The sequence below is a fragment of the Cygnus atratus genome, chromosome 2, assembly GCF_013377495.2.
Source record: "Cygnus atratus isolate AKBS03 ecotype Queensland, Australia chromosome 2, CAtr_DNAZoo_HiC_assembly, whole genome shotgun sequence".
Lineage (NCBI taxonomy): Eukaryota > Metazoa > Chordata > Aves > Anseriformes > Anatidae > Cygnus > Cygnus atratus.
Genome location: NC_066363.1, coordinates 44,628,422 through 44,746,046, shown reverse-complemented (window position 1 = coordinate 44,746,046; position 117,625 = coordinate 44,628,422). Strand labels below are relative to the sequence as shown.

Below are 117,625 nucleotides of genomic sequence, written 5' to 3'. Positions count from 1 at the left end.
CGTCGCCGACCAGAAAGTCCCACCATTGGGCCATGCTGCAGTGGGGTCTCCTCCTCTGCCCCAGCGGACCGGTGGCTTGTTAGGAGGAAAGCTCTTCAAGTCACCCGTGCCAGGATTCACATCTGCTAAATTCAGGATTAAAGAGGCTGGCAGGTAGCAGGGGCATGAACACTTGACGGCTTCATTTGCGCCAGTCCACGAGCTCCAAGTCTGCGGCTCATGAGGCTTTCGCAGCTGATTAAGTTGCTGCCTCCTGTGTGCAGGCTGAAGCCCAGGACACAAGCGGCGGGGTGTAATTTAGTTGTTTGCAAAGGGTTTGCTAGGGCTTGAGCTCTGGTGCTCTTCTCCACAAGAGCCAGCCCGCAGAGAGGGACAGGATCTGTGCAAGGGCTGGTTTGGTCCTGTCTGCGGTCACTCCTCTGCGCTGATGGAAGTGGCCATGTTGTGGGCACCGTTCTTCATGAAGATGCCTGACTCCAGGCTCATCTGCACTGCACACAGTTGGCCGGTGGTGCTCAGCTTGCGCAAAAACCATCCCTCTGTTATCCTTCGGGCCCCTAGGGGCTGGCAGGAAGGGCTGTGCGTGGGGGCCCTGCTGCATGGCACATCTGAGTCCTGGAGTGCAGAAGGCAGCTCCCAGCCTGGCCTCCGTTTTCTTCCAGCTCAGTCCTGGTATTCTGTTTCTACCTTCTGAAGCAAGATTCAACTCTTTCATGTGCAGCTGCCGCTTTTTGCTTCTAAGAACTGTTTTATCAGTTGAGAAGTCCGTGGCTCCACGCATGGCCGAGCAAGCGAGCAGCTCTGCTGGGCTGCCGGGGCCCCCCCTGCACACTCTGCAGCCCCATGCTGCCAGCACACTGCAAACCCTTGCATGTGCTCAGGGACCTGCCAGCACAACACCTGGTGTGTAAGCACCGTGCCAGGGCGATGGGAGCCATCTCAGCATGGCTTCTGATGGCTGGAGACACAGTTCTAGCACCCAGCTAGCACACGAAACTCTCAGCGACTCATCCTTTCCCAAAGCACTGGTGGTGTGTGACCAGAGTGTGAAACCACGGCGTTGCAACAGACCTCTCAAGGGCTGCTGTATTATCCCATCACTGCCAGTGCTTGCATACCGCTCACACCAGCCAAATGCGCGTGGTGCACGCTCCCACCAGCAGGAGTTCACCCCAGCAGTGCGTGGAAACACAGCGAGCTCCTGCAGCAGGCCTGGCAGCAGAGTTGCTGTACGTACCCCTGAGTCACTCGAGGTTTCCTTCAGTGCTGTGACCAGGCTGCACTCGCTGCCTCAGCGGTCCCTTGTGAGCACCTTTCTCCAGCTGTGACAGCTCTTTGCTGGCTTCGGCAGCCAGAATTAGGCTGTCACGTTTCTGTCTTGAGCTAGCCAAGTGTCTGCTTGATGCTGCTTCAGCAAAGCCAAAGAACTTGCAGGCAGCCTGTTGGAGTTCTTTAAAAAGCCGTTTATTATCACAGCAGACAAGCAGAAAAAAACATAATGCTGCATACAGAGAACGTCTTCACAAATTACAAGCAAGTCTTAAAAAGTTACAGTTGTGTCTGTGTTCCAGTAAACATGGCTCTCGCTGCAAACCGCAAAAGTGTTGATCAGGAGCTCCCTGCAAGTAGTCTGGTAAGACTACAAAGAAAGAAATGCAGCCCCAAGTGCTGTGCCAACAAAGTAGGACACTCAAGCAGCCCCCGAGCAGTTTCGCCAGCCCCAGCATCCCAGAGCTGTGACGCGACTTGGGAGCAGGGTGCTGGGAAACCTCTCGGTTGTCAGAGCCAGACTCAGCTGGACCCAGACCTTTGGGCCAGCCCAGAAGAGCTCTTGCAACCTGAAATCTTCCCTGAAACCAAGGGGGTGTGACTGGCACAGAAAACAAGCAAATAATTCAATGATTAGAGCAAACTGGGAGCACTCTGCCAACACAGGCAAGTGACAGCTCTGGGGAAGGCCCTTCTCGCCCTGGTGTCTCCTCCCTTCGTAAGATAAACCAGGAACAAGATTTTGACGAGGTGCACGGGTGTCTGATTTGTTGAAGTGACTGAGAAAGCTTTAAAGGCCTGGTTTTGGCAGATGTTTTTGCAACTGAAATCCAGCTCATATGTAACTGTGCCCTTTTGCTTCAGTAAACAAATGGCTCAGGTGCAGAAATCATTCACTGACTTTCCTCTGGCACAGTCTGAAAGCTTCATCTGCCTGCCTCCATCTAAAAAATCAGTGCTGATAGCATGGGCAGGGACGAAAAGTCACTGAAAAATAATTACTAGGTTGTTTTTAATCTTTTTTTTTTCTTTAAACTGCTTATTTTGTGAAAAGCTTTATGAGTATTGTAAAATATGTTAAGGAGCTGGAAAGAGCAGACATAACTGAGAACTGGTAAAGGTCTGCTACCAAGCAGGAAAAGGAGAAAACCTATAGAGAAAGCCTTTTTTTGGTTAGTCAAGAAATTTTGTGGGTTAGTCAGCAACTGCAGAATCATTTCTCAAAGTTTTAGGGGGACAACAGCATGGCAGAAGGAAGGAAGCTGGATCGTGCTTTTCCATTTTCGGCTCTTTGTAAGCAGTATAAGGTAGAATTTGAGATTCCCCTTATGAAGAATGCCTAATATGCACCAAGAAATAAATATCAAGCACCCTGCTTCTCTGTAAACTGGTTTCTTTTAAGGCTTTCTCAAGTAACATTCTCTAAACGCTAATTACTTTGGAAGGGGATAGTGTTGTCTTGCTGGTCCTTATCATTGCTACGTGCACCTTGCCTTGTGCTTAGCACTAGTTGACGCATAGGATAAAAAGTTTCCAAGCAAATCTCAGTGCTTTTTTGTGCTTACATGTTGCTGGGAGAAGGGATTTCCACTTGACGCAATTGATTTTCAATTGTCCTTTCTCCCCCTCTGAAGCTAGGCAACTTCATATTGGTGTATTGCCACCAGCACAGTGTCTAGGCCAAGAGCCAAGGCAATGAACAGCCTGCTAATTAATTTTTCACATTTATCTCCAGACCCTCTCCCCAGAACAAATACTGTGAAAGCAGGAGGTGGCAGTTTCTATGCAGCCCTCAGGAAATTTTAAGCAAAAGTGTTTTACTGCCAGTATTATGATTCTGCAGCGATGGTAGTAAGGTTTTCTGCTTGTGTAAAAGAACATCTATTGGTTTCAATAGGGAAAAAAAAAAGATTATTAAAGGTAACCTGAATCTCACGTATCCATTTATCAAAAAAAAAAAGAAAATATGGTGCCTACAACTACTGTTTTCCAGTGGGAACATGAAGGCCTCATTTCTAGGCAGTAGAAGAGGATTCATGCTGATAGCATCGGTTCCATGCAACTATTACAGCCAGTTTATGTTTGCAGTAAGACCATCGTTTTCAGTTATGAAGCAGATAATACTGTGAGCTTGTGGAGTCTGGGCATCTTGCACCCCTTCTCGTGTACGCGTGTGTATAAATAAATTAGAGATTATTTACATCAGTGTACAGAATAAATCTAAACTCAGTTACCCAAATCCATATACCTGCTCCTCGATTTGGTCTGTTAGCACTTTGCGTTTCATCTTCAAAGCAGGATACAGACATGAATTATTTACCAAGGCAACTTCCCACTCACCGAAAGGATTAAGAATAGCGAGCAGGGTAAGGGATGGAGCCGAGGGAGGGCAGCTTGCTCATAAAAACGCAGCTAATCACGTCTCTCTCTCCTGCCACGAGTACTGCTGGTTTATGCCTTTATAAACTCTGTAGTCCAAGTGTAGGAGCAGTCTTTGTAACACGAAGCTTGTCAAAATGGCAAAGTCCTCACTCAGAAGCAAATGATCCGCTCTTCATTTTCAAAAGCTTTGGCTTCTTCTTGGCTTATCAGGTTCCCGTTCAAACTGTTGGAGAGGGATAATAAAAGGGATGTGAAAGAGAGGCAGTGATTGTGCCCATCTTCTGTTTTTCCAAGGTTTTGGAGCAGAAATCAAAACTCGGCGATGCTGTGGGAGCTGTGAGCTTCCCAAGGGTGTGTGCTTGGGAACAGCCTAAAACGGGCAGGCTGCAGCACTGCTGCTCCCACTGCACACACAAGGAGCAAGGCTACTTCTTCAGAAAGAAAAACAGAACACCTAAATTTCATTAAATTGATTGTTCCCGCATGCTGGCTACCCATCTGCTTGCATTTCTGCATTGCTTCTGAAGGCTGACAGAACTGGGGGTCGATTTCTGTGTGTTCATTTTGAGAAGTCTTGGCCATAAGCATCAGGGTACAAGAACCCTACGCTGCTAGGAGCAGAATGTCAGGTTGACAGGACTGTTATGAAAAGCAGCACAGAGCTGACAAAGGTTCTTACCATGCAGTGGGCTAAAGAAATTTGTATTGTCTTCACAGCCTTTTGTGTCTTCCATGACAGCAAAGGAAGAAAACCCATAAGTACTCAGACATTATTAATCTGAAATGACTTAGGGCAAAATTTTCAAATCTGGCTACGCTGATGTTTATGCCCCTGAAAATAAGCAGCCTGCTAAGTGCAGTTTTCATAAATGATGAATACCATTAAACCACCAAGATTTATGAAAATATTAGAGTTAACAAACACCTCTCAAAATCCAGGCAAGAATCAAAAGACAGACTTCGGTTTGAAAATTCAGAATGACTCAAGTGGGAATTGAGGCCTCCTTTGTAGATGACAGCTGATGCTGGCCTTTGAAAAAAAGCATCTTTTCCACATCTCCAGGGAAGCCACTAGTCAGATAGTGAGTCATTGTCTTTCCAATCAAGAATCCAGTGTCCTTTCACTAAAACAAATATGTATTTTTAAAAATAAATTTCAGGTTCAATAATATAGGAGCAGCAGTGCTAAAACCAGCACCACTCTATTGACTCCCGAGCTCCCTGAGGTGAGGGAAGGAATGTGGTATTTGGCTTTATGCCTTATAACGCACACGCGTGACTGGGTGATGCCTACCTAATCTAAAACAAGCAAATCTTACAAAAAAGTTAATCTCCTTGTAGTTTAGCACTTTTCAGGTGTCTGGAGCACTGCCTGAAGAAAAATTCTAGCACAAATTATATGAACCAAATTAGTAATGCTAATTAAATGTAACCATCTCCTGCTTCTTGGGATTTAACTCCTAAGAAGCATGAACACATTAAGAAGTTTGAAAAAAAAATCATGAAAAGCAAACTTGTCTAGAAATTTAGCCCCTAATTCTGCAAACACATGCATTCAGTGAGTCGGTGATACAGACAGATAGGAACTCACAAAACTTTTTGACATTCATAACATGCAGGGAAGTGTTTCAATGACAGAGGCTTTTTACCTCTTTGAAACCTGCAGCTGGATCTACAGCCCCTGCCTCACATAAACTTGCTTGATTTTTTAATTTTTTTAAGGCTGGAAAGTTAATGCCAGATGTGTTTTTGAAGGGAAAGAAAGTTTACAAAGTGAGCCTTTGAGGAGAGGATCTTTACCAGACTTCTTTAATAGCCGTGTTCTCCTTGAGAGCTTCGCTGAGGTACTTCACCCCTTTGGCTGTAATTTGATTCTGGATAAGCCTAAAAAGAAAGCACTTCATATCAAACTTGCATGCAAACTATTTCACACCACATGCACAACCTAAGCTCAGCTTGACATCACGGAGCAAAGCTGTCAGTTTTGCCACAGAAAGGCAGTTGTGATTTCCATCCAGGAGGATGGTACCCAGCATTGGTCAAATGCCCCACAGATGCACTTTCAGAACCAGAGCCCGGAGCATCAATCACTTCCTTTTAAGCCTGCATGTGGCTGCACTCTGTAGGTACTGAGCTGACATAGCTGACAGACTGCTGCTGAGAATTCTGGTACTGGTAAAGGATTGTGAGATTTGGACTCTAACTTCTTACTTAGCCCTGTGTTCTTATTAAGAACACTGTGAGCAGCATTTTTAAGTTATGTACAGAAAATTCTGAGTACAGAATCTGTGTAGGCCCAGTGTTTTAGCAGCTATGATCCAGAGCTTGCCAAATCTTCCTGTCTTGTTTATCAGACCAGCAAGATCCTTACGCATTGCATTTTGCTCTGGTATGAACAGGTGAAGTCATCTTAGCAGATATAAAGTATGCTAAATCTGAAATTAAGGGAAAAAGTAGAAAAGATCTTCGAGCAGCACAGATGAAGAAGCAGTAGGTAATCCTTACTAACTACTGTTGGTCATAACCCTAACTAAAAATGAACAAAGCCCCCTCACCTACACCAGTATAAAACTACTCATCATCCTGTCCTAATTCACTACTCACCTTTCAGTCTATCGTGGTGTGCCCCATAGCTGTACTACTTCATGTGGCTACCTGAATGAATCCCCCAGATTCATGAGGCTGAAAATCAGAAGGAACTGAATGATCTCTTAGGGATGGAGGGAAGGACGGAAGCAGGGAGATGTTCCCGTTAAAGGGCTTCCTGCACTTTGTAAATGAATCAAAATGCAAAGGGATCCACTAGATTCTTTCAGCTGCTGGAAAAACACCTAATCCTGCCTCAAGTACAACCATCTATATAGGTCACCACCTTTTGGAGGTATTCATTGATATAACCAATAAGGTAGGAGGTAAATTTGCCTACAAGCAGAAACCCTTTGACAACACTGAGCCACTGTACTACAGTACTATGTCTGCTTTGGAAAGTTTTATCATGACTCAAACCGAACCGTCCAGTGAAGCGTATCTGCAGCTGTGCGCAAAGAAATCCAGCCCTTCCCGCCCCCCCTTTTATTTTCAGGGTGATGGGCAGCAGGACTTCTACTGCTTTCCCAACAGACCTCAAGCACTCAGCCCCTCTGACAATCAGCACGCTTCCTAAGGGGCATGAACTATGATTAATATAAGGAATGCTAAAGGGTGGTTAGCAAAGATTTTATATAACCTGTAAAGGGACTCTATTACATTTTCTTGGCCACTTGGGATGAATAGATGGCTGTTTGTTTCACAGCCCACATCTGCCCAACCCCATTCATGGACAAATTCCTGTGAACCTCTGGATTAGGACAGCCAATGCTGTGTTTTCTTAGAAGTTTAACAAGTCTCTTTGCGATTGCTAGAAACCATAACCTCTGCTTTCCTGGAAGTTTGTGTCTCGTGGTTGAGTGTCTTCCCTCAGTGAAAGCGCCTACAAGAAAACATCAGGCAAATGGGAGATGTGTCTGTCACGTAGCTTCTTGGTGGAGGAGTAAGAGTTGAGCTGGCTACTTTGACAGTGATGACAAAATAGCAAGAGTTATAATAATGTTATTTTATTCTAGTTATCTGCTTGTAGATTTCTGAAACTTATGTTGGAGGCCAGTAATGTTCTGCTAAAGATAAATGAAATCAGCTGGTAGTTCGAAAGTTATCAGGACACACAAATACCTTAAACTTTTCCCTGTAGGAAAGCAGTTTCTAGATGCTAGACACAGCTTTATTAACTTTCTATTAAAACTGTCTACAACCAGTCAGCTGCATCCAGACCATGCACAGAAAGCCTACTGTGACCTACATAGACTTGGAAGGTGAAGCTTTAATGCAGTGACTGCCAAAGAGCCTGTGCCTCTGTGGAATGTAACTCACCATAAGTGCACCAGTTTCTTGTTGACCTTCAGCATCTCTGCAAAACTCATTGCTGCCTCATCATCCAGCTCATTTTTTGTCAACCTAAGTAGGAGAGAAAACGTTCACTTAAGATGTTATCGTTATTTTTCATCCCCCTGCTTTTCCAGCTCGTCTGAGACTTAGCTTTAGACAGCCAAAGGGGTGTGTGCTGTTCCTGCCCTGAGCAATTTCTGAAGTCTGGACACACAGACATGCTAAAGAGAAGCCCTGGGGTAAAAGGGACAAGAATATCACATCACTTCTTGGAGCAACGATCTATCTAATGATATTTTCTCATGATGTTAAGGTGAATAAAAAGTACGTGAGCTGTGGTGGAAAAAGGTGGAGAGGCAGCGACAGCACTGAAGAGGTACAAAACCTGTGAGGATGAAGAATTGAGAGAAGATGGGGAAAGGAAGGTGGAGAGAGTAGAAATAAGCACAGACCAGAACTGCAGGTAGCCACAAGGGGAACTGAGAAGCCCGAACTCAATACTGGACATGACAAAACCAGAGGCAGACGGGTTAAATCACTGCTTTCAGGCAGCAGTCTGCAGAGACACTAACAAGAGGCTTCTGCTCCCATAACTCAAAACCCAACCAATCTTTCTACAGTTACCCGGTGACATACAGAACCCAGCATGCACAGTTTCAGTTGCCAGAGGAAGTTGGCTGGACAAGACTCTGTCAAAGGGTCTGTGAACGGCACTGAGTAATTCAGGCGATTATCAGGAAACTCAAACTTCCCCATAGGCCTCTGCACTCTCACTGGACATGGGCTTGAGGTCTGCAGCTGTAAAAAGTTCCTAAGCCACGGTGTGAAACGTATGGTCTGCTCCCCTGTCAACACAGGACTGCAGTGAAGCTACGACTGGCTTCACCTGAGCACATTTGGTGCAAATAGTGGGGTATCCTAAACCACTACACCAAGACCTACGGGAACGTAAGGAGTCCACATCACACACCGAGCTTCCCACAGAAACACTCTAAGTGTAGCAATGCTCCTCCAAGCAGGAAAGCTGATCTGCTACTCATATCCACGTTCTTCCAAAGGGTAGTGAGATACAGGGGATGGGAGAAGGGAGAGGAGGAGGAGCAGATGGGATCAGAGGAAGTAAAATTAGGCTGCAGCTTTCTCTGGAGAAGGAAGAGGAGAAGCAGAGCACACTACTGATTACCAGAATATTTTCACGGAGTTGTTGTGCTGCATGGCTTCAGCAATACTTTTGCCTCCCTCTGACGTGATGCCATTGAATGCGAGACTGTGAAGTAAACAGACACAAAGGCTTAAGAGACAGCCAGCATTACTTGACCCTGCCACTGCCAAACACTAATGAGTATCCTGGACGATCTGTGTCTCAGTGGTCCAGTTCAGTATTTGGCTGCTCCAAAGCTCACCCACTTTGCAAACCAGCAGGTCTTGTCAATTTTACACGTGAGAACAGAACACAGGCTGCTGCCTGATCGCAGGTCTGTCATACAGGCCACAAGGTTTGCTGTCGGTGACTGCAAACTCACTCTAGGGACTGACAGCAGAGATGCAGCCGATGATTTTGAGAGCTGTGGCTTTTAGCAAGGAGAGAGTTGTGCTTAGCAGCACACAGGTTTGTACATGCATTTGTCGTGTACAAACTGGGCACTTTTTCCTTTAAGTGGTGTGTTTTGACTCTTAAACACAATACCTTCTGTTGTGCAGGGAGAGATGAGCTTGTAAATGCATGCTTTCCATTACAAACCACAAACATTTCTTAGTCTGCCCTTCGTTCTTTGAATAGACATTGGCAAAATCATCCAGTTAAAACTTATGCTTCAGGCTTTGAGAGTTCAAAAAGCATTTCCATCCTCAGAAGCTAGGCCAGAGCTTGAAAACAGTGCAAGGCCTTGAAAAAAAAAAGGCAGAAAGGGGATGAAGTGGGGCAATGGCACAAATATGTGCTAGCATGAGCCCCTGCTAACTTCCGCTGAGACTGTATACTCTCAGTCCCTCATGACTGAGCCTAAAAATGGCAAATATGCTGAAGTAAGCTGATGTAGCAGGAACTATCTTCTCTTAACCTTTGCATAAAGCTACCATATTGAGCTGGTGCTAGCTGTGCATTTAAATCATGAACCAAGATTAACCGGTGGAATATAAGAAGTGAGCCCCAGTGCAAGTACACTGCAGAGCTGAAGATTCACCCTGCGCAGGTGCCAGCAAAACGTGGCTGTAGCTTGCAGTTACCCCTCCTTATTTTTGCAAGCACGTTCATCAGCATATTAGTTCCCGTCTGAGAATCCCAGGTGTAACCCAGCTCTGATTCAGGTTCAAACTGTTTGCTTTCAAGTCTGATGCATCTGGATGGATTCTGCAATTAGGGGGAGATGGCAATTTCAGATAGCTTTTAAGTTTAAATATATCTAGGTCACTGCACCTGCTCAGCTTTTAATTTTTTAAGCCCAGCTATAAGCTGACAGAAAGGAGGACAAGCCACCAGCTCTGAAATCCCTGGATCTGAAGTGGCAGAAATAAGCTCTCAAGAGATCCCCAAACTCCCCGAGCGCTGTATTTGCGAAGAAACTGGTGCCATGTGCCACCTTGTGGGGAAACCAAGAAACCTCATCTGTTCCATCACCAGAGAGGCCAGTGGAACTGGGAGACAAATTGAAGGGATCACCACGATCCCAGTGCTCCAGCTGTGTGGAGGGACTCCAAAACAGCAGCAGCAGCAGCCACAATATGCACCTCGAAATCCCCAGCTGGGATCTGAAAGTCGGGCAGGGGAGGGGCTGTCTGTACACTGCTGGCTTCTCCCTGCTGTGCTGCCAACTTCACCCATGCTAGGGCTTCCAGAAGGCTAGTTTGAGATTAATTACTGAACTCCAGTGAGATCCACATCTCATTGCCACTGACTTTGTGGTGTTGCAGCTCCACTGGATTACAGGCTGAACCTGAATTAAAAACACCACAGTCTCTACCCAAACAGTGGATTGTCTAAGACTTACTTTGGTAAGAACTGCTGTATCTTCACCACAGCAACTGTTAACACCGAGCTCCCTTGGAGCCTGGTTCTGCAACAGCTTGTGCATCCTTCTGCTAACGCTTTCAGATCAAAATGGCACCCACTGACCATGTGCCTTCACAAATGCCAGTAACTCTGCGGCATGAGGAGAGGAGGTGCAGAGAGAGGAAAGGATGCCAGCCCTGCAACATTTTTAACTTGCTTTATGGCTGCACAGGGCTTTTTGATTCAAACAACCTGGCCTCTTGCTTGCACCCTGCACCTGTTAGTTACGAAGTGAAGACCACGATACCAGATGGCGTCCCAAGCTAACATGTGGTGGAAAGAGTCACTGCTTCGAAGCGCGGTGGGAAAGTCAGCGCTATGTCGAGCTGCCAGGCTCGGCTGGGGTTTTACCTCACGTTCGTTAACGTGGGGTGGTTCCTCAGGGCCTCTGCGAACGCCTTTGCACCTTCGTCTCCAACTTGATTACCCCACATCCTAGTGAAGACAGGAAAGCAGGAGATATCAGGTGTGTTGCCCTGCTGCCCCTCAGCATCGCATTCTCTCTTTTTCTCTCCCTTTCCCTCCCCCCACCAATACTTCCCAGGCTTTGAGGTTTGCAAGAAACCTGGCACGAACCATCCCCACCGAGCCAGGCATGTTCCACTCCCTGCACACCACGCCATCAGCCTCTCTGACTCACCACTACCCTAAGGCCACAGCACAGAAGCAGCTCTAGGAGACAGCCTGCTGCAGTGCGAATGCTTTTGGGATCATCTTGCTGTGCTGGGCAAACCCTCTGCAGCCCTGTACCCTTGTGGGGTGAAGGAGTCTTGTGATCTGTACAGTGAGCTGCTGTGACAAATACACGAAGTCCTAAATCCTTTCATGTTCCTGCTCAGCATTTGCTGTAGGTGCCCCTGCTGCAGTTTTCCTGTTACCTGTTGGGCACAGACTGGTTGTTACACAGCTCAAAGTACAGGCCTTGGGAAGGATTCCCTGCACGCACAGCTGCACAGTGACCTGTACCCAAAGGGGTGACTTTCTGAAGTGAACTGCTCGATAAGCTCCCCCCTTCCTTCAGAACAATATGGTAAAATGGTTACAGTTCCTTCAGTGTTATACCCAAGTGGTATCTCCTCTCTCATCAGCTGCCAAGAGAGGGATCAAAATCTCACAGGCACTGTATGACCCTGGGACTCTCCCACATACTTCTGAGGAACGGTATTTCTGATGGAAAAGCAACCCTTGATGACATGGAAGTGCTAAGAGAAGGTAATATGGTAAAAGCTGCACAGATCTGATCGACATTAAGCAGCAATACCTGGTCAAATCCTTTCCACGCAGACCAAGGGCTTTGACAATTCACCATGTATTCTAAGGCTTGAAAGAGTCTCTGCTGAGTTACAATTTTTTTTACAGAGCTCATGTCTTGATGACTCAGAGCTACACTCAGCTTGATGGGTAATTAGTTGGCAGCTCTTAAAATCAATTGAGTTTTGTGGTATCTAAACACAGCCACTTCCAGAAAGTTCCCTAGAATTTCCTTGTCCTTCAGACCCAATGCAGTTTGTCATATAAATGCTGAATACACCTGCTTAAACATGGCTATCCAAGCCATCATAAATCCTTGTGGAGTGACTATTTCCTCCAAAGGAGAAAACAGAAGTCTTTCATTGAAATTACAGCAAGCACAAAGGCACAGCAGACCCATCTGCATGACAACAGCAGTGTGCTTGCTGTTAACTATACTTGTGAAATGTTGTAGAACAACAAAAATAAAGGCCAAAATCTTATTGTTCAAACCTGATTTTCATTTTTGTTACTGTGGTATTCTTGATGGCCAAACAAAAGTTTTAATCCCATGTATTTGAGTATTAGACTCTAAGAAGAACATTTTCCTGCAGAGTGAAAAGAAAAACCGGGATTTGCCAGAGGGAAAAAATCAACCCCTCAAGTCTAGCATCTCTCCTAAGAGGACAAGGATCAAAGGTTTAGAGTACATTAAGATTTCTCTCCACTAACAGGAGGCTTTCAAGTCCAGGACAGAAGGATGATGAGGAGTTTCTTTTTATTCTCAGAGCTCACAAATTTATCAGGACTTGACACAGAATGTTTGACAATCTTAACCTTGACACTCAATAACTAGGTACATCACCAATCGTCATAAAACCATTCTTTCTTTTTTTTTTTTTTTTTAATGACTAAATATTTCTACAACAGCTACAGTGCTGTAAAGGAAATAGCTATCATTACATTCTGTCTTCTTCTTAGTTTGTCTCTCCTTTAAGGTTTCAACAGAACAGGAAGAAAATCATTGTGTGAACTGGAGAACAATAAAGCAGCCCCTGTTTGCCCTGAGTAGAAAACGTGGCTGTGCTTCTTCACCAGTTTGGTCTACAGCTGGAGGGGGAGAGGAAATGGGAGAAGGAGGGAAGGTAAGAATGAAAGAAGAAATCCTAAGGGATTTACAAATTCCTTGCCAAGACCAAGCCCTGAGCATTCCTCCTAAGCACTGAACTTACCCAATTTCAAACATTGTCTTGCTCTTCTGGATGGCCTGGGCGAGGCACTTCCCTCCTTCGCTAGTTATTTTGTTTGCTCCTATTCTGCACAAAACACATGAACTGATGAGGTACATCGCTTACAACAGTACAGCTATTAGAACACCAGCTCATGAAGCAATACAAGCATTTAAGGCTAATTAACTCTCGAAGCTAGTTACAGTTATCAAAGATTAACCTGGAGTAAAAAATACTGCAGGCATTTGACCTTCGATTAAACGAAGACATATTTTGTGTGTTGGCCCTCCTAGTAAGATATATTACTGGGTAGAGTCTTGATTTTGGTGCTCCGTGTGTCAGAAATGAGGCTTAGGAACTGATCCCCAAGACAAGGCTCCCTGCTGGTTTTTAATCTAACTCATAATATCAGTTGTTGCTGCAGAGTACATGAATTACATGCAGCATGATGCCACAGGGAGCAGAGCATTTCTTGGTAGTGTAGCTCGAGAGGAGACTGTAGCAGATAAGCACAGACTAATAACTTCAGGTCTTTCTGTTCTGAGCACAGGCTACAGGTGGTGGCAGAGCTCAAGGCAGCACTGGTCAGTGGCTGGTGCTATTGGAACACCTTTCCTTTTTTTGGCCTGTGTGGGAGTATCACATGGCTGCAGTTCAAGAAAGAGACAAGTCTCGATTGCATATACATTACTGTAAAGAACAAACCAACCCTCCAAACCCCTCAAGCCACTGAATTTACATAAATTAAAACTGGTTTGTTTGACTGACTTCAGGCACACGAATATGCATTCTATCCCAAAACAATCTCTGGGCTTACTAGGTAGCCTGACAGAAACTGTCTTCCCATAGGCTTTTTTGGTGGAAGTTAGAAGATTAAGTAAACAAATCATTCTGTTAAAGCAGTGAGAGAACTGGAGAGTTCTTGGGCTTCAGAATTCTGCAAATATTTCAAGTGGGAAGTATGTGGCCTGTGTGGGGTTTCATAGCAAGTTAGTGGCAGAACAATGCCAAGAACCCAACAATCCCTGGCTGTGGGTCGCTACCTTCATACCAGCAGCTGGCATTGCTGTAGTTACCTTCATTTTCTGCTGTGGTCATAATTAAACCATCGGTTAATGATTTACCTTTATGTCAAATCAGTGTTGTGCATGGCCAGACAGTTATGTGGAGAAGTTCCCGGAATTAAAGGAAACAACTTACCAAGTGAATTTGGGTAATTCCAGTGTCGAGGTATGACACTAGCACAGCATGACCCCAATGGCCCATAAAAGGCTGGGTATAAAGAAGCCTGGTGCTAAATGCAAGTGAATTCACCCATTGCAAGGGCCAGCAAGGTTTGTGCACCACTTAAGCCTCACTCAAGTGTTCAAACTGGATTTAAGTAAAGAGTAGGTCTCGTGCTCTCCCCTTTTGCCTACTACTATATTCCACTGATAATGCAATGCAATCTTTACTAAAGACTGTGGATTCAAGAGTTTCACCTGCTGCCACTCACTGCTAGACTACTGTAAAAAAAATACATAAATGCAATCAAAGTTATACTGTATAAGTATAAAGGAAAAAAAAAGCCCAACTTACTTAACATATTCAAGGCTTGAGCATTCTTCAATGAGTTTCGCAACATATTTGGCTCCAACATCAGTGATTTGATTGTTGTATAAGCTTAAAGAAAAATCACATTGGCAAAAATAGGTTATTCCTGCTGTTACTTTAATATTTACAACCTGGATGTTTTATAAAGCACACAGAGCATCTATCTTTTTTGTACGGCTCTGTACACATGCACAATTGCTTGTATTTCTATTTTGATATGCAGTTAATATTGTGAAGGGCTAGATATAAAATACAAGAGACCAGGCTGTAAATCATGGGAAAAAAATTATACAATTTTTTTAATGCATGATCTCCTCAAGCAAACAAATCTTCCCTTTATTCCTGTGTCAGTACAGAAATAACACCACATAAGTCTGAAGAAAAAGAAAACACCAGAAGAATGTATTTTCATTTTTTAAAATGTCATAAAATCCCCTTGCAAATATTAGTGAAGATCAGATACCTGAGCAGATGTACTTACAGTAAGGCACTGGAAGAAGGAGGTAATTCTTGGTATTCACGCTCACTTCTCTAAAAGTCATTTTTATGTAGCCTCTTAACCAAGAGTGGGAAGCCAGAGCTAACATGCCTACCAGCTTTAACTTGATTAAGAATTAAAGTTTTTAAAAAAATGTTACTTTATATGTTAAAAAAGGAGGTGTCTTTGGTTCCCACCCCACCTATGCTGTGTCAGCACTATCAGCACTGCAGTTTTATTTTCTAGTATCAATACCTAGTGCTTTGCTCCCAGTTGGTACGTACCCCAAGAAAGTCACAATTTTGTACTTGGAGAGTTCTTCATATAATATCCTTACTCCATGATCTGTGATTTGATTTACACTGAGCCTGGGATGAGAGGAAAGAAAAGAGATTACAAGTGTTCATCCCCCATGAGTTAAGGAATGACTGGAGGTCTGTGCAGTTCCCTCTGCCATTTCAATAGGTTCTTATACCACGTATTAAAAGCAATTAAGGGAAATGTCAGCTCATTTTTATATGGTTCACTTCAAAAACAAAAGAAAACAAAAAGCCCCCAAACACCAAGGCGGTGTCTGGAAGCTGTCCACAGGCCTGAAAACCATAAAATGCAGTAAGTCAGAAACCAGAGACAAACACCTCATCTTCTTCCCGTGCTTAGTGATTGCAGAAATTCCACTTGATGCCAGCAAAAACAAGCTTTCCAGAGCACTCTTGCAACCTTCTCTCTGGGTACCTAGTTAAAGCCAGACATCTTGAAAGGCACAACACTTCTAGGCTCCACTGAATAAAGGTTGTGAAAAGCTCTGGCCAGGAAATGGAACTGCAGTCCCATAGGTATGCTAGATGTTTCCAATTTATTGTCCCAATTACACTCAAAACAAATCAATGTCAGTCACGCACAGAATGAAAATACTTTTTTTTTTTTTTTAAAACAAAACAAAACAAAACAAAAACAACTCCTGAAGCTTTTTCACTGTGGCTAAATGGACAGGTTCCTGTGAAACATTCCAATTCTGACGAATCACATTTTCTAAGGAGAACTGTCCCAGTGAAAACATTTTGACCAGCTTTAGTTTCTACACAAACTCTGAAGCTGAGAGCTCCTATCACCAGCAGCCTCCTGGACTCTTGCTGGTTGGTAACGTGGTCACTTTGAAACACGCTCGCACAAAGGAGAAATCAGGATGGCATTTCCCCACATCAGAGCAGACTGATTCTTTGAAAGGGATCATTAAGCTCTTGGAAACCTTTCATTTCTAATGACCAAGTTCTGTAGGACAGGAGAAGTCCTAACATGGGAAAAGCCACAACGACAACAAGGTGGGTGCCTAACAGTCTGGTGTGGTGCTGCAGACAGCGTTAAGCTCCCACTGTGCAGGGCATGATTGTGTGATACAGACAAAGAACAAAAGACTGTCCTTTTCTTCTTTGTTTTGTTTTGCAGACTTACGCTTTTTTCCCTAAGTTTCCCTATTGCTTTCTTTTGGGAGGTCAGCTGATTCGCAGCCTACTGGAGACACCGAGCATCACTTGCTTTGATCTAGTTCTAGAAGACTTATAGAGGGAAAAAAAAAGGCAGAGTAAAGCCAATCAAGAGTAATAAATCCATTCATTAAAAAAATATAAAAATCTCATGAGGCTGAAGGAACTTCAAAAAATAAATAACTTGAAGTTCCTGTTTTTCTGCACCTGAATATTTGGACAAATAAGGCATGGCTACATTACACAACCTCAGCAGGTGGAACAATGTGGCCTGTGATGTTAGAGGTGGAATTAGTTTGCCCCGATCACACCAGCTCATGTCCTCCCTCCACATCACCTCAGGGAAATACCACAACTAACACTTCAGCTACATCCTTTCATAAAGTACTACATGTCAGCTTTTATTCTGTGAAAGCCAGACGTCTTGGCAGGATGTAAAAGCAAGACATTCACAGCGTTTGATCATGGGTTACTGTGAATGGCAGATTCTCTCTCACCCTATATGTCCAAGGGCAGAGACAGGCTCAGACAATCTTCAGATAAAGGAGGAAGAATTTCTGTTTCCCTTCTTCTCCCCTAAGCACTTTCTCCCATAAAAATCCTCTTTTGAGAAAAAAAGTTTGTGATAGAGCTAACTAAACTTACAGGCTTAAACAGTCCTGGCTTCTAAGGACTTCTTACCACCTTTTCTATTCAAGTTTCCAAATTCACTTGCCCCTGCTCCTGTGGCTGACTGAACAAATATTTCATAAGACCTGAAAGTGGCAGAGCTGGGGGTAGTCAAACCTCTAATCCAAATCATGCTGCGTGGGTCTATTTCCAGGGTTTGATTTCTGCTTTCAAGGCCAACTGCACTTTAATTTCCAGCAGCAGCGAGAATTCTCCTGTTTCTCCACTTTCAAGATCACCTCCTCCAGCCCCGCTGTTAGTGGAACGAACCAAGGCTAAGGAGGAACCAGCTCATAAAGACTCCTACCTGATCACGGCAAGCTTGCTGAAACATGGCAGCAGCTGTTTTATTCCATAGTCATTGATGTTGTTGTTGTCCAAATCCAGAGCCAGGCGCTTCTGGAAGTGGTGCACGACAAAGGAAATGGCACTGCAGTCAGCGGAGTAGGCATTGCAGTATGTCAGCTTGATGTAATTGGCGTGCATGCGTTTGGCAGCCAGCTTGCCCACTTTCTCGCTTTGAGTCTCATAAAGGCACCTCAGCATCCAAACAAAATTTGGCTGGACCTGAATCTGATTGTAGTTGAGGAGCCTGGACCGAGTGAGGCCCTTCAGGTGGGATTTCATGCTCTCCCCAAGGTATGTGATGAGTGTCTTTCTCTTCCTCTTAATGACTGCAGGCAAAACTAAGTGCCTGAAGAGCTTCTGCTTGGATCTGGAAAGCAGGCCACAAAGGAAAAGGTTGGTAAAATGGAAGTGTTCGTTGTTTCGGAATGGATCCTCCCCTGCCAGGTGTTTCTTCAACCAAGGGATGTGAAGGCAAGTAGGCTGGGCAGTCTCAGTGGAAGAGCATTCATTGAAAAACTGAAGTAACTCCTTGGTGCCCACTCTCTCTTCAATAACCACGAACAAAGCTGTGAAAAAAGACTGAAGGGTTAAGTGCAAGAACTCATAAGTGGACTGACTGTCAAAGCCAGTATAACCTTTAACTGTCCTGAGAAAACCCAATTGCAAATCTTCTTCAGAGATGTTTGCTGCTGTGACCTCCTCCTGCTCGAAGATAAAGAAGGAGTTCCCCATCCCTCTGTATGCAATTTTACCCAAGGCTAGAAGAGTTTCCTTTCTTGCTTTGAACATCTCTGCTTGACTCCTGGTGTTGTTCTTCAGCAAACTTGTTTTCAGAGACCGGTTCAGATGGACTTCAACCATTAGCAGAAACACATCTGTCAATGTAACAGAACAGTCTGGAAGTTCGTGGCTGTCATACATGGAATGGAAGTGTTCGTAGCATTTAAAGATAATCCAACAAAATAAAGGCACTGAGCACAAACTGCAGAGATTGGGGTTAGCTTCCAGCTGGTTCAATACCAGTGTTCGTTGCCCCTCATCTTTGAAAAACATGGCAGTGTATTCCTTCAGGTTACTGCTGGAGAAACCACGGAGCAACACCTTCTTTCTAATGATGTTTCTTTGGATCTCAGTTCCCGTCCGTGCTGTAAGAATTTTCTTGGATCCCTTAAGAAGCTTTCCTCTGAGTAGGCTTACCAGCAGCACCAGGGGGTGGATGGGTTCATCGGGTGAACACATCTCAGGAACACTACTCAGATCGAAGTTGGAATAGATCTCATCAAAGCCATCAAACGTGAAAAGAACCGTATGAGGGAATTGTAAGATGTGATGGAACACCTCTGCGGGGTCCTGGTCTGGGTAGCAATTATATTTGAAGAGCAAGTCTTTCAAACATATGGCTTCATCTTCCTTAAAGCAACTAAACATTCTACATCGGAAACGGAAGAAAAATTTGGCCCCTATATCCAACTGTTTTCTGGCCCACAGGCTTTGTATCTTCTGCAGCAAGATAGATTTTCCAATTCCTGCATCGCCAAAGACATAAATAGTCTCTCCATCCTCATTAATTAGCCCAACTGCATCATCAAAAAGGGCTTCTAATTGACACACTTCACCTAGGCTCTCATTGGTGAAATTGACCATCTCCATAATACTGTTAGAGTAAGTTTCTTCAAGCAGCATCTCTTCCCTCTGAGCATATGACATAACAAACTTGGAGTCTCGTCCCAGCTCATGTCTGAGTTTCTGGCAATACCTGCTAACTAAAAAGACAGTGAAGTGTTATTAAAAAGCCTGTTGCATATGATGGCTCACCTCTGTGGGAACTGCGAGGGGCAATAAGTTAAAATAATTCTTCTGTAAAATCAGTTCTTTGGCAGATTACTTCTATGGCTTTGGGCCGCCATCATTAGTCTCTTGGAAAAATCAGAGATTTGCTAATGAAATTACTGATGAAAGAGGTAACGTGTAAGTCACCGTCTCCTGAAAACCAGTACTGACTCCAAGACACTGCACTGCATTAAGAGGCTTCCAACTTTAGCTGAGACTCTAAGTCAAGCCCTTGAACCTTTGTTAAAGATTTGTCTCTGCAAAGGCAGGGGGTTTTGGTCACAGATTAGTTTTGGCATCTGCCTTTTTACTCTATTTATATTCTACCTCTTACTTCTATCAGGCAGGTGGTCATTCTTTCCTAACTTGTTTGGTAATTTTTATTATTGCAAATAGAAAGCATGTCCTTTAGAAAGCAGGCATCTCAAAAGATCTTTTTTAGGCTGACACAGAAAATGAAAGTCCTAGTTATTGTGCAATGTAGCATTGGGCTTTTATTGCAACAGAAGCTTCACTTCTGATGGAGGCAAAGTAATTCTTGTATTTATATAGTACAAAAAAACCTCTCAAGAGCAAAACATGTATTCCTGCTATACTTTAAGTCTGACTTTAAGTCTAAGGCATCATTTAGGATCATAGAATAATTCAGGTTGGAAGGGACTCTGGGAAGTCCAACCTCCTGCTCAGAAGAGGACCTTCTATGAGATGAGATAAGGTTATTCACGGCTTTATCTAATGAGATCTTGAAAACCCCAAGGACAGACACTCCACAGCCTCTCTGGGCAGCCTGCCTCATTGCTTGACTGCCCTCACCATGGCATACTGGCTATTCCATTGCCAAAACAAGACAGTGGTGCTAATAAACCGTAGGTGGCACAAGGTGGATATGCCATCATGCTATATATCCGCAAACAAATACAGAAAGAGCTTGACTTTAGCAAAACATGCCATTAAATCAACATGACTGTTGCATTGTACGGTGTGCCTTTTAATTCTTTGGCTACCACTAGTAGCAAACACAGCACGTTCACATATATTTTCTCAGGCTATGACTTCCTAGACTCTCTTATTCTCCCATCACCTGGTTAGAGCTTCCTACATAGTGGGGCAGATCTAACGAAAGGGATATAGATGCATGGCCTTACCTGGATCTGTATTTACCACAGGTCTGCTACAAATAATCTCTGAAGGCTCGTAACCTATTTCATCCAGCCAAGGCTGAAGTTCATAGTAAGCATCAGTGACTTTCTGTAGGACACGGATGAAATATTCTGAAACTTCTTCTCCCTTGCTTTGAACCAAGTCTAGGATTTTGCGAACCTGAAGAAACAACATGTGAAATATCATTGATGCATAGTGATAACTGTTACACTGCTGGACTGTTTTAGGATCCCTTTTGGACTGGGACAAGATACTAAAATCAAAACTGGTGCTTAAAGAACTTGAATTCAAAATCTAGCTCTGAATTTCAACCATCAAAAACCTCACTTACTGCTTGTATTTGGATGTTGCAAGAAAGTCAGCTCTGCAGATTAAGGTCCTGACTTGTAGCTAAATCATATGCTAAAAAAAACAACGTGGATAAATACTTCTCCTCAACAGGGAATCCAAAGGATTAGCTCAGCCTGGCTGAGTATATTTTAAATCCCAGGCTGGTTAAAACAAAAAAGATGGAGGGGTTTTCTCAGTGCCCTAAATTCATTCCTCTGATTTGTAGATATTCCAGTCACATTTAGATTTACCTCTGGATCCTGCTAGATCCACAGTGGGGCAGGCAGAAACTCTCTCTGGATCTTAATGCAGATCCAAAAAAACTACAATTCTTTCTTCTAACACAGCAAGTCAATACAGCAAGCTATCTCTGTACAATTTACTTGTTGCCTGCAACTATTATTGAAACTAATGGCTACCAAACAGTGTCTGGAGCAGCTCAAGGTGAATCCTTCCAAAGGCAAACCAGAGCCTGATCTCTGTGCAACCAGTACAAGGCAACCCCAGTACCGAATCCTCCTCAGGACAGAGCAATCATTTTGGGGCCCAATTTGAATGTTTGGATCCTCTTCTTGCTGAGAATGAATCAAGAATTCAGTTCTAAAGCAAAGGCTTTCTAGATACTATGGCCTCCTGTGAGCATAAAGCAGGGTGAGTTACAGGGACACAGCAAAAGCATGGCATTTTTTTGACAATTTGAATGCTCTGAAAAACAATTTTAACCCTTCCAGACAGGCTCCCACAGAGTCCAGTTCACTTACTATTGTGGCCTGCTCCCTGTCTCTGCTTAGAGTCCTGATGCACGGCCTCCCCCTCAGCTTTGTTACAACAATCATGTATATTATGCTGAACAAAAAGAAATGGAGATGATCGTACAGTGTGCATTTATTCAGCTTTGACCTTACACACAGTGAGCACTGTGTTAGCGCTTCAGCTCGCCAGCAAGAACGATTATTTTATGAAAATCTGCACCGTTAGTTAAGTCCAAGGTCTCTGAATTCTTTATGGCTTGCCTGCCCCTAGTTGTGATACTATTCTGAAGCAGCATGAGTGGTCAGGGAACGAAGAGCTTGTTTTGGGTCACGATGCAAAGAGCAACTGTGCACATCTGATAATTTTCTCCTATCAAAAGAACAGGAATTAATTTTTGCTACTGATGCCCACAGATGAATTCCAAACCCCAACGTGCCAGGATATATCAGTTTTACAGACAGACATTTACAATGTCTGTAAGTCTTTAAAGAGAAGGGAGGGTGTGCACATGGACAACATGCAATGATGAGCTTCTAAAATAATATTTAATTTCCATCTCCTCCTGTAGAGCAGGCTGATCTGTCCCATGGCGTCCTGAAGTAGATTTTTCTTGCAATACTCTACATTATAATGAAGGCTTGTGTGCAGCAAGCTACTCTGACAGCCACTGTGGTCACCTCCTTATCTGAGGACAAAGCTGCAGCTGGGGACACAGAGCAGCAATTATCAACCTGCTCGTTTTTGCAGCTGCCATCAGGCTTACAAGCACTGCCAGCAGTGCTGGAAAGAGATGTGGTAGAGATGCTTGTCCAGAAGGAATGGGGTGGGGAGTCTCCAAAATAACAAAGACTGGGAAAGACATCCAGCCCATAAAACCCAACAGTAAAGTTGAAAGTAACAAAAAGTTCAAGTTGGCTAGTGAAATAAAAATAATACCTTATCTGCTTGAGTTGGAAATTGAACAACAATCTCGGCGTCCTCGGTGGAGAAGTACTCATTGTTAATCAAGTTGTCAATCAAACACTGCGTGTTTTGGATTTTACTGACCAGAAGCTCTCGGTATATCTTCAGCAAAGCAATGAAGGACAGAGGGCTTGTTCCTGGAGGTTTTTCCACAGAAATCTCCAAGTTAGCACAAAGTTGGCCTTCCATAGTTGAGATAGCAAGAAGCTGCTCCGTCTAGCCTCATCTTTGACAAACTGTTTGTCTGTAGTGAAGTGTCAGCTTGGGGTTAGCTTCAAGGAAACAGGCGATCTCTCCTTCACGTTACTGAGCCTGTAAAAGTAATTGCAAAGAGCCTCAATTTAAACGTTATCCCGTGCAGATACATCCCTCAAGTAGCCATCAAAGAATACCTCCAGCCTCTGCAAAACACCACTGACAACTTTATCCAAAAAAACCAACCTAATATCTTCCTCATGTACTTCCAATCATTTGTTCGGTTTTTGGAAAAAAAAAAATTAACTACTGCAGGCAATCTCCCCTGTAATATAAATACTTCACTGCAGCTTGCCTCAAACGACAACACTTGCATCTGCTTTGTTAACTGCCTGTTCTTCGTGCATAATTGAATATTTTTATTAGCTTTTCGTGTTTCAATAGACAAAGCAGGGCATCTGTCCAAACATAGCTCGACAAGGAAATACAGGGAATAAAATTATATTTCATAGCAATTAATTCTGTAGGAGGAATTAATTTATAGTAGCAATTCCCTTTGTTTTCGGTTACAACAAAAGTCTCTGTGTAAAATTTTGCCAGTAGGGGAACTGTCCTCCTAAGTGAGGCCTTGTGAACTCTCTGACAGTCCTAGCTAAAGGAAGGAAAAGCGTTCAGCTTCAGGGCAGGTTTGAGAGGCAGTCCATTTAGATACTCTTTAGCCATGGACCTTGTACATGCAATTTCCCTTGCAAAAAGGAGACACTTTGCAAGATCACGACCAAATGATCTCCACACAGACAATGAGAATTTGCACGATTGACAGGAATTTCTGGCACCCTCCAGTAACAGAGGAAAAAGTACTGCTGCTTCAGCAGGTCAAGGGATATTTGGAAGAACGTTCTTAGATGCTGATTATAGACATATTGATAAAAACAAAGCACAAAGTCCTTCCTCGACAACTCGGTAAAAGTGCCAGCTTCACGGTTTCAAAATTCCCATGATTTCCCAGGACAGTGCTGGCAAACTTTCCGAATGGTCCCCAGCACTCCCCTGACAAGGAACAGCCAAGGCCTTCTTCCAGGCCCCAGATCCGTCTAGGTGAGCTGCTACTGGCACGACCTCACTTCTGTGGGGTTCCATACTAGAAGCTGCAGTCTGCATTAGCGTAGCTTCTCCTCCTTGGTGCTGGGGAAAGATGCGGTGTAAAATACCACATTTCAGCACCAAACAGCCTAGCTCCTCCGATTTCAAGAGGTTGTAATGTGTGGTTGCTGACCTGCACAGACGAGCCCCCCAGAGGCTGAGAGCAGGCAAATCCCCGGCACAACTGTTCGGGATCGCAGCCAACTCCAAAACTGCAGAACTCTTTCAACCAAACGCGATGTGACCAAGTGAGCTGGCTTTCCTACCACGAGTGAGTGACTGCATCTATTCAGACAAATCAACCTTTCATTGCACCATGCACATGACCCACCAGATCGAGTGGCTGACTTCTGAGTCACTCAGCTTCCTAGAAGCCATGCTGGCACATCCCTTTGTTTAAGAAAACACATTTCAGAAATGAACTCTATCATGAAGACCAAACAATGTTGAAAACATCATTTCCTCTAAAGCTTTTGCAAGCTTTCAGTTAAAGAGATAGAGTCACCTTTAAAACACAGGCAACAGAAACACTAACACTTTTCTCTCAGGACACTGCACCTACCCAACATTTCCTGCGAGCTTTGGTTGCTCTAGGACCACATTATCCTAATGCACGTTTTCTTCCTAGTTTGTGAGGACTGAGGCAAACATCCAGGAACCCGTAACACTGAACCAAGTGCTGCCACGGGTACAAAATAAATAGAAATATTTTCTTTACTCTTTCAGATCCATCTATGAAGAAGGTAAGGAAAAAGAAAAAACAGCAAAAAGACAAGAACATGGAAAATATGGAAAGATCAGACGGTCTCAAATATGCCTGCCCCCCATTTCAGTGAGTCTACGTCAGTAAAGAACATGGTTGCTATTAGAAGGGGTTGGCATAGGTATGCCACTCTTTCACACAGAGTGAATTGCAAGACAGTGGAGAGGAATCAGAAAAGCATTTACGGTGAAGGCAAGCATCAGGGGAAAAAGGGAGAAAAAGCACAAAGGCAGAACAGGGAAGCTAGAGCTGGCAATATTAAATCTGCACATGACGACGTACTCAGTGATATTTTCTGTAGTAATATTAAATTCAAGATTGAAAAAAAAAAAGACAGTATTGGAGAAAACAGTAACTTTCACCAGTATCTTTTCATAAAGAAAATGGAAAATTTCCACCATCCCCAGACAAATAAAATGTCACGTCAGATGAAGAGCTGAGCGCCTGAAGTGGTATTGGAACAGACCTATCTCCTGGCACATGCAGTTAATAGCAAGGCAGGTACCTGCATGTTTGTAACAAAGTGCTACATGAGGAAACTTCAGGTCCTACCCAGACTAAAGCAAACACAAAAATGTTTTACAGTAGCAGTTTTAGGTGCAGCAGCACCTACAAGTCCTTGCCAGTGTGGGAATGTGCTTATTCTTTCAGAAAAACTGTCCATAGGATTCGGACATACACAATTCTGCTTTGCTAGCTTCAGGTTTTTTGAAGCAGGAGACCAACGTGTTGACATCATGAGGTATCAGACTTATCTGCAAGTCTATCATCTCTTTCTGGAAAGAGTCCCAGCTTCCACGGTGCTTTACAATGGCCTCTTTGAGTGATGGATCACAGGGTTACAACATACTGAGTCTCCTCTTACAAGGTTCTGTTAGTTTTATAATGCTAGCTTACACAGCTAGCATGTTTAAAGGTAAACGCTTATGTGGCTTAGAAATGTATGTTGAAAGCAATCACTTGCTAGTCCACGGCGTGTGTATAGTGTTTTCTTTCTTATCTCAGGCACTCCTACTGCTGGATCCAATTCCTGTGCATTAGTCATAGGGATGCTGGAAGAAAAGGCTGAGGCATACATTAATATGGGGACACATCCGTGCACCGACCAACGTCTGAAAACATCCTCTGTTGAGAACCACTGCCTCATTTAACAGCCATTCCATTTCTGAAAGGCCTAATGAATAAAATCATTTCTAAAAGCCACCCTGAGCTTCTTACAATCCTTTTTAGGGTATCACTATGTTACAATAAAGAGAGACCTAACACAGATTCTAACAGCAACAGCTGAACATGAGCACTGAGGTTTGTACAAAGGGCATATACGTGGGGAGAAATGGAAAGATTTGCCAGCTCTATCAAGTACCTGAATCAGCAGACCACCTAAGGAGGAAGGGAGAGAGGCAAGAACAGTGATACCAGGGAAAAGCAGGAGCCTGGTATGGGGAGACAAGGAGACAGACACTTATGGGGCAAAGCTTTGCATCTGCCAACAGAATGGACTTCTTGTTCCTGATGGGAAAAAGTAAAAATAAAGGTTTACTCAAGAGGCTGCCAGTGATGCTGTAGTGGAAATTAAGTTAGTCTCTTTGAGGAGAACAGCTTCAGCCAAGCGAAGAGGACAGAAAACAGACTATCAGGAATTAAAAGGAGCCAGAGAGCAGAGTGCTCACCCATCAACTGCAAAGGCAAATGAGACAGAAGACAGTCTTGGCCAAATGAAACATCAGTGGGGATTGAAGGGATGTGAGAAGCAATAGCAACACTAGCAAGGGATCCTTATCACAAGCCTGCAAAACTGAGAGTAACAAAGAGGAAGCAAGATGGGGATCAGGCCAGGAATCAAGAAGGAAATGAAAAAGGGAAATGAAATTCGTCATAGTAAGAGGTACAGCAAAAGTATCAGTGCTTACAGCAAAGTTTTATGTTATCTATGTCAATAACCTGCAGCAGTGCTGATAGCTTCCGAGAGAAGGTATTGGCACTTCTATTTAGTGGCTCTTCTGACTTCCCTCTATCTAAACTCTCGGCATTGCACAAGTATATATGGTTATATTTCCTGGCCCTGCCCTTCTCATATCCTCTTTTCACTAAGATTGCCTGCTTTTCTTCTAACGAAACTGCTGTGCCTGTTCAATTTCCAGTGCCGCAAGTCCTCTGGCAGCGAAGAGTATTCTGTTTTACTGGTAGCACCAACATTTATCACAAAAAGGTCTTACTAAATGTAAATGCTGTAGATAAAGGGGCTGAAGGGTCTTAAAGAATAGCGAAAAAGAATTCCACATTTGGGTAAACTAAAGAATTAACTCCTCATTGAGCTCATTGCTCCCAAGGAGATTGTGTAGGAAGAAGCAGCAAAGCCAACACAAGAAACAAATTAATTAAAAGCTGTCCTTCGAGGCAGCAAATTTAAGACCAGACAAGTATATTTCTGAAGAGCTGAAAACTCAGTCAATAGTAAATTTCTTCTGTAGTTATCAAAATGACTATTTTGTAGTATTCAATTCAATTACTAGTAATTGAATTAGTAATTAGTAATTCAATTACTCTTAGGAGGTGGCTCTATGAAAATAGTGCCCCCTTTCACAAGAAAATCTGAGCCCTTTGTGTCTTCAGGTCAGATTTGTCTCCTGAGAAAAGCTATCTTACAGTGCCAACCATCCCACTGCAGGGTCATCACAGCAGAGGGAGAACTGGAGATCCTGACATGCTTTTTCATTAATAACAGTAATCTTGGCTCAGTCAGGCCAGTCCAAACTCAAGTATTTGCTACCACTGGGAGAAACAGAAAACAGACTGCTTATCCACATTTTATTTCATGTGTGCCACAACATTTTTGAACATAGCAAATAACCAAGAACTTATTTCCACACAGCATTAATTTCAGAGTTGTTTCTGATTGTCACCTCACCTTTAAAAGAACTTTAACAATTTTACGCAGTACAAGAACAGTAAAAACGTGCAGATGTTAGAAGCAAATGGGCACGTATACTACATGAAAAGTCTGCATGTTTTGACTAGAAGCGATGCAATTTATTTATTTCCCAGAGGTAAGAAAAAATACCCTTTATTTTTATAGCACAAATGGTGCGTTCCTAGAGGTTGCAGAGTCCCTGTACTGATCTTAAAATGATATTCTGTATCTATGAGTTAAAACACATTAATCATACTCCCATTTATAATCTCTGTGTAACTATCATAATCAATGCTACAGAATATCAATAAATGTCCTGGGAGCCATACATCAACATCACACTGGTGTAAAGCCATCGTAATTCTTGTGGTTTTGCTCTGCTCTGGGTCACTGAGATCAGCACCTTTCAGTGATTTTTCCCCCCTCTTTACCTTCTGACTATTAGTGTAAGCTTTTGTTGCCATCTCTAGCTGTTTGAAGAGCAACAGGTAATAAAGAACACATAAGAAATAATTTCTACCTCCATCTGGTAACCTGACAAGCTTTTGCTTAAAAGGCAGAAGCTTTTAAAGAAATATTCATATCCTTCACAGGTTTTGCTGCTGTATTTCCCAATAGCACACTTTTAAACAAATGGAGCTTTACCTACCAGGCTTGGAGTCCCTGTTACCAAGTCCTTGTCAAAAAGATTTTATGGGGCTCCCTGGTAACTCCTTTATGGTATGTTTCAGGAAAACATTTAATAAATAAGAAGGAGCCACAATTAAAAAGCAAAGGAATAGCCTTCAGTCAGAGAAATCTTGGAGATATATATATTTTTTTTTTTCAGTGGAGGAGAAGGGGAACAATTTACTAATATATTTAAAAACTTGAACTGCTTTTCTACTATTATTTGCTGTTTTCGCGTTCAACTTGCAGTGAGGTCTGTAACAGAAGGTGTAACTGGCTGAACCTCACAACTCTCCTACTTCTACTCCCCAAGACTTGTTGCAGTTGTCAGCAGCAAGCCGGGCTGGTTACAGGCACTGCACCCACTGAAGATCTCTGCTCCATCATGCCTGTACATCCATCACTCCGGCAGGATGCGATCTTGTGTGTGGGCTGCTCAGAGATCGTGGTCAGAAACTGTTCAGTGCTCCGACAGCAAGGTGCAGGCGTGGAAGACCACCACCACCCTCCTGCCATGCCCTCGCCACAGCCACGAAGCGCCAGCCCCACGTGCTGCGGTGAACAGCTCCCACCTCTCCCGCTCGTTTTTGGCTAATTTTCGCGTCAACTGGCAAAATTAGGCACCGAGGCCTAAATGACTCCTGTGTGAGTCAGCGCATACAAACGGCTCTTCGGGCAGCTTTGCGACAAGTAAACGTTTTTCTACTTATTTCCCCCCTCGCTCAAGGACCGTGCCCCACCAAGGCGAGCGACGCCGAGAAGGCATCCTCCCGCCGCGCTGCCCTCAGGACGCGGGCTCGCAGCCCGTTCCCCCCAGGGGAGCCACAACAAGGCCCTGGGACACCTCACAGTCTTGCAGCAGTAACTCCGATTTCTGCCCTTAAACCCCACCCCCGGCGGCGACCCCTGCCCCGCCGCCCACCCCTCCCGCCGCGACATGGCGGCCGCCCCATAGGGGGCACGGGGAGGGAGCGATGTCGCCGGCGGCGCGGCGCCCCCTTCGCGATCCGTCCCGGCCGCCCCGTCCCCTGCACTCACCGCGGCGAGACGGGACGGAGGGCAGGCAGGGAGGAGCGGTGCTTCCCCCGCCCCCGGCCCGCTCCCGCCCCGCACACGGTGCCCCCTCCCCGGCCAGAAGCGGCTCCTCCCCGCACAGCCATGGCCGAAGGCTGCTTCTCCCTCACAGCCACCGCCGTGCCTCCCGCCGGTACCTCAGAGAGGGAGGAGGCCTTCACCGCCTCCCGGGCTTCCCCTCTTTTCCTCAGCATCAGGCATAAAGTATCCCTCATCAACTCCCTCCAGGTGTTTACTTTCCCTTTGCTTCTTGCAATGCAACAGTAAAATACCCCCTCAAAAGTGCCCAAGGAGCCTGGTAAGGACAAAGCAAAATAAGCAGTTGTGGCATCGAGGAGCTGAGCCGCTTGTGTTCACGCACTTTTACCTCATATACTGCAACTTCACTCATTAAAAGTGCAAAGAGAATGAAATTGTCAGTTACAGTTCCACATCGTCAGCTCCAGCTTATATAAGTGACACGTATTACTGAATCATGCATTGAATAGGCACATGAGAGGTTTGGTAATTGCAATTTTATTTACTCCAATCTCAGACCAGACAGTGTTAATACCGAAAGTATCATGTTTTTCTCTGGAGTTGTGGTGCCCAACTCCAGGAACAGTCATATGACATCAGGACAGCAACTATACACCCCTGGCAGAAGTTTACAGAAAACAGAATAAGCAGAGAAGACATGGTAAGTTTATTATTTTTTCATTTCTCCATCTAAGCAGTCACACAGTGACACTGAGTATATCTTACAGTACAGAAGGTAAGACAAGGTTCAGTTGTTTCACATCTTCCAGGTTGCCTGTTTTTCCCTGTCCCCTAAGACTAACTATAGGGGTTGCCAAGTCCCATAAAGATTGGTTAAGTACTGTAAACCTTACAAGTGCTTCCAGTTTTGTAGAAAATTGTCACAGCTGTGGAAAAAAAGGCAAAGTCTGTTAATCTGTGATTTAACAGACAAAACCATGACACGTGCTAAGATGAATTCACATAAGTCTTGCTGATTCCTCTGGACTTTAGACCAAGTCCTAGATAAGTAACAAGACAGTTAAAGTAATTTTTAAAACCTCAAATATCTAAAATGATTTCTTTAAAATCTGTTGGTTGTATTTAACTAGTTCACCTATGTTGATTATTAGACATAGAAAGAGGGAGGCTGTTCTACTTTGAATAAAATTCTTTACTGAACGCAATCTTCAGGCGTGAGCTGCCTTTCAGGCTAACACTTCAAAACATGGAGATAGTTAATAGAAGAGGAATATTTTTAACTATGTAAATGGGAACTCCACAGCTTCAGACAGGTTGGGCTTTAAGACCATTACAAGCAGCAGCAAAGAAAAAAGTTTAGTATTGCTTTAGAGTTGAGTCTACCTTACACTCTAGTAAGTCTTTGAAATTCTTGGTAACTTAAGAACAAAGGGCCTGATCCTGCAGCCCTTATTCCTTAGAAGGTAACAGATGCCAAAACCTATGAAGATGGCCTTTTTCTTTTAAAAAAGTCTGTAAACAGGACATGTAGCATAAGTTTGTGTGTGGAGCTCCATGAGAGTTACAGAAAGATAATTTACAAATATGCAAAAGCTTCAGCATGTACTTAAGCTATACGTACAAAGTGAAGATGTTATCAATGTCAGTTTGTCTTCAGATGGCAAATTATGTCTAACAGCTTACTGTAGATGCACAGCAAACTCATCTTTTCTTGATAAATAAAGAAACCGCTGATCAGCACAGTGAGGAGAAGGATCTAAATCAAGGTGAATGGCCAAGCAAGTGCAGAGTTATTCTATGCAAAATTTGTTTTACTTGCTTTAACAGCAGCTTCAATTTCTTCAAAGATTGGCACTGGTCCTGCATAGTTATTGGTTTCAATAGCTTCTAATTTCTTTTGATACTCAGTCGGCAAGCCGTTCTGTTTTGCACCCATGCAGATAACCTATAGTCAAAAGGGGGAAAAAAAAAGTCAATAATGTTAGGAGGGAGAGATCCCTCCAAACATTTAGTCATACAGAAAGGACCAAGAGAAAAACAGGTACCACCAAGGGAGACCCCTAAGATTTTGAAATGCTACCAAAGTGCCCAAGACACGATTAACTTGTTAATTCAGTCATTCAGATCAAATCCAAAGCACAACAGTGAATACCTAAAGAGGTTATAGGAGTAATAGAAACAGATACTTAGCTTAGTGAAAACAGATTCCTTAGAGTTTGTTACTGCAGCTTTCCTTCTACATACCAAAAACCCTCAAGTTTTAGTGCAAGAGAACCTAAGTGACAGGGAGAGGAAAAGAGGAGGCTGTAGGAGCCAAGGCTTGAAAGAGGCACTAGCAAGTTGCCAAATAAAAATGAAGAAAGATAAATACAGAGACTTTAAAAGCTGACACCAGTGTAAGTATTCTTTCACACATTCAACAACCAGGAAATCCAAGGATATGGTGTCTGGAAGGGATAAACTTTGCCACAAAAAGTACCTTGCAGTAAATGGATGTAGCTTGCTGTGTGCAGATGCAGTCACCTGTACTAAATTTTTAGACCTCTTGTCTGGTTAACTTCGGTTAAACAAATAAGCCAGGGTGGGGTGGGGGGGGAGAAAAAGAGAACTACAAACCAACCCTGACAACAGCAGGAGAGAATGTTTAACTAGATAAAGTTGCCAATATTGGAAGTCTGCTCTCACAGCATACTAGTGAGAGCTCACATGCAGCAGCAGATTCCACATATTAATTCCTTGAAAAGCCCTAAAGATCTGTTTTGACAGGAAGCAGGAAAGGAAGGGGGAGGCTTGTAAAGCAGCAACACCTGCTTTCTAATCAAGCTTTCTCTTAAGAAATCCTGCAGCAGCAGGCCTTCGCTGTGCTCCTGGAAGCTGATCTGTGGGAGTTGAGAGAGGAACATGGATTTCATAGGCTCAAGCCCTGTTTCTTTGCTTTTGGTAGGAAAAGTCTACATGTTACAGCGATGTCTGTCTGCAGTTGCTAGCAACTGCAGACAATTCACAATTCCAGACATGCAGTCATGCCACCTGAGGCTAGTCCCGCATCAGATCTCACAGGCTAAGCAGGTCAGGCCTGCTCTGTGACTGGGTAGTGTGTCTCTGTAGAGTCAGTGAGTTGCAGTGTTGAAACACTTCTGCCTCACCAGCCATGAAGTGAGGACCCTGCAGTGCCCTACAGTGGTGCTAGAAATCCTGTGATCTACTGATGATGCATCTGGTAAAAAGAGGCAGGTGGACTCGTGCATTAGAAGACAGTAAGATAATTTATAAGGCAATAGGAATAACCCATGTCCTTGGGACTACAAGCCAGGTGCTGTATTCTCCCCACAGAAGCTTCCCTCTGTACTTTGTGTGGAGTGCATTAATTTTTCATTCCCAAACAGAGAATTGCTGCGTATATGGAAAGGAGCTGGCATCCTTCAGAAATCCTGGTGTCAGTCATAACTAATTCATGAGTTAAATAGAGGCTTCATGTAAAGCAGAACTAAAGCAGAAAATAAAACTGATTTAGTCGATCTTTAAGAGCTAGCAGCCCTCAGTAAGCATCATTACACTAGTAGATTGCACAAGGATTAAGTTACACCTTTACATTAGAATTACTCATGCCTTTTATCTAACGAAAATAAGGTCCTTATTAAACAGGACAGAAGTACTGCATTATGTATTTCTGTTCCTTCTCTCCAGATGCAACACCTACCTACCTTTTTATACTGGGGAGAAGGGGGACCACGGACATAGTCCTTCATCTGGTAGCTTCGACAGGTCAGAACCTTTCCTGCTTGAGTGTGGACGTTAACTTCTATTGGGACATAAATGCCATCTTCAACTCCCTCTTGCCTACAAAGGACATATATTCCTTTCACGGCCAGTAACTGATGCATGGGTAACAGGCATCTTACATCTTTCAAGCAAACTGTGCAATTAAACCTATACATTTAACATAACAGAATTCAGGACAGAACACTGATCTTCATGGGTAAATGACTTACAGAAAAATAATTAAAGCAAAACATCTTCCAGTACTTTTTGTGCTAACTGCTTTCATATCCAAAAATAAGTTTCTAAAAGCAAGTGCTACTCCTTATTCATCGATTCAACAATGTAAGAAAGATGACTAAGAAAGGGCAGCTAGCTTGCAAGACTAGAAAGTATTGCTTGTGAATTAGGTACTGTGCAAGTCTTGTAATCTAGAGGAGAAACCCAACCAAGATTATCAGAATTAATAAGTAGTCCTGTGTGGAGCCAGGAGTTGGACTCGATGATCCTTGTGGATTCCTTCCAACTTGGGATAGCCTATGATTCTGCTATCATTATAAAAGGCAAAAACAAACACTAAATTAGCTTTTGCTTGAAAACAAGGCAATTTTAAACTCAAATATTTTAGAAGCCAATAAATGTACTATAGAGGGGAATTCACATTAAAATCCAAAGTGTCTTCTTGATCCCAGCAAAAGCTTCCACACTGCCTTTTACAAAAAGGCAAACAAACAAACAACACTTTTGAATTGCTTTTGAAGACTTTTGAATTGCTCTCTAAAGTAACAGAAGACAGCAAAGTTAAGTCACCTACTTATCCAGTGAACTTAAATTGCTAGTGTTCATTTTCCACACTACTCCCCATACTTCGTCTCCAGGGCTCTGAACAATGGTAGCTGTACCTCCATGCCAGACGGGACTTGTCCTGCCTTGATGATGGCCAAAATCGAGCTTAAAATCCTGCAAATGAAACCAATGCAGAAAAATCAATTTCCACTTACGATAAGGGCTGTTGGCTATTCTTGACAGGAAGGGGGCACCTAAAGCAGAGCCTACAAGAAGTCAGCTGGAGCCGTGGAAGGAAGAACGCACAGTCACATAGGCTGGATCTGATCCAGCTTCAGCTCATGCGGGGCTGATGTCAGCCTCTTCCACCCCCCAAGAGAAACTGTAGCCTTGGGACAAAGGGAAGAGAGGTCTGGCAGAGCTGTGTTGGTAGAAGTCTTGGTCTGCAGAGGCCTGCATCCACCTAAGCGTTAGCTAACACCATCTGAGGTGTGCCATGAAGGAGGGAACTGACTACTGCCTTCTTCTCGTTCCTCAAAAGACATGCCTACCTGGTGCCCATTCCTTCACAACTTTTGGTGCTGTTATAAGACGTAAATGCTACCATGCTGGGTCCAGGAAAATAGTAATGATAAGCCTCCAAAACAGTAAGTCTTTTCCTCATGTGCTAATAGAAGTGCCCAGGCATATGATACCATCCTGTGTACTTTCCAGTGTTACATGGCATCTCATCACTCAACTGAAACACTTTTGGGTATTTTTAAGTCAGGGTATATGCCTCTTTGAGTAAGCTTATTCAAGTGCTGCAAGTCAAAACATTGCTTTGAAAATCAAGTATTTCTTTTTCATACAAGCAATACCAAATATTATCATATAGGCAAAATACAATAACTCGTTCTTGCATTTTTTCCAGTATAATTTCATATCCGACTTCATAGAGGCCCAGTTTCCCTTCCAATTTGTACACCTTTCACTAGCCATAGAGAAGGGGAAGAAAAAAGCCTTATGGAAGACTACCCGATCGATAACAACAACAAAACAAAAAACTGGCAAAGACAAAAGTTATTATAAAAAACAAAAACAAACAAACAAAAAAAACAACAAAAACAACTAGACAAGCTCACAGCTTTGCTTAGTTCTGTTCACCCCCTTTTTAAGCTGTAAGACAACTTTGATTTGAAATACATGCCTGTATATATTAATATATTTGCTTGCTGAGATGTTACTTTCTTGTAACGTGCCCTAACACATATGGGAAAAGGCTGCAGAAATTGAGCAACTGGAGGCTTACAAAAAACGGAGGCTTTGTAGCCTATTTTCATGTTATTAAGCCAACATGCTCCTAGAGCAGCTTAGAAATCAATCTGACCCTTTGCACACATCCTCAGTGCCAAGTACCAGCAATTTTCCAGCTTGAAGCAGCGGACCGGAGCCCCCTGGCATCAGCAGGCACATCGCAAACCGCCAGCCGTCTGCCAGAAAAGCCAGCGGCTGACCGAGAGCTCTCCAACAGCTTCCTTGTGGGAACCCCAAAAGTCACGTGAAACCCAGCAGGAAAGCTGAAGCACTGGGTTGGGTTTTTTCCTCCATTTGAGGCCAAGCGTTTTCCACATCTTTTGTGTCCGATCCTGCTGGGCACGCGGTGCATTTGATGTGCCAGCAGTGTCTGAAAGTGCCTTGCCCTTGACAGGACCAGGCCTCAGCTGCCAGCCAGGACAGAGGATAGCTGGCTCTAGGGAGCTTACTGATCTGTCTGGGAGATGGTAAGGAGCTTATTCATTACACATTTTTGGAACTTGTTCATATGCTCTCTAACACAGATCATTTCTTGCCAGGAGAATAACAGAATCGTCTAGGTTGGAAGAGACCTCCAAGATCACCGAGTCCAACCTCTGACCTAACACTAACAAGTCCTCCACTAAACCATGTCGCTAAGCTCTACATCTAAACTTCTTTTCAAGACCTCCAGGGATGGCGACTCAACCACTTCCCTGGGCAGCCCATTCCAATGCCTAACAACCCTTTCAGTAAAGAAGTTCTTCCTAATATCCAACCTAAACCTCCCCTGGCGCACCTTTAGCCCATTCCCCCTCGTCCTGTCACCAGGCACGTGGGAGAACAGACCAACCCCCACCTCGCTACAGCCTCCTTTAAGGTACCTGTAGAGTGCGATGAGGTCACCCCTGAGCCTCCTCTTCTCCAGGCTGAACAACCCCAGCTCCCTCCCAGAACCCTCAAGAAGTCCTCGAGGGGCATCCTGAGGACGATGCTCCCCCAGGGGCCGGTCCAGCCGTTCACCAGCACCCTGACGGCCACACGCTCGGGGTTCCGAGCCCACATCAAACCCAGACCACGGGCAGGTACTGCTGCCTGTCAAAGCCAGGCTGACGCACTGACGTTAGGTAGCTGGGAGGAGGGAAGTGGCACAGCCAGCGCGCACGAAGGCTCCGGCTCCAACTAAAACCCCCCAAACTACCCCAAAACCCCCCTCCCGAAACAACCCCAACACCCCATGACAACCCCACCCACCCCCCCCCCCGGCACCCGGACGGGCCCTTCTCCTCCTCCCCCCGCCGTTCCGAGGTCCGGGTCCGGGTCCGGGTCTGGGTCCGGGTCCGGGTCCCCCCCCGCACCTGCAGCCGCGCGGTGCCGCAGGGCGCGGCGGCGGTGCCGAGCAGCAGGCGCTCCCGCAGCAGGTTGCTGCCGTACGCGAAGTACAGCGCCTCCATCGCGCCGCGGGACACGCCCCCCGCGCCTCGACCGCGCCCCTTTTCGCCCTAGCCACGCCCGTTTTTCGCCTGAACCACGCCTACTTTTCGCCTTAGCCACGCCCACTTTAGCCCAGCCCGGCCCCGCTATTGGCTGCCCGCCCGCGCGCTGTCGCGGCGGCCGTCGGCCGGCGGGGAGGGGTGGTGCGGGGGTGACGTCGCGGTGGGCTGGCAGGGGAGGGGGCGCCGCCATCTTGGGGCGGTGCTTGGGGGGGGTGGGCTGCAGGAGTAGCCTGTGGGAGGTGTCTGGAAATTGTAATTCGTCTTTAAATGCGTTGAATTAAAAGTGAGGTTCTGATCCTTCCTGTCCGTCTGTTTTCCATTTATTTTCTTCCCCTAAGTAGGATTAAATAGGGATAAGTACACTTGGAGCCCTGCGTTCAGCTCTGGGGCCCCAGCACGAGGAGGACATGGACTTAATAGAACGAGTCCAGAGGAGGGCACAGGGATGATCGGAGCTGGAGCTTCTCTCCTATATGGACAGGCTGAGGGGGTTGGGGTTGTTCAGCCTGGAGAAGAGAAGGCGAGAGAAGGGAGATCTTATAGTGGTCTTCCAGTACCTAAAGGGGGCTACAGGACAGCTGAGGAGGGACTTATCCCAGGGAGTGTAGTGATGAGACAAGGAATAATGGTCTTGAACTAAAAGAGATTTAGATTAGATATCAGAAAGAAAAAAAATACCTTCACTGAGAGGGTGGTGAGGCACTGGCACAGGCTGCCCAGAGAAGCTGTGGATGCCCCATCCCTGGAGGTGTTCAAGGCCAGGCTGGATGGGGCTTTGGGCAACCTGGTCTGGTGGGAGGTGTCCCTGTCCATGGCAGGGGGTTGGAACTGGGTGATCTTTAAGGTCCCTTCTAACCGAAACCATACTGTGATTATGATTCTATGAAGTATTTTAGGGCCAGAGAGAGCCATAGTGTTCATTTGTGACCTAGGTTGTAGGATGGCAAAGCAAGACTTCTTCAGTCTCGCTCCTTAGGACAGCTAGTAGCTGAACGTGTCTTTTGGAAATATGTTTTGGAATCTGCTTTTAGTCCACTATCCCCAGGGATATGCTTACACAACTCTGAACTCTGCGTGGAGAAGCCTGCCTCTTGTCTTCTGCCAGTAGCATCAGGAATGCTGATTTCAACCAGAGATGACAGAATGCAAAGGGGTTTCAAAGTTACTAATTTTCTACTAGATTCAAGAAAATAGGCAGAGATGGCTGTGATGCCCATTCTTCAGAAAAGGCTGCCATGTGAGTGCAGTGGTGGGACAGCATGTGTCCCGCTGGAGGAGCTTGCTGTGAGCCTCCTGGCTTCATCCACCCCATGGTCCTTCTGCCTCGGGGAATGCCCCTGGAGGATGGCAGGTTCCCCACACGCCAGTGCTCGCTGAACAACCCCTTCGGTTTTGCTCTGAGCTGTTGCTTGTGAGCCAGCATTGGCATCATTTTCTAAACTGAAAATCTGGCGTAGGAATTGTAGTGATCCATGTAGCAATTTACACTTTTTAATCTCAAAATGATCTTCCAAAAAAAAAATTAAAAAAAAAAACAACACAACAAACCACCAGCCTTTCATAACACTTTTAAAGTTATTGAAACTTTTGAAATTCTGTACAAAAATGCTATTTTCCCAACACCTAGTTTCAACAACAATTTCTATGATTTTTTATTCAAGTAGCATATATATTTTGAATGAGGAGAAACTGTTTTTTCCTAAATCTTGCATGCTTTTTAATGCTATTCAAATCTAGGTGCGAGTGTTACAAACAAAGTCAGATGACTGACAAATGAGGAGGTTATCCCTGAGCTTATGGCTGGATTTATGCACAGTTAGCAAAATTACAGTCAAACATACAGAGGGAAAATCAATTTAAAACACTGCCACTTGCAATTCAAAGTATTTAATCGCTCAAGAATGCATTTTCAAATGAGGCCTATTGAGGTTTCCATTTTTTATAGTATGTAATGAATATTGAGCCTTCTGTAGAGTGAAGGATCAGTGGCAGGAGTAGATTTTTGTTGTGCATGGTATAAGTTGATCTTGCCTATTCCAGATAAAACATACTGCTAATTCTAATGCTATTGAAGTAAACCCCAGATTTATAGTGTTTAATTTTTAATTAATTGAATGAGTCAATCAATTTGCACTTCTGAAACCCATTTCTTCCCCAGCACAGCCCACGGCAGCTTGGAAACATCACGTTTAGCCTGTCAGCTATTCATAAGGGTGACGGATGGCAGAGCTGAACTGGAAGGGCCAACACTGAGGGTGTGGGACAATGCTTTTTCCCCATGTGAGTAACAGTAAGCTTTAGTTTTAAACTAGCTGGAAAATATAAACCTCATCTCCCAACAGAGTGTTGAAGACACCCCAAACGTTGAAACAAATTTAAGCTTTTAATAATTTTTATTAAAACTTTCTTTTTCTTAAAAGCTTTCTTAAAATTAATATTGATAGAGCACCCAAGTGTGCATTGTCTGCTCTGAGATCATCAACATCTAATGCAGAGCACTGAGCAGCTCATAGAAATTAGGCCTCCCTAGCATGCAAAACACTTTAAAGAGGGAATGTTAACTCTGAAGCCTACCATCACAACGACTAAGTTTTCCTGGCTGATCCAAGCATATAAATACAGTGCTCATGCTCACTAGGAATTAGCCTCTGAATTTTCTGTATCTTCTCACCACAGCACCAGGAGGTGGTGCAGTGTAGGTTGTGACTGGGTGCAACTCATCAGCAGTGTGGCTGCGCTGATGGCGAGGCAGCACAGGAGAAAAGGGAGCTAGGCCTGGAGGGAAAGCTTTGCAAGCCTATCATAGAATCATGAAGGTTGGAAAAGACCTCCAAGATCATCTGGTCCAACCATCGTTCTACCAATGTCACCCACTAAACCATGTCCCTAAGCACCAGGTCCAACCTTTCCAACAAAACCCCTAGAGATAGTGACTTCACCACCTCCCTGGGCAACCCGTTCCAATGCCTGACTGCTCTTTCTGAGAAGAAATGTCGCCTAACTTCCAACTTGAACCTCCTCTTACGCAACTTGAGGCCATTCCCTCTAGTCCTACCACTAGTTACCTGTGAGAAGAGGCCGACCCCCAGCTCCCCACAACTTTCTTTCAGGTAGTTGTAGAGAGCAATAAGGTCTCCCCTGGGCCTTCTCTTCTCCAGACTAAACAACCCCAGTTCCCTCAGCCGCTCCTCACAGGACTTGTGCTCCAGGCCCTTCACCAGCTTTGTAGCCCTTCTCTGGACACGCTCCAGAGCCTCGATGTCCTTCTTGTAGTGAGGGGCCCAAAGCTGAACACAGTACTCGAGGTGCGGCCTCATAACTGCACCTTTCCCACTGAGGTACATCCATGAGGTACATACAAGGCAGTGCATACATAGAATGCTTGGGCACTGCGGGCAGACCTTGGCTTGAAACCATGTTCCCAACTGACAAAAAATAACAAACACAAAAAATGGAGGTGGGTGGAAGGACTTTTCCTGTCAGAATTTGAGAGAAGCCTTCAGGGCTCTGATGGTTGTGCTACATTTTACACTTCTGCTGGTTCAAGATCTCACAGAGAGCAGGGTGTTAAAATAAACCCTGCTTTTTGAAGGTAAACCAGTGCCAGGGCTGTCAGAGCAGCTGATGCGAGCCCCGTGTTAACCTGTCAGAAGCCCCAAACAATTGGGAGCCATTGTTTCCCTTTGCTGCAGACAAAACCTGCGCACAGTAAGCAGTCAGCAGCATGCCTCGTATTTGGGAGGCTCCCAAGGGCTGGGTGCAGGGGAAAGCTCTGGATGCACGCTGCGGTTTGTGCATTGTCCCAGGGGGAGATCAGCAGGGTTATTTGTACAACGAAAATGTGTTTTTTCTCCCATCATGTTTTTATCCCTAGACACAGTTTATTCCTCAGCATTCTCATATCCTACATAGGATTTAGGGATCTGGAAACAAGGTTTTGTAGTGGGATGAGTTAAACCTGCCGAAGCATGTGGCAGTCATTCAGTGTGCCTCCCTCCCCGCCTCATGGTTGTCACTGCATGAGCTGTAATTAATACCCAAGAAAAAGAAAGAACTTGGAGAAATAATAAGGGCAACTGATGCAAATGAGCCACTTGTGCAGTCCTCCCCACGGCTTTTCTCTCCTTCTCCCCATGGAGCCCTGGCAGGATGTGCTCTGCAATTAGTATTTTGTGGAAGTGGTACCGAGACAGTTGCAGCTGATGGTAGCTTCTTGATGCAGTGTGCAAGGTCTGGGGGGGTCCGCAGAGATTTCGTGTTCATGCAAATGAATGCAAACAATTTTACAATGTGCTGTGGTGTTGCTGCACTTCTTTCCCTACAAAGCAGGGGCCATGAAATCCTGTGCAAACCTGGCCTCCCACCCTGCCCTCTCCGACAGAACAGCCACTGGCCCACAGCGTTCTGACCAGGGGAATACCCGTCATTCATTTTGCAGTTCTGTTTTCACATGTTTCTGCAAATAGCACGTGCAGTCATTTAGGAGAGATGAGCTGTTAAAGTGCCTGTGTCTGTGCATGTATCCACCTGCCTTGTTTTTTAGCTCGGGCCAGTGCCAAAGTGAGTTTGGGGCCCTTCCTGAGGCAGCCCAGAGCTCTCCCTGGCTGCTTTACCTTCAACGTAGTCCTGCGATGTCTCTGTGTGGTCTGTGCCATTTGGGGTGGAGGAAGGTGTACGGGGAAAGGAGAGCTGTGCGACTCCCCCCTCCTGATCATACATTGGGAAGAGGAGGATGTGAATCTCTGCCCTGGCTTTAGCGTGGACCTCCTGGGACCCAGGTTTGTGCAGACGGACCGTGATGAGCTTCTCGAGTCCCTTCTAACTCTTGTAGGGGCAAAACATATGGGATCTATTTAAAAATAAAAATGCTAACAATTTGACATGCATGAAATCTGGAGATGTGAAAAGGGGGAGGGAGCTTTTGCAAACAGATCCCAGTGGGCACAGTCATGGCATGCAGCTGGCTGTAGTCTGTTTGGCTCGTGAGTGCATCTGCTCCGCTCACAGTACTGCAGGCACTTGCAGGTGTGACTTCAGCAACCAGTTTGAAAATCTTGCCAAACATTACATCAGATTTCAAAGGAAAAATGCTGGGTTTTACTGTGCAGGTTGTACCTGGAGCCTAATTTTTATCCCTTGTATACAAGTGTACACTGGAAACTGCCTGAAGTTGAATTTCTGCTCATCTTTGGGCAAATAAATTCAAAATCTGGCTTTTCTCCTGTTACCGATTGTTTTACTTCTCTCATTGTAAAGCTGCTTTGAATGAAAACAGTTCTCTTGTGAGACAAAGCAAATGGTTACAGGAGATTTTGTCAAGATATTTTCCCTTCTTACTGAAGTCCTGTGGTTTTGCTGCATCAAGGAGGATTTTGTTAGCATGACATTTCTGTGGTGCTGGGCATCTCCCACCACAGATGTGGCTATCCCTTCAGAGGACCAGTTTGCATTGGTGTCCTTCTCCAGCTGAGACTTCTGTCTCACCAAACACCCAGAAGGTTGTCTCTGCAGCCTGTTGAGTACTAAATTTTTCTTTTCCATGAGTGAGATGACTGTTGAATGCAGAGTGGTGAATGAAAGGGCTCTGTTCTGCTGTCTTTAGGCAGCCCTGCTATTTAATGTCCATTTCATTTTTATTATAGTTACTATTTATTATTATTTACAGTGCAGTGTATGTTTGCTTTTTTCTCATCCTTTTACCTTCTGTAGGTTAGAAGCACTCTTGTGCTTTTTTTTCCCCACTGTTTTTAAACTTGATTCAGCACGACATAAACTAAACCAGAAAAATCCCTGTGTCAGAGAAAGAGGTTGAGCTCCAGCATTGCAGTGGCATGGCGATAGCAGTCTGAGTTCAGGCTGTGGCTTGCCATCGCTTTCCACAAATGTGTAAGCAGATCTCTGAACCAGCAGCTAGACCTGGTCCAGTTCAGTTGCATTTACCCTCTTTACCTCTTTCTTTACCTCTTTACTCTACCCTCACTTACCTCTTTCTTCCACTGCATCAGAGATGCAAGCCTTTGAGCAGGGCAGGAGAGCAAGCAAGCCTCCTGGAGGGAAGGGTGCTAACGCTCTGCTTCCTTCACCAGATGAGCTTTCCAGGATACATCAGAGATGCATCATGAAGTATCACATTTCTGATCCCTCAAGGGCCTCTTGGGTAAAAAAGGCACAGAAGCCATCCACAAGCTGCACCCACAAATCTCACTCTTCATTAAAATTGATTGTGGTGTTCACATAATGTCACCTTTTCTTCACTTTCTGCCTGTGCTGGCACATGCCCAACAGGTGGATTTCCCTCTCTGAGTGCAGTTTGGTGCCCAGGAATCTGAGCATGGCCCACAGGAAAGCCAACCGGCAAGAGTTTTGCTCTGGCAGTCACTGTAGAATCGCTTTGTCTGTGCTCTCATCATTTTATTCCAGAACAGCAGCTATGGAAAGCCAGTGTTTCATACAGCCCGAGTTTGTAGCCTGTTTTCCTGTGGAAGTGCAGCTCGTGCTATTCCATCATGTGCCAATGTCCATCCCAGTGACTTTTGGGCAATTCCTACCAAACCTACAGAGAGGTACCGATCAATCTCTTCAACACCATGTTTCAATGAGTTTTAGGAAAGGGGACAGCTAGGCAAAAAATAGGTTTCAAACAGGGAAAGGCACCAGTTTGAGGACACTCTTAGACAGCAAAGGAGAGAGACCATGGCCCAGCTGCAGAAAAACTTCCAGTAGGAGTTTATGTTTATCAGAGCTAAGGGGACAACCCCTCAGTCTGTGTTCTCTAATGAGCCATAAAAAAATCACTCACCTGCAAGATGTGAATCCAAAACCAGGCTGTCTTATGTTCAGTGCTTTGCGTGGGCTTGTTTTCCTATTCGTCTATTAGACAGAGCCCTTCTGCACCAAAAATTTTGCTTGCCAGACACGTCAGTGACGTGAGGAGCACCCTTGGCAGAAATTCAGCCTCCAAGCACACCCATTATTCACAGGGTTTGCAGAGTGCAGGGACTTACAGAAGTCATGTCCTGCCGAGGCAGTCTGATAAACAGGCAGAAGGAGAATAACATTTTCTTCCAAGAAACATGTGGCCCTAAGCATCTCTGGGGATACACATTTGGTAGCTGATTGGAAACAAGCTTATTTTATCTCTACCCTCATAGGAAGACCTGATAATGATGATTATTTTTTCTAAGCAGTTGGAAAAAAAAATAATATATGCCTTCAGCAAGATAGAACAGGTCCTCATTCCTCCCTTCCCACTTGCAGAAGCATAACAATGTAGTTACTATATACATATAGTGTATATATCACAAATACATATATATGAGTGTATAACTCATCCGTTTGTGATGAGTGCTAGGGGGATCTGACCACCAGATGCCACTCGTGCTCCACAGGGAATACAGGGCAGCTGTGAGGCTAAGCGTAGTTTGTAGGAAAAAGACAGAACAGCCAGACATCGCTCGTTTTGTCCATATCTGGATTGAACTGAACAGAGATTTTGCAGCTGCTGCAAGCACAGTAGTTACCCTTCAGTTTTGGCCATGGTATTCAAGCCTAAGGTTTCTGCTCCGTAACCCATCTGGTTTGGCTCATCTGCACACAGTTTTGTGTATATGAAAGTGATTGTCCCGGGGAATGGGGTCCTCAGCTCATTTGTGAGTGAAACCAGCACCTTCTGGAGCCATAGCCACCACCAGGCTCTCTGGGGCCCTGAGTACGCTTTGGTTTTCACAGAGAAAAGCATGATTTCCTCCCCACTTGTCACCACAAGAGCTGCGCTGAAGGCTGGCTGCCCTTACTGGTGGCCTCAGAGGAAGACTCATGACAGGGTGCCATAAACACCCTCATTTTTCAGGGGGAAAGGGGTAGAAAGGCACAATTTGCACCTCTGCCCTTGTTTTTCCAGTCTTGGCTGATGCTTGGGTGCAGTGGTGTTTGAGAAGCAAAGGACTTCTGGACCTGGTAGGTTCAGAGGTTTTTGAGGCACCGTGTGGACTTCCGATGTGACCCTACATCACATCAATAAAGTCCATTTTTCCTCTGATTCTGCTGGCCCTTGCTGCCCTTCCTTTAACCGTAGATGACTCAGTAGACTTGGTTTTTAAGACAGACTGCAACATCTTGCTTGAGGTGTCTGATCAGACCTCTTTCCATTTGAGTTCCCCATAGACTTAACAAGCCTGATATTGCCAGCGTCTACTTCAGCTGGGGGCCCTTTTGTTTCATCCTCCATGCTATTTACTTTTTCTTTTCTCAGATCATGAATAAAGTTGTTAAATGTTGTATTCCAAACCCCAGAGCCACTGATATTTCACAAACAATTCTATTATGTGATTATGTTATGGTCCCTTACTGGGTTTTCTCAGGGACACCAATCACCATGGAACAGCAGGGCTCAGCTTCCTGCAACCCTCTTAAATCAATCCCATGGTATCGCAGAAGCCTTATTTTAATGTCTTCCGTTGTAATTGTTTAATTGTTTGCTTGAAGAGGTCTTCCTGATGTCTTTAGTACCAATCAGGTTTTTCAACAGATTACCATTTTAAAACACAAGAGCTTAAAAAAAAAAAAAAAACCACCTGTGAATCCAGGTATCTTCGAAAAATGATGGACTGAAAAATGTGTTGAAAAATGTCAGCCTCACATTGATGCTGTCTTGCTCTTTGGGGATCTTCAAGTGGTCAGTGAGGTACCTCACTCAGACAGGCTTGCCCTGTTTTTTGGGGGGTGAGGAATGCAACATCCTTACTTGCATGCAGGGTGGTTTCCCCCACAGAGACTTTTGCAAGGATGTTTTCGTGTCCCTCTTCTGATGTGCTCCTGAAGAAAAGCAGATCAGTGGTCTCCAGAACCAAGCTGAATCTGCTGTCTCTCTTACATGCACCTCCTGCTGAGCCTGTGCTCCTATTAGGACAGAGTGATATGTATTTTAAGCTCAAAAGGGTATTTCTTAGGAAAAAAAGAAGCAGTTTCAACAAGTCCAAGTCACTGGCGTTGGGCTCTGCTTCACAACTGACGTGAGGGATGCATGCCAGTGCAAGGGAGAAGCAAGTAAGTTGTGGCCTTGCAAACAATGTCCAACTGCAGCTCTTTGTAGGAGGATGAAAAGTTGCTGCCATTGCTACAATAGCTGTCTGTGGAGGGTTTGGAAGCAGCTGTTATTTGCACATCTGTGCCAATGATAAGGACTCTATCCTGGCTCCGGCAATTTTGCTTAGCTGGAGTGTTTCATTCCTCAGCGACCACTTTTGATTTGTACCTAGAGTGTCAAAATCCTTCCACAGGCCAGTCTGCTGGCATGTTTCAGTACCTGCAGATTTGTCTGTTCCTGCAGATGGCCCTACCTGGTTTGCAGAACAAGTTCTTCCTGCAGCGATAAGCACATCGGGGAGTTTAAAAGGTAAAGCTGTTGTTAGAATAATTGCAATGGCTGATCAAAATTTGCATCTTACTTTCCCCATTTCCCTCCTTTGTTGACAAAAGTGTGCTAGTGCAAATGAGAAAGAAAATATGTCCAGCTTGCCTCCTTCAGAAGGCTCCTTGCCCATTTGTGAATCTGGAACCAGATGGTTTTCCACAGCACCTGCCTTGGATCTCCTGCTTCTGGCCTCATCTTCTACCTGTGCTCCATGCGCGAGCAAGTTGGGTGAGCCAAGCTTGGCAGGTGCCATCCGTGTGGTGCAAGAAGGGCAGTAATGGAAATAACCGCTCATGCCCCTGTCTCAGAGCTAGGGAAAATGCAGTATGCCTTCACTGGAAAGACATAGGCGGGGTGCACTTTATAGCTCTGATTGCATTAAGCAAGCTGAGTTTTCAGAAGTACCTTTTCTGTCCAGGCAAAAATCCAGCTTGGATCACATCCTAGAGAAAAAATTGTGACTGTAACTCCAGAAGGAACCAATGGGCGCTTTCTGAAAAACAACAGCAACAACAAAGACCCAAACCAAAAAACAAAACAAAACAAAAAACCCAACCAAACACACACACTCACACAAAACAACAATGACAACAAACCCCAATGCATGTAGGTGACTAGCTGCACGTCCAACGTTGCCTTGGTCTGCCTGCTTGAATGTCTTTCCTAAAGCAGAGCTTCTCCTCACTCTGTTCTGAATGAACTACAATCATTATCCTTTGCTCTCTTGAGGGTTGCACCTGTTCCTAGAGCTAATTTAAATGAGCTGTCCCTACTAATTAAGGTATCCTAATTCGTGGAAAAATACTGAGCCTCTATCAGGCACTCCCTGGCTGGAATACAGACTAAGATACCGGAGCCGAGCAGGAGAGCTGTTTTTTCTCTTATGCTTTAAATAGCTTGCTAATGTGAAAATGTGGTTATAACCAAACTCTCCTGAGGATGAAGTTAGAGCCCAAATCTGGCTGTTTCTCCACTTCCACTCAAACTCCCATGACACACGAAGTGGTGTTATCCAAGGAAAGGCTGGAGGGACATCTGGCTCCCAGCAGAAGGGGGTCTGAGCAGCAGTGGCTGCGAACATCGGAGCCCCTAGGAGATCTCTCTGACCACCACGAGCAAAAAGAGAAGTGTCTGAAAAGCACTCACCAGCCTGATGACTATGAGGAAACATAATTTTTAGAGGGCACATCTACATAAGCAAACTACTTTCCAGTTTAATTAGCTTGGAATTTAATCACTCTCGCAGTCAAGGAAAAGGACTGGAGTCTGTTCCTAAATTAAGCAGTACAAAATTTTCAGTGCTTGTCCTGGCACACCGCGTAGGTGAGTCTATGTACCTTTCCTCTCTCAAACAAGTGGCCCTACCAGCCTTTCAGTTTCCCATTCCACCAGGGAATGTGGTGATCCAATGCATCGTTTAAAACAAGCAGTATTGAACAAGAGGGTTTGTGAAGCCCCTAAGTCATAGTTTGTGCAATACTTTCCCCAGCACTCAGTTCTTCTGCTGCCACAGATTAAATGCTCGTGACTGATCAGGACAGGAGAACCTTACTTTTGTTCCTGTGGTGTTTGCAGGACAGTGCCCCAGAGGACAAGAAATGTTCCCCTTGTGAACACTTCGCTGTGCAAACACTCTTCAAGATTAATAATATTTTGACAATTAAATCAACAAAACTGATAATTTCTTCCATTCTTCCTGAAGCCACCATGAGCTTCTTCGTGCCTTAAGCAGAGCAGATCCCTCTCTTCTAGTTTGCCTTCATTTTTCTGTCCTGTCCTAGCTTTTGCTAGGACTGGAAAATTATCTGATAGCCAGCTGGTGCCCCACTAGTCCTCAGGTATGTTTGGAGAATGAGGAATTTTCGGAATGGGTGAACGCTGTGTGTTTTGCAATATTAGGAACAAGGTCCTAGAAGATAGGAGTACAACTGCACTACGGTTTCCTAGGTCCAGCTACCCCTATATATTGCTTTGTGAGAGGCATAGGCTGAATGAAGTCAAGGGACATAATTAAGTTAGGATGCAAATATGCAAAGTATAATGGGGGTAGCAGCTGTGAATTAAACAAACAAGCAAAACAGAACAAAACAAAACAAAACAAAATAATCAACTGGTGGGGGATGTTTATGTAAAGATCAGAAAACTATATGTAGAAGCAGAGTAGACCTTAGCAAAATGTTAAGAAAAATGAGCACAGTGAAAAAAGAAATCAAGTTGAGGATGATTTAATCCAAGAGAGCTGGGTGTGATATGATGCTGGCTGGTTTGGGTACTGGCCATTATTCGAGGTGTCTTGACATATGCTTCTTATCATTTGTCCTTTTCGAGGGAATAGACATAAAGGAGGAAGGAGGCCCTCAGATAACACCACCACAATGCATGGACTGTACATGTCATTTACTCTTACACCCTATATTATAGGGTCAAGCATTTGCCTTGGGAGGACTCCCCGGCAGGGGATGATAAGAGACTTTCCTCCAAATCCCAGTAAATATGGGATTGCTAGCAGCAGGCCAAGGGATTTTGTGGGTAGATATGAATGTGTTTTGCTGTAACTGCAAGACATTGCTCAAGAATCAGGAAAACATCAGGAGGCTTTTGCCTAAACTCTGCTGTGGCTCAGCGCTGGTTCTGCAATGGTGTGGCTTGGCCATTTGTGATAAGAGCCTAATGAAACCAAGTGAAAGTTTAACACACTGAGTAGTCATTGTAACTAACTTGTGAGCCAGTAAGGAAAGAATGAACGACCACAAAAACCCAAAGTGTTTGAGAGCACAGAAAAATAATTATTAGTGGACACAAAACTGAACAGGAACAGATGGCCCTCCCCAGCCCCCACCAAATCAAGTAGACACGTATCATAGCAATATATCTAGCTACATGAAGAATATATATATAAATATATTTATATGTATGTATGCCTATATACGTATGAGATGTACATGAGCTATTCTCTCACGATTGTTCCAAGATCAGAGGTTGCCTGAAGGTCAAAGGGAATGTGGAGAATTAAAGGCAACAAAGCAGTGAACTCCATCAGATCTTCCACCCCAAACTGTGCAGCACTGGCACACACACACAGAAGTGTTGAGAGTTGTCTTGTATCAAGACCAAGTCAAAGAGGCCCCACCAAAGAGACCCTGTCAATCTGGGCAAAGGAGAGAGGATGGAGCACCTCCTAATCAGATTATGATGATAAAACCAGAATTTTAAACATAAGGCCAATCCATTCTCCTTAAGTCCTTGGAACAGGTAATCTTCTCTGGATGAACTATCAGGAGCTCCTTTGACTATGCTGGATTATTTAAAACCTGTTCAATTTTGCAGAAAATTCCCTGGAATTAATATTTTAAGTGCTCCTGCGGTGAGCACAACAAAATTCAGCAGAGGTCATTTCTGCCTTGTTTGATATTGATTTCTGCCCGATGAAGAAGCATTTTAACTGAGTTACAAAGTGTTCTTCCCTAAGATGCTTAAAATAGGACCGGGGAACCATTACGATATAAACTAATCAGCTGGACATCAAATTCAGAGATGATCCTGAAATTGCTTAAACATTGATTCTTTGTTATCTTTTCCTGTGGAGCCACATTGCTCTCAATTCTCTTATCATTGAACTGGTGCCAGAAGAAGGAAATTTCAGAGAGCATCAGCAATATAGGAAACTAGGGTGCTTTATTTATTTTATTTTATTTTATTTTTTCTTACAGAAGACTTTGGTCTTCTCAGGATTTTAACAGTAAGTGTATGTGGTCAGAGAAATTGTAGCTTTTGTACATTTTTACTGCTTCTTGGTGGAACGATGTTATTACTCATGATTACAAAGGTGGTCAGGTGGGAGAAAATTGGTGTTGCAAGTACAGCATGATAATCCTCTCAATATTGTAAAAAAAAAAAAAAAAAAGACATCAAATTAAAAGACCTCAGACTGTTGACTTACCCCCTGAAAGTCCCATTGAAACTGTCATTGTAAAAGAGGGCAAAACTGGGCTTTCTTCTCTCTTTTAAGTTCATCCCTATCTGTTTTGTGCATTTAAGAGCCTAGGATGAAAGAAGTAATCTACAGCATGTGCAGTGTGGGCTTTAGCCAAACCCGGTAGAAATCAATTGGAAAATGTCTTTCCTGGGAGCTGGACTAAGCTTGGTAACAATCAGAAGCTGCCAAAGCTCAAGGAGTTGTTTCTGCACTAATGCAGTATTGTGTCCCATCGCAGCCCCAGTTCTGATTTATATCTCTTTTTTCTTCCTGGAAGGGGTAGGTTTCTTTTATATTTGTAAGTGCCATTGGCATGAGGGAAGCAGAGGAGGCTCCCAAGAGCTTGTGGGAAAATGCTTTGTGAAGCTTTTTGTATCTACATATGGTCAGGTGCTAGGAGGAGGTCACAGCACTGATACGAGTGCACAAGCACAATTCTGCACAGTTGGGATGCTGCAAAAATAAACACACACAAAGAAGGATGAGCCACCAAACCTTGTTCTTTGCTGGAGCTAAATGTTGCTGCTGTGTGGAGCAGGGAGCTCCCCTGAGATCCAGGGAGCATGGTGCCAGGTGGAACATTGACGATGCAAGGGAAAATTGCCTTTTTCTTGGTCAAACATGGGATTTTGCAAATTTAATTTGTGATAATCCACTTTGGGGCAGATCCTGTGCTGGTCTACAGTGGCTGAGGGCTCTGTTACTTAATACCAGTCGGGAGTTTTGCCTACAAGTCTGATACAGATTTTGTTTCCAGGGGGAATTGTTAGATCTGCAGTAGCTAATGGCTGCAATTCTCTATTGAGCCCTCTCATTGCACAGGGATTTACTTATTTTTGTTCCTTCTTTCTGTCTTCCAATTTCGTTTGCTAACTTTTCCTCTTTGCCTTCTGTGGCTGCCTTTGTGCTGCTCTTCCAGCAGATTAAAACAACAACAACAACAAAAAACACATGTAAGGAGAACTAGACTGGGGAATAAAACATGGGATTCTTCTCCTTTCCCATCTTCTGAAAGTAAATGGGAAATGCAGAGAGGTGCACATGGAGCAGGACGGGTCATACCCTCCCTTAAAATTCTGCCCTAAAAGTGAATGTTGTTTTCCCTGCATTTCTCAGTGCATCTGAGAGCATGTTTTGCCAGGAGAATCAGAGGCCACCAGTGGTTCAGTGCAAGACATGAAAAGTCATAAAATCGTAAAATCACAGAATCGTTAAGGTTGGAAATCCTTCATATTGGGAGCGTATCAAGGACATGTATTTTTCAAATTGACCCTGACGCCTTGGCCTAAACAGTGTTCCAAAGTGCCCACAGAAAGTCCTTGGAAAGAGGCAAAATCTCCATGTTTCTTAGCTTGGCTTGCCCTGCCATCTGTGTTTGCCTTGAGTACCTTACACTTTTTTCCACCCCCATTTCAATCCTTAGCCCGGATTGTCACAATGTAGGCCGTGTTGTGGATAGCTTGGCTGTGTTTTAAGCACAGGAAGAGATGGGGTTATCATTTTAAGTTGCTTCCGCTGCTTTCCAAAGACTATGAAATAACTGCTCTACAGGGAAAAGGGTGCTCACAGGCACAGCTCTGTCCTGGCTGCACGTAGTCTTCTGCTGAAGATCTAGACATAAGGACTAATGCACTTACAAAAGGCCTCTGGGAATACATGCTTGCAAGGCAAGTATTTGTTAAGAGACAAAATCTTACTCATTTATTTAAAAATAGGTGGGTCTAGGCAGGGAAGTGCCCTCTGGAAGTCCTCCAGGCAGGGCTCCTGGCAGCCTCACAGAAAAGTCAGCCACAGATAACGGAGGGCAAAATACCAAGCAGTGACTCTTAGCCCCTGTTTGTCTTGGGGACAGAAGTGCCTTATGTGGGGTCCCAGAGGAGCATCCTGTTCCTCTCGGGATGAGTGCCTTGTCCTTCTTCCCTGGAAGTGGGTGTCAGGGTCTTCTTTGGAAACTGGCAGAGGAAAATCAGCCTTTAAAGCTCAGCCGATGGCGCAGACATTTTATCCTTTTTTGCCAATAATAAGCTCTTTTAAAAGATTTCAAAAAAATTTCGTTCCTTCTTCTCTAGGGGTTCACATGCACACTTTCCATTTCACACAAAAGTGTTGGGACCAACAGGCTATAAACTACTGTGAGGGGTGGGCCAGGGGGTATTTTCAGTCCCTCCTGTTGAACCGCTCCAATTTCTGCAAGCTCACTGTTGTCTTTGTGGAGTGATTTAATGTCATCCAGTGCTGAAATAAGATGAAATTGAATGTTTTGGAATGAAAATTTTGATCAAAAAAATCCATTCCTGTGCCAAATTTTCATCTTCTAGCAGCAGATTGATTTTTAAAAACACTTCTAGGTGGTGAGGTTTTTAAAAGTCTCTGCAGTGAGCAGATTTCTGGTCAATAACTAAAATTTCACATTATGGAGAGTCCCAGTGTGTTATTTATGTCACGAGTGGTGTGAAGAATACATGAGGCTTTTATTTTATGTCTCATTTTCAGCCTTAGAAGGAGAGAATGATTCTTGAAGGAATTTTAACTATCACTAAATAAAAATAATAGGAATTCATTGCATGAACTGTTGCGTCAGTTGAAATCGTTAGCTTCAATGTATGGAAAAATTCTGCAAAGAATGAGTATTCTAATTTTGTCTGAGAAGTTTAATTTTGTAAAATGTATGACTGTGCAATTCAATTAAAGCCAGTGGAGTTGAGCTAATAGAGAATTTGACCTCAAAAGAATAAATCTCTCTCCTGTTCTTCTAGCAGAGTTTCAATAGATCAGTCTGTTAGTGGGGCTGTCAGTTCCTAGAAGTCAATTGCATTTGGAAAAGAGTGAAGGAATAATTGCAAATGCCTGTACCCAAAGTTCTTTTAAATATACTTTTCTTTCGTGCCTGGCTTTTCTATTTCTTTGTGGGGTAAATGTATAGAGTATCTGAACTATCAGGAAAGAGTATCTGAAATATCAGGAAAAGGTTCTGCACCCAGAAGGTGGTCGGGCACTGGGACAGGCTCCCCAGGGTAGTGGTCAAGGCACCGAGCCTGATGCAGTTCAAGAAGTGTTTGGACAACGCTCTCAGACACGGGGTCTGATTTTGGGGTGGTCCTTTGGGGACCCAGGAGTTGGACTTGATGATCCTGGTGGCTCCCTGCCAACTCGGATATTCTATGACTCTATAAATCTATGAATTAGGCAAAATTTCCCTTCTGACTTATTGCAGTTTGGGATGTCTCCAAGGCAAAGGGATGAGATGTGTATTACTTAGAGGAAGAGGGAAAATAGGCAAAATAACTGAGTGCAAACATTTTGCTGTGTATTTTCTGTAGTGTTTACATTAGAAATAGCAGGTTCCTAATGAAAGCCACTTCTCCTATTACCACGTTTCCTTGCCCTTGGCAGCAGCACAGAGGTCAGGCATTCACACACAGCTATTCTTTGGTGACCTCTCTGATGTGCTGAGCACAAACACAGTGTTCTTTGCCCTGGGCATGCTGTACTTGTATTCCCACTTGTTTCTTCAATAAACCTACTTATTGTGTCAGCTATAGAAAACTGCCACTGGCCTCACTTCTGCACACTGCCTCTCTGGCTCAATATATCTCACCGAGCAGCCTGGCAGTTCAGGAGACATATCTGAGTGCTCCCTTAATTTCCCTCTATACCTTTGGCAATTAGTGGCAAGAGAGTGGACAGCCCTTGAGGGCAGACACAGAAGCAGAATGTATAATGTATGTTAATTTTTGACCCTTTCCAGGTTACAGCAGCAAGCCCCTGTTCGAAAGACCCCAGAATGGAATCGTTCTGGTTTTGTTTCAATTTTGGACTTTCCTTACATTATTTTCTTGTATTTAGGATGAGGCAGCACTAACAGTTACTTCTCCTGCTGGATTTTTCCTGTATGCATAAATGGATGCAATTTCCCCATAGGGTCAGGTTGTTCAAAGAGTTTATGCAGTCCTACAAATTTATATAAACTAACACAAAAGTGAACATTATGGCTCTCAGAGTATATAGGCAGATCTTTAACTCTCATTAGGCCTTAAATTATGGCTCTGAAAGCCCCTAATTCATATGTTTTTCTTACATGTTTGATTCTCCAAACACCTTGCAAAGCTATATCTTTTTTGTGCATATTAAAGGTCTGCTAGAAATATGTGGGAGCAGACAGAGGGACCTGCATGAGGTGGTCACAGATCTGGGTCACAGATCAGGTCACAGGCAAATGTGGACAGCCAGACTCCTAAAAAGATGTTAGGTTTCAAATTCAAGCCTGGGTCAGAAAGCTCTGCAAGGTCGGCACATCATACACGTAAATAAGCTGATAATGAGACAGACAGCTTAGTAGTGATGAAATTCAAGTTGTGCAGGGAGCCAGCAAAACCCCTCTGTACTCCATCACTCTCCCACTAAGCATTTCTTTTGACTGCCACATACACACCATGGAAAGACATTTCAGCCGCAGCAAAGACCGTATTATATGCACTGAGATTTTGTCTGTGATGCCATCAGAGTCCAAGACAGTTTCCTTCAGATATTCCACACGATGAGGGTTTAATGTTTAATATCAAGTTTACTTATTTGATCCAAGTGGCCTTACACGGGACTTTGATTTAGCAACGTACAGAAAGCACACAACAAGCATGGTATAGCAGTTGTAATATACAGGGGAATCACAGTACAAACATGATTCCCAGAGCTCTGTAGGCTCCACTGTCACGATGTTTGGAGTCCCCAGTTGCCCAGCCTGTGCTGTGCTGTGCTGCACATATAGCCTGGACTTCGGGGCCATGTTATTGCTGCACAAATCCCTTGACCGCAGGAGAAGTGTTCCCAGCTCCTTTCAGGGGAGGAACCTGCAGGCAGCTCCCTCCTGGCCATTAGGCTACCTGCATGGCTGTGCTTTCATCGAGGTGGGCAGCAGGAAGCTCTCCCATGAATATCCTTTCTGTTTGGCAGCGGAAACGATGAATGATGTTTTCATATAAGAAAATCCTACAGAAGCTCAAATGACCAAAGTGGGGGAATCTCTCCTCTATGGAAAGTGTCTGCCGAGCATGCTGCACATGGATCAGAGGCTTGTTCAATGCTACGCCAGCTGCGGCTCCCAGCAGCTAAAGGGATGCAAGATTATCTATACCATTCTCTCCTTTAGTGTTAGCTCTAATCAATCACATTGTAAATGATGCCTCTTAGAGTCTAAGTACCTTTTTTACTGTTATCGTAATGGACCCACACCTCAGGGTGCAAAATAATCATCCTCTAGGATGAAAGGCTAGATGCCTGCACATTATAATTGCTATCATTACCATTATTACTGCCTTAGGCTTTTTCACTCCTATTTGGGCTTACATATGTAGACTTTGGAATTTGAAACACTAACATCAGAGCATTTCATGATCTCATTTCTCATCATTATTCTAAAACAATCTAATCCTAAGCAGTAGGTGAGCATAAGTACACTCTAAAGCAACTACAGTTGTAACACTGGAGAAATACACCTCATTTTATAAAAGAATTAAGCACTGTCTCATGAAATTAAAAAGGACATATTGTTTGGACAAGATTTCTCTATGCGAGTCTGGACCTTACTGAGAGAGCCAAGCCGATTAAACCAGACCACTTCTAGCATCCAGGCTGCTGTTGAACTTTAAAGAAACAGGCAGACACCTTGTGGATTTGCCTGCTGCACATGCACATGCTCAAAAAGTGATCAAATACATGCAGGGACAGAGAGATCCATCGGGCACTATTAGATCAGATATGACATCTGGCTCAAAAAGTCTCTAAGGCCTGAGATGGCAGCAACTGAGAAGGTATTTCTGAGGAATTAGCAGAGTGTGGTAGCTCAGTCCCGATAGCCTTCTCATAAACATCTGCTCCTATTGATGCTTAGGGACAAGATGCATTGACCTTCTGCCTCATCCAGTACATCTGTTAGTTCTTCTGCATTAGTATTGGGGAAGCGGGGTTGAATTACTGAAGTGAAGAAAGAGAAGCAAACTGGAAAAGACAGCATTAAAGTATGCAGGTTCCTGAAATACAGTTTATTAATGTTGCTCAGCAGATAGAAGTCAAAATGAAAATGCCTGTCTGGCAGCCTCTACAACTTAAAATTTTGCAGATACAGGTTTAGGTAAAAAGCTTTATATATACAGAACAATATGAAGCTAATTTGTTCTTGGCAAATAAAATAGCTTGCAAACCGTAGACTGGTGATGTGTTTTTATGTGGGTGATGACTGTACTGATGTGAAGTGACCCCAAGGAGGTCAACCTTTGTGCTCATGGACGAGTCAGTTGGGCCAAATGCATATGCAGCTTCATGGAGCCCCGTTTCAGGTTTTTGGTGGTTAACGTCCTTTGTCACAGTCCTGTCCTGTACCCTGGGCAAACGGGGGCTCCGCTGTTGTTGGCACCATGCCTCCTCCACTTCAGAGATAATCCCTCCCTCAGGAACTCACAGGACAGACCGTGGCTGGAGGGAAAGAGGAAGAAATGCCTTGTCCATTGTCGCAGACTGGCTGACTGGAGTAGAGATCCAGTGCATCGAATCCCCTTCCATTATCCAGTGCTACCAAAGTTTGTAGACTGCTAACCATGACCCCCATGAACCAGTGACTCTTAGGACCTTTAGCTTTTGGTCACTAGGTACTGAACAGTCATCCAAAGACTGCCACACATGCTTTTTTACGGAGGTTTTTTGTCCTGAACTGATTTAAAGGAATCTGCCACAACTGGAAACACTGTGGATAGAGGCCTTCTATGCATGAGTTGTTAGAGGAGCAATACCGTTTCCCCAGAACAGCAGGACCAGTGCTGAAGAGGACTGAGCGAGGAGTGAAGCAGGAGAGTTCAGGAGGAGCAGAATGGCTGTCACGCTGGATTTGGCTCTGGAGGAGGAAAGGAAGGACAGGATACCATTAGGCCTGACTTGGGGAGACAGGAAGAAATGAATACCTAGCCAGACTGACACCAATTTTTGAAATATTCATATGAAATCTGCACCCTTCATATTTCGTGCTCATACTGGTGATATGGCCAAGCAAGTAACTGCAGTATTTCTGTCTGAAAGAGATGGCACTCTTGGGCATGGCTGGTGCATGTATTATCTGCCTTTAATGTGCCTGGCTTTACTGTGCACGTACAATGAATTCTGTGGCTGACATAGGCCTATTGCTGACTGACATAATAGATCCAAGCTGCAGGCAGTATCTCTGTCATTTAGATCTTATATTGTCTTTGTCACTCGTACTTACACCCAGGGCTGACTTAAGGCACAAGTCTACCCGACATAAACCAGAGGCACTGCCTTGAGTGGGGTCATAAATCCATCAGCCAGTGCTCAAATGGTGTGTGTGATACGGGTTTATGCAGGTCATCAACATTCAGGGCACCAAAACAGAGACAGGCCCAAAGTATGAGCCTGTGGATATATGAAAAAATAAACATACGATTTCACAAAATGCCAAACAAACCCATGTTGACTCAGACGCTGTTATCACAGCAGCTGCTGTGTGTTAAAAAAAAGCAACCTATCCATGACATAGTCCCTTTAATGGTGTAGGAGATACACCATGATCTCACCCCAGCCCTGTCACTGCTTGTTTTCAAAAGGGCATATACGTACAGCCAGTGTTTGAAAGCTGGTAGCTTGCTGCTGCTTCATTTAGCATCTGTCCATGCCCTGCATATGATGAAACATGCATGCAACTGGAAGAGCAAGAAAAGGAAAAAAAAAAGCAAAAAAAAAAAAAGCTGAACAAAGAAAATCCACAGATATACCAAAACTGAATGCATTTTTCACATCAGGTATATTAATAAGCTCCACTGTCATAAACTGGAGAGATGATAGCATGCTTGTGACTGCAAAGGTTAATGAAGATAATGAAACATACTGAAGATTGGAGGCACATCCTGATCAACATGAATCTCATGCCCTCTACCCATGCCAGCTTTGTAATCCAGTGAGTAAAATGTTCTCTCCCCACTACTGGATAAGAAAAGGTTTTTCAATCTGACAGAATCAAAACTGCGGTTTTAGTAAGTCCCTGTATTTATTCAGTTGGTGAACAAACAAGCTATTAGTGCAGGCTGTTTTCAAGCAGGAACTACATCATGGTGAATCTGCAAATTACAAATGGTTGTTATAATTAATCACTATTGCAGGGATCATTCCACTCTTCCGTATGCTGGTTGTTTTCTCCCACAGGCTTTTTGTTCTGTACAACTAACTTTAATGACTGTAATTGCATTTCTGAGCCTATGGGCGATCCCGAACACTTGCAGTTTAATGTTAGTGTACAGAAAGCAGCAAAAAGAACTTGTTCTATTGACTCAGAGTTAGTGAAGCAATGCAACAGTGAATAACAATACTGGCAAGTGGACTTGGAAAGAATTATAATAGAATTTTTTTCATCCACAGATCTTGTATTCAAGGAGATAACCTGACTGTGGAATTGCATTGGAAAAGTTTTTATCTAGGAATTTTAGAATGACTCAGACGATTTGATCCATTCCTGGAAGAACACAAAAAGGTGATAGAAATGCTGCTACAATGACTTCTTCGTACTTTTTTGAAAACATGGGGGGGGGGTGAATCTACTCTCCTGAACTAGCATTTTGTCTGCAATTACTTCTGAACCAAGAAAAATGCAATATTACTGATTTAGAGTTGTCAGTGTCACAGAAATATTCCATGTCAATCTTTTTTTTTTTTTTTTACAAAACAATTTTTAAAGGATTAAGTCCCACTGAGTAGTTTCTGGAATGTATTCACTGGAGATGGTGGATCTGAGTACAACAGTGAATTTCTTGTAAGAGTATTGTATTTCTTTATCAGATTTCTGTGGCCAATTGTATGACGATGGCAATGTAATATATATGTCAAGTCATAACGTGCTTGCAGGCATGGCTAAAAAAAAAACAATGTACAAGTTTCCTGCAAAGCTCTGTGATCTTGGCTTGCAGCTTGAGAGAACAGAGCAAGAAGGATGGGAGCACTGTTACTCCTGGAGAGCTCCTCTCCTTCCAGCAGTGTAGTGAGACTGTCCAGCACCCTCTCCTGCAGCAGCAGCAGCTAGTTTGGCTTTTTAAAACTAGGGCATAGGCAAAATAGACAAAAGGCTGTGTATTTCTGCTGTTCCAGCAATCCGCTGCCCTAATTATGTGATTATTTTGCTGCTGCCTCCAACTTGTCCTGGCTCATAAGCATGTGATCAAGGCTGTCCCTGAGGGTTTTTAAGTGATTAAAGCAGCTCTTGATTCTTTGGACAAGAAATGCAAGGTATAAAGCTTTAAGTCTCAGGAAGGGAAATAAATAGATTAAAAAGTATTTGGTTTAAATTCTTATCTGTTTTAAGATCTCACAAGAAGATGATGTGGACCAGAAAACTTTTAGCACAGTCATGTGTATGAGACAACGTTCAGAAACTGCATCTGAGACGCACTGTTAGCTTTAGAGCTGTGATAAAGGAATAGAAACATAAACCAACAAGTAGTTGTCTAAGGAATCCTGAAGGAGCTATCAGTGGAACTCTGAAACAGAAAATGCAATGTACATTTCCAGACATTCTTCAAAACAAAGAGGGACAAACAGAATTTTTCATGCTGTAGCTGTGAATTTGCGCTTTTTTTTTGTTGTTGTTGTTGTTGTTTGGTCAGTCGGTTGGTTTTTGTCCATATTGATAGAAAACCGTAGATGCTTTTAAAGCTGATGAAAAATGAGTTTTGTAACTGTATACTAAAAGCAAAAAAGCTGCATCCTTGAACTCTGAGGAGAATCACATCTGACATTCTTCAACATGTAGATTCCAGATGTGGTTTGTGACTTCCTTGCTTGAAACCCTACAATCCTCACCCCACAAATTAGCAAGCTAACAAGGCATACTGCTATATGTAGAATGTTCATATCAGGCAATCGGAGAAAGTGCTTTTTGACTTGGAAAAAAAGGTTAAGCATGTAATTGCCTCAGAAACTTCCTTTAATTTTCTGTAGCTGAGTCACTGACCAGACCCCTGCTGCCCATCATGGTCCCAGATCCATAATTTGGCTCTGCAGTTCTCACAGTTGATCTTGAGACAGAGAGGTGAATGTGAACAAAGCAGGTCTTTGGGCGCAGTGGCCTAGTCAATGAAGGGTCTTTACAACACTGGTGAAAAGTCTCCGGGAAGACTGACAGAAGTGATGAACTTGAGCTAAAGGACATCACACACTTCCACTGATATCAACACAAAGCATGAAAAAGGTAGTGAAAACTTAGGATGAATGGGAGAACCCCTCTGTTTATTGGACCTTGCAAAGTACGCACAGAAACTGGGGGTGGACGTTGTTCCTATGAACCAATGAGGTACCAGGCAAGAAAACAAACTCATCTTATTGCAACCACCAGTATCTTCATAACGTCCATTATTACATTAACATTTCTCTCCATTTCACCCTATCTCTCTTTCATCAGAGGATATTTTGAGGCCTCTTAATATTGCACCATTGAATGCTGTATGAGTGTTGGAACAGATGCAATTCTGTGGTCTCTTGAGATGTGTAGTCATCCATTCCCTCTGCTGCTGTGACCGTACAGGGAAATGAAGCAGTGTCTGCTGTGTATCCTGTGTAGATGTGATATGATAAATGTATTGCAAAAACGTGTCTGTAATGAACACTTTATTCATGTCCACAATATTTTAGTTTCTAGAGATTTGCTATTGATCATAGCAACTAGTATTCATCTGTGACTCTGACAATATCAGTCACTGTATTTTAAATCCACATATTTGTGCTCAATGGTACCAAAAGCAATAAACTTTTCCTTGGGGCTGTCAGCAATCCAGCTCATTTGCCATTTTTAAATGGACACCTGAGATGGATTCTGTCCAAGCAAAGCAAATCAATACAGTCAGTTACACTAAATGCATTAAAACAAGGATACTTGAAGGGGAAAAAAAAAAGTTGTTGCAGCAAAGGAAATGATGGAGAGATGTGCACACTACAGGCATGGTGAAGGCTGGGAAAATGGCAGCGAGTTTAATGTGTGCCTTGGTAGTGAAGAAGAGATGGAGAATCAGATGAAGGGAGCTATAAAAAGAAGGATAGGGCTGAGGAAGGAACTGAAGAAAAGCCAAAGAGGTAGGCTTAGGAAAGAAAAACAAGACAAAGTAGGGGATCTAAGATGGGCCCTGAGTTGAATAAGAGGAACTGATGAAGAAACCACTTACCTACCATGCCACAGATGCTGGGCTGGCCTGGAGGGGAATCTTGCTTTTAGACCATTTGATTTAGGACCACTGTTCTGGACTTTAAAGCAGCTGGGGGATTTTACAGCCCATATCACTTACACTGCTATCATGGCTTTAGCACAGCAATAAATGTCACAAGCAGCTTGTGCAACAGCCCAGCTCTTGCAAACAGTGAAGAAAGAAAAAGAATCTCTCATACCTATTTTTACAGAAGTTGGTGAATGCTTTGGAAGGTCAGGTTTTACTTTCTTTGTGAGCATTACACTGTGGTCACTGGTGGAAGTAGGCTGTAGAAATAGCTGAAGTGATGGTGGATGCCAGTGCTTTATTTTTTACTTCAAAGTGTTTACGTTTGATGTTAGCAAAAAGAGTATGCTTTACCATGGGGTTGTAAGCAATCCAGCTCCTCTGACATTTAAAATGGACATTTGAGACAGATTCTGCCCCAGCAGAGCAGACTAATGCAGTCCGTTGGACTAAATGCATTAAAACAAATATACTTGGATGGAAGAAGAAAAAGATGCCTCAGAAAGGGAAACGATACAGAAGAAAGGAAGTACATGCAGCAGCCAGGGAATCAGGATGGATGGGAGGCTTTGTCTTTAACCAGAAATAGCCAAACTGATCCATGAAGATCATCATTAATCCAACTTTAATAACGTGTTGTCATCAAAAGAAATGACCTCTGCTCCTAATCGCAGAGCACAGTAGAGCAGAGGTCCTGAAATGGGTAGGCTATGTAAGGAACCTTATAGGTGAGTCACTAGGCTGCAGCTGGTTCCTTGTTCTTCCTTCTTTATTCATAGATCAGAGATACTGTAATTCATCGAGATCATTACGAGAAAAGAAATCGAAGAAGTGCATTTTTATTTTTTTTTACATTATGTGAATCCGAATCCAAGAAGAATAGGCAAATGATGACAAAGTGGTTAAGGTATCTCGCTCTGATTCCAGAGCTTGTGTCTCTGGCAAACCCATCCTGTAGGCTGTCGTGCAATCCCTGTCTGGAGCTGATCACACAGGTCGGACAAGTGATGGGAGCCTCATCTTTGTGACACTGCTTTTACACATGCACCTGAGTACGTGCTAACCCTGCTGCCCAGTCTAGGTTTGGTAAGGAATCCACCAAGACTACAAACCCAGGGGGGCTGATATGTTTCAACCCGAATGGAAAGGAAGCCTTGAAACTGTAGGGGTGCTGGTTTGTGAGGGCTGAGAAAAGCCCTGCTGAGGAAACACTTGTTTCCTACAGAGGAGGGAGGGAGATACCCACAGCGTCACCTCTAGGCAGCACACTCCTCCTGCCTTTGCTCTGGGACAGAGCCGAAGAACGTTTAGGGACACGGAGCTCTGTAGGCAGGGCCAAATCGGTTTCCGGAAAGAGAGCAGTAGCTGGAGGGGAAAGGGAAATTTAATTTTATTTGTTTTTCTTTCCCTGCGAGGGCCGGGCGGAGGGGTGGTTTCCCGCCCAGCGGCCGCCCTGCTGAGGGGAGGGAGATGGCGGGCGGATTCCCCCTTTGGGCTCTCCCCTTCGGGTCCTTCCCTCGGCTTTTCCCGTGCAAAGAGGGAAATTTGGCGCTTTGTCGCAAACCACAAGCGGTGCTCGAAGCTTTCTCAGCCGGGGCGGTGAGCAGAGGGAAAGCTCAGCGGGTTCGGCCTCTCCCTTTCGGCTCCGTGTGCTTGTTTTACTTCTTTTCTCCTCCTCCTCCTCTGAAGGCAGGTCTGTGAAACCTTCTCTCGCAGGTTTCACAGCAGGTTTCAAAATGCTGTGGTTTTGTTCATTTTTTTGCATCGCTTGAAAAGCATTCACCTGCAGACCACTTCTAAATAAACGCTAATGTCTGTGTATCTCCAGTTACTGTGTGAAGAAAGATACCGTGCTTGCCTATCCGCCCTATGAACAAACAGGTTAGTACCTAAAATAAGTGTTTGATGTTTCGGGTAACTTGGAGAAAGGAATCTCAACATATAATATGCACTGGCATTTGTACAGATGTATATTTAACTGGTTAAACTCAAAATGTTGGTGGCATGAAGAAGTTTAGTCAGCTTTCCTTTGCAGACAGGCATTTCTTTTGCTTGAACTGAAGCGTAGAAAATGATCTTCCAGTATACCTGAGTGGTCCACAATACTTAACTGGCTGTGGAAAATACACAGTTGTGTTTCTGTCTTACTTCAGGATAATGTTTTAATAATGGAATTCAACTGCGTTTTGATACTTAATGAAAATCTTATTTGGCTTTTTGCTAGCAAGCGTGGGATGTTAGCTCCAGTGCGTTACTTGCCTTACACCTCTCTTCTACCCCCTCTGGTACCTCTGTAGATTTCAGTGAATGCGATAAATATTACTGTGTTGCCTAGGATGTGTGAGACCTGGGTGAGGCTAGCTAAAATTGGGTGCAGCCCTGCACTTCTGACCCAGTTATGTGAAATCTTACACCGACTTGTGCAGTTCGGATGGTAAGGTGTCACCTGTGTGGTGACTTCAGGAGGATATGGAGTGTAAGGTGTTCTCCTTCTGACACAAAGCCTATTGCTGAAGTTGGAATTTACATGTTATTCTCTGATGAAATTGTCCTATTTACTAATGGGACAAGATTGTACGAGGAATGTCTTAAGCTCCTTTACCCAATATGCTCCCTATCAGAAAAGGTTTTTGAAAAGAGAAAATGTGTCTAATGAAGGTGAATCCCAGTACGAGGAAGGCACATGAGAACTTCAGCAAGCCAAGATTTCAGTGTCCCTTTGATAAAAAGGATATAGCAGAAAACCTTTCAGCAGTCATCATGGGTGTTGTCAAGTGTTAATAGTATAATAATGATTATTGCTCCTCTCTTTAGTAGTTCTTTAGTTTTTCAAAGACTTCTTTGCCCTGAGTTTCTTTTTTTCCCCTTGATAATGACTTACCTTTTCCATCACTAAGTGTCAGTGCTTTGATCCAGGAATGAATGGTATAAATTAGGTTGCAAGTAGATAAGTTCTCTTTCAGTCACCTTCCAATTATGGATAACACAGGCTGAAGAACTAACAGGGCTTAGAATATGGAAGCTGTGTGAAGAAGCATTTTGTTCTGCCCTTCCTCATCCCTCTGGCTCTGGTTGGAGCTAAGGAGACAGACGATGTGCTGCAGGTACAATGGGCTGACACAGGGTGATTTGGCCATGGACTGTAGACCACATCTGACCTCCTGTCCTCTGCAACTGACAGTTGCTGGAACATCTGGGCACTTTTGTGTCCGGAAAAGTCACCAGAATACCATCAGGATGAAAGAATTAGGAGATGGGAGTTAGGATAGATCATGCCAGACTAACCTCATATTTCTATGCCAAAGTAACTGGTTTCTGACAATGAGCAAGGCAGCAAAGTTCTCCTTTTTGTGTTCCTCTGAAACTTCTATGCTTGTCACCTACCACTTGCTTCCTCCTCAATCCCCATGGAGCATAAGAATTTTCAATATGGGATTTTCAGACTTGAAGGCCTTTTGGAGTGAAGAGCTGTCGGGCTAGGGACATGCAAAAGTAAAGGATGAATAGGAATAACAGGAAACCTCTAATGCACTTGAATTCTGGAAAACATTTCTAGAGGTTATAGATACCCTTATCTTCAGCGTGCATGCTTCATGTCACCTTTACGTTGGTCTAGTGTAACTACACTTTAGATTTATGTGGATTTAATACTTATCCTGGCAAGATCTTTGAGTTAAACTGCGTATTTTTACTTTTTGAGTAATAGAGGAAGATAATAATAGGCTCCACATTAATATGTGCACAGACATACACACGAACCTACTTCACGATCGCATTGGCAGTTAGAAGACAGTTGCCTACTTCAGTGTTCTTAAAACCTTCCTAGTTTCTTGCTAAAGCAGCCCGTATCTAGTATAGACCATGACCTTGCATCTCTGGCAGGAACCGTCATCTGCGTTCAGCAGCCGCCAGCATTGTGTCTACATGGCTGTGTCTCTGTCACAGGCGTACATGGGATGGACGAGGGTGCTCTAGCCCCAGCCTGCCCATTGCCCTCATCTCCTGAGGCAATGGGAGATGGAGAGCCTGCATCTACATGTTGGCACGGTGGGAGACAAGCAGACTGGCAGCTAAGGATGAAATCTGGCATCATGAGTACAACCGTATATACACGCCCCTTCTGGACAATGGCAAGTTAGTGATAGCAAAGCACCAAGCAGTTCTTGGGAAGAATTTTTATGTAGCACAATCTGTTTGATGAAATGAGATTTTTTGAGGAGTCTTGATTGATTCAGGGCCTCAGGTCTTATACACAGTCACTGGATCCTTTCACACTCCTTAAGTGTTTCCCTTTTTATTGTTTCAGGATGCTCACCAGAACTCCAAGTGTTGTTGCCCAAGTGTTCCTTCTTCTAAGCATAATTCTTGTCATTGCTATTGCAGTGATTCAGATAAATCAGCAAAAGATCCTCTCCCCAGGGCTTAAGGTAAGCCTTAAAATAGGTAAGGACAGAGAACAATGTTTTGAATTGATATTTAATGATGTTCCTTTCTAAATAGCATTTTATGGGGTAATGCGAGTGACTTTACAGCCACAAATTAATGATTCATCACATCTTTGTCATGGGAAAACTGAGGCTCAGATAAAAAGAGAATTGGCCAAGATGACAGAGTAAGTCACTTGCAAAGCAGGAAAAGCATTCCTTGGTTCAGTGTCTGTGATGCCTATCACACAAAGTCTTCTCCAAGACTGAAAGGACAAACACAAAAAAATGCCACTGCTTTTTTTTTTGTCTGAGATTGGAAGTAATTTCAAAATAATTTTGAAGTTATTTCAAGTATATCCTGGAGTTGAAATTCTGCTCTCAAGCACAGCTTGAGAGGAAGGTTGTGCTGAAATCATTGCAAACCACTCCTGAGGATCATAAAGCATTCAGGCTGTAAGTGTGCATTTTCTGATTTACCACACGTTGGGACTTGCTGGCTATTGACAGAAGCAAAGTAGCTTCATGAGGAGGGGCAGAGCAAACTGAAAGAGACAAACGGAAAGAATCTGAGAAGTAGGTTCAGGCTTTGCCTTGTGCTGCAGGTTCTTCAGTGAGAGAAAACTGGACAAAGCTATAGAAACTGGCCTTCTAAAGAAGCCCTGCAGTCTGGACAATAGCTACCAGCATGTACAATTCGTCAGATCCTTCTTGGAAGGCCTTTCTGCCTTTCCCTCTGCGTTTGTGTTTGTGGCTAGTTCACGTAGTGATAGGCTAATGTCTCACTACACTTCATGAAATTATGAATACCTTTGGTTTGGAATAATTTCTGTTTTGCCTAAAATCTGTATTCTGAAACCAGTTTTATGTGTTTGTGTGGTGTGGCAGAGTGTGTGTGCTGGGATCTTGCATGAGGACACAGTGCCTCAAGTTTACTCCCTTTTGTGTCCCAGATCTCTGCTTGGAGCAGTCTTACATCCTCACAGTTTGCCAGGCAAGACCGGACTGATATGTAGGCTGATGACACCAACTAAAAGACAACCTGTACATCACTTGTGTTTGTCGCTGGTTCAGTTTCACATTCAGAGTGACAAAAATGTCCACCTTGCTCCTCTAGTCCAGGTGAGACCCACCTGGACTATCTGGAGCTGGTTTAGATGGGCTGTAAGCCTGCCTGTGTGGAAAATTGCAGTTGATATGGAGGGCCATATGTTTCATTCCTGAGACACCAAGTAGTCCTCAGTGAACGATGAACACTTGCAAGAAGTAAATCTTTAGGAGCAAGGAGGACCTTGGTATGGCAGTGTGAAACCCTCCAGTACTTACCTGGTATTATGGAGCCTGGAAATGGTAGTGTCCTGAAGTCTGTGGTTGATTAAAATTTAATATGGCAGTAACGTGATGAAAACGGACTTTCTTTTTGTAAATGGCCTCGTCCTTCTGCTTCTGGCACTTCTTTGTGAAACCATAACAGGTACTGAAGTATAATTAGAGTTTGCGTTATCTGTGGCGTAACAGGTCTTTTCCAGGATGCATGTTGAGAGCATCCAGATTCATTCCGTTGTGGCATAAAAGATAATTTTTCCTCGGTGACATGGTTGGTGAAGAAGTCCAGAATTGTAAACAATGCTAGCTCTAAATGTAATGAGCCTTTGTACCAGCTGAAAAAATAATCTGCTTGTCTACTGGTGCTTTGTGAGCCCTAACGAGGAAAAAGTCAGGCTGAAAAGGTGATAAATCCCGGGGCTTGTTCCTCCTCCCTGTTGAGGTTACTTTTCTTCAAGATGTACAGACCGAGCTGTTCAAGTGAATATTCCTGACCTGTTTTGGCCACAGCTAGGCTGGTTGAGTGAAGAGCCTAAAACTGCTTGTGAGGCAGCACAGAAGTGCTCACACAGGTCGTTTTGCGAGGGGACTGAGGGGCACCCTCTTGCAAGGGAAGGACAAACGGTAGGGTAGGTGGTAGTTGTCTCTTCAGCGAGCCCGCTGCAGCTAAAAAAGATACGTGAGTGCACCTGTAGAGACAAAGTCTGGTTTATTGTTACCTGGCGTTTTATTTAGCTTCTGGTAAGTGCGTGCAGGGTTCATAGGATTATGAAATAGCCCCTGGAGTCCCTTTCAAAAAGGAGTATATATTTTTTTAAAGGAAACAAGAGGAAAAATGTAGGAAAAATGGGAGGAGGAGCAGAAAATGCTAGCTACACATTGGTTCAGATAATTGTACCACTGCTCTTTGGGATGTAATTTTGTTACTTTCAGGAAGCAGGATGGGAAATGCAGGTAAATCCTGAAGCAGGAGGATGGAAATGGGTCAAAAAGCCTCACGGTTAGCTGAGGTAAAAATATTACTTTCCAGCTCTCCTTGGGCTTGATAGTTAGCACTAAAAATAGCCAAGTTAAAAGCTTCTGGTTGACACTTGGAGCTGACTGAGACTAGATTTAATTAATAGCCCTTGAGTAAATCTACCATTACTGCACGATGTGTCTGCAGAGTGCTCATCTGTCTTTTGAGGAGGGGGAACACACTTCAAGTGTCTTTGCTGAAATGGTGCTTGAACGGAGCGTGACGGCCTAGCGGATTGATAGTGGCTGTGGAACCTTTCGCCTTGTAGTTGATCAAGTTAAATACCAGCTGGGTAAATATGAGTGAAATTTTCATTATCTAACAGCCCTCTGGGAGACAGACTGATATTAGTGGTAATTCTTTGAGGGCCGTGAGTTTGTAGGATTACAGTGGGAAGCTGGGAACTAATGAGGTGCAGAGGCTGAACGGTCTGCCACCTGAAGCAGCGATCTTCCTCGGTCAGACCTGAGGCTCTCCAGGGAGGCAGTGTGATGAAATGGATTGGGCTGCTGCTGCAGCTGCTGATACTGCTTTGCAGCCAGATGGAGGCTCTCATTTTGCAGTATTGTTCAGCTCCTTCTGTTTTTTTTTTTGTTTTTTTTTTTTTTAAAAGAAAAAATGCTGACTAAGAAATGAGCCCTATTAATGTGTACTTCCTACCAGTTAGATGGTTTTGGAAGAGGGGGACAGCTGAACCTCCTTTGGGGGATCCAAAAGAGGATAAACGAAATTGCAGTTTACTTTCACAAAATCCCAGAAGGCTGGGGTGGGAAGGGACCTCTGGAGGCCACCTGGCCCAGCTCCTTGCTCAAGCGAGGCCACCCAGTGCAGGTTGCCCAGGGCACGTCCAGGCAGATTTTGGAGATCTAAGGAGGGAGACTGGGCAGCCTGTGCCCCATCACCCGCACAGCACAGAAGTGCTGCCTGGTGTTCAGAGGGAACCTTCTGCATTCAGTTTGTGCCCACTGCCTCTCATCCTGGCACTGGGCACCACCAAAAAGAGCCTGGCTCCATCTTCTTTGCAAAATCCCTTCAGGTATTTACGCGCATTGATGAGATCCCCCCTGAGCCGCCTCTTCTCCAGCCTGAACAGTCCCAGCTCTCTCAGAGGAGGGGTGCTCAGGTCCTTTCATCACCTTGTTAGCCCCACGCTAGACTCTCCCCAGTACGTCCAGTTCTCTCTTGTACCTGGAGGTCTAGAACTGGACACAATATTGCAGGTGCAGCCTCACCAGCTTTCCTTCATGCCCTTTGCCTGCCTGGTTGCCACAGTTTTCTGCTGCCACAAAAGGTGGGGAAGAGGGTAAGGCTGATCTGGTGGGCAGTGGAATGAGATGGAGAAGCCCGTACTTTAATCCTGCAGAGTGCCCAGTGGCTTTGGGCAGGTCATGGTAATATTTTTCATTTACTTCATAAATAAAAGTGGGGTAATACTGATTCTCTTTCCCTCCCTTGTTGTCTCGCACTCTGGCACAGGCTATTTTCAGAGCTAGACTCGCGTGGCTGCCTAAGCCACTCAAAGGAAAAGCTTTATGGCAAAATTAGAAAAGAACCAGGCTTGTTTCATCAATCTTCCTGTGGGCTATTACACATTTTTACCTCTTTGCTCATGACTTTATGGATCCCTGGGGCATCCTTGAATCTAAAGCCTGTGCTTAGGTATCAAACCCTTCCTTGTCCAGTGAGTGTAGTTGGGATAATGGGAAAGCAATTTGCTGCAAAATTGGGTCTTAACACAGTGCTATAAATGTGTCTGTGTGGATTTTGAACCTGATGCGGAAAGGAGATGAGCACTCTCCATTTCCAGTGAATTCATGATTGAGGACATATAGCAAGCTCTTTGTGTTACACCCTTTGTTTTGCTTATCTGATGGATTTCTGCCTAACCACCTGACACTAGTCAGGTAAATATTTACTTAAATATTTACTCTAAATATTTACAAGAGTGTGCCTGCACTTCCTAAAGGGTTTGATGATGCAAAGTACAGCTGCATACAGGCCTTTACGGTGTCACCGTTTGTCTCTTAATCTGTTATTTTTTCTCCTCAGTACGGAATAGTTCTTGATGCTGGATCCTCACGGACTACAGTCTATGTCTATGAATGGCCAGCAGAAAAAGAAAACAACACGGGAGTAGTGAGCCAAACCTTCAAGTGCAGTGTGAAAGGTATGCTCAGACTGCAGTTCCTTGTTTCTTTCTAGCCTCCAAGAAAAGGTTAGCTGAAAACTTATACTGTTTTCTGTTTTGTTTTGTTTTCTACTGTGTTCCCTTTTCAGTGCTGGGGAGCAAGAACTGTTACAACTGTATCTATATCGCTCTCTTGTACAGCATCAGTCCTCCTGTTGATACAGTAGGGTGCTCTAATTTCCAACAGAGAGAGGAAATTATAGCCAAACGTGGTTTACTCCACTGCAGCACGTGATTGGTGCAGACAGAATTTGTTTTACAGAGAGTCAGGCCGTGTTAATGCTTCGACCTTGTGCACTGGAATAATTTCTTTTAAAAGAAAAGTATAAAATATATTTAAAATAGCTTGGAATAAAAAGTCTTTGAGAAGAATGGGGAATTATCCCTGGTTAGATGTTTGCCATGAATTTTGATGGGGTAAAAATGGATGCCAGCTATGCTATTGAAGTCTGACAAATTAGCTTTTATTTTCCAGCAGTGTTAGCGGTGTTTAAAGAAACCTTTGCTGTTTGAGTCAGGTTTCCTAGAGAAACAAGGCTCGTGCAGTTTATCTGGAATTACTCAGTGATTACTTTGAAAGAGGCAGCTGAGGGGGTTTATGGAAGGCACGCAGGAGCTGAACAGGAGGAGCTTGTCCTAGAGCTACAGAGACTAGAAAGCTAGGAAGCATCTAATGAAATTACCGAGTAAAATAGCTCCATTGCAGAACTGTTTCTAACAGGATGTCGTAGCTGTGTCAAATATCCATATGTAGGTGGGCCTTTGACTCAGGAAGACCTGTAGTTGTGCAGTGCTAGAAGGTGTCCCATGGCAAGTACCACTGGCTACCTGCCTTGTCTTTTGCCTGACGTTTTGCACTGATTCCTTTCAGAGAGAGGAAGCTAAGCTGTACTGACTTTTGCTTAGACTCCAGTATCGTTAAGTATCTGCTTTAACAGTTTGTTGTGGATTACTTCATAATAACTTTCAAAGCTCTTAGTCAGCTTCAGCAACACATCCAGCCAATTCCTTACCCCCCAAGTGGTCCATGCATCAAATCCCTGTCCCTCCAATTTAGAGACAAGGATGTCATGGGGGACAGTGTCAAATGCCTTGCACAAGTCCAGGCAGATGATACCAGTTGCTCTTCCCCTATCCACCAGTGCTGTTACCCCATCGTAGAAGGCCCCAGATGGGTCAGGCACAATCTGCCATTAGTGAAGCCAGGTTGGCTGTCAGCAATCACCTCTTTATTTTCCATGTGCCTTAGCATAGTTTCCAGGAGAATCTGCTCCATGATCTTGCTGGGCATCTCATCTGGTCCCATAAAGTCTCAGTGCAAGTATTGTTGATCTCTGATAATAACTGTGGCACTTGAGGAGAATTTTTCCCTTCTCTCTCAGTCATGATCATGTAATATCCTGCATCCTGGTTTGTGTTTGGAGATGGCTGTTTGAGATGCAGCTCTGGAGGTCCATAAGTAGCTGGGGGATGAGTAGGAGCAAATGGTTTCTTGACACTGCCAACATTTCTATCATCAGCGTTAAGCACGTGTGGACATTCTTAGCAATTTTAGAGCAAGGAAAGGAAAACAAATGTAATGTGCACAAAAGAAATGTGCTGTCACGTGCCTGATGGTGTGTCCTCACAGGCTGCAGGGGAGTGGCAGCTAGCCTGCTGAGGTGTTGCCTCAAGGGATACCGGTGTGAGAAGGATGCACAGAGAAACTGAGTTACTGTTCTCCTCTAAAAATGACAGAGGAGTACTTTGTGAATTTGCTTTAATTGCTTTAGGTTTTGTTTTTACCTTGAGGGGAAAACAAAAAATTGCAAAACAGAGGAGTCCAAATCGCTGTGAACTGTTCAGGTCCAGAGGGGCCTTAACCACAGTCGAACAAAGTACTTCTCCTCATCCAGGGTAACACATCAGCATCTCTCACCGCTCCAGGCTTGGGTGGCTCTGCACCGGAGCAGGCAGAGGGTTCGTGGGGCAGGCTCCCAGCAGAGCTGTGAGGGACGGTGACAAATCTATCTGCTCACGTTTCTTCAGTGACCCTCTGACCACAGCCTAAGGCCCTTAAACTGGGGGGTGGTTCTGGGCCTACCAAGAGGCAGATTGTCGTGTACCTACTGAACTTCGAAGTCAAATTATCAACTAATTTGTAACCTCCGTAACATTTTTATGATTTAATTTCTGCCTTTGTTAGGTACCTCTGCCTTGTCTGTTCAAGCCAGCCTCAAATGAAAACCCTTTAGTTGTAGTGCAGTTAGTCTGTCCTGGTCAGGCCCTAAGCATCAGCAAAGCAAGCACCTCCCAGAACAAATGGTCACAGCGCTGTGTCCTGCTCTGCCTGTTCCTGAACACTGAGAGACTGAGGCTGCTGCCACCAAGGGGGTGTTTGGGGGCTGTTAGACGACAGCAGCTGCTGAGGGAGTGGGACAGCAGCTGCTGCTGAGTTTTCCTCTGATGACAGCTTTTTTTTCCAGCTTGAGGCCTGCCTGTGCTAGACTTGAAACTTTTAGAAAGTCTTATTCCAAACCAGGGCTGGAATATCTAATGAAGACGTGGTAGTGGTTGTGTGTAAGTTCATACCGTGGAAGGAGAAGTGGTGGAAAGTGGAGGCTGTAAAGTCTCCTTTTTTATTTTTTCCTTTATTTTCTTCTTTACCAATGCAGGGGCATATGTGGCTGAACAGAAATGGTTCCTCATTTAACTCTCTGAGAGCTGCCCTCTGCTTAGCTTGGGGTCGGGCTGGTGGGAGAGGTGGCTGTGGCAAGAGAACTGGATGGGGCTCTGGCAGGGTTGTTCTCCATGGGGCAGTGGCTCCGTGGGAATGCCTGGATTTCTCTGTGCGCCGCTTCCTCGGCTGGGGAATTTTAGTAAGGAATGTTGTCATTCACACCCAAGTTAAGCCTGAACAAGTTGAGGTCCTGCTGGTCCTTGGAGCGTTGAGCAATGGAGGAAAGCCTTTGATGTTAATCGTTCAAGTAGTGACGCCTTGCGCAGCACAGTGTGACTCACTGCGGATATTATAAGGCTGTGGAAATTGGGAGGGCTGTGAAATACCAAGCACCAACCTAGACTTGTACCTCTGTGAGTTCGAGAGCCATTTGTGTGCATCTGGGAATTTCACCAGCAATTCCCTGCAGAAGCCCCTTTATCTTATTGTCAGTTGAGAGCAATGAGCTGTAGAGATGCTGTGGTTCCCACAACAATTGCGGCAAAACAGGTTAGGAAATCTTTGTCTTAGGTTGTGGAAGGAGGGATTTCCTCTATTTTGGCAGATCAGGGGAATTTCACGTTCATTAGACATCTTAGTTTCTAGAACATCTGCCATAAGTAAGCCTATTTTCCTCATGAATGTAGCACTATTGCCAGTATGGCATTAGATGGCTATACTTACATAGTTGTATATACCATATATATATATATTATATGTGTGTGTGTTTATATATATAGATATATGTATATATAAAAACTGCCAGCAGTTTCAGATGGCTTCTCTGTCTCACACAGCGGAGCCAGTCACTACACTGTTTATTCCTTAAGCAGCCGTAGTTTTCAGCCACCCTGTCCTTGTTTACAACTACAGGAGGAGAGGTGGAGCCTCTTTCTCATAACAACTGTTTGCATAATTAGGCTAATTTGGAGTTGGCAAAGCAGAATGCAATCAATCTACTTGTTCTCTTTTAGGCCCTGGTATATCCAGCTATGAGAATAACCCAGGAGCCCTTGCCAAACCCCTTGATGACTGTCTGAATAAAGTCAAGCAGAGAATCCCAGTTCATCTACATAAAAACACTTCTGTTTATCTGGGGGCTACGGCTGGCATGAGACTGCTGAGGTACAGTGCAAACCTGAACTCCCCTGCATGCGTCCTAGCATAGCAGTCTGTGCAAAAAGAATGTGAAAAATGTACTGGGCACATTTCTGTCCACTGGAAGTTGGTCTTTTGAAAGGAAATGGAGCCCAGCCAATTGAATTCAATTAACTTTCTTGATAGGGAAAGGAGGGCTGTATGAAAGTCCTCTGCTGTACCATATTGAAAAGAAATGCTTGCTTTACTCTGGAGAAGGCAAGCGTTTAATTTTCTCTTCCAAAGCTATCTTAAAATCCAGCGTTATGATGTCTGTGCCTATCTGAGGGCAGCAAAAGCAGATTAAAGCTACACACTGCAGAGCTTTCTTAGTGTGAATGCTGTGTAATGGGACTTTTGGGGTCTCTCTGTGGTTTGAGCCATGGTACAAACTGTTTTTCATATGTTTGGTCTGTGACTGAACAGAGAGGGAAGAAAAACTTAGGACTGTTCTAGCCAGCAGCTGTCCTGTAAGCACTCAGTTCACTAAAAAGTGCGTGTAAGAAACAAAATACCCATGAGCTGGTATGATAAAGAGTGAAGTTTGTACATAGTGGGCGAGTTGCCTGCTGCAGTGATGCTGGGTACCTGGCTGTTCCCTACAGTAAGCTTCCCCTTTAGGCTAAAACAATGTCAATCTTTTGTTAGAGTTTTCTTGAATTTCTAGTTAGTGAAGAATAAACATGGAATTGCCTTTCCAGATGCTCAGTGTCTCGTGTTTTGTGAATTGCTTAGGTTGCAAAATGAAACAGCAGCCAACGAAGTCCTTGCAAGCATTCAGAACTACTTCAGAGCACAACCTTTTGAATTTAGGGGTGCGCAAATCATAACTGGAACAGAGGAAGGGGTGTATGGATGGATAACAGCCAACTATTTAATGGGCAATTTCTTAGAGGTGTGTGGAAAAAAATGCATGCTTTTCTTTTCACTGTTGTCTTTGTTATAAATGAAAAGTTTCATTTATAGTTTCATGTGTATAAAGAGAGGAGATGCCTGTTGAAACATGAGAGCTATAACTGTAATTTCACACTGTAACATCTAACATGGTCTTGTCGTGGCAGTAATTGAACAAAGCAAACATAAATGAAAGGATACGATGTGACAGGGATGTGATAAAGGTAAAATTGTTGACCCACAAAACAGGGCTCTTCCGTAAATGACTTTAAGGTGCCTCACACAGAAGAGAAGTGGCATTGCTCTTAAATGCGTTGGTGTGTTAAAATGTGGCAGGTGTAGACTGTCGTGACAGCGGTGCCAATTAAAGATGTTTCCACCTGCTTTTCTGTGACGTACTTCTTCAGGTGGTCGCTGTCTGCAGTTCGGCTGGTGAAGGGTCTGTGCAGCTTTAGGAACCTCCAAACTGTTTGGCAATTTTAGTGCATTTGTCTTAAATAGACAAGACATTTGTCTTAAGCAGCAAAGTTTACGTGGCCAAATATGCCTCAGCTGAGACAGAAATCGCTGATGGAGGTCATTCCAGTGCTGCTGAAAAGCAGCAGGCTGTGTCGCCAACTGTCACAGCTAGACTTGGGAGCAAAGGTCAGTCAGCGGGTCCTTCTGTTTCGTGCAGTGTTACCAGTGTGAAGATCCTTGCACTGCTCCTTGAACTCATAACAGTGTCAGGCAGGTGCTCCACGGCAGACAGTATTTTCTCTGGGAATTTTTTCATTCCCAGTAAAAACAGTCCCAAGATGACCACCAACTGCTTGTCTGTGTTTATGGCAGTTGTGTGCCGCTCTTAGCATACTGCACTTCTTCCAGATAGTCTTGCTAGGTTGACAGAAAGTTCAACCAGACCATTGTTGTTCACTGTCTGGGCAGAACGGTTGCTGTTCAATCACAGCAATTGATAAGCAGGAATTGGATGTCGGTGATCCAGGGGATACCTGGCAATGAATGTGCTGTTGGTTCCCACGAAGTTAAGAGAGATTATATTAGAATCACGTGTTCTGGCACAGCTTTCCTCATTTCATGCAACAATGATGGCTTCATGAATTTCAGGGTGGTGCCACTCTTCCACCACCTGAATTTTAATAATGGAAGTTTCAAATTCCGTAGGGCAGATCCATAAGGACTTCTGAAGGGACTGCGAGGTGCTGTGAAGCCAGTTTAGTGTAGTGAGTGGTGTGAAGTCCTAAGCACGGAATATCACAAGCAGGAGAGAGAAGCTTTTCACCATTCTTGTGACAAGAATGGTGTGAAGAGTGGGGCTAAGAGTGGAATTCTGCTGGGGGCTGTTAAAGGGAACCTTTTGCTGTAGGTTTTTCTCATAAGCATGTTTGCTAGCCCATAAAGTTTCTTTTCCCTTCTTCTACATACATATCATCCTCAGTAATAATACTAGAGTAAATATGGAGATAGATAATGATACAAAAATACATTCTGCTCTGTGACTGTGTGGATCAAATAAATAATCTGGGGAACGTTTTGGGTGATAGGGAGAAGCACCAGCTGTGAATGGATGAGATTTATTGCCACTGCAGTTTCAGTGAAGGAAATGTGCAGATTAGGGGTTCTCGTTCCTTTGACTTTGATGAAGATTTTGTTTGACTTTACTGCTCTTTTCCCCCTATTTTCATTCTCTTTTCCTGTGTGATCTTTTAGTGTTTTATTCCTTTAATAATTCCTCTTGCCTTGAAACAAGCAAATCTTCATGCTAGTTCCATCCAGATTTTTTCAAGATCTCATGGTTAACCAGACTTCAATTTCCTCCATTCTGCTACTGATACCGATCTGGCTAGTGCTTTGATTATTGTGCTGTCCTCTTTTTCCATCTTTCAACCTCCTTTTACTCTGTGAAAGTACATCCCTCATATTTAAAAAAAAACACAGAGCTAGGATTTTTCAGAAAGGGCGAAGGACAAAGGGTGGGGGGAATCTAAAATAGTTAAGTGAGAAGTAGAAAAGCTTGAAGGGAGAACAAGCAGATGATATTTCTAATTAGCTTTTCTTTTCTTTTTACATGTAGAGAAACCTTTGGAGGACATGGGTTCATCCATACAGAAAAGAGACGATGGGTGCCCTGGATCTTGGAGGAGCTTCCACTCAAATTTCGTTTATCCCGGAGGTCTCTCAGGAGAACTTCAATAGCACCTTGCAAGTGAAGTTATACGGTTACAACTACAATGTCTACACTCACAGTTTCCAGTGCTATGGGAGAGATGAAGCTGAGAAAAGGCTTTTAGCATTGTTGCTCCAGGTCTGTTGAAGACCCCTTGCTGTGATGCTCTTGCAGCTGTTTGGTAATTGTTCGAGAAGGTTTTAAGGCTTGTATTCTCTTCCCGTTGGTGAAGTTCAGGGACCCCAGTAAAAGCTCCGTGGTGCTTAGTTGTGGACAAATGCACTTAGGTTTCAAAGCTCTTTGAATTTGTTAAAAACTGGTTTGAGTTTTGTATCATTTAACAAAAAGACCCAACAAGTCCTGTAGGTGTTTTGCTGATCTTGCCAATGATTTTTTTGAGAAAGGAGTTTCTATGAATTACGATATTCAGTAACATTGTATGGATCAGTCATGACAGAGAAGAGAACAAGAATATGTGCATATGTGGGTTAAAAGATTCCTGTAGCTACTGTCCCATTAGGTCTTTCTTGCTTTTGAGTTGCCCTTATTGTTTTTCTTCAGAAATCAAGCACCAGCTCCACCGTGGATAATCCATGTTACCCTCGGAATTACGAGACTGCGTTAACAGTGAAGTACTTCTGCGGCAGCCTCTGCACACAGTGTCTGAGACCAGCAAATTATTACCCAAACCAGTCCGTGAGCTTCCATGGAACAGGAGACCCAGGTCTGTGCCAGGAGATGGTTTCATTATTGTTCAACTTCACCGCTTGCAGGAACCGAGAAGACTGTCCATTTGATAGAATCTATCAGCCAAAAGTTAAAGGGAATTTTGTGGTAGGTTTGCAAACAAGCATTTCTTTTTTGAGCTTTCTTGCTTTTGATTTCTGTAGTTCTGAAAGTAACAGGCCTTTCATCTACTCCTTTTCCATAGGCTTTCTCAGGATTCTACTATACAATTAATGCTTTGAATTTATCTGACCATTTTTCTCTAGCTGACTTCAATACAAGTATGTGGTTTTTCTGTTCACAAAACTGGACCCAGGTACGTGTTTTTATTTTTTTATTTTTTGTATCTGTAGAAGAGAGATAAAAAGAAAATGGACCGGACAAGTATTCAAAACCTTTCAGGTCTATAGCAACATTAACATTTGTTTTCCCACTATGTTTCAAACCATGTAGTATTTCTGGTATGCTTAAAGTTTGGACAAGGTTTGAAAATTTCATTCGCCGTGACTCTAAGCTGAGTTTCTGGGCTGTAGTGAAACATGGCCAAACAGTGCATGCATTTTCCTGTTTTGATCTCTAAGCTTCGTACAGCTGAGATGTCTCTGAGGAAGTAAGGGGTGCTGCAGCTGAATATGTACTTAGGTGTAAATTTATGCGTTTTGGGGAATTGGAGATTGCTGTGATAGAAGCATTTAGAAGGCTGACAGAACAGGCCAGCTTAAACTTCAAAACAAAACTTAGCTAGACATTCATTAGCAACACATTTCAATCACGCACATTATCACCGTTATCGCTATATATTCAAAGCACTTAGCAGCTAACAACTGTATCCTACATTATCAGCAAGCGCACAGTACCACAGAGCTGATGCACTGTAGTTGGAACTTGAGCTAAACGGGAGTTAATGCTGGCTGTGAAGAACTTGTTCTGGTGGAAGGCAAATTGATTTTTCATTATCATCCCCACAGAGTTCCTATGAGGAAAAGACACAGCCTTTATTTTATTTTTTTTTTAACCTAGAGTAAATTGATAGACCTATTTTAAAATTGAAGGAAAGTACCTCAGATCACCAAACTGGCTCCTTGTTTGCATTCATTTTGTTGCTAGCATTTCCTACTGTAATTTACCACCATCACAGCTTGATAGCTGACTGCCACATGCAAGGTGCACTCCGTCTGTGATCCTCTTTAAGAGATTTGTGGCTGCGGTTTACTACCACAGTTTTAACCATGCTGTAAAGATGACACGGAAAATTTAGGAACCATAACATCCTCAATCTTTTATCTGCAGTTTTATGTTTATTTTATTCTATTTTATTTTTTCACCACATAAGCTATGTCACTGTCAGGGTCTTTTCACACTAAATCTCTATGTCTAGTTGTCCACAGTTATGCTTGCTGTTTCTGAAAAATGCAAATACATTTTAGTTAGAATACAAAGTATTTTTATTTATAAAAACCCAAAAGTATTTGTGTTCCACAATTTGCATATTTAAAAAAAAAACTTTTACTTTCAGCTCCAGTTTATGCTTCCTAAATTTGAAGAAACATATGCTAGATCCTACTGTTTTTCAGCCAATTTCATTTATTACTTGCTTGTACATGGCTACAACTTTGATGAAGGAAATTGGCCACAGATACATTTTCAAAAGGAGGTGAGTAATAATCATGTCCTCTTATGGTTACTTTAATCTAAAAATGTTTAGAAGAAGACCGAAGATGCAGCAGCTACAAAAATATAATGGTTATAAACAGCCTTTTTAAGTGGTTGGCAAATGTTTGGCATAAAACAAAGCCACTTCTCAAGCCTCAGTACCAATTTCATCTTGGTTCCAGAGGTTGCAACATTACTTGGTGATGCTGGCTAGATTCTTTTAAAAAGCTTTAAGAATGGGTCAAATAATACTGTTTTCAACCTTGCCCCAGTTTGTTGAAGTACTGGCTTGCTCAAGGCCTGAAACACCTCTCCAGTCAAGGTCAGTGAGCTAACCCTGCCGAGCTGAACAGGAGAACTCCCATTTTTCTGTCAGCCGGCAGAGCCCTGGGCAGATGGGCAGAGCTGGTTTGTAGTTGCTGGGGGGGGATGAAGCCACTAGGGCAGTTAGCATCCTCAGGTGGCACATCCATCTGGTTCTCTGGAATAACTATGTATATTGGTGGGATGCTGGCTGGTATTTGACAGACAGAAAGGTTACAACAATGTTGGTGTAATACCCGCACTTCTCTCTTCCCTGACCTCCAATTTTCCTTCTAAAAACCAAAGTATTTGTTGTGAAGTAGTATATATCCATTTTAAAGCTACCGCTAAGAAATCCTTGCTCCCAAATCAGAAGGCGTGGCCACTGTGTAAATTTGGCTGTTACATCAGGAAATGTGGTCTCTGCAGTGCTCTGTGACTCCATCCTTTGCTCTCCGCTACTGTGCAGAGCATTATTGTAAAACCTTCTCCCAGGCTGTCTCTTGATCTCCGTACAGTCTGGAGATGCTTCAGCACTTGCACGCAAAAACAACAAATGAATGGTTGTGGATCTTCGCGTGGGAGGTTCTTAAATGCAGGCTATGCTGACAAGCTGTTACCGAGAAATTGTAAGCAGTGCTTTCTGAACAGTCATACTCTATTACTGGTGTACTGAAGAATTAAACAGGATTATCTAGACTTATTTTGTCCTCCATTAGCAGCTCTGGAGGGGTGTTCAACGTTTAGCCCTTCTGCCAGGAAATCAGCAGAGCTTACTTTGGGATCTTAATCTGGACTTGGAGAGGGGTGGATTTGTAACCTTTTGTACGTATCTTTTGTTGCCCCCCAGCAGATGGGAGCAGCCAAACACAGAAATATTTTGCTGTATTTTGCCAAGACTATAAAAATACTGAGCAAAATGAAAACCCAAAGGGCTTATCTGAAATGAACGCTTCTGTTACCTACAATTTGCACAATGGAAATCATGAATCTCCAAGAGGCAAGACTGCATCCTCTTAATCAGAGCTGCCCCTCAAAGAACTGAAAATAGTAAGATTAAAACTAAGATATCCCAGAGATGGTAAAGTACTTGCCTCTAAGAGTATATATTGAGAAGTGTGGAGAGCTTTTTGGTCTTTGCTAAAAGCATATTTGCTTTTAGTTAGTGAACACAAATCATCAAAGAACCTTAACCAATGCTAAGTTCTGGGCCAAATCTAGAACTAGATGATTTGCAGAAGTTCCGAACCCCATAATGAGAGTTTTTTCCACTCTCTTAGCAATGAGGAATTACCTCAGTCCATCTTACTGCTTTTCTCAGTCGTATTTTAGTTCCTGTTGCTGTAGGTTTCTCAGTATCAGTTAAACAAAAGGTATTAGGATACACGCAACTACAGAAATGGCCTACCGTTATAGGCCCTTATGGTCTCCTACAACCAGTAGCTGACTGGTTAAAACAGTTCATTAAAGACATTAACTTTACCCTGGCCTCCTCTTTGTCCATGTCAGTTGGATTCTTTTATTATTATTTTTATTTTTTTAAATAACATTCTAGGATTTGGCTAAGGTGGCTGCTAGTTCTAGGAATTAACACAATAGTGCTGATTTTTTAAAATGTGTCTCATGCACAGAAAATCCCATAATTGGAGGCCTGCTTATGTATCACACATGCTTGCACCAGTCTATCTCATACCTGTGTCTCATTTCTTTCGCCCAGCTATCATTACTTTTTTTCAGTTCCAGAAAATGCTAATATAAAATGGTTCTATATTTCTTCATACATTCCACTATTTTTTTTACCTGATAACTTAGAAGACAGTTGCCAGCATCAGCCGCTCAGCTTTTGGAACCTCTTTTATCTGAATGTAAACTTCACGGGAATAGGACTCTTATCTGTATTTCAGGTTGGTAACAGCAGCATAACCTGGTCACTTGGTTACATGCTAAGCCTCACAAACATGATTCCAGCAGAAAGCAAGATGATCCAGTTACCTCTGAAACCTCCTTTGTTTGCTGGCCTCCTCATCATCCTCACAGCTACGGCATTGTTGTGTCTTCTCTTCCTTGTTTACGTGTGTATCGTGTCACGTAATCGGAAGGACATCAGTCATGTGGAATATGTATTTACTCCAGAATGAATGAACTTTACTAAAGACTGAAAGAAGAATCTTTCACGCTATGAAGTTCTGTAGGACTTTATTGTTGAAAAACATAGGGAGAGATTAAGACAGGCAACAAGTCCTGAAAAGACCAGAAGCATAAATAAAGGAGACAAAAGGCACTCAGGGATCTGTGATATGGTGAACTGGAGTGCAGTTCAGAAATATTTTGGCAGTTGTTTCTGTAAAACTAGTTTGTCCAGTGCGAGGCTGATAAAGCATGGGCAGCTATGCCACTTTGCTTGTTAAGGTTTAAATAGCCTCTTCTTGTCAGGTATGTATGAATTTTTGTCCATTAACTCTGTGCTAACCAGTAAAATCAGATGGGGATAAATTTGATCAATGATGGCAGTTGTTTAAGATAAAATTGAAGAGTGAGTCAGTAAAAATTGTGGGAGAAGAGAACATGGTGCCTGTTCTTGTGTAGTGCTGACACAAATCCCCTGAACAGTCCAGTTTCTGAAACTGGAACAAACGCTGGGTAATCACACAGACTGAGGGGAACAGCACAGCTGGGATAGAATTGTTTTTATTGCTATTCCAAACTGATTGAGCCCTGCCACATAAAGTTGTAATAAATTGCCAACATCCCTCAGGACTGTCAAGCCCATGTTAAAGCTGAGCTATATTTTTGGTACTACAGAGATATCAGGATGCCTCTGTTACAGCACTTAAGATTTGCTTTGAAGGTGTAACAAAATCTTTTCAGATTTTCCAGTAACAGAACCTAATTTAAATGTATCACAGTTACCTCCAGAAACCTGTAGTGTTTTTAGTGTCTTTTTTCTCTAATACCCTCAACAGAAACATTTCTTGTAGTTCCTCCTACTGGCTTGTATTTCCCGTGTTCTGTGATCTCAGTTGCAGTCTGTACCAGCTTGTCATGTACATATCAAAATTGTCTGCCTTGGATCTCCTGAAGCATTAGCATGAGTACGCCAAAATTTAAGCCCTTCATTCCCAGCCAAGAGGATTAGGAGCCAAGCTGTAGGCCAGCAGAACTCCCTTTGTGTAGCGGGTTCAGGAACATGTAGCTGCAGTCACAGCTGCTGCCCTCAGCTCTAGTGCCTTCACCAGCCTTTCCATGGCGTTTCCATTACAATTTTGCCTGCTGCTCCAGGAGTCCTTCATGGGCAGTGCTCCTTTCCTCTCTCTGTCTTTTGTGTAGCTTTGGCATTCCTCAGCTGGCTTCTGATCAAACCCTCAGAAAAGACTCCTGTGTCATCTGCCATCTCTTCCATTTGCTCAGTGTTTTTATTGATTCCTCTTAACACTGCCTTGACGTGATCTGTGAAGCTGTGAGGGGAACATTTCTGAAGGGCTTTGGAGCTGGCAGGAGGAAGGGATTGTTGTACTGTTCAGGACCTGCAAAAAGAGAAAAAGCATCTCCACTTCTCTTCTGTCCTTCTACAGTCTCCTTTTGCCCAGGTTCACTACCTACACGGAGCTGTGTTCACCCACCATATTCCCCCAAATATCCTACAAACAGTCGCTGCCAAACATTTTTATACATTCCTCCTTTTCCAGCCTCTCCAGGATTGCTTCCCTCTTCATCTTTTCTTCTCTGAAGGTACGGCTACCCGTTTCTTGCACTGAAATTTTCAGCATGAAAAAGTGTAAACTAAAAGGGAGGTTGCCGTATTCAACATCTACCAGTTACTGGCTAAAGCCCACGAGTCTTTATGGGTTGCAGCTTCCACGCAGATGTTTTGCATGTAAGAAATCTTATGTGCTGATGCGTACGCTCAAAATTCAAATAAACATTGAATTATGAATTCCGGTGGCATATTGGGTGTTTTCTATCCCAACTTCAGCTATTCCCCGTATTGATTTGGTTGTGAGATGCTCAGAAGTCAGCCTCCTTAGACTTGCTGGGTTGGCAGCTAGTGAACAAGAACATTTATTAAAAAATCATTTGGACTTCCTTGGATAGAGCCAATGTCTGCTGGAAAAATCTCTCTCCTCCACGAACCACCTTCTGTTTGCCTTCTTCACCAGTGCTCCCTTCTCCCCCGTATATGCCTTTACTGTATCAGTATGATAGCCACCTGAATGAGAACTCAGCCTTATGTCTCCTACCAGTTTTAGCTGGGAAAGCTGAAACTGTTGAACTTCAGCCAACCAGCTGCACCGCCGTAGCTTGCAGCTTCTTCTCAGCCAGCACCATGATCACCTTTCAGTGTCACAGTAAAAAACCATGGCTGACACACGGCCAGCTTGGCTGTCGTTGGCTGTGGTGGTTACGTCTGGAGGAGCGGTGGAGCAGTGGGGCTGGTAACCCCACCTAAATCTGCCCCGAGCATGAGTCAGAACCTGATCAGCGGGTGTAACACCCTGTCACCTGGAAATGAACAGGTCCCATGGAGAGCCAGCGAAGTGAACAGCGTTTGGAAGTGTGTACAAACTACAGCTTGTGTATCTTTTGTACTCTTGACTGCTTGCTTACAAAGATTAATAAAATTAAATGGTGAAAAGCTAAGCCAACTGTACTTTTTTTCCATCTTTTGTCAGTCCCAGTATTTTCACATCCTGGTAGACAAGTTATTCTTATCAGAGCAATGGAAAGACTCTGAAATGCTTTTTTGGGAGATAGAAATTTGCAAGCTGGAAAACTGATCCTGTGGTTCTGGAGTGGACGGTGCTCGTTATCTCCAGAATCTGTATTCTCAGTGAGGAAACACAAGAGGCTAAAGCCAACCCACTCTCCTGATGTTTTTACATATACATAGGTTGCATACATGTGTGTATACATGACACATAAACAACTTCTACTTCTGAACACTGATAACATTTTACTGAGGGACAACGGCACTTTTTAGGGCTTACTTCAGGTTCACTGACATAATGTAGATCTGAAAGGTTGTGTGCCAAAGAGAAGAGGCACTTCTCAGTTATCCTTGGCAGTAGATCAAGACACAAATTGATTACAAAAAGAATCCTCAGGCATTGGGAGTAGGGAGAGGAATGTGTAACGTGAAGCAAAACTTCAACTATGAAGAAGCATAAAAAATTTAATCCACCAGAAGAAACCTGTGAGAGAGGAAATACCAGAGGACATTTCTGAAGGCGGGGAAAAGTGAGAAACTTCTCATAAAGCAACATGCAAACGTGGCAAAAGAAAGCAGTAACTTGTAGTGCATGGCATAATTCAGTATTGATGAAGGAGGAGAAAAGCAGTTAAGAGAACAGAAAAAGAAAACCACTGAGTGCAATAGTCAATTATACCCCAATTTAGGGAGTTCTTATTCTATTTTTTTATTATTATTGTTCAATTATTTCAGTAACAAATTATATTTAGTTGAATGGCAATGAAGACAATGTAGAGAGAATTGGAGAGGAGAAGTATTTTCCAGATCATGGCAGAACAGAAGAATCCAAAAGCCATTGTCTACTGCCTTGACCCAGAGCAAAAATAACGGGATTAATACAGGTATTAATGTATTACTATCATAAAGCACACAGTAAAATATTGTTGTAATGGTATTCTGGATGGGACTTTCAAGAATACCTGATGGAGTTAAGTGCTCTTTAATGTTTTTATGATCAGTTCCCCAGGCACTTGCATAATAAATACATCAATTAGGTGCATTTTTTTTTTACCTGCTCTATTGTATTGTAGAAACAAAATCATATACACCATAAACACTACACTTCCTACAGCTCAATCGGGATATTTATTTCCACTGATGACAGAAGACCTGTCGGAATGAAGGTCAGACAGATTTTCCATTGGTGCTCTGCCGTACGTTGTGCTTACGTTTCGCTGTTCTGAAAACTCTCCTTACAGCACGTTTCGGCCAAGATCTGTGGGATGCTCTCAGGCTGGTCACGCCTCAAGACACCGCTCCACCTCGTTCACCACATCCACAGCACTGCTTCAACGCCGTCAAGCTGGGGAAGACCCGTTCTGCGGGATCACAGAGAGCGCGCCCTGTGTTTTCACTCTCTAGGAAATGTAGTTTATGTGGCAATAGGTGCGGAGCAATAAAGGGCAGCCCAGCACCTGTCTCTGGGGGTGCCGAGGTCTGAGAAGAAAACAAATGTGTCCTGGCAGCACGATTGTGCATCTGTGGCACCAGCTTGGCCAAGATGCTTTTGGCCATGCGCAGTAGGAAGTGGTTCACTTAGCATCACAGGGCAGGTGCTTCCATTTTGTGTGAGGAGTTGTGCGTGTTCCTCTGTACCTCGGTGGATATAATGCAGCCGCTGAAATGCTCCTTTTATTTATATATTTATTTATTGAAAAGCAGTAACTTTGCCACCAGGTGCCATTAAGCTGAAGCATAGTGCTGCTTTTACCCTAGGAGTTTGTTCTGAACACGCACTCCTACCTACAAGTTCATTTTGCATTTTTCTATCGTGCCTAGAGTACTGCAGCGTGTACCACCAAGCCGTTCTTCCAAATTCGGGTTCAGTTCTGCACTGTGATACGAAAACATACACAATTTTGGTATTTTTTTTTTTAGTCTATGTCCTCATTAGAGCACTCTGCCTTCCGAAGAGCAGGGCAATTTTAACCAGTGGCGCTGGGGGGCACGTTCCATCCTGCTCTGCCAACCTTCTCTGGAGCTCACCCACAAGATACCAGCCTCTGCCAGAGCACGAGTCCTTGGATTTGCTGCGTCCCTCCAGTATTATTCTGCCATCGGAGCAGTCCCTCAAGGGGGCTGAACCCCAAGCGCCTCGCTGGTAGACACAAGGCGGTGGCGCCGCCCCAACCCCCCGCGCCGCCACGCGCTGGCGCGCCGGCGCCACCTTAGCCACGCCCCCAGTGCATTATCCGCAAGCCCCCCTTGGCCACGCCCTCTGCTCCATTAGCCACGCCCCCCTCCGCCACGCGTTCCCTTCCCCCCAGCGGGCGGGAAGGCGCCCCGCGCGCATGCGCAGTAGCGCCTCGGTTGGGGGGGGAGGCGGCTTCCGACGGCGCTGAGCCCTCCTCTTCCTTTCTGCCCGCGGCCGCCATCATGGTACGGGCGGGCGGCGGCGGGGCCCGGCCCGGGGGGCGGTGAGCACGGGGCCTCCCCGCGCCTCAGCCGCCGGCCCGCGGCCGCTCCGGGGGCTCCGGGGCCGGGGGAAGCCGGGCGGGGGCCGGGGCCGGACACGTGAGGGAAGGGGCGGCCGGGGAGGGGTGAGGGGGGGGGGGGTCTCGGTGCGCGGTGACTGACGGCTGCCGCCTCTTCCCCCCCCCCAGGTGTTCAAGCGCTTCGTGGAGATCGGCAGGGTGGCCTTCGTCGCCTTCGGGCCGCACGCCGGCAAGCTGGTGGCCATCGTGGATGTCATCGACCAGAACAGGGTGAGCTGGGGGGGGGGGGAACGCTGCCCGTGCGCTGGGGGCTGTGGGGAGGTCGGAAAGGGAAGAGTTTCTGAAAAAGTTTGTCAAGGAAATAAGCAATTGGCAAAAATACAAGCTTTAATAGCTCTTACTGTATATGAAACTTCAATGAACACGTGTTTTCACTGGCAAACTGAACCCCTCCCTGTATCGCTCCTGAGAACACGTGGCTGAGTAATGTCCATTGGAGCGTAAAGCTTAAAAATGCACAGAATCACCTAGGTTGGAAGAGGCATCCAAGATCACCGAGTCCAACCTCTGACCTAACACTAACAAGTCCTCCACTAAACCATATCACTAAGGGCTACATCTAAACTTCTCTTCAAGACCTCCAGGGATGGTGACTCAACCACTTCCCTGGGCAGCCCATTCCAATGCCTACCAACCCTTTCGGTAAAGTTCTTCCTAAGTGGCACTTCTGTGTGCTGAAAGTAAATGCATGGACCAGGAGGTTCTTTTCACGTGATGAAAAGGTCTCTTGATCCTGGAAAAGCTGAAAAAATGAATTATGAGATTAAAACCAACTGTTTTCTTGTTCTTCCAGGCCCTGGTCGATGGCCCCTGCAGTGGTGTCAGGAGGCAGGCTATGCCTTTCAAGTGCATGCAGCTGACTGACTTCGTGATCAAGTTCCCGCACAGGTGTGTTTGCACTATTTGGCCTATGTGAAACGTGCTCTCACTTTATGCCTGAATTACATGATCTGATAAAGAGCATTTGTACATCATTAAATCAATGCTCTAGCGTGTATGCAGTTAAAATTGGGCAGACTGCGTTAGGACAGTTGAGTACGTTTAAGTTTTTATTTTTGCTGCTGGCTAATAACTGAAGGGAAGGAAACAGCAGACTGGCCTAGGCAACTTGCAGGTAGGTATGGGCTGCATGCAGTGGGGGAAGCAGTTGCAGTAATACTGGGCAGCTTTGCTTTTGCTGCTGTTCAGGTTGTCTTCAGATATTAAGTAAGTTGACTCTCAGCAGGGCCACTCTAGGTACTATCTAAATTTGTAATTTAGAAACAACAAAAAAAAAGTTGCCTCTCTGATTCAGAAGCATTGCTGGGAGTGTTAATATGCCTCTTGAAATCACTTATACACTCAGTTCTAGCAAAGCCTTTACATAACAAGATGTTAATCAGGCCACAGAGACGCATGTGGCATTGGCTTAAACTGAGCATCTGAAGGAATGTAGAAGGATGATCTTGGATGAAATTTAATGGACTAGCATTTAGAGAGTCTTTTTTGGAAAGACCGTGAATATAACCCTGTGACTGTTCTAATGCAGTGCTCGTCAGAAGTTTGTGCGACGTGCCTGGGAGAAGGAAAATATAAACGAAAAATGGGCAGCGACAAGATGGGCAAAGAAGATTGAAGCCAGGGAAAAGGTACAGATTTTGACTGGATGAGTAATGTACTTTGTAGTGCTTCTGCTCATGAAAATTAGGTGCAATGTAATAACCTATGTATTTTCTGTTGCTAAGACTAAAAATAGTTAAGGTGTAGATTAAAATCTCTATCAGCTTTAACTTCTTGTAATTTTACTGTAAAAGTTTGTTTTGTTCAGTAATTACAACTTTTAGTTTCGCATCCTCACTTCCCAGTGAAGGCCTGTAGTGAACTACTTGTAGGTGTGTAGCTAGACCTCATTTGCAGATGATCGGAGTTACTTGTGGAATGTTTTGAAATTCCGAGTTTTATAACTTACACGTTTTTTTGTTTTTTTTTTTCCAAACAGAAAGCCAAAATGACCGACTTTGATCGTTACAAGGTTATGAAAGCGAAGAAAATGGTAAGTGTTTGAGTGTGGTTTCCTTACAGGGTTTCTGCTTGTAAGCTTCACTTTAGAGTCATACACAGATGTTAGTAGCCTTGCTTTTATAGTTGGTTGACACGAAGTATGTGAGTGCCTTGAATTTTGATGCCTCTGGCCACCAATTCAGTCATTGATCAAAGCTGAGTTCACATGATCTGTGCGTCATTCTTCCCAGTTACAGCTGAGGAAGGAGATGAAATAGAATATTCTTGATTGGCCACAGATAATATTTTGTTCTGTAACAATCTCCTTACACATGGGATGTTGGGATGCCCAAGTTTCCAGCCAGACTGATGTTGGCCACTTGGTGGAACAGTTTTAGGTGGGATTTGACATTTTAGATGTAATGCATGGTAAATCTGTTGACTTAACTAAAACATAATCAGGTTAGCAAAGGGGGATTATCAGAAAGGGCAGAACCTGAAAGATTAGAATTGAAATTAATGAATGATGCTTTTGAACTGTTACAGTTTTCATTTTGATTAATAGTAATTTTTGTTTGTTTTTACAGAGAAACAGGATCATTAAGCATGAAATTAAGAAGCTCCAGAAGAAGACTTCTAAAAAAGTCAAGAAGACAGAGAAGAAACAGAAATAAAATGAGCTTCTAGTTATGTTTTACTTTGTGTCTACGTTCTGATTATTCAGAAATAACAAATGGATCTAAATTGCAAACATAAGTTCATTTTGCTCCTGACCAAGAACTGTTGTCTGTCTCGTTTATTCATGTCCCAAGGGTTGGGGTCATGGTTTCTCTGAAACACACAGGGATGTTTTTGTCACGTCATGTTGACCATACAGACTATGCTCAGTACTCCATACCCAATATTGTTTGAAATATTTGTGTACTTTGTTATTCAAAGTAGTTCAGGTCCTCAGACATTTTAAAGCGGTCTGCTATTAAATGGTACGGAATGAACAAAATTACCAGCACAGTCCTTGATGTGAGAAATGATCAATTAAACCATTTTTTTATAACTTCAGGCCAATTGAAAATATATCTTCTGGTTAGAATGCAGGTATGCCAGTGTTTGGGAGACTGACAAATTGCTGTTGAAATGCTCTTCTTAACTACTTAAAAAAACATACCCCACAACCAAAAACTTTCTGTAAGCAGTTACCTGGGATACTTCCATACCCCAGAAGTCTAAAAGCATACAGTTGTACTGTAAGTGCAGTTATAATAATGAGGTGTATTAACAAGACTGAAATTTGGTGACTTCCTTTACCATGCTTGCTTTTCAGAATGTTTGAAGTTGATAGCTTACATCAATAGCTTACACCTGACCCTAATTACAGTTCCTTAAACTATGCAGCATATAATTACTACTTTTTAATCAAAACCAATAAGCAAAAAGGGACGTGACCTAAAAATTAATCAATTTGAAACACTGTAATAATGGGTTTAGTCTTCACACTTTAAAAAGTCTACATCTCTAAATGTCAGCATCCGTTTCCTCCATATGTTTCCTTGTGTGCAATTTGTTGACAGGATGCACTTTCTTCATGTTGAATGAAGAAATGGTAGTCTGAGATCTCTTGTAGCTGAAAAGCAAATTATTTTTACTGTCATAAAATTGAAAAGGGAAAATATCAGAATGAAGGTTGTAAGACCTATATGCTTATATTATCAAATACATCAGTGTATTTAGCAATATATGAACATGAGCATATGCTTCTAAAAATGTATGCCTCAAAGTAGTTATGTGCCTAGTGTTGCTTATTTAAGCCAAAATTGGGCATCTGCTTGCTCAAGCACTTTGTGTTGTCTTAAGCTATTTATATGCTTTGGAAATTGAGTTCAAGCACATGGTTGATAATGAATGGCTATAACTAAGGAAGAGAAGCCTAAGAAATGATGCAAATTGAGATTAAAATTGGGATTGATTGCTATGTTCAAGCACCTGGAGATTTTGAGTTACATTGGATTTCAAAGTGATTAAATCCACCTACTCTGAAACTCAAACTTCAAATTAATTTGAAAGGCATATCAGTCATAACGAATTCACAAGTGATTTTTCTATAATCCTTGCCCATTTTGGAAGTGCTTGCTTTCAAAGAATTTGTCCATTGTGTCCATTCCCCCCTATACCACTTGCCAGCTACTGAGGAACTTGAAACCTTTCCATGATGCTGAGGGTGCTATAACCTGCCACATTACCTGGTAGCTGTCACGGTTCTGAGCAGGAACCTCACCGTTTGCCCAGGGACAGCTGTACCTGAACGCAGGTATGAATTCTGTGTGCCATGAATGTGTGATGCTGGCTAAATTTTTATGAGTCCTTTACTAGAGTACGAATGAGCACATGACGTGCTTGTTCATCTTCCAGGCAGGGCTAAGTGCCAGTGGGTGATTGTTTCTGCCCTAACACCACACGACAGAAGGGGATGTGCTGGGGGACAGTGATATTAAAGCACTGAGGGAGCTTTACATGCCTTGGAAGACACTTGGTTCTGTAACACCATGACTCTCCTCAATTGCTTCTGTGGAAACATCTTTTTTACTCTTAGGAGGAAAGGGGGACAGAGAAACAAGAGAATATACCAGTCTTTGGTAACTACGCTGTGTTTCTGACAGTGTGCTGTGCATCAGCAGCAAGTGGTGGTCCTCACAAGTCAACGAAACCTTTCTGAAACTTTTTGTGGCTTTGCATCATGTTATTAGTCTACCTACTTTCCAAACAGTGGGTGCTGTGCGCCTGTGCTGGTTTGTCTGGTTTTTATTTTTTATTATTTTAAAGATACTTGGATATAGAAAAAATGCAAAGTATAATTCTGTTTCTAATGCTTACCACATGATGGCAATGTTAGCTCTTCACTACATTATTCCTAAGCCTTACACGAACCAGACAACTGCTGCCCTTCAGTGAGGGAAAACTGCCAAACAGAGGTGATGGCACAAATATTTGAGAACAATGGGTTTGCTTATCTGTATCTTAATTTTACGTTTATAGTTGACTAAGATGTAGTTTGCCTGTCAGGATATACTTCTTTAATTTACTTCGTGGATCTGAATGTAAAGAAACAGGATCTGCTGTTCAGAAACAGCTGAAGGTGAAGTCCCGATGTTTATTTTCTTACCTGATTTCACACAGAGCATGTATGGGACTTGCTGGGGGCAGAGAGGGGAATATACTCTGCCCCAGTTTCCTCCTGAGATCAGCAGGTAAATTTTCCTAAACTGATATCAACAGCAGGAAAAAAAAACAGTATTTTTTTTTTCCTGCAAAGTCTGGGCAATGTGAGCAATTATAGGAGCAGGACTGGGCCCCTTAGCATAACCTATGGCTAAAAGGTGTAAAAGCTACTGCTGCTTCTGTGAACCAGCTGCAGTTCTGGGCTGAGTGATTTGCTGGTTATGCAGATATCTTAGAAAAAGAAAAAGAAACAACAAACAAACAAAAAACACCCTATATTTTTTATATTATTCTTTTCTAAACATCTTGCTCCTGTGCTTGGTATCTGAATGCATTTCAGTTTTATTTGAGATGAAATGCACCTGGAAGAGGGATCTCTGGGTTTACGGAACTTCCTTTTCAAGTGCTAGTGTTCAAACTGACCTCCAGTCAAGGTTTGCTTAGACGCGTTGACCATTACATTTTCAAATTATTTGATCTCGCAATTACCTATATCTTAATCTTTGTCTGGAGAAATTGGGGGCATCCTGCTGAAATTCCAGCCTTTACCTTGGGTGAGTCAGAAGTTTGCCCTGGAGGATGAGGGGAGCTCACCTCACTTACAGCGATCGTAAGCCAGCCTGAGCGGTCTTTGTAAGTCTCAAATCTTTGTAGCACTCTCTCCTCCCTTCCCCAAAAGTTTTCAAGCCATTACGTGCATAGGAGTTAAAGTCTCCCATCTGCAGACAGCTGTTTGTGCTGACTACCAGCCCAACAATTCTGCCTTTGCCACCAGCACAGAGCCACTTCTCCCTCCATGAGGAGCGCTGACCTAGTTCTCCTTACAGAGGAAGGCCTTTTTAACAGGTCCCATGGTACAAAGGTGCTTTTGGGGACATTTTGTCTTGTTCTGGGAGCGTTGCTACATGCGCGTGGCAAGGAGAGGCCTGGCCTGCTGGTGGTGGCCCTCGTGCTCGTGGGTAGCGTGCTGGGCCCCACACAGCTGGTGGGGGTTGTATGGCCAGATCTCACCGGGGGCTCTGCTCTGATGGGAAGGTGGATGCTGTGGAAAAGTAGCAGTGTTCATATTTAAACAGCACGAAAGGAGAGCAGCTTTGAGATCGGCTGGAGATTTACCTAAAGACACCCAGCGGGAGGGCACAACATCTGAGTACTTTTCACAATAACTCAGCAGCCAAGACTTCCTAGAGCCACTGTTTGAACCTCGTGTTTACAAAAGCCATCAAACAAAAGAAGCAATGAAAAAAAAAAAAAGAAAAAAGAAACGAAAGAGCTTGCTAGCTGTATTACTGCAGTTCAGATGCTGCATGAAGGTGATCTAAAGAAAGGATGGGAAATAGGCTTGTGGGCTTTTTCCTTTCCTTCCTCCTTCTCTTCCTCCCTGGAGCCCCTGAATAACTTTAAATTATTATTTTTTTCCCTTTGGTTGTTTATCTTTTATTTTTACTGCTTATCTCATTCACATTGAACATGTGAGCCTTAGCTCATCCTGAAAGTCTCTGTGGATAATGAAAAAAATCAGAGAGTTTATGGCATAATGAAGCAAATTAAGCCTGACTAGCTGAAAGTGGCATCATTTTTGCTCTGGTTGCTCGAAGCATTTTTCAAGGTCTGGGGGGAGGCTGGCAAGCTGCTGCTCTTTGCAGGGCATGCAGGTCCTCATCCCAGATGTGAGCAGGTTGCCTTGGCTCCCCGCCACCTGAACGTGACCTTGGAAGAGAAGATGTGTTTGCTCAGTGGCGGTGTCTGGCATCTGCTGACAATGCCACACTTCTGCTTTAGTGGGAAGCAGGTATTAGGGCACACAGGAGAGAAAACAGGAGATTGTGGGGCTTGATGTAGTTCTCCACCCCATAGCTTCCTGAGAAGTGGGGCACAGTGGTGTGGGCCTCTGGCTCCCCTCACTCTCCCCGGTCCTTCATGTCCATGGGGTGGTTTCAGCTTGCTCTTCAGAAGACAAAGGTGTCCATAAATCGGCTGACAGGCAGGAATGACAGCCTGGTTGTGGCTGCACTAACCTTTCACACTGGCACTGAACTCTACTAGACTTTGCCAGCAGCCCCATTGGGAACATCAGCTGTGCTCAACCAGCGGCACATCTAACCCCAGCCTGGCGCCCCGAGAGTGCCAGAGGGAGATGCTGTAAAGGGAGTGGACATGAGTTTGGCCCTTCCTTTTCCAGCTCCCCAGCACCTACAACAGCAGGAAAAGGGGTGCTAGAAGATGCCCCCTGCCCATTCACTTCAGTATCTCTTTCAGACTCATTTGGGACTCATTTTGACTCAAAGCCTGGGAGAAGTTTGGCTCCAGGGCTATTGTTTTGTGTCATTAGGAGAGCAGCACTAATACAAAAGAAAGAGGAAGGAGAGATGCTTCCCCCCAGTGAGTGGGGGAAGACAAATTTCCTCCCGGACCCCAGAGGCAACCAGTCCTGAAACATGGGACAAACCAAGCCTTCTCTCTTCAAGATCCCATCCTCCTGCCCTACATTTCTCTGTAGAGGTGCAGCAGAATAATCCCTCCCTCTCCTATCTGGACGCTTCCAGAACTTCATGCCTCTGATTATTAGAAACTTTCTAATTACCAACCTAAATTTATTCATGACCAATTTATAACCAGGAAGCTCCACTCCCTCCTTCTGCCACCGCAGGGCTGTCAGGAAAGATTCATGAGCCCATATGTTGGCCAGGCCCCATGTTCAGCAGACTTGAGGATGAAATGCTGCTGCGGTGCCTGGTGTCTCCCTGTGTTAACGGAGGAGTTTGCTTCCGTCCTGCCCTCACAGCAACAGAGCACTTTGCCTAGCACAAAGGTATGTAAATGGCCAATGTAGTGTCTTTGTGGACCCAAATCAAGCATATGCCAGTAAGTTCCTTCCAGGAAAAGAAACAGATTGCTTCTGTCTCATTTTCTCTCTCTCTTTTTTTTTTTTTCTCTCTCTTTTTTTTTTTTTTGGTGGTGGTGGTGGAAATGTTCTTACATCAATGAGTGCCCATTTGTTTCCTCATTTCTGTCCCAACCCCCAGATGAGAGCCGGAGCTTTGCTGGGAGGCTGTGAGTGATGCTCCCGGTGGATGCCCTGCAGGCCTGGGGCAGCAGTGCAGGGGTGAGAGGTGAGTTTTCCACCTCTGGCAAGCTCCTGGAGGGTCTCAGTCGCATCTGCTGCAGGAGGCACCCAAGGCATGACCCAGGAACATCACCTCAGGCAGCTCACGAGGCCAAGGCAATTAGGCAAGCAGCTCTCCAGACCACTGATGCTAATTCCTAGCCAAATAATTTTGTAGCCCAAATAATCTGAGCACTGATCTTGATCTCAGGATCTTTATTTTATTTTTTTTCCTGGGGAGCTACACGCAGCTTCCAGCACAGCTCTGGAGCCTTTAAAAACATTTCCCCAGCCCGCCTGCGTCTTTTCCTGCTTCCCTTTTGTGGATGTGTGAGCACAGCTAAACTAGGTCTTCACCAGGAAGGAACGAGGTGCTGAGAGCATAGCCGTGGCCAGCTAGCGTGGGCTGGAGGTCGGGCAGGCTCGTCGCCTTCCCGGCAAGCCCAAGGCATCTGCTCCGGCAGAGCACATTTGGGTGTCTCCAAGGCAACGTCTCCGCACCATATGCCGGTTGGGTTTTGAGGGTTGCAGCATTTAGGGCTTTACATACCAGATGAGGAAGTTGCTCAACGGCAGATCTCAAGATGTTTCTAGGGAGACATTGGTGATCAAGATTTTTTTTTACACCGTTCATCAGACCTCCAATATTGTTAAACAGTGATCAAGTTGAGGGTACGCGCTCAGACACACACAGGTTTATTTGCTAGTGAAGTCTGCAGACGGTGCGGGGCCAGAGGGACAGTAAATAATGGAGAGAGATCCGAATCCCTTGGCTGAAATGGTCACAGTCCACGAAAAGTGGTGTTTCTGATTCATCTGAGAGCTGGGCTTTACGTCCGAACTGTCGTCTGAAAACAAAAATTGGACTGCTGGCACAGTGGCAAGACCTGTTTGGTGCTGAAGTGTTCCTGTGGCGGCGTGTTTGGCCTCAAGCACACCTGAACAGAGGGTGGTTTAACATACATTCGAGGCAAAACTCTGGCCCGTGTGAGATGGCTGTGAGGCAGCTGGGGAAGGCAATGTGCATTCAAGTTTTTTTGTTTGTTTGTTTGGTTGGTTGGTTGGTTTTTTTCTTTTCAAGCATTCAAGCTTTTCACCCTCACCCTCAGAAAACTGCAGCATGTCCATATTCCCTGGGGAAGGTGCGAGCAGGCGTTTGTGGCCCCAGAGAGCTGCTTTAGCACAGGGATTGCACATTGATCCTGAGGAATCCTGCAGGCACCGCGTGGTGGGGCAGCTCAGGTTATTAAGCTGTGGGGATGATTTCCATTGATAAGGTGATAGTGAAGCAGCTTGGTCCTGGGCACAGCCTCTCTGCACGCACTTTCCCACCTGAGAAATCAAAAAATGGAAAGAAAACCCTAATTCAATTGAACCTTTACAGTACCTGTCTCACAAAAACAAGGCCACGGTCTGAAAAAAAATGCAGCGTTCCCATCCCTTATCTAAAATGCAAACTGGAGGAATGAGCAATCACCTCTGGAGGCCTGAATAACTCCTCGTACCTCCCTCCGTGTGCTCGCGTTTGAGTCATGACAGCAGCCGGGATACAAAAGGTGCCTGTGGGAGGCACAGAGCCCCTGCGCCCGGGGCACGTGCAGTTTCTCTGCAGGTGTTGCTGTGGTCTCTGGCATCTGAAATGCTGTTTATTAAGGTATTCTCTCACCCTTCAGGGTGCGGCACCCTGCCTTTTGCCTTGAGTCAGGCAAACTGTGACAAAAGCACCTGGCAGCATTAATGTGCCCTCATTATCTGGTCGGGGGTGTGCGGTTTCTTCAGCGTATTTGTGAAAATGCAGCTTGCTCTGTAAGTGACCCGGGTGGGCTTACTGCCATGCGAGCAATGCAGACGATCTGAGAGAGAAGGCTCTGCTCCCACACGTAACAAGTTCACAGAAATCACCCACCTCCTGCATTTTTCCTACACGAGGGACCTGGGTCTTGTTTCCTCTAGAGACGGCGGCTGGGGATGTGGCACATGGGGAAGTGTCACGCTCGGAAAACAGATGCAGACCTCGATTTGGCGACTCATCTGCTTCTGGGTATCTTTTGGCTCTGCACATCCCCACTGCCAGCCCCAGTGCCACAGCTGGGAGCAGCAGCCCAGCTCTCTCCCCTGTCTGCTTCATCCTTATACCCTTAACTTGCCAGCTCTGTCACAGCACCTGCAAGCGACGGCTGAAATATCAGGGCCTCCTTAGTGAGGTGTCAAGGCCCATTACCAGAAGATATAGGAGAGAGCAGGGGAAAAAGGAGAAGTCCGAAGGCTTTCTGAGCAGCTCATTTGTAGCCAGTGGTTGACAGGCAGTGATTTATCTGGGCAGGGTTTGGGCCTCAGAAATCCATTCAAGCTTATAATTACCTTGGTGCATCTGGAAAGTCGTCCTCACAGTCCCTCAAACCCATTAGAGCCTCACACTTCTCTAAACGGGGAAAAGAAACACTTTGACTTTACTTTCTCAGAGGCAGAGCAGCTTTCTGATCCTCGCCAGTGCTTTTGAAGCCTGTGCCCTCCCTGCCACCCGTTTGAAACTCCTCGGGGAGAGGTGGGCCAGTGAGGTGGACACCTTTGGGCTGCTGTCAGGGTGGCCCTCCTGAGCATCCTCAAGAAATGGGTTTATAGCACACTTGGTTCTCAGGTCCTGCTTCATTTATTTATTTATTTATTTATTTCCCTCTGTAACTGTCATTAAAGAACTTCTCCAGGGGAAGGAGGGAGCGGAAATCAGATCGAAATTTCCAAGTGCTGAGATCGGAGCATCTGTTTCCAGGCTCTGTGGACTTATCCCAGCAGTTTGGCCACTGATCCCTTAAGTCTGCCTCCTGCAGCAGCCATCCGTGCCTCTTTCTGACGGCGAATTCCTCAGATGTCAGGCGTGCATTTTAAAGGGTTATTTGTGAGGAGAGGCAAACCGGAGAGAGGAGCCGGAGCGCCTTGCCTGTCAGTCAAGGCACACAGTGCTGTTGCACCAACAGGAGCCATTTTGACAGAAAATTGCATATAAATTGAATCGCTTCAGAATTATGAAAAGGAGAGGAAAACAAAAGCCTCAGAAATAGGAGACAGGCACGCCTCCCACATGAGGCTGGCACAGAAGGATGTGCCCTGAAGCTGAGCAGCCTTTGGACATAACCTTCCATCCGTATATTTGCCGAGGGAGAATTTTGAGGAGCAACAAAAGGTGCTGGGAGACACAAAAAGGGGAAAATAAATGCACTCGATGTGCCAAGGGTGTGTGGAGGAGCTGGGACTGGCAGAAGCCCGTGCTGGGCAGAGCATCATGTTGCAACCATTTCTTGCATCTAGCACACAGTTCTGTGCAATGTCACCGTAGGGCCGTGTGGGCAAGAGGGGCTTGGGGACACAGGAGCCACCTCCCCAGCTCCACCACTGCCTTCCTGTGCCACCCTGGACACGTCACTTCATCCATTTTCCCTAAGCCTTGTCCCCTTATTGTCTTTGTAGCCTGCTGTGTTCTCACTGTCCCTCACAATAGTTTGCATTGTTCGTTTTTCTGATTTTTTAAAATGCAAATACCAATAAAGAACAATGCTGATCAATTTAACTTGCTTTACAGTTCCCGGGACTGAGCACCCCAAAAAGATCTGTTAGCACATTAACCCCTTTTAAGTGGCCAAGGCATCTCCCAGCTGCTCCACACTGCTATTGAAAGGCAACGGATTAACACTTAAAAACCTCTGAGGGGTGTTTTCTGGGGCACCCATCAGCAGACCTGGGGTTCGCTTTCCCAGCTGCGGTGGAGCAGGACCAGCAAGCTCCCTGGGGCTCTGCCTCTCCCCTGCTTGTCCCAAACCAGGAGCTCAGGAGGAGCACGTGTCATTTCAGCCTCCTTTACCTCTACCTCCCAGATTGAACTTGCCCTCTGTATTTAAAAAAAAAGAAAAAAGCAGCAAGAAGGGCTTTTATTGTGAAAAAGAGACTCTTCAAATGCCTGCTCCCCCCTTCCCAGCCTCAGGGAGGTGGGTCTGGGCTGCTGCGGAGTTGGAAAACTGGCGGCCGAAGTTGGCCGGGTGTCCGCCCGCCGGGAGCGGGGAGCCCACGCGGAGGCTGCCCCGAGCCCCGAGGGACACGCGGGTGACAGCGCCTCGGGGAGACGAGCCGCGTGGATTGGACTTTTTTAAAAACCTTTCATTTATTTTATTTTTTTTTCTCTCTATTTAAAAAAAAAATTATTTCCATTTTATGGTTTTTAATGTTCTGGTTTTCTATGGAAGCGCTGCCGGGAGCTGGTGCCCAGCCCGGGAGGTGACCGCGTGCTGCCTCTCCTGCATGCGAAGAGCAGGACATCGGCTGGCACTGGGAGCCATGGTATGATTTTGGGGGTTTCCTCCTCGAGCTGGTGGTGGGAAGGGATGCTGGGCCCATGGGACACGTTGTGAGGCCATCCCCCAGCTGCCTCCATCCTCCTTGGGACAAGTCCAGAGGGATCCCTCGTGGGGCTGGAGCACGCAGGCAAGGCTCCGGCATGGATCTGTCCTTCATAACGCTAGGGATGGGCAAAGCTAATGGTTAACAATCAAGGAATTGTGTTTTTTGTGATAATTAATCTCACAGCAGTGAAAGAAAAAAGCTGAGGAAGCGAGCGGTGCCTTACCCACCTCTGCTCCGCTGCCCTTGCAAAACGCGTGTCGGGTGGAGGCTGCAGATGCACGTGCTGGGCGAGACAGGAGGTGCTGCTGCCAAAACCAGTGCTCTGGTGTCACCCACACGTGTCGCTGAAACACCCTTAAGTCCTGGGAGCATGGCTGGGGTGGCTCAGGGGGCTGGTGCATGCTGTGGGGCCGGAGGTGCTGGTGAGCAGCAGGACTCACGGCAGAGCATATGCATGGGCTACTCTGAGTTTCCTGATTAATGAACTTCAGCAGCAGGAAAAACGGGCAAGACAGGGGGTCACCCATTTGGGGACTGGAAATAATTCCTCTCCCCTGAAGAAAAAAGCAAGGCAGCTCTCCCCGTGCCAGGCTTTCTCCTGCAGCACTGCTTTCCCCCACGAGCCTGTACTATGAAGCCTTTCAAAGTACCTGCAGCGCGTGCCAGGTGCCTGGTGTGGTCTCCCTGCTGGAGCAGAATGGTCATTTTTCACCTGGGTTTCCATTTTTCCTTTGCAAGGGCAGGTCTGAGGATGGGGATGTGGAAATGTCCTTGCACAGTTTCCTACCAGCATCAAAAATTGTTTTTTTTGGGGGGGGTTGTTGGGATTTAAAGCACGGCGAGGCCAGGGCTTGGGGCAGCTGGTGGCACTGGGCTGCTCCCCTGTGTCCCCAGCCCCCCTGAAAACACATCAAATGCCAGCACCGAGCTGGGGGAAGGCTGCGTGAGGGAAATGCCTCCTTGCTTCTGGCTCCAAAATCTGCCGGTGAGTAATTTCCACCGACTCTGCCGCTCTCCCAGTACGAGGCAGTATAAATAAGAGGGGCTGACTGCACTTTATTAATGCTCTCGCAGAGATGCCAAATGCCATAGTTACCCCTTCTGCTTCAAAGGCTCAGTAACCCTGAGGCTGCTTGCCTTCCCCGAAGGCAAAGCTCCTCCAGAGCAGGGCTGCTACGGTGTTTGCTCCGATCATTCGCCCGGTGGGGTCGGATGGGAGAAGGAAAAGCAGGATGCAGGAGGCAAAGACAGGCAGGGAGCAGATTCCCTTCCCTTTTTATTTTTATTTTTTATTTTTTTTATTTTTTCCTGTATAGAAACTAAAGGAATGGTTTAAATCTAGGGAAATGGTTACCTTTCTGAAGCTGAGGATGGGCATGTATGAACAATTCTGTTTTCAATAAAGCCCGGGGATGAATGGCCCCGCTGTCCCTCCGCTCCCGGCCGCAGCTGTGGAATCCCACGAATGCGTTCCTTTGCTCTTCAGGAAGAAAAAAAACCCTTAGAGCAAGAGAGGGGAGACTGAGCCAGCCGACTTGTCCGTCCTCCACCAAAATGCATCCAAGGGAATCTGGAGCCAGTCTTGCAAAGCCTCCGCAGGGCACTGAGCACGTGTGCCTCTGCTCCAGGGCTGGTCCACCAGCTCAAGAAGACTGGAAAAAAGCATGTTGAAATCCACCCCCCACCCAACTACAGGAAAGATGTAACCCCCAATAAAAGGAATATGACTGGATCAGGTGCCAAAAATGTGTAAGAGAGTTTTAGTGGTTCTTCAGGCACTCATCAACAGGATCGGTAAGCTCATCAAGAGCAAGAAGGGAGTAAAACTTGATTTTATTTAAATGCATTCATCCCTGTGTAGCCCAGAACACGCTGCAAAAAAATATGTCACTTCCCAGCACCTTTGCTCTTTGCTGCTGCGATGCAGAAAGGAGCTGAAGCAGCACAACCCCGCTGGAGATGCAAGGCCAAAGCTGGTCAGCAGCTCAGGAATACACAGGGAGAAGCTTTTAGGGTGGGGGACATTGTGAGGAAGGGGACTTGAGAGGAACCCCTGGGTTCCTCGCTGCTGTCACTGTCCTGGCTTTGGGCATCCTGTAGAAATTACTAGTGTGAGCAGAAAAGCAGCTGTGTCCCTGGCTGCGGCTGGAAGCGAGCCGCTGAGGAGCAGGACTTCTGATTCCTGAAGAAGGTGGGGAAAAAAAATCATGTTGTTTTCCAGCAGAAGGAAACCAGGCGTGCAGAGGCCGTGCGTGTGAGGGGTTAGCAGCGAAGGACCCCGGCATGTGGTCTGCAGGCTGCTGCCCTCCTCCAGAGCATCCTCCGCGCAGTCCCCGAGGCACAAAGGCAGCACTGTTGGAAGGGAGCAGGCACGCGGGGCGCAGATGTTGCACGAGGGAAAGCCACATCTGTTCTGCTGGGGAAGGGGCCCTCCTGCTGCTTCCCCACGCGGATGGGAAAGCTGATGTGTGCGGCTTGGCTGGGGTGTGACAGGAGGGCAGGGAGACGGGAGCAAGGGAAACACCACGGGGACTTCAAACAAAATTTTAAAGTCAGTCCTCGGAGAGAACGGTGTTATCAGCACCATTTTATTCTTCCACGCTGGGGTGCTGCCCAGCACTTGTCTCACAGTCAGGCTGCAGACCACCTCCATCAGGCTGTCCAAAATGTAGCACAGCACGACAAGTTTTTAAAGTCCCATCCCGGGCAATTTAACTTTGTCATTTTCTGGTTTGGTTTGGACACACTCGTGGGAAGAGCTGAGTGCCAGCTCGGAGGGTACTGCTGGCTCTGCGGGACAGACCCAGCACCACGTGGCAGCAGGTCTGGCTTCCCTCCCGCCCCAGGATTGCTGTGGCCCCCTTTCGTGTGTCTGGTGGGGTCTGAAGGCAGCCAGGCTCCCCTCGAGTCTGGCAGCTGTGATTTAATAGCTGTCTTGGGTAAAGCCCTGTTTGGCGAGCGATATATCTTCCCCGGGCAGGATGATATAGGAAGGCACTTAAACGCTCGAATCATGGGTGACTGGTGAAGGGCTTCCTTCAGCTCAGGCTCTGGGGGAGAAGAGATTTGGTCTCCTGGCTGCTGTGAGCCTCCCTGTTGTTAAAACCATGCATTTCCCAGCCAAAAACAAGAGGATGGGGCTGTTCCCCTCCTGGAGGTGATGCTGCACAGTGACTCTAGTTGATGCACAGCCCCGCTTTCCTGGGCAGCCATGGTGGGTGCAAGGCTTTGGAGACACTCCTGGGGGTGGCAGGCAGCAGGAGAAAGTCTTCTGGTGGCTTTTCAAGCAATTTTTTTTAAAATCGGTCACGGTGGGCTGCGTTGCCTGCGGTCCACACAGTTCTGTGTTTATTTGGCAGGTTCCAGAGGAGAGCAGGGATGGATCCCACTTTTAAAGGCCACGTATTTCCATGGCATCTTTTTGAATTTTAGGGCTGTTCCTCACATTCCTGGATAATGAAGTTTTGGGTTTGTTTTTCTTTTCTTCCACGCTCGACAAAGCCAATTTGATGCACTTTGCAAAGCAATTGAAAACAGGCTTCTCTGCTTCAAATTCCGCCAAGGTTCAAGCACCACGGGAACAAAGTGTTGAGGATAAAATCCTCTGACCCACACTTAGAAAATGTTATCCCCAAGTGGCCAGGCCATGCCCTCGGGAGCCCGGGCTGCACTGTATGTCCATCTGACGAGTGAGCATATGTATTGTTTACTCCTTGGCATCCTGGCACAAGCCATACCTCTCTGAAGTGTTTTTATGGGTTTTGCTTCAGCTTGCCTGCTGGGAAATGTACCTAATTTCTAGAGAAGACGTGCTGTACTGTCAGTTTGTCAAGCTGGCAAAGCAGAGCGGTATGTATGGTTTTCATTTCAGGCTGAATTGAAGCCATAGCTTAAAGTGCAGCATTTTTTACAGCATAGACTTGGAGAAAGTCTCTTTGGAAAAGGATTTACCCTGGGTTTATAAATACAGCACCATTTCTGCAATGTTATATCATCTAGATTACTATTAAGCTTGTAATATTGACTGCCAGAAATAACATAGAGGCTGTACTTGCACTTTTTTTCCCTTATTATTGTCGATGTGGCAGTGAAATCCAGGCTCCCCGAGCTGAGCAGGGAAAGGTCTGCGGTGGCCCTGGTCCAGGCTCATGGAGCAGGATTCAGGCTCAGCTGTAACCAAACCAAGCCTGCCCACAGAGGGGACAAAGTGGTTCCAGGCGCTAAGGATGCTTCAACCACTCGCCCTGCAAACCACCTTGATGTAAAAAAAAATAAATTGTAATTGTTCCCATCCGTTTGGCTCCCTGTGGCCAGTGTTGCTCTCCAGCTGTGGATTAAAAAGGGGTTTTCCCACTGTATTTGCCATGCTCCCCGCATGGCTCTTGCATGCTCCCCCAAGGGTGTGAGTTTTCCTAATTAAAGCCAGTCTCGACTGCTGTGCCTGGACAAGTGCTTTCTGCACCATTACAATAAGGGGAAGAGTTTCCAAGTGTGTTCATGAATGTTGGCGGCGGTGCTCAAGGTCTGGTTTTAGGAACCCAAAAAGCTGCAGAGGTGTTGTTGTTTGGGTTGTTTTAGGCAGGGCTCTGAAAAACACTCAGATGGGTGTGAGATTTCTGGGAAACTCCTCTATTTTTGCCATGCGGGTCTAACACAGACCTGGAGCTGCACAGGAGGAGGCTGGCATAAGCCGAGTGTGAGTGAAGCATTCCTCCCAGCAGCTCCATTTTGCTGCACTATGCTGTATTTCTGGGAGAGAAACAATTAAATGAGAGCTATAAAGCTAAATCACTCCAAATGCACCATCACGAGCTCTTGGAAGCTGTTTTAAATCTGCTGTCCTTGAGAGGGAGACCTGGAAGGAAAACCCACTTGGGCCCTCATTGGTTTTTGGGTAGTGCTCGATCAGCTGATGAGGTGCAGATGAAACATTTCTTCTGGCACAGGCTGCCCAGAGAAGCTGTGGATGCCCCATCCCTGGAGGTGTTCAAGGCCAGGCTGGATGGGGCTTTGGGCAGCCTGGTCTGGTGGGAGGTGTCCCTGCCCATGGCAGGGGGTTGGAACGAGGTGATCTTTCATGTCCCTTCCAACCCAAACCATTCTGTGATTCTCGTGAGCTGCCTTCTGGAAGTCACTCTGGCTGCTGGCTCTCACCCCCAGAGCTTTTGAGCTCTTGCTTTTTCAAGCTTTTCCTCTTACAAACAATTCCTTATCCTTTCCTTGGCAATATACCATCCCGCTATGTCCGCTGTGGATATACTTGTGCTTCCAAAATAAATAACTGCAAAGCGAAGAGGAACAAGGCCCTGTTCCTTGCTCGTTGTCCTGAGCCTCATCGCCCAATTGCTTGGAAATGTCTCTGTAAAGCACGAGAGCGGTGCTGGGCTGGAAGGCTTATAAAGAGATTATAAAATATGTTGGCCATCACACAGGTCGCAGCCAGTGAGGTGGTCTTTCACCAGCACCAGTGCTGTGATGCCGGGGAGGCCTTGAGGGCAAAGCAGTCACGTTGGCTTAGCAGTGCAGGGACTTGCACTTTGTCTGCTCATGGCTGCATTTACAGCCCATATTGTTTTTGTAAGTCCCTCCCAGCAAACAGCACTAAAACTTGGTGGCACCCATCTAAAAGCAGTTTCTTGGTGCTGGTAATTAGAACATTTTGGGTTTCAGATACAGAAGCTTGTACCTTTTCTAAACGTAGGCTGCAACAGCTTCTGATGAGGTCTTGTAAGCTCTTATCCACGCTGAGTGCAGCAATGGGCAGAGCTGGCAGGACCAGGTCTTGGCACACACTGCACTTCCTTCCCATGAGGGCACAGAGGTCTGGATTTTGGGCTGAGTGTGCAACTGCGACAGAAACCACTGGAGTGAGGTGTTCAGGAGAAAAACCTCTTAGCAACTGGAAAACGCTCACACCCATCTATTTGCTCTGTGTTGGCCTGTGTGGAGTACACTAAGGATGCTGTGGAAATGTAGTCTTTCAAAATCACACCTCATCTTGTATCCCCCCTTCTGTTCCCTGATTTCCTTTAGGGTTTATTCAGATTCACAGCTCCCCAGTCAAATACAGATGCAGTTGGGTGAGTGGATGCAGCAGAGCTCAGGGAATAGCACAGCAAACTGCAGGCTGCGGCAGAAGAAAAGGCAGCGTGGACATTCAGCCTTATAAAAAAAAAACAAACATCATGATAAAAGAGGAATGTTTTCTATTTCTGGTCTTGCATACTCTGATTTTGAGTGGTGTGACTGCTCCGACACACACAAAGGCCCACACTGGGAGGCCTTGGGCATCAGGAGCTCACAGTGACTGACGCAACAGAGCTCAGGGTGGCTGGGAAGGGCCAGTCTGGGGGAATACCGTTGCTGAAGCTCTTTTTTTTTTTTTTTTTTCATTCCTTGAATTTTCAAAGCAAAATATTTGAAGAATTCCTCAGCCATAAGGTGGTCCTGTACACCAGCACTACAGACATTACAGCATCTCCGATGGGTCAGCTCTTGCCCTGACCAGCTCCTGGGGTACCATCGGCTAATTTCTGACCCAAATCATGCTATGGCCACTTGTGTCCCCCAGCCGAGCCCCTTTTTTTGACGTTCCCCATGGGCTTGGATCCCTTGTGACTCTCTCCTTTCTGACCCGCAGGCCCAGCGACCGTGGCGAAGGACGGGGCTGAAGCACCCTCCCTTGGTGGCCCTGGGGGTCCTGCTGGCCCTGGCCCTGCTGGCGCTCACCCACCTGCCCCCACCACCAACCGGGGACCACGGCTGGGCCCGGTCCCTTCGCATGGCCCCAGCGCCCATATCACTGTCCCCAGCCCCCCGGCCCCGGCAGGACACAGCCACCACCCTGTGTGGGGACAAGCCACCCGCCCGGGGGACAAGGAGGCGTCAGGGGGACAGCTGGCGGCTGCGGGAGCTGGGTATGCCGTCCCCTTCGCCTTGTGTGGAGCGGCCATGTTGGCGGGGAGACCCCCAACGTGGGAACAGGCTGCGTCTTGGCAGGACGTCCCCGCCGTGGCTCTCCGATGATGACATCCAGAAGATGAAGCTGATGGCCTATGGCCAGGTGGTCTCCAAAACCCGTGTGCCAGCCCACGGGCAGGTCCTGCGCGTCCGCCTGCACGCCGAGGGGGACCCCCAGCCCACCGGCCCCCGGGGGGACTGTGGGGATGGACGCTGCGGGCTCATCAAGCGCCCTGGGGACCTCTACGAGGTGGTGGCTTTCCACCTGGACAGGGTCTTGGGGCTGAACAGGAGCCTGCCCGCCGTGGCCCGCCGCTTCTCCAGCCCCATCCTGCCCTATAGCTACACCAACGGTGCTACACGGCCCGTCATCTGGTGGGCACCCGATGTCCAGCACCTGGAGGACACCAACAATGACCAGAACTCCTGCGCCCTGGGGTGGCTGCAGTACCAGGAGATGCTGCGGACTCATGGCAGGGCCCCGGTGGTGGGGGACATGCCCTGCAAGAGCATCCAGCATGGCGAGTGGGGCCGCCTGGCGCTCTTTGACTTCCTCCTGCAGGTAGGGCTGAGGTGAGGGAGGCTGTCTGTTGTGCCAGGTGGGACACTATATCCTCCTGTGCACACCTCTGTCGTCTCTTTCTCTTCTGCGAGTTGTGTAGGCTGTGTTGTCCTGGGAGAGAATGACAAAACGTGAGTCAAAAATTACTGCTTTTTGCTGCTGGGGTAACTTTTGCACCTTATGGCACATCTCGATGATATTGCCTCCACCTTCCACACTACCTCATCTTGCGTGGTGAATCTCATGCAGGACTTGCATGAGCTTGTGGTGAGCATAAGCAACCAGTGGGATTAAAAGCAAGAAAAACATCCCTGAAACCTACACCAGGGTCTGCCCTGCCTTCATGGCTGCACACAGCCCCTGGCTGAACATGGCCTGTCAAGGAGAAAGGAGAACCAGGGAGCATGCACCCAAATCTGAGCTCAGCTCCATATGGCGGGATTTCTCAAGCAAAATTCAAACCAGAGGGAAAAATGTAGTGGAAAGCAGCACTTTTTTTTTTTCCCTCCATAAAGATTTGCATTTTAGCTGGATCATTGGTGAAAATCAGAGAAACCTGAGGAGCTGAAGCCCCATCTGTACCATTCAAAAGGTGGTGGCTGTTTTCTGGTTGAAGAAGTTCCAGGCTGGTGGGTGATCCATGGCACTGCCAAGTGCCTCAGGACCACGATCCAGCCTCCAGGCTGGTGAAGCTCAGCTGCAGGTTGGGGTGGGAGGAGTATGGAGCTTCTCTTGCTGTAGATGCTGAAGAGAAGAGTGAATACAAAGGGTTCAATTTTTCTGCTCAGCCCTCAACATTTCAAGAATTCCTCAACTTTCAAGCCCAGGCAAGGTCCCTCTGACAAAAGAAAAATAAAAAAATAAAAGTCCCTGCCATCAGGCAACTTTCTTTCATCTCCCCATCACAGCACAACACTAGAAGGCATGAGTCCATTTTTTTCCCCCAAAGTTGGCTGTCTTTAAACAAACAAATATATATACATATATATATATATATATCTTCCATGCTGCTCATAAAATGTTAATTTTCTGGAGGCTTGGGTTTCATAATTGCTGGCTTTGTAGAGGAGATGGATGTCTGCTCTCACGTGGTCCAGCTTCATCCCGGCCTGGATTCCCTTGCTCTGCATCATGTGGATGCTGCAGCTGCTCAGGGCAGGGCATTCCTGGGTGAAGGCAGCATCTCCTGTACCAGCCCTGTGGCTTTGATGCATTCACTCCAGAGACATGCTGCTGGCATGGGGAGTCATCATCCCTACCCTCTGTGTGGTAGTGCTTTCCTCCTCCTCCTCCTCAGGGTTAACAGTCTGATCTTTTGTCTGGAAAACCATAACCTGCTGCTGCAAGGGATTACCACAGCACCACAGGCAGTTATCATTTATTAGGGAGTAACCTTGAGGAGGAAAAAGGGGTTTCTCTGGAAAACAAAACAAAACAAAAAGCAAAGCCTGTTTATGTACCTCAGGGCTGCAACTTTCATTATTAGACAAGGGGAAACTAATTGAAATGACAATTATATATATAAATACATATACTTAAAAAAGAAAAAGGAGGAAGAAAAAAATACTATTAAAATGTGTGTTCTCATTACTCTTTCTGTTTTTTTGGCACGGCCTGGCCATTAATCTTTATAACCTCAGACTATGGCTGGCAAAGGAGACGCAGTCATGATTGGGCTTGGAAATATGTTAGATGAAACAGCCAAACAAATGAGAAGATTAACCAGTCCCTTTCCCTCCCCCAGGCCAAAATACCATTGAATGCAACGGAAAAGCTGAGTCTCCAGGAGAAAAATGCATCCAGTTTTAAGGAGACTTTCCTGCAGAGGGCCAAAACAGTGGAGTAATAAATCAAGGGGCAATCTGCTGGCTTTTTCTCAATAACTTAGTGGGATCCTCCCATGTGGAAAAGTCACATAAAGAGGCATGAAGCCAGCAGGATACTGTAGTAATGAAATAATGTCTCTAGCATCCAGCAGCATGTACTGAGGAGAGTGGGAAGCCATGAACTTTGAGCCCTCCCGTGCAGCCCTGATCCAGGCATTGAGATCTTCATCATCTTCTTCTAAAAGGTTTTAAAATTTGGCTTCTTCTGCATTATTCACTCCTTACAACATACACACAGTGTTTGCAAGTAGGAGAGTTTCAGGCTGCTGGCTGTCCCCTACAACCTATGTCCACCTGAGCCCCATAGGCCTGAGGTGTCAGGAGAGAGAGACCTCTCCTCTACCATGGGTAAAACACAGAGCCCTGTTGAAAGGGAGCAGCTATTGGCTTCATCCTGTGCCTTAAAAAGAGCCCAAACCACCAGCACACTCAGGCTGCACCCCTGCAGCAGCATCCCTGTCTCCCTCTGAGGTTGTCCTATCCTCGCTGGGACCTGCTTGGTCTGGAAATCAGCTCAGCTCCCCCAGAATGAAGGCTGTGAGGATAAGCCTGCCCCCCACCCTATCCCCCACACTATGATCAAGCTTTTAAGGACATGGCCACCTTCCTTTTTGCTTTCTCTCTGTGTTTCAGAGCTTTTTTTGCTGACAGCTGGGGAATGCAGAAGCCAAGGACTTCATCCAGGCACTGTGGTGATGGCCACAGGCATCTTTGGGGCTGCTACGCAAGCCCAGGAGCCTTACACATGGCTCTCCCCAGCCCCCTTCTCTTTTCCATGATGCAAGAGTTAGTCAGGCTCTTTGGCGTCCTACTTGAGAGCTTCAACAATCACAGACTCTCTCTGATGGATGCTTTCCCATCAACAACACCCTCCTTACACCCAGCAGAAAGACAAAAAAAAAGAAACATCTGGTATTTCATCAACTATTTGACCCCCAGATGACTTTGCAGGCTCAGTCCTTCAGGATGTAGCGGTCCTTGCAGGCCCAACTTCTTCCAGAGGACAGTCACCGCTAATTTTCCTAGGTTTCCTCTCCATCAGGAAGCTGGGAGCAGTGGCTCTCAGTGCTGGGAGAAGCAGTCCCCATCCCAGCCAGTGCTGGGCCTGAAGAGGCGCTTAAATGAAGGGTGCTTGTGACAGGTTGTGAGCTGCGCAGATGGCAGAAGGTGCGGCTCGTCTGTCTGTGTTACAGCAGCAAGGCCCGATGTTCATTAGGGCCACTCGGGCTCTGATGAGAAGTGAATGTCAGTGACATGGGGACAGCAAGGGGGAGGGAGAGCTGGTCCGTGCATCAGAGCTGCTCTCAGGGTGTCAACAAGGAGCTGCTCCATGTCCCAGGGCCCATCTGGGACACCAGCGTCAGCCCCCACTCTACACCCCCTTGGGTATGGCACCAGCTCCCTTGGTTTCAGATGTTCGTGGGGGAACGGAGGGCAGGGCAGAGCCCTGCTCTGTGCAGGCTGTCCCCATCTCCTTCCTCCTGGCCTCTCTCCAGGCGCCCTTCAGCCTCACTCCCCCTGCTTCCCACTGCCGGCAGTGTTGGCATACGTCGGACTGGTTCTCGGGAAGCCTTGACTCATCTCCACCACCATAACCACATCGTCCTCACCACGGCGTCTCCTTCCCCTGCTCGGCGTCTTGGGATCTGGATTTCCATACCCTGGTGGCCTTTGCAGAAACCAGCTGGGCTGGCTCACTGGGATCCTGGGCCAAAAGTTCTCCTGGCCACAGTGACCACAGGCATCCTGAGCTCTGACACCAACAACCCCAACAGCATTCATGCTGCAGTCGGGCTGCCCACCAGTGAGCTTTCCTTGCTTCCCTGGCACGAATGGCTGATCCAGCTGCGGAAGCTGAAATATATACGTTTTATATATACACCAAGGCAGGGTTATTGAAGCTGGGCCTGGCAGAGATTTATTTGTTTTAAAATCAGCTCCCCTCTTCCCTCCAAGGCAGGGTGATGTGCTGGGAGCTGCCAAGCAGTGCAGGGCTGCTGCAGGGATTTGGGGTGGGGAGGGGGATGCTCAGCAGCCTCGACAGCACAGGGGTTTAGCAGAGCCTGTAAGTAATTAAGCACAGATTAGTTAAAAGAAGTTACCGTGGACTAACTCAAATGTCATGCAGGCACCATGTAAAGCACAGATTGCTTTTTCCCTTACCAACTCTCTTCCATTCATCTGCTTTTTATTGAGAGCTGTGTAGGACTCAGGGATGGATGAAACAGGGTGTATAAGAAAGGTGCCCAAATAAAATGTCACCCAGTGAACCAAGGCTCAGCCCGAGAAACAATATCTCTTTTTGAAGTTTTGCAACCTAGGTTTTCTGGGGTGTTCTGGGGGTTATTTTGCCTTCCTCACTGTGTCCTTCTTGCCTTTGTTTCAGCTGCAAGCATGGCCCATTTGGTCTGTGCAGATATGGAGCGTGGTGTCTGAACTCCAGCAGAAAAGCTTGTCACTGTCACCTTTATCAGGCTCTTCTCCAAGCCCAAGGGGTTTTGCAAGTCAGCTCAGCTTCTTTGTGCTTCCCTGCCCCTCTCTTATGCACTGGTGTAAGCAGCTTTTCCACTCAGTGCCCACTAAGGATCCTTAAAAGCATTTTATTTTCCTCTGAGCAAGGAAAGCTCCATGTGAGAATCCCCAGGACCTTCCCATGCCAGCTGTCTGCCCCAGCTGAGGACGCCAAATGTCTCCCACAGGTTCATGACCGCCTGGACCGATACTGCTGTGGGTTCGAGCCCGACCCCTCTGAGCCCTGCGTGGAGGAGATGCTCCACGAGAAGTGCCGGAACCCAGCTGAGCTGGTCCTGGTGCACATCCTGGTACGTCCCCAGCCCCTGTGGCCCTTTCCCCAGTCCCACGTCCCAGGGGCTGCTCTGGCCAAAAATGAAGGTGCCTGGGAAGTGCTGGCTGCTGCTGGCCCCCAGAGGCTCTCAGGGTTACTCAATACGTCAAACGCCCAGCCTAAAACACCAGGCTGGTGACTGCCCACGGTAGGTGAGCTGCTCCTTCCCATCACCACTGGCAGGTCCGGAGCAGCGCCCCGTCCCGCCTGGTGTTCATCGACAACGCAGGCCGGCCGCAGCAGCCAGAGGCAAAGCTCAACTTCAGGCTCCTGCAGGGCATAGACAGGTAAGGGGGGCAATGTGCACGCTCCTGGTGGGACGTCTCCCCCCTCCTGCAGAGTCTTTGATGATATCTGCAAACCCGCTGGGAGTCCCTTTAACTAATCAAGCACCCCTGTGAAGCAGGGCCACCTCCCACACAGGACTGGGCAGGTAGGTGGGCTCCAAAACCCAACACATATGCCCCAGCACCAGGACTGGGTCTTCACTCTGCTCTGGTGCAAATCAGGGGTTGCTCCATGGCCAAGTGGAGTTGCAGTGAGATGAAGCCAGACAGAGGGAAAAGCCGTCCGTTTTCACATGTCCTGGTGAAGCGGGTCAGGGTGGCCGATGGCAGTCTCCATCCCACGTCTCTCTTTCAGCTTCCCGGAGACGGCCGTGGCCGTGCTGAGGTCGGGCTGCTTGGGCCGCCGGCTGCTGGAGTCGCTGTACGTGGACCGGGACCTCTGGGACAGCCAGGGCGGCGCCGCGGGGCTGAGACCTCTGCTGCGGACCCTCGAGAGGCGGGGGCAGGTCCTGCTGCGGTACCTCCAGGAGCACAACCTGACGGCGGTGAGGGACACGCCGCGCTGAACCCCGTGGTGGTTGGGCCTCATGTCCTCAGTTTTTGTGATGTGGAGCTGCGTGTGGGTTCTCGCTTCTCCAAAAGGTGTTTTTCTGATTTAACCCCCCATTGGTGGGATGTCCTGGAAAAGGAGAAGGGATTGTAGGAAAGATGAGGAGGAGACCTTCTCCAGAGACATCCCACAAATGTTTGAGAAAGGCACTAAGCAAGATTTATCGTGCAATGATCACAGCATGGAATTTTCAAAGGAGGTGCAAGTCCATAAGATTTTGGGTGCCTTCACTCCCCTCTCCTCCCCAGCATCTTTGAAAACCGCAGGTTTGACCATTTGAACTGACGGAGAGCCTGGGAAGGGTTAGCCAAGCAGTGAGAGGCACTGCTCAGGGCCGAGGGAAGTCACTGACAATCTTCCCATGGTTTTCATTGGGCTTTTTTGATGATGCCTTTATCCTTCCCAAAATAATAAAAGCAGAGAGTTTGGAGTGGTGTGGGGAAAATCAGAGGAGACCCTCCAAAGCAAGTACAAGTCACCAGAGCTGAGCTCTGTCTTCCCCCATGGAGGAGGTGACACGTGCCTGATGTCTGCATGAAGCTTTCTCTATGGTTAGCAGAAAAAAATCCTTCAACAAACATGCAGGATTATTTCAGCAGAAGGCAACTGGGTGCAAAATGCATTCTGCGTGTGCTGACAACCCCAGCAGCCAGGCAGTGAGAGCCGCTGCGACAGCACACAGCAGCATCCTGGCTAAATTGGTCCTCAGGAGTCAGGGCAGAGAGCAAAATGAGCAGGAGGACACCAGCATGGGTGCCTGCACTGTGCTGCTGACCCATCGCCCTTGTGTTGGAGCAAGCGGCCACCCTCGTGGGCAGAGAGGCAGGGAAGCGGGCACTCGCGCCGTCCCTGAGCCATCCATCTCAGCCATCTGTCAGTTTTAGAGTCTGCGAGGGGATACTTCCACAGCCACGCTGATAAGTGCAAGCAATTACCTTTCCCTCTTGCTTAAGAGAAGATGAAGTGAGGCTGGAGTGACATTAATCAGCAAGTGTGAGTGCTCTCAGAAAGCATCGGCACACGACATCGTGTGTGCTTCAGCATCCAGAGCACCAGCAGCATCTTGCTGCACTCTTGCCCTTGAGGTGATAAAGGAAACCCTTCACCCCATCTCCACCTCCACCAAAAAGCCCCACCGAAGCCCAGCTCGTGGGGATTCGTTATCAAGAGGTGACCTTAGCCTGTGAACTTGGAGAACGAAACAACTCATCCTGGGTCCAAAATAACTCAGCCGTGCCCAGCCACTGCCTCATATGAATAAATGAGAATAATAACGTAACATAACCAAATCCAGAAAATATGCCATGAAAAGCGACATGGTAGCAGCAGCATTAGGTTGGATGTGTAGCGCTGATTGTAGGTTTTCTCAGTAAAATGAGAAACTTCATTAAAAGAGTTTGTCGTCCCATGCAAGCCAAGTTCTCAGCAAGAAGAGAGGGAAGTGGGGCACTGCGCGGTGGCCAAAGCTGTTGACTTTGCTGGGATGGAGCATCAGCCTTTGCCTTGCCTCCGGTTGCATCTGCTTGACTTTAACACTGCACTAGGCAGTGGGGATCTTTCTAGCATTTTTTTGCATTTCCTTGCCTGTAACATGAGTTTGCTGGCTGAACACATGTGGGAACATCTGTAAACCCTTAAGCACGTGAATAAAAATCACTCTTGAATTAACAAGGAGTCACGTATGGATAAAAGAGAGAAGCAAAAGGCATGATCTCGCTAAGACTGATTGTTAGTTTCATCTAATTATTATTTTTTCCCCACGTGTATTTATCCACGTAGAAAGCAGAATGCACAGTCCTTGACATGTGGCAGCAGTGGTTCAGAGAAACCCCTGGGGACTGCTCCAGCCCCATCAGCCTTTAACAGTGTTGGGTTTGGTTTGCTCCAGCTATGAATATGGTGTGTTTCCTATCATATTTATGCTGTTATACCAGGATAAGGCACCTTCCCTGGGCTTGTAGAGGCTAAATTGCAGGCGGCTCTCATGGGAGTGATTAGAGCAACCCCTGGTCCTAACGAGGCGCCTGCCTGTCTTCAGCCAGGGGAGCTGGGGAAGGGGAGCAGCCATCGGGGCATGCCCGTGTGCTTGCTGGCACCATGATGGGGTGGAGGAGAGCAGCAGCAAGGAGGCAGGACCACAGGGAAAGCACTGCTGAAACCATCTGTGTGCGGGTGAGCCCTCCTGCAACCCCTGCCACCGGGGATCCAGCAGCATGGGCATAAAGCATCCCTTGTGTCAAAAGTCTCCTGCAAAAACACGGTGGGAAAGCCCATGGAAGAAATAAAACATCTCCAAAAGGCTTGTTTGCAGCATTTGAGGGCCACTTGACCGGCCCATTTTAGCCATAAGACACCAACACCTTTCACCTTTGCCCCATGCAGATTTTGCAAAGCACCCACTGAGGATCGTGAAGGCCCTGCTCATGCAAAGGCAAACACAGCTGGAAGGGAGCCACAAGCCCTGGAAGCCCAGTCCTGTGCAAATTTATTGTTAAATAACTGGATATAAAAATAATCTGCCTTTTAGAAAGCAATTTATTTATGCTTTAGGTACTTGCTAAAATATTTATGCGGAAAAGGAAAAAAAATCCTCTCCGACGTAGGAATATCATCGTAGCAATGGCCTTTAAGATTAATGGAAATAAATTAGCCTGACTTTTTATTTACATCCAGCAAAGAAATAGATAAACTCCCCTCGTGATGGATTTTCTTCATTAGTGGGTAGAATGCCTAAGGTACTGCTTTTGACATTGTTTCCTTCAAATGGTTAGACAAACAGTTTATCAAAAGAGTATAAAATTGTTGGGAAATGAGGCAGATTAATGATCGGTGGAGGGGAGATCATGGAATTTATGATATAAGTAGCAGCATCGCTGGAGCCTAGGAAGCAGCTTATTAGATAAGCAACGTGTGCCTGCAAGCGCAAGCCGAGGGCGTCAGCGGCGCACGGCAGATTTACAGCTCATGGAAATAAAAAGAGGCTGAAACAATGAGGCAGTGCTCGGCTCTTACCAGAGCTGGTGCTCAGGTGAAATATCCCCATAAAACACTGTGCCGACTCACAACCCAGCCTGCCCCAGCTGAGCTCATGGGTGCAGCAGTCAAAATTCATTTTCACATCTAAACGCCCAGCACAAGACGCCCTTCCTGGGGAGGGGCTTTTCCAAAAGTGGGTGCTCTGCTCTGGCAGGGAAAGGCTCTGCCATCAAGCCCTGGATCTGCCTGCAGCCAGATATTTGGCCTGCTGGGATCTGCAGTGGGCTTTGCCCCAAATTCTGCCTCCCCAGGGTACTCTGTGCTGAGGCTTCACCTCCCTCCTGCACCCTGGGGAAAAGCTCTCCTCCCTCACGTTAGGGCTGTCGTCATTTTTTTTAAACTTTCTCATTACAGCTTGTGAATGTATTATTTCCTCCCAACTAAAAACCTCTTAGGCTTTAGGGAAGATAACCTCGGCTTTGTGCCTGTGCAGCAATAACAGCTTCCACAACCCAATTTGGAGGTTTTGGAGGCTGTTACAGCAGTGATAATAACACAATAACAACAACAATAATATATAGGATTTTGCTGGCCTTCTTCTAAAAAAAATCCCGCAGCACTGGAGGTTCATGGATCCCATATGGCTTCCCCAGCAATTACCTCTGGAACGATAATTAGCTGTCAGATGAGGCCAACAGGGGAAAGGAAACTGTGAGCCAGTCCCTTCCCCGTGATAGCTCCCAGCCAGATCCCACAGACATGTGCTCAGCTCTTCAAGCTCCAAAGAGGGGCTTTGGGTGTAAGGATGCCTAAGAAAGTCCAATTTAAATGTTGCCATAAATCCCAGTCTCCAAGTTTTTTCTCCAGCAGGTGGCATTGGCTTAACAGGTCTCCAAATATAAAATCCGGATCATCGAGGTTGGAAAAGACCTTCAAGATCACCAAGTCCAACCGTCAATCTGACCTGAGTCCCATCTCTAAACCACGTCCCTTACTGCCATGTCCATGTGTTTCTTGAATACCTCCAGGGACAGGGACTCCACCACTTCCCCATCCAAATATTACCAAAAACATTGCATCACACACTTTGCAGATGAAGGGTAAGGACCACCCTAAACACAGGCAGTATTGATGAAGCAGTGAAGGTGAAAACTCCTGGGCTGAGGCTTTTATGAGGTGGGCCATATCGGTGTATGAACAGGCTGTGTGTCACACAGGTATTCTTATTATTATCGTTACTATTTATTTATTTATTTATTTATTTTTTTTCTGGCTGATGAGCCCTTGTGGGGTCATGCTGGTCCACACCTCAGCCCCCTGCAGAGGGTCTGCAGCTGGATGTCTCCATGGCTCTTCCTGGGTTGAAGTCCTTGAAGAGTGTGAAGGCCAAGTTTCCCAGAACTTGTCCTCTGGGGCTATTTTGGATACGTGCTATTTTGGTAGGATTACCAGTGCACCTACAGCCCCTCCAACAGCTTGCCCCAACTGCAACAACAGCCTTTCCTCCCCCACTCTCCCTCACACACCATGTTAGTCTGAGCTGCTGAGCGTTCCCCTTCCTCCCAAAAATGCCAGCTGCCTTTCGGCATCGTGGAAGTGTTGGAGATCAGCAGGAGCCCATTGGGGCTGGCTCCCTCCAGCACACAGGCTATG

The 117,625-nt window shown here is 45.3% G+C and overlaps 5 protein-coding genes across 8 annotated transcripts; 3 read left to right on the top strand and 2 right to left on the bottom strand.

Moving 5' to 3' along the window:
• Positions 1 to 1,402: 1,402 nt before the first annotated feature.
• On the bottom strand, positions 1,403 to 29,488 carry NOD1 (nucleotide binding oligomerization domain containing 1). Of its 2 annotated transcripts, none has more exons than XM_035549688.2 (12): positions 29,409 to 29,488; positions 22,663 to 23,001; positions 20,628 to 20,802; positions 17,612 to 19,415; positions 15,436 to 15,519; positions 14,659 to 14,742; positions 13,084 to 13,167; positions 10,973 to 11,056; positions 8,756 to 8,839; positions 7,558 to 7,641; positions 5,452 to 5,535; positions 1,403 to 3,874 (listed from the first exon to the last, which is right to left on the bottom strand). In XM_035549688.2, the coding sequence occupies exons 2-12, from the start codon at positions 22,876 to 22,878 to the stop codon at positions 3,802 to 3,804; spliced, it is 2,856 nt and encodes a 951-aa protein (XP_035405581.1). In that variant the 5' UTR covers positions 22,879 to 23,001; positions 29,409 to 29,488; the 3' UTR covers positions 1,403 to 3,801. The 2 variants fall into 2 exon arrangements, with proteins under 2 accessions (XP_035405581.1, XP_050564656.1); XM_050708699.1 differs by lacking the exon at positions 29,409 to 29,488 and adding an exon at positions 28,351 to 29,406.
• Positions 19,555 to 89,915, top strand: RPL14 (ribosomal protein L14). Of its 2 annotated transcripts, none has more exons than XM_050708701.1 (6): positions 19,555 to 19,562; positions 87,263 to 87,365; positions 87,949 to 88,043; positions 88,684 to 88,783; positions 89,134 to 89,187; positions 89,723 to 89,915. In XM_050708701.1, coding segments are annotated over exons 1-6 (441 nt in total). In that variant the 5' UTR covers positions 19,555 to 19,560; the 3' UTR covers positions 89,810 to 89,915. The 2 variants fall into 2 exon arrangements, with proteins under 2 accessions (XP_050564658.1, XP_035405785.1); XM_035549892.1 differs by lacking the exon at positions 19,555 to 19,562 and adding an exon at positions 86,918 to 87,039 and having other exon boundaries at positions 87,264 to 87,365.
• Positions 29,940 to 36,731, bottom strand: GGCT (gamma-glutamylcyclotransferase). Its single transcript, XM_035549689.2, has 4 exons — positions 36,602 to 36,731; positions 33,997 to 34,142; positions 33,128 to 33,263; positions 29,940 to 31,368 (listed from the first exon to the last, which is right to left on the bottom strand). Exons 1-4 carry the CDS (start codon positions 36,695 to 36,697, stop codon positions 31,219 to 31,221), a joined length of 528 nt encoding a protein of 175 aa, XP_035405582.1. The 5' UTR covers positions 36,698 to 36,731; the 3' UTR covers positions 29,940 to 31,218.
• On the top strand, positions 62,689 to 84,549 carry ENTPD3 (ectonucleoside triphosphate diphosphohydrolase 3). 2 transcript variants are annotated; one of them, XM_035549882.2, is made up of 10 exons: positions 62,689 to 63,260; positions 65,686 to 65,806; positions 70,197 to 70,314; positions 74,008 to 74,158; positions 74,906 to 75,065; positions 77,139 to 77,369; positions 77,793 to 78,065; positions 78,163 to 78,273; positions 79,474 to 79,611; positions 81,818 to 84,549. In XM_035549882.2, the coding sequence occupies exons 2-10, from the start codon at positions 65,687 to 65,689 to the stop codon at positions 82,049 to 82,051; spliced, it is 1,536 nt and encodes a 511-aa protein (XP_035405775.1). In that variant the 5' UTR covers positions 62,689 to 63,260; position 65,686; the 3' UTR covers positions 82,052 to 84,549. The 2 variants fall into 2 exon arrangements, with proteins under 2 accessions (XP_035405775.1, XP_035405776.1); XM_035549883.2 differs by having other exon boundaries at positions 62,747 to 63,260; positions 83,600 to 84,459.
• Positions 89,916 to 99,458: 9,543 nt separating the features above from the next.
• On the top strand, positions 99,459 to 114,658 carry GASK1A (golgi associated kinase 1A). Its single transcript, XM_035549737.2, has 5 exons — positions 99,459 to 99,783; positions 106,487 to 107,368; positions 111,954 to 112,076; positions 112,283 to 112,386; positions 112,742 to 114,658. The coding sequence occupies exons 1-5, from the start codon at positions 99,658 to 99,660 to the stop codon at positions 112,950 to 112,952; spliced, it is 1,446 nt and encodes a 481-aa protein (XP_035405630.1). The 5' UTR covers positions 99,459 to 99,657; the 3' UTR covers positions 112,953 to 114,658.
• The last annotated feature ends 2,967 nt before the right edge of the window (positions 114,659 to 117,625 follow it).

What these genes read in the sequence shown, in the direction of transcription:
- ENTPD3 (XM_035549882.2), top strand. Translation starts at nt 65,687, where the DNA reads ATGCTCACCAGAACTCCAAGTGTTGTTGCCCAAGTGTTCCTTCTTCTA. An exon ending in TCCTCTCCCCAGGGCTTAAG is followed by an intron (nt 65,807 to 70,196) that starts GTAAGCCTTAAA and finishes TTTTCTCCTCAG; the next exon opens with TACGGAATAGTTCTTGATGC. An exon ending in GTTCACAAAACTGGACCCAG is followed by an intron (nt 78,274 to 79,473) that starts GTACGTGTTTTT and finishes TTTTACTTTCAG; the next exon opens with CTCCAGTTTATGCTTCCTAA.
- GASK1A (XM_035549737.2), top strand. Translation starts at nt 99,658, where the DNA reads ATGGTTTTTAATGTTCTGGTTTTCTATGGAAGCGCTGCCGGGAGCTGG. An exon ending in TGGTCCTGGTGCACATCCTG is followed by an intron (nt 112,077 to 112,282) that starts GTACGTCCCCAG and finishes CACCACTGGCAG; the next exon opens with GTCCGGAGCAGCGCCCCGTC. An exon ending in CTCCTGCAGGGCATAGACAG is followed by an intron (nt 112,387 to 112,741) that starts GTAAGGGGGGCA and finishes TCTCTCTTTCAG; the next exon opens with CTTCCCGGAGACGGCCGTGG.
- RPL14 (XM_050708701.1), top strand. An exon ending in ATGTCATCGACCAGAACAGG is followed by an intron (nt 87,366 to 87,948) that starts GTGAGCTGGGGG and finishes TTGTTCTTCCAG; the next exon opens with GCCCTGGTCGATGGCCCCTG. An exon ending in GTGATCAAGTTCCCGCACAG is followed by an intron (nt 88,044 to 88,683) that starts GTGTGTTTGCAC and finishes GTTCTAATGCAG; the next exon opens with TGCTCGTCAGAAGTTTGTGC.
- GGCT (XM_035549689.2), bottom strand. Translation starts at nt 36,697, where the DNA reads ATGGAGGCGCTGTACTTCGCGTACGGCAGCAACCTGCTGCGGGAGCGC. An exon ending in GCGGCACCGCGCGGCTGCAG is followed by an intron (nt 34,143 to 36,601) that starts GTGCGGGGGGGG and finishes TTTCATTTGCAG; the next exon opens with GATTTTAAGCTCGATTTTGG. An exon ending in CTTCTCCCCAGTATAAAAAG is followed by an intron (nt 31,369 to 33,127) that starts GTAGGTAGGTGT and finishes TTTTGACTATAG; the next exon opens with GTTATCTGCATGGGTGCAAA.
- NOD1 (XM_035549688.2), bottom strand. Translation starts at nt 22,878, where the DNA reads ATGGAAGGCCAACTTTGTGCTAACTTGGAGATTTCTGTGGAAAAACCT. An exon ending in TCAAGCCTTGAATATGTTAA is followed by an intron (nt 13,168 to 14,658) that starts GTAAGTTGGGCT and finishes TGTTTTGTGCAG; the next exon opens with AATAGGAGCAAACAAAATAA. An exon ending in ACGGCTATTAAAGAAGTCTG is followed by an intron (nt 3,875 to 5,451) that starts GTAAAGATCCTC and finishes CCTCTCCAACAG; the next exon opens with TTTGAACGGGAACCTGATAA.